The sequence below is a fragment of the Gopherus flavomarginatus genome, chromosome 4 (assembly GCF_025201925.1).
Source record: "Gopherus flavomarginatus isolate rGopFla2 chromosome 4, rGopFla2.mat.asm, whole genome shotgun sequence".
Lineage (NCBI taxonomy): Eukaryota > Metazoa > Chordata > Testudines > Testudinidae > Gopherus > Gopherus flavomarginatus.
The window spans coordinates 196,401,621-196,545,799 of record NC_066620.1 but is presented as its reverse complement, the minus strand read 5'-3'; the positions used below and the strand labels follow the sequence as shown (position 1 = coordinate 196,545,799).

The 144,179-nt window shown below is 45.0% G+C and overlaps 3 protein-coding genes across 3 annotated transcripts; 1 reads left to right on the top strand and 2 right to left on the bottom strand.

Annotated features, from left to right (window-relative positions):
- Positions 1-72,767: 72,767 nt before the first annotated feature.
- On the bottom strand, positions 72,768-75,357 carry RHOB (ras homolog family member B). The gene has a single exon (XM_050951033.1). It carries the CDS (start codon positions 74,864-74,866, stop codon positions 74,276-74,278), a length of 591 nt encoding a protein of 196 aa, XP_050806990.1. The 5' UTR covers positions 74,867-75,357; the 3' UTR covers positions 72,768-74,275.
- A 10,829-nt stretch (positions 75,358-86,186) lies between these two features.
- LOC127049762 (ras-like GTP-binding protein rhoA) lies at positions 86,187-86,798 on the top strand. The gene has a single exon (XM_050951032.1). It carries the CDS (start codon positions 86,202-86,204, stop codon positions 86,796-86,798), a length of 597 nt encoding a protein of 198 aa, XP_050806989.1. The 5' UTR covers positions 86,187-86,201.
- Positions 86,799-103,064: 16,266 nt separating this feature from the next.
- On the bottom strand, positions 103,065-126,711 carry LOC127050121 (b(0,+)-type amino acid transporter 1-like). Its single transcript, XM_050951649.1, has 6 exons — positions 125,968-126,711; positions 113,928-114,061; positions 108,064-108,193; positions 106,317-106,441; positions 105,578-105,665; positions 103,065-103,298 (listed from the first exon to the last, which is right to left on the bottom strand). The coding sequence occupies exons 1-6, from the start codon at positions 126,709-126,711 to the stop codon at positions 103,065-103,067; spliced, it is 1,455 nt and encodes a 484-aa protein (XP_050807606.1).
- Positions 126,712-144,179: the final 17,468 nt, after the last annotated feature.

Genomic DNA, 144,179 nt, shown 5'->3' with positions numbered 1-144,179 from the left:
CCGAGCAGTTTGCAGAGCAGCTCATGGAGCAGAGCAGCTGCTGGAGCGGAGCAGTTTCTGAGGACGGCTGGAGGAGCAGAGTGGAGCAGCTGGTAAAGCGGAGCAGTTCGTGGAGAAGGCAGAAGCAGAACCCACGGAGAGGCAGGGCAGTTGGCCCCGGACCACGTAAGGTGCCCCTTTCTACCCCAGCTGGGGGGAGGGACCTCTACAGATAAACTCTCGAACTCTGGGGTGGCATTGACCAGAGACTTTTGGGTTGTTGGACTTTGGGGTGATTGGACTTAAAACCCTAAGGGGAAAAAGGACAGTGCCAAACGTACTTGGAGGTGGGTTTTTGTTTATGGTTTGTGTTATAACCCTGTTTGTGGTGTTTCTCCAATGGGATGCCGCATTGATTCCTTCCTTTATTAAAAAGATTTTGCTACACTCAGACTCCGTGCTTGCGAGAGGGGAAGTATTGCCTCCTAGAGGCGCCCAGGGGGGTGTGGTATGTGAGTGTCCCAGGTCACTGGGTGGGGGCTCGAGCCAGTTATGCATTGTGTTACTGAAACGGACCCCCTGGATACTGAACCCGGCCCTTGTTGCTGCCAACTCAGAGGGGCAGAAGGGTTACATTTTTGGGGGCTCGTCCGGGATACCTGGGTCAGTACCCCTCGCAAGCACCTGTTGAGTGTTCCACTGTATTGGGAAATAATTGTGTTTATATTTTGAGGAAACTACTGTTTGTATAATGGCTAATATGTCGGGTTTGTTGGGCCACAGTCCTGCAGCCTCTAGCTCAGGGGCGGCAGACTCAGCCTATGAGTGGGCAAAAGCACTGGAGCATATATTGGAAAAGATTGTGTTGGCCTATGCTACGTCGAACTCTTGTCGTAAGTTAAGGTTATTTGATGGGGAAGAGAAGTTTGAACTCTGGTCGGAGCATACTACTGAAATGCTGCGGGAGTGGGCCGTACCCGATGTAGAAAAGCGACGATGTCTAATAGAGAGCCTTAGTGGCCCAGCATTAGATGTAATTCGCACCCTGAAGCTCACTGACCCTGAGGTCAGTGTGAAGGACTGCCTAGAGGCCCTTGATAATACCTTTGGGAGCGTAGAGGGCCCTGAAGACAGTTACTGTAAATTCATTAATTCCCGACAGCAAAGGGGTGAGAAAATTTCAGCCTATATACAGAGGCTGGAAAGACTACTTCAGAGAGCTGTTATGAGGGGAGCAGTGACTGCTGAGCAGATGGATCAGACCAGACTGGCTTAAGTTGTAAGAGGGACTCAGTATCGGAACCCAATCCTACTTCATCTCCGACTAAGAGGACGGCAGGAACATCCCCCAAGTTACTCCCAGCTGATAACGGAGGTCAAGGAAGAAGAAGAAAAGCAGGCAGCCAGCGAGTGTTGGGAAGCCCAAACATTGGAACCAGCCAGCACGACGCCACCGCCAATGGCCAGTGTACTGATGGTGAGCACCACAGAGGAACTTGCCCAACAAATGCAGGTCCTGACAGAACGGATAGCTGAGCTGCAAAGCATCATTGACTGAGCTAAGATTTCCAGGAATCAGGAGCCTCAGACTGTGATGATAGAGAAGTCAGTATCTAGAGTCACCATCCCATCTCACCGAATGGGGAAAGGACAATTCTTTTGCTACCGGTGTGGTCAGGATGGGCACAGTGCTGCTAACTGCCATAAGGAAGAGAACCCCTCCTTAGTGTATGAAAAGCTGAGGATTAGTTGGAAGAGATCCAGTAGCTGCCAGAAGGTCCGGGGACAGAGAACACCTAGGCCTAGAGGATTTGAAGATTCCCCCAGAAGAGACCATCCAGCTGGGATCCCTGCAGGACTGATAGGGCCTCGAGCAGAGGACATGGTGAGGATTGAAGGGGCGGAGTGTAAAGCCGTGCTTGACACTGGATCTCAAGTGACTATTATATTTCAGTCATTCTACCAACAGATGCTTAGGCACCTGCCCATACAGCCACTGACTGGCATTGGTCTGTGTGGCCTCAGCATGGATGAATACCCCTATCAAGGGTATGTCATAGTGAACCTGGAATTCCCAGAGGAGGTTGCTGGGGCAAAGCAAGAGGTGGACACCGCTGCCTTAATATGCCCTGACCCGAAAGGGACCTCTGATGTGTCTGTGCTGATAGGGACCAACTCCAGCCTCTTCAAGGTGCTCGCGGATTACTGCAGACAACAGGCTGGGGACCAGTACCTGAGTACCCTGATGATCCATACGCTTTGTGCTGAAGCCTGTAGGAAGATTGAGAGCACCAAGAAGGAGACATCTGAGCTACCGATTGGGGCACTGAAGTACATGGGTACAACCCCCTTAGTAGTGCCTGCAAGGACGGAGCAAGAAGTACTTGTCATGAGTACCAGGCTGAAAGGCAGTAAAGGGGCATTAGCAATGATAGAGCAGCCGGCTGAAGGAGAGCTCCCAGAAGGAGTGCTGGTCCCCAGTGGAGTCATAACCCTACCTGCTGAAGCCCAGGAAAAGGTGACTATACTGATTGCTAATGAAACAAGTAGAGATGTTGTTGTGAGGCAAGGACAAAAGATAGCAGACCTCTTTGAGCCTGAATCAATTGTAAAACCCCAGTGTGAGACTCAAGTGCCAACAATAGACCCAGCAAAGTTTGACTTTGGAGATTCACCATTGTCCGAGGAGTGGAAAGATCGCCTAAGAAGGAAACTTTGTGAAAGATCCAAGGTGTTCTCATTGCATGAGTGGGATGTGGGATGTGCAAAAGGAGTAGAGCACAACATCAGACTACATGACTCTCGACCTTTCAGAGAGAGATCTAGGAGGCTTGCTCTCTCCAAGATGGAAGATGTGCGACAACATCTTCAAGAGCTGGCTGCAAATGGCATCATTACAGAGTCCCGCAGCTCATACGCCTCGTCCATTGTGGTGGTCCATAAAAAGAATGGGAAAATCCGGATGTGTATTGACTACCGCACCCTAAACCGCCGTACTGTGGTTGACCAGTACACAATGCCTCGAGTTCAAGATGCCTTAGACTGTTTGCTGGGAAGCCAGTGGTTCTCTGTGTTGGATCTTCGAAGTGGATACTACCAGATCCCTCTGGGTGAAGAAGATAAGGAGAAGACAGCCTTCATCTGCCCATTAGGGTTTTATCAGTTCGAACGCATGCCCTAAGGGATTTCTGGAGCACCTGCCACATTTCAACGTCTTATGGAGAAAGTTGTGGGAGACATGAATTTACTGCAAGTGTTAGTTTATTTGGATGACCTGATTGTGTTTGGAAGAACTTTGGAGGAGCATGAAGAAAGACTTCTTAAAGTGCTTGATAGGCTGGAGGATTATGGTTTGAAGCTTTCAATTGACAAATGCCAGTTCTGCAGGACCTCGGTGAAGTATGTGGGGCACACCGTGTCCCAAGAGGGTGTGAGTACTGATCCTGATAAAATAGAAGCACTCACTACATGGCCACGTCCAAGCAACTACAGAGAACTCAAGATCTTCCTTGGGTTTAGTGGTTATTACCGCAGTTTTGTGAAAAACTATGCTACAATTGTAAAACCGCTCAATGATCTTACCAGGGGATATCAGTCCAGCAAGGACAAATCTAAGACCAAGAATAAAAGGCCTTCCGTGCAGAGACACTCTGGCCCCTTCGAACCCTTTGGGCCACGGTGGGATGAGAAATGTGAAAGGGCTTTTAGAGCAATCATTACTTGCCTAACTCATGCCCCAGTCCTAGTATTTGCTGACCCAAGCAAGCCATTTATCCTGCATACTGATGCCAGTTTGGAGGGTCTGGGGGCAGTACTGTACCAGGAGGTGGAAGGCAAGCGTAAACCTGTAGCCTTTGCCAGCCGAGGACTGTCTGATAGTGAAACCCGCTATCCCACCCACAAGCTGGAGTTCTTGGCCTTGAAATGGGCCATCATTGAGAAATTTCGAGACTACTTGTATGGGGCTCAGTTCCAGGTGTGGACAGACAACAACCCACTGACTTATGTGTTAACAAGTGCTAAACTGGATGCTACAGGGCAAAGATGGGTGGCTGCTTTGGCTAGCTATGACTTCAGCATTCAATACCGATCAGGGAGAAGCAATGTAGATGCAGATGCATTGTCCTGGCGTCCACAGGCACCACGACTTGCTGTGATACCCACGGATGGAGTGAGAGCTATTTGCAGTGTAAGTCGCCGAGAGCCGGAGGCCCATGAGAGCCTTCATGGATGTGTTGCTGAAACTTTGGGCCTACCCCCTGAATGCGTGCCTTCTGCTTCAGTAAACTTTATTGCTTTGGACCAATCTCCCTTGCCCATGCTCAATACGGCTGACTGGCAAGAGGCCCAGCTGCAAGATATTGACATTCGTGATACACTACTTGCCAAAAGAGAGGGGCGAGGCCCAGCTGAGGTTGTCCCACCTACCCCAGAGGGCAAACTACTATTGAGAGAATGGACCAAACTAAAACTGATTCAGGGAGTGCTACACCGCATGACCACAGACCTTTACAAAAGCAACGGAATCAACTAGTGCTGCCAAAAGATTACAGAACCCTGGCCATGAGGGCCCTGCATGATGACTTTGGACATTTAGGGATGGAGAGGACCCTGGAACTTATCCGCAGTAGATTCTATTGGCCACGGATGGCTGAAGATGTTCGCAGGAAATGTGAGACCTGCGCGCGATGTGTTCAAAGGAAAACTCTGCCCACGAGGGCTGCATATCTGAAGAACATCACCAGCAACAAACCTCTGGAGCTGGTTTGCATTGATTTCTTGTCTTTAGAAGTGGACAAGAGGAATACTGGGAACATCCTAGTAGTGACCGACCATTACACGTGATATGCGCAGGCATATCCCACACGTGATCAGAGGGCCACCACTGTCACTCGAGTACTGTGGGAAAAATATTTCTCAGTCTATGGATTCCCAGCCAGGATACACTCGGATCAGGGACGAGATTTTGAGAGTCACCTTCTGAAGGAGGTGCTGAGGATAGCAGGTATTAAAAAGTCGAGGACAACGCCTTACCACCCACAAGGTGACCCTCAGCCAGAGAGGTTCAACCGAACCCTATTGGATATGTTAGGGACTTTGCGGCCAGAGCAGAAGGCAACCTGGAGCCAACATGTTGCATTTCTGGTGCACGCCTACAATGCCACAAAGAACGATGCTACGGGGGTCACCCCATATCTCTTGATGTTTGGGCGAGAACCAAGACTACCCATAGATTTGTGCTTTGGTGTATCAGAGGATGGCGATAGCTATGAAACCCATCAGCAATATGTATCCCGACTACGAGAAAAGCTATGGGATGCTTATCATTTAGCTACGTCTGCAGCTCGGAAGAACGCAGACCACAACAAACAGCGATATGATGCTAGGGTGCGTCTGCAAGAGCTCCAGCCAGGGGACAGAGTCCTGCTGCGAAATTTGGGTATTGCTGGCAAACACAAGATAGCTGACAGATGGAAGGCAATACCTTACTTAGTGATGGAAAAGCTAGGAGACCTGCCGGTCTACAAGATCAAACCTGAAGAGGGTCCAGGGCAGACCAAAACCCGTGCATAGAAACCTTTTGCTCCCTGTGGGAGAATTGGTAGGCAGCCCTTATGAGATGGGCCACAACAGGGCAACTGGGCAGAACGAAGGTGCTGTATCAAAGCCGCCTTTCAACGTGGACAGCCGGCCTCCTGCAGCTAACCTACCCCTACTCAGCACATCTGACAGTGAGTCTGAGGAGGAAGACACAACCATGGTGTATCCTGGGATGAAGACAAGATTTCAGTCTCGATCCGCTGAATCAGAAGAGAGCACATCCTCTTCCGCCCTAAACCCTATGGCAGAAGTATTTAGGCCCATTCCTGATATCCCTGAGCCACTGGTGGGACCCCCGTGTAATGACTTACACAGGCTATTGGACAGTGGTGACATACAGATGGAGGATGTCCAGAGCACCTGCGATCCTCCACTGTTAGAACTAGAAATGCAGGAGCCTATGCCAGTATCTGAGGGGAACTCACAGGAAACCTCCCCATCCGGCACTCAAGAGGATGTCCCCCCTACCATAGCAACAGAGATTCTCAATAGGCGAGACAGGGTAATAAGACCAGTGAAACGGTTAGCTTACGATGCACCTGGGGTGATTAGTGAGGAGCCTATACATTTAGCACACAGGTTTGTGAAAGCTAAAGTGAGCTATCTAATGCCTTTTGGAGGGGACCAATAAGTTGGTATAGTAGGGAATGTGATTTGTCAGGACGACAAATTCTTGGCTGGGGGGAGGATGTAAGCAGAGTCAGGATAAGCTCTACCCTGACATCTGGTGGAAAGAATTTCAGAGAGTGTATTTGCATAGGCACGCCTACCCTATCCCAGACTGCCGAGCTGTGGGACTGCTTGGTGACAAATGATTCACCCTCAGTTGGGTGGTACTTGCTAGACAAGGGACATGGGTTCCAAAACCCAGTGAATTGAGAGAGGCTGGGGACAGGTATCTGTGCCTGGTGGTGCAGTCTCCTTGTGGAGCCAGAAGCACCAGTTCCACCCCCTCCTTTCTCCACTGTGGAATGTCAGAGTTGATTTTTTTTATTCCCTCAAGAATCTAAATACAGGTTACTGAGCTGAAATCACTTTGGGCTAATGGTGCACTAGCACTGGGGCTCCCCCACTAAGAGCTGAGATCACTAAGAGTTGAAATCACTAAAGAGCTGAAATAACTGAGCTGAGAGCACTGAGTACTGTGCTAACTAGTGGGGGAGCCTGAAGTTATACTGTGGAACAGAGCAGCTGGTGGAGTGGAGCAGTTGCGGGGACGGCTGGAGCAGACCACGGGACAGATGGTGGCAGCAGAGCGGCTGGCAGAGCGGAGTAGCTGTGGGACGGGTGGAGCGGCTCACAGAGCGAGTGGAGCCGAGCAGTTTGCAGAGCAGCTCATGGAGCAGAGCAGCTGCTGGAGCGGAGCAGTTTCTGAGGACGGCTGGAGGAGCAGAGTGGAGCAGCTGGTAAAGCGGAGCAGTTCGTGGAGAAGGCAGAAGCAGAACCCACGGAGAGGCAGGGCAGTTGGCCCCGGACCACGTAAGGTGCCCCTTTCTACCCAGGCTGGGGGGAGGGACCTCTACAGATAAACTCTCGAACTCTGGGGTGGCATTGACCAGAGACTTTTGGGTTGTTGGACTTTGGGGTGATTGGACTTAAAACCCTAAGGGGAAAAAGGACAGTGCCAAACGTACTTGGAGGTGGGTTTTTGTTTATGGTTTGTGTTATAACCCTGTTTGTGGTGTTTCTCCAATGGGATGCCGCATTGATTCCTTCCTTTATTAAAAAGATTTTGCTACACTCAGACTCCGTGCTTGCGAGAGGGGAAGTATTGCCTCCTAGAGGCGCCCAGGGGGGTGTGGTATGTGAGTGTCCCAGGTCACTGGGTGGGGGCTCAAGCTGGTTATGCATTTTGTTACTGAAACAGAACCCCTGGATACTGAACCCGGCCCTTGTTGCTGCCAACTCAGAGGGGCAGAAGGGTTACATTAGTAATTTCCAAGTGCAAACAAGCCCTGAATTTCCCACTCCCTCCCTGCCTCCCATAACGTGAAGTGGCCTCAAAGTGGTTGTAAATATTACTACACCCTCTTGAGATCACTAAAGGCCCCTTCACAGCACTCTAGCAAAGAATACGAGAGGGTCCAATTCTCAGAAACAGACAAATGTTTAAAGAGGTTATGAATGGAGATTAGCCCGAGCATCAAAGCTCTATTGTGAATCCAAACTTTCCCAGAGTTTAAAAGTGGCCACTCTTGGATTTGGATTAGGGCCCACAATGTTTAAGATTCATAGGGCTTAAGCCAGAAAGGACCTGTAGCAGTGTTACCATATACTGAGCAGCCCCTTGTGGCCAGGGGTTGTTTTGCAGGCAGCTGCCTCAGTTTCCCCTCTTGGATTGTTCAGTGAACTCAAAACTCACTTTTCTCCATTTCCATCCTTTCTCGAGTTCTGCTTTGTTAAATTAACAAACAAATTCAAGACAAATTGTTCAAGTCCATCCAAAAGCAGACAAAACAAAGATTTCTCTTCCTCCCCTCAGGCCTTCCTGCCTAGGACCTTTCCTGCTTTGACAGGCCACTCTCAGACCCTACCTAGCTGGAGTTTCAGCCCTAATTCCCAGGACTCTCTGTTAGAGCCCACGTTCTCCTAGTGGTCTCTAATCCCTCAACATTCCCCTGCTGTTCTTTATAAGACAATCGCCCTGATCTCTTCCAAGTGTGGCTCATTCTGTAATTAGGACTGGCTAGTCCCAGCCCTCGAGTGGTGAACCACTCCATTGCAGGACCACTAGCTCTCCTGTATATCAGAAGCCATTCTTCAACCGGTGACCCCTGTATTGAGCCCAGTAAATTGGGTTACACTAAACTAAAACATAAAATTGAGACTGGATGCCTCTCTAGAAGTTATTGCCCCTTCTTGAACTGAGTGGCTAGTCAAAGTTTGGGGCTTTGTAGGTTCTTCCAGTTGGGAGTAGAAATTGATGATGGAGTTTGGTATTTTTTATTAATTATTAATTATTATTATTATTAAATCTTGTCTATTTACAAGAAATGTACAAAGTCCTGTTTCTGCAAATGCAGGAGGAGCTAAAAATAAAAGGAGTTGTTTCTTAGCTTACAGGCCCAAGCTTCTCTCAGCCAGCACCAGGCCCCAAAGAAACTCTAGCCCATCCATGTTTATAGGCTGCTGCTTGGACTTCTTCCTCGGCTGTCTTCAGTCTCTCAGCTGCGTCCTGTTGTGTCCCCGCCACCCCCCAGTTTCTCTTTGTCAGACACACCCACCCACTTGGTCAGAACAATTCCCCGTGGAATTCTCCATCCACATGGTGCTAGTTTCTGGGCAGACTCTTTTAGGTGGGGCCCCTTAAATGTCTCTGACAGCTATTTTAAATGAAGGGCGTGGGTGTTCACACATCACTTTCAATGGGGTTTTAATTTAACCTGTAGCACACTCTAAGCCACTTCATAACAACTTGAAGACATGAAGAAATGGCGAATCTACCACTTCTCTTGATAGACTGAAAATCTTCATTATCACAGGAGGCATGAAGACGAGATAAAAAACAGAGAGGCAAATAAAACTGTATAAAAAGAGGCAGCAATTATTTGCATTCTTGGGGAGGGGTTAGCTCTTCTGCTGCTCTCTGTCCACCTTCAGCTGTGTACATCATGAGTACAAGTAAACTCTTAACAAGAGCATTTAGTCATCAGTAAAGAAACTCAAAAGACAGCTAAATCTTGTTAGTTATTTCAAAGAATTTCTGTAGCTGCTGTGTTTGAATTTCTTTTCCCAACCACCAGAATAGCGTACACATTTTATTGCCATCCTGGAGGCCATCACAGGGACATAAAGTTAATAAATCTGCCTTATTTTGTTTAAATATATTCTGTGTAAATCTTACATTATTTGTGAAGAAAGGATATATCCAATACAAACAACAGTCCCTATTAGCTGAACGAGAGTGAAAGGGGATGTCTACACTGCTATTAAACACCTGTGGCTGGCCCGTGTGAGTTGACTCGGGCTCAGGCTGTGGGGCTATAAAATTGCAGGGTAGATGTTCAGGCTTGGGCTGGAGCCTGGGCTCTGGGACCCCCACTTAGCTGAGATGGGCCAGCTACAGGTGTTTTGTTGCAGTATAGACATACCCAGAGTTTCCAAAATGATGACTTGCACTTTTCTCTGCTTTACAACTGTCCTGTCTTTTTCAAGTCAGACTACTTCCATAGCATTTCGGTTTGTCTTCTTATTTCATCTTTTTGTCAACCACACCACATTCTATTCATTTGCCCTTCATCTTAAAAACTCCTGTTCCCAGCAGGCTTCAAACTCCTGGGAGTGGAGTGTATGTTCAGAATGATAGCTTTTATCCAAAGGCTCTGTTCTTAAGGGATTTTTGCCTGCATAAGATCAAGAGCCCTGGGATCTGAAGAAAAATTGCAGATTGTGTCTCTCTTTTTTGGGGGACACACTAAAGAAACTTAGAAAAACTGAAACTTAGAAAGCACACAATCAGATATACATGCAGCATGACCAGGGAAGAGCAAATGAGGGAATACAGAGAGCTGGGTAAGTGAGAGATAATTGGTTCTTTAGTAAATTCAGAAAATGCATTTAAGGAGATGGCTGGCCTGTTCAAAGGCTGTAACAACGGTCTTAATTGCCCTGCGAGGAAACCAGGCTCATCACTATGGCCATGGCTACACTAGAGAGTTGCAGCACTGGTGAGGGGGTTACAGCGCTGCAACTTAGGATGTGGCCACACTTGCAAAGCACGGCCAGCGCTGCAACTCCCTGGTTGCAGCACTGGCTGTACACCCGGTCGAGCCTCGGGTGTAGCGATTCCAGCGCTGGTGATCCAGCGCTGGTCAGCAAGTGTGGACCCCACCAGCGCTTTTATTGACCTCTGGGGTATAAGGAGGTATCCCAGAATTCCTGTCCACAACAAACCGGAAGAAAGGGAGAGCTCGGAGTTCAGCCAAACTGCTTATTTAAAAAACAAACACAGCTCCTGTTTGCTGAGCGAGCGGAGGCAGGCAGGGGAATTACTTTGGAATGTTCACAGCTGTTTGCTTGAAGAGAGAAACAGCACGCTCACACGGCAGAGGAGGAGGGAGAAGTCTGTGTTGAGCAGATGCTTATCTGGTCTGACGGCTATTTAGGAGTACATAATTTGCATTTAGTGAATGAGAAAGGGGTGGGGAAAGGGGGTCAGACCTTTTAAAATGATTGAAGGTAGGCACTGTGTGTCTTCCAGTCCTTAGAACTTGCAAGGCAGGGAGCTGAGAACAGTGTCAACTCCAAAAATCCATTCTGTCTGTCTCCTCCACGCTCCCTGTCACATTCCACCTCACCTCCCTCTTTTGAAAAGCACGTTGCAGCCACTTGAATGCTGGGATAGCTGCCCACAATGCACCACTCCCAACAGCGCTGCAAATGCTGCAAATGTGGCCACACTGCAGGGCTGGTAGCTGTCAGTGTGGCCACACTGCAGCGCGGGCCCTACACAGCTGTACGAACACAGCTGTAACTACCAGCACTGCAGAACTGTAAGTGTAGCCATGGCCTATGTTTGGGGAGGGGCATGTAAGAGGCAATAGGACTAGCCCTTGTGGTAAAAAAAGGGCTTTCCATCAGTCCACAGCAACTTCTCTGTCACATTAAATAGTAACACATGCTTTGAATGGAGTCTCATCCAAAGCCATGTTACTATATAGAAGACTGATGAATCTGACATGATAGCGGCTAATGATACCAGTGATTTGTCCTAGGGAAGTATTTTATTTCATCAGAAAATAAAGGGCAGGAATGGTGTTAAGCAAATGGTATCACACATCATACACTGTCACACTGCAATGGCCAAAGGTTACCTTTTCACAAAGCCAAAACATAAGTTGCAGTACATTGCCACTGAAGAATTCACATTAGAACCTTAAACCTCCATCACAATGCCCCTGTGAGATGGGATTATACCTATTCTACAAGTGGGTAAACAGATGCACTAAGTGATTCATCCAAGTTACACAAGTCCCTAGTAGACTCATGATTAGAACCCTTGCGCCTCTATTCCCAGTTCCTTGGACCAGCCTCTAGATGTTCTTACCTCTCCTTATGAAGTGCTTTGAGATACTTTGTATGAACACTATTTTGTGCCAAGTGGGTGCAAAATGCTGCCATTCTGAAAAGTTCCTACAAGGTGCAGGGCAATAAAATGAATCCAACATCTATTACTCACTTCGAACTGGGGGCATGATTGCCAACCTGAGCAGACATACTCATCGTCGCTCTCATTGAGCTAGCATGTGAAAATAGAACATAGCCACAGCAATGCAAGCAGACGGAGGAGCTACCCACCCTGAGAATGCACTTATCAGAGATGCTAGATGTGTATTCAGGATAGCTAGCCCCTTATTCTTCTTGCAACACCCTTGCTACAGCCATGTCTGCACTACAAAATTAAATCAACCTAACTTAGAATCATACCGTTAGATGGGGTCACATCTGTTCTATACTAATACTATGTGTACCTTAGGGTATGTTTTCACTACCAGCCAGATCGTTGGGCAGCGATCGATCCAGTGGGGATGGATTTATCACATCTAGTCTAGATGCAATAAATCGATTCTCGGGTGCTCTCCCGTCGACTCCAAGACTTCAGTTCGGTGAGAGGTGCAGGCAGAGTTGACGGGGGAGTGGCAGCAGTCGACTCACTGTACTGAAGACACTGTGGTAAGTAGATCTAAGTATGTTGACTTCAGCTACATTATTTACATAGCTGAAGTTGCGTAACTTCGATCAATTTCCCCCCCCCGCCCCCCCGGGGGTAGACCAGGGCTTAGTTTCTCTGTGTACTGCACCAGTACTTAGGTGGTGGGAAAAGGGTGAGAGATTTTTCTGAGGCCCTCTGGGCGGGTGAGACTGCTCAGCTATTTGCAGCTATGTAATCTAAGACCCAGGAGGGGGGTGCAACCAGGTGATACCTTTGGCCCAGGAAGCAAGACAAAGAGAAGGAGGAGAGGTATGAGGGGGGTGTCAGAGATCGGGAGGCTGGCAGGCTGCTTGGGGGAACTGGAAAAGGGGAATCCAGGGCATCTGGCCCACGATTTCCAAGAAGGACTTGGCTGAAAGTCACTGATGTCTGTAATAGCAAGCTCTGTTCTACACTGTGGTCCTGTCTATGAATAAACCTTCTGTTTTATGCTGGCTGAGAGTCACGTCTGACTGCAGAGTTGGGGTGCAGGGCCCTCTGGCTTCCCCAGGAGCCCCGCTGCTGGTGTGAGAAGCGCACGGTGTGAAAAGGGCATGCTGAATGCTCCGACCCAGGAAGGTCGAAGCTGTGTAAGCTTCTTGCCCTGGAGACAGTATGCTCAGAGAGTGGAGGCATACCCTCCAAGACTTCTGACTAGCTTTGTATGGAGTAGTTCCAGAGAATTGCCCGGTGACTCCATGACACCATCCAAGATAGATGGCTATCCAGCCTCCATCTGAAAACCTCCAGTGAAGGAGCTTCCACAGCCTACATTGGTATATAGCTAACAGTACACCTCTACCCCGATATAACGCGGTCCTCGGGAGCCAAAAAATCCCTACCACATTATAGGTGAAACCCCGTTATATCGGGATAGTGGCAGGAGGGCTCCAGCAGTGATTTAAAGAGCCCTACGCTCTGGCGGCTGCGGGGAGCCTGGGCCCTTTAAATCACTGGCCGAGCCCCGCTGCCACAGCTCCGGGGTTACCGCGCTATATGCGAACCCATGTTATATCGGGTCACGTTATATCGGGGTAGAGGTGTACTTACATTGCTTGTGCATGTCTACGCTTTGCTTCTTGTATTGGCAGTGCACGTCCTCACCAGGAGCATTCCTACTGATTGTACTGTCAGCGTGGGGCATTGTGAGATGGCTCCTGAAAGCCAGTAACATTCAACATAAGCAACTCAATGTCTGCACTGACTCTGCGTCGACCTCAGAACATCTACCTTGACTCTAAGTTGCCTCTCGTGGAGGTGGAGTTATTAAGTTGGCATAGCAGGGCAACAAGTATCAGAGGGGTAGCCGTGTTAGTCTGGATCTGTAAAGGCAGCAACAGGACTCTTTGCTGCTATAGCAGGGCAGTTACTTCAGCGGGAATGAAATTTAAGTGTAGACAATTCCTTAGTTAGGTCCACATTAGTTGCCCTGTGTCAACCTAACACTGTCATGTAGACCAGACCTGCATTCTATTTTTAATGCACTAGCTATATGAGAGCTAGTGCAAGAATGTCTCCTTGAGCTGGGAACCTCATGCCCAGCTCCAAGTGCAGATATATGCTAAATTAAATCTCAAGACGCTTTATAAATGAGGGCAAGTATATTACCCCCACTGAGACTGAGGCACAGAGACTTTAATTCACTTGCCCTAGAGCAAAAAGAGTCAATGACGGAGCTGAGAGAATCCGTATCTCACAATGTCTGTAGGTGGTAACTACCTACCTAAGGCTCTGGGAGGGAGTTTGGGGTGGGGGAGAAGGTCTGGGTTGCAGACCTTGGGTTGGGGCAGGGGATTGGGGTGCAGGAAGGGTGCAGGCTCTTGAGGGGATTTCGGGTGCAGAAGAGGTGAGAGGTTGGGCTCTGGGAGGTAGTTTGGGTGGCGGAAGAAGTCTGGGATGGAAGCTCTGGGATGGAGTTTGAGAGTAGGCTCTGAGCTGGGTCAACAGGTGGGAGTGCAGGAGGGGATGAGGGTGTGGGCTCTGGGATGGAGTTTGGGTGCAGGAGAGAGCGTAGGCTTCAGACTGGAGCAGGAGAAGGAGTTGAAGGGTGTGTGGGTAAGGAGTAGGGGTACAGGCTCTGTGAGGGAGTTTGGGGATGGGAGTGGATGTGTGGGAAGGGGAGGGAATAGAGGCTCTGGGAGGGAGACTGGGCACATGAGGGAGTGTGTGGGAAGGGGTGCAGTCTCTGGGAGGGAGTTTGGGGCGGGAAAGGGTATGTGGGAAGGGGGAGGGGGTGCAGGCTCTGGGAGGAGGTCGGGGGGGTGCAGCACTTACCTGGAGCTCCTAGACAGGGAGGGCTGGGGAGCCTCCATGTACTGCTACCCCCAGGCACTGCCCCCGCAGCTTCCTATTGGCAGCAGGGGTGCTTGGGGCAGGACACAGACCCAACCCGCTCAGGGGCTGCAGGGAGGGGCTGGCAAGCATGTGCAGCAAGCAGTGAGGAAGCTGCTCAGCTCCACTGTGCTGCTAGTGGTGGCCCCTGGCCATTTTAAATTGTCTGGGGGGCATGTGTGAGGGGGCGCCTGGGGGCAGAAGTCAGAGCCGAGGGAGAGACCTGTCCTCAAATATTGCTGGGGCCAGGAATATTCCTGGTGCCCAGACATCATGGGCCCATATAACTCAACACTCATGGTGCCATACAAGAGTTACGGTAAATTGAATTGCACTAGGACATCTGACACGGTCATTTCAGTCAGACTGAGCCATCTCAAAGTTGCTAAGCAGAACCGTTACGGTTTCATCAGCCCAGTTTCCAACGTTCTTTGAGCTCTTGACTTGTATTCTTGTTCCAGACATTCCTGTCCCCAAACGAGCAGTTAAACCCAGTAACAAAGCCGAACACATGTGAGATCTCTCTGGGTCCCAGAGTTGCTAAATGACCTTGCTGTTCTGTTTAGCATTTGCTGTTACTGGCAGGCTGACAGAGCAGAATCCACTAACATTAATGTGACTGTACCACTCTGCAAGGAAAAGCTGTGAGGATTTCCCATGCAGAATGATCATATTGTTTAGAAGCTGCACTGTGGGTGCACTTTCCCCTCAGCCAGGCAAATCCCTCTGGGCCCTTGCCAAAAAGCCTTATGAAGACAATTGCTTGTTTATTCACATGGGTAGCAGCTTGCACAGAGGGGGCCCCAGCATATGCAATCTTCTTTGGCCAAGCTTCGATTAGATTGTTATGGGGAATCCCCTCCAGTAACACCTGAAAACAATGGGCAGGAAGTGTACTCCATTGCAAGGATGGGGGAAGGGGGCTGGGCATGACTTTACTTCTGGTAGCAGAGCACTTTTATGATGAGTACCCATCCAGTTGGCATATATGCTCCCAATACCTTATAGGGCTCAGTTTTAATAACTCAGTCTAACCATCTGAGCTTCACTGATCATGTCAGTCACTGATACTTGCGCAGACATATTTGTGGGAATGATCTAGTTCTCTCCCACCACTCAAGGTTCAGGCAAAACATTTACATCTGAGAGTGCTGATAAGCAGAAGATAATTTATTAATCAGCCCATGGTGATTTCTCTAGGTTAGATCTGTCTGTGGTGTCTATTATTCTACTGCACTAAACACACTGTTGGGATTTAACAAATAATCACGTATTTGATGGGACACAGCTATTTGTACCTTTTCTGGGCAACAAAATAACTATTTTACCTTAAATATTACAATAAAGCATCATTAAAGATCCAACAGCCCCTGCCGCTGCAAAAAACAAAAGACAACAGAGCTTTTGTGATTAAAGCAGTGGGCTGGGATTCAGGAGATATAGATTCAATGCCTGATTCTGCCACTGGCTTCCTATGTGACCCTAGGCAAATCACAATCTCTCTGGGCCTCAGATCCCCATCCTTAACATTTGGAAAATTACTCCCTTACCTTTTCTCCCCAACCCCTTCAGTTTCATCTACAGAAATTGTAAGAACTTCTCCATAACATACTCTCCATAGCATCTAGGGCTCAGGTCTTGGTTAGGACCTGTAGGTGCTACTCTAATACAGACAATTATGGTTTGCTGTTTCGCTTGTTACCTTGACTGTTTACATATATCCGTATATCCATTAGTTGTAAGATGCAGCAGCATATAGCTAAATGACTATGTTTATCAAGCCCATACCACCAGTACAGGAAACCAGCAGTACAATACCCTCTGGTGGCACCACTTGAAGGGAGAACAAAAAACTCTCTCCTGTCTGTCCAAAAGAAAGACCAGCCAAAAGCCCTGGAAGGAAGCCCTCCCCAGAACCTGGGCAAGAGAATTCTTAGCAGGGTGTATGTGCCATTAAAGAAGGGGAACGTGTTACTTTTTCTGTTTACTTGACCACTGATGCACAAGGATCCACTTATATCAAGTTTCCAGAGAAATACATGGTGCAGGGAATTTGTATTTGTAACAAGATCACCTTACCTCTCTTGGTACCTGGTGTCCCGTCCCTTTGCATCCCCTTCTTCTGGGTCCAGGCCCTTCAGTCTCTCTCTTCTGAAGAGACCAATTCCAGGGCTTCTTAGTGATTCAACCCTCCAGACAAATCATGAACTTCATCCCCCTTTCTGGGAATAAGCAGAAGAGCCAACAAAACAGTCAACACCAGAAACCTCATGTTTCCAATCACCTTCATTGGTGGGTCTGTAGGGGAACCCAGGCTCTCCCTCCACTCCAGGAACACTGTATCAAACTGCAAAGGGACATCTGCTCGGACCTCTTGCTTCACCTCCTCCCTGAACCAGTCCCTACCTTGCCTATCTCTAGGCCCTTCCCACAGCCTCTTTTTAGACTCTCTCTAGGACTCTTCTCTGGGCCCACTGCAGAGAGACTCCAAGCACTTCCTGCCATCCATCTGGCTCTACTATAGGAGACTAAATATCCTGCAGACAATTTCCAGCTCCCTATAGGTCACTCTTCCTATTGAGCTAAGCAGGCTCCTCCTTACAGGAGGCCTTAATATATCCATTACCTGAAGAGGCAGTTGACTAGACACAGGTGGGGCTGATCCCAACTCCCTTAAAGAGCTAGCCCACCCTGTGACGGTACCACACACTTCCTCATTAGAAAGAAGTGTAACAGATTGAAGGAGAGGGAAGGAAAAGTTCATAGGTCCACAGAGGAAGGAAGCAAAGGCAAAGTTCTCACAGAATTCTTAGAAACTTGACTATAGCTGCCTACTTAATCCCAGATGGATTGTCTGTGGTGGGATTGAACCTAGGACCTCTTGATCTTAAAGGATGAGCCTCTAATGCTTGAGCTAAAAGACTCTTTAGCCAATTGTTGTAAGAAGCATTGTTGTAGCTGTGTTGGTCCCAGGATATTGAGACAATGTGGGTGAGATAATATCTTTTACTGGACCAACTTCTGTTGGTGAGAGAGACACACTTGAGCTTCATAGCTCAAAAGTGTGTGTCTCTCTCACCAACAGAAATTGGTCCAACAAAACATATTACCTCACCCATCTTGTCTCTCTTAGCCAAGGCAGTAGCAGGCTCATCAGTAATGATCTTTTGTTGGGAAAGTCATTAAGGAGTAGAGGGTGGGGGAAAGTAACAATGTCAGTGCAACCAAAAAAGCACAGCTTACGGAGGAATAACATGCCTGGAAAACAAACAGTTCACACTAAGGTTGGCCAGAAATATATTTGAGCCTGCACACTAGGAACACGCTGCTGAATGGGGCCAGTAGGATTCTGGATGGGATGAGTGCGTCACTGTGATCTGGCACCGTTTTTGCACATCTGGTCCTGTGTAGCTAAAAGATCCTACAGAAGCAAGTAACATAAACAAAACACTTTGCTTGTGACCTAAACACATTGCTCAATGAACAACTATAGCCTTCAAATACTCCTTGAGCTACCAGCGAAAAGTATCAGAGGATCAGTTGTGACAGAAAGGATTAGCTTCAAAAGCTGCTCTGTCCAGATGTGGGTATTTATTGGAAGGCAGTTTTAAAACGTTTATTTTGCACACACAAATAGAAATAATACAGCAAAAAGCATAATTTGTGGACCTGATCCAAAACCCATTGACGTTAAGGAGAGTCTTTCCACCGACCTCAATGAGCTTTGGATCAAGCCTTATGTAAATATTCTATTTGCCCAGCATCATTCGAACTGAGTGTTCTGTTAGCATTAACAAATGAAGCCTAGAGAAGAACTCTGCTAAAGGTTCAACCCTAAAGAGACAAATCAAGGTTCAAAGTAGAAAATGAGGAACGTTTTCCCACAAGTGATATGAGACAAAATAGGAAAGGAATTCGGGCTTGTCTGCACCGGGAAATTCACAGGCACAGCTATTCTTCCATAGATATTCTAGAACCGGGGTAGGCAACTTATGGCACTCTGCCGAAGGCGGCACACGAGCTGATTTTCAGTGGCACTCACACTGCCCGGGTCCTGGCCACTGATCTGGGGGGCTCTGCATTTTAATTTAATTTTAAATGAAGCTTCTTAAACATTTTAAAAACCTTATTTACTTTACATACAACAATAGTTTAGTTATATATTATAGACTTATAGAAAGAGGCCTTCTAAAAACTTTAAAATGTATTACTGGCACGCGAAAGCTTAAATTAGAGTGAATAAATGAAGACCTGGCACACCACTTCTGAAAAGTTGCCGACCCCTGTTCTAGAATAACAGTGTATACATGGGGAGTCATTCCAGAAGAGCTATAAAGCTTTAAATTCTCACCCTGCCTTCTTCCAGAATAGCCTCCCCATTTAGACAAGGCCTTAGACTTGATCCGTGCTACCTGCCTCGGCGTATTTCCTGAACGTTGCCATTGGATCAGATGCCTAAAATAAAGCCAGGGAACCCCACTTAACATATCCAGATGGTGGATCAGTGAATGGCGCTATTGGCTCATGCTTTGTTCTACTTTAAATAACAATATTTCAGGGGCAAAGTGCCAAATTTTCCACATGTTTTTCATTAAATCTGCTCTCTGTTCCCTCTCAGATATTTTCATTGCTGGCTGTGTCATTTGCTGGGAAGTCTGCAATTCAGTGTTCCCAGTTCTCATGATTTTGTCAGTCTTATGATCATTACTGTTTTTCTTAAAGTCCCAGCTCCTGGAATCAAGTGAATATGTGATGATTTCAGCCTTCATTTGTAAAGAAAAAGTAAGTTTCTAGACCTCATGGCTGTGGAGAAAGCTTCCAAATGTGACCCAGTGCACCCTAAAGGTTCAAAAAGCAGAAGGCAATTAAAAATCTATTATTTTTACATAATCTCATGATTTTAAACCCAATCTCATGATTTTTGAACATTTGGGGTTGACAATATTGCTGCATTCTATTACAGCTCTGACATTCCTCTGTAACAGGTTACTCAAAGCCCTTATCTACATGGGGATTTCCCTTCATCTGAGGCTCCAATGTAGCTGCACCAGTGTTAACTCCTAATGTAGACAAAATAAGTGTTATTTTACTGAAGTCGTTTTCTCTTGCTTGAAACCAGGGAAAGTTGCAGTGGCATAAATTGCAGCTTGCCTCATCTGTGCTAGGGGTTTGCATGAGGGAGTTACACTTCTTGCTGGACACTGATGGCTGGAATCAAGACAAGTCCCCAGAGTGCAAATCTGCGACTCTGTAATAACAGAAAATTACAGCAACAAAAGCAACTGGAATACAGCTTCAGTGGGGAAACTGCTCAGACTTAGGCTTGTCTACACTGGGCGGTTGACCAGCATAGCGAATCAGGAATAGCTGTTCCACTACAGCTGTTCTTGAAAAGCTCCCCACATGGACCTTCTCATTCCAGAATAAGAGTGTCCAAACAAGAAGAGCTATTGCTCTTTAAATTCACACCCTACCTTATTGTGGAGTAACTTCCCTGTGTAGACAAGCCCGGAAAGCTGCAGGACTTGGCCCTTTGAACGTAAGCATCATTGATGTCAGATTAAGTAGTGTCCTGGGCTGTACATATTCTGTGAATTGTAGGCAATTCTTCCACCATTGGCCCCATGTCAGTGCAGCTTCATTGAAATGAACAGAGCAATACATATCTGCAACTGTAGCTTCAGTCCCTCAACAGACTTAAAAAGGTACCACTGTATCAATAACACTCAGTTCACCATTTCATGAAAACTGTGATTCCAAGCCATGCATTGCAAACATTTCCGAGGCCAAATAAATGATGAACATTGCAATGTAAACAGAAAGAGTTATAACTAATAGTGTTAATACATCAAATATTTTTGCATAAATAAACTTAGTCCGTGTGTTAGATTTTGAAATGTTCTTCAACCATGCCATCTTTCAAATCTCCAACCTCAGGAACTTAATGAAAGGATCTGAAAAAAGAAGAGACTTCCCAGATAAAACTATCAGAAGGGGTGATTTTAAAAATAAATATAACTTGCTAACTTGCAAGCAGGTGCTTTAGGGAAGATATTTATATATTATATATTTGGGGCAGGGACCATCTTTTATTCTGTGTTTGTGCAGCAGTTAACAAAACAGGGTCCGGACTGCTGTATTGTTGGGTTTCTTGTGTCTTCCGCTAAAACATTTGGTCCTGTCCACTGTTGGCCACAGTATACTGGACTAGATAACCACAGGTTAGAGCCAGTCTGGCAATGTCTGTGTCTCTATGTTCATCCACAAGATCTTTCTTCCTAAAGCTTCAACCCCATATCAATTAATTAAGGGGCTGAATTAAGGGGCTTATGCTATGCCCACTGAAATCAATAACAAAGCTTCCACTGACCAGGTCTTAAAAACATTAACAACCTGAACTCTCTTGTCCACATCCACATCCATAGCTTACACACACACACACACACACACACACACACACACACACACACACACACACACACACACACACACACACACACACACACACACACACACACACACATCAATAAGGAGCCCTCACTACTGGACAAGGTTACTTATCCCAGCAGAAGATTAAATCCCATTGCACAATTTGTGGCACGGACCATTTAGCATATTTACATTAAATGCTGTTCATTTAAAGAGTATTTTGTTTGCAGCGAGAACAGTTGCATCTCTATAATTAATGGTGATATCAACAGAGGTTGTTTTCACATTCCATGTTTTTTTTGTTACATCTTCATGTCATAGCATTCATAATGTTGCTGCTGTGACTGATTTAGATCATGACCTCTTTGGTGCAGGGATCATGACTTATTCCTTTATATTTGTAGCGAGTCAAATGTGCACTCAGTCACTAAGAATGATATGCAAAGGGTTATGCATGTTAATAGTTATTGGCCATGTCCAATAAGAACCAACAGCTAAATTCATGCAACGTGTAATATGGTATGTTTGCTAGCAGGCAAATAAGCCCAGTGGCGTTGCATTTTTGTAAAAGATTTTGTCCAATATTCTTAACCAGTAAAACAGGGCCTGATTCTGCTCCCCTTGAAAACAATGGGTGCCTTGCCACTGATTTCAATGGATGTAGAAATGGGCCCTTAGGACCTGAGCGAAAGCCCACTGAAGACAGTGGAAAAACTGCCATTAACTTCATGGGTCCATTGACACAGTGGCAGAGCTCTTCATTTGTATTTCCTAGCTGATTTAGGCCTTGTCCTCGTAGAATAGTTGCAGCCATTTCACGTAAATCGATTTTTTAACTGAGATAGTTAAACCAGTGCAAACTCCTAGGCTGACATTCTTGTTTTGGATTCAAATGGTTCATTTCGGTTTAACTTCAACCTGTTCCCAACTGACTTAAGCTAAAGTGAAAAATGCCTCTCTTATGCCAAAATGAGCATCAACACAGAGGGTTTGCAGCAGTTTAACTATATCTGTTTAAATTCACACATCTGGTTGTACCAATGTGCAACTTCCCCGTGTAGACAGGGCTCGGTCTGAATAAAATTAGGCTGGAAGCAAAAAGCTGCAGCGCTGAGTGGTGACATGCCACAGATAGATGCTCAAGGATGTGACATCTTGGACATGTCACTAGGAAATGTACTGTACTCGCTGTACAGGGAAGTGTACTACATGAAGCAGCCCATAGTGACTCACCCATGGAATGATAACATACAGTGTGTGCTAGAAGAGCTCTTTTCCTGCTGTCTGGCAGAAAGAGAAGTTTTCCAAGTGGTAAAGTGGAAGGAAAGAGACAAAGAAGTGGGAGTTCTTAACAAAAACAAAAAAAAAATGATGGTTGTACAAGTGAGTAAAGCATGGCTTTATACAGTGCATAATCTTTGGAAACAAGGCAATTGTTTTTTCTTCAGTAGCTTCTGTTTTTTTCTACAGTAGGTACTTCTATGGGCCTCATCAGGGTGGTTTCCTAGCCACTGCCTTTGTATAATGGTGAGTCAAATCACAATATGCAACTTTACAAACCAAATTGCCATTCTATTAACTCCTTGTGTGCTATGACTCTGCAAAGGCCCAGAGTCTATATCTCTAATATCTGCAAGATGATAATTTTGCTTAAAAATTAAGGTGCTACACACTGAGGGTCAAAGTGCTACATACCCGAGGGACAAATCCACTGTGGTGGAAGTGGGTGGCACCTCCATTATTTCATTGGAGTTACACTCAGTTATGCCAAGGGATTATGTCCTACAAACCCCTTACCCACATGAGTAGCCACAGCTTGTGAAAACAGCCTTGATGTCAGTGATGTATTTGTATGAGCTAGGACTATCTGTCTAGGAAGAGATAAAAGAACAGGCTCTTAAATGCTGGGGCTAAATTGACCAGAGAGTCCTTGTGTATGGTGTAACTAAGTCAGTACTTAATCATTTGTAGTTGCACTTACTGGCATGTTTAAGTTCTTACAATTTGACATAAACATCCAGGGCAGAGACTCTCTGCTTTAAATAGCTTTTGCCTCTGTTTTGCCCAGTTGCCTAGGTTTCTGCGCTGCTCTCCCCAGGCTCTGAGGAAGCTGTATCATCATCCACCTACAGCAGCAACTGAAAGATTTTCCAAAACCCCAGTAAAACTTTTGTTTTATTTCAAACTCCGACATCCTTCTCCCACACGTGCCCTCGGGTGATGTCCAGAGAGCTCAAGTTACTTCTGAGCGAATATGGGGACAAAAAATTTCAAGTCAAACCATTCTGGGTCAAGGCAGTTCAGAGAAGCTTCTCATAGTTTCAACTCCAGACCAGGTCTATACATACTTTCTGTAGCAATTTAACTATTTATGCTAGAGGTATGATTTTTTTTCTACCAAAATAGCTAAATGAATACAACCCTGGGTGTGGATGCAGTTACACCCATATAAAGATGCCTTATACCACTATAGTTTACTCCTTTACCATACAGGAATAAGCTATACCAGTATAAAAGCACCTTTATAGCAAAATAACAGCATCCGCTTTGGGGGACTGTACCATTTTATAGTACTATAGACTTTCCAAACAGGAGGTCTGTGCAGCACGGTTCTGGCTGGGTTCTCCTATCCTAGGTCTCAACAGGAATTGCTCCAAAGGCTTCAAACACTGGACTGTGGATACAGGGAGTGAACTTGGCCTGCACATCCTGCAGCTGCAGTGCTACTTCAGATTCCTCCTTTCCCCAAACTACCAATCCAAGCAGTGACAGATTAGCCACTGGGGCCCATGCCCCGGGGCCCCGGCCAATTGGGGGGCCCTGGAAAAATGGGCACCCCGTTGCCCTCACTTCGCTCCCCCCGACCGTCAGGCACTCCTGCCAGAGAACAGGGTCAGGCTGCGGGGGCTTGCCCCACTCTGCCCACCTGCCCAGCGCGTCTGCCGGGGAGCGGGGTCGGAGCATGGGGGCTTGCCCCACTCTACCCACTCGGTGGTCGTGCCGGGGAGCAGGGGAAGCCTTTGTGCCCCAACTCTGCTCCCCAGCAGTAGTGGGTCACTTCCCGACCCCACTGCAAGGATGGCTTGTCAGCAGGCCACCCACCTTTCCCCAACTCTAGCCTAATGGAACTTCTGCTTATGACTGTTTCGGAGGGTGACTTTGTGAGAGTGGATGGTTGTGTGTAGTGTGTGATTGTTGGGGTACCATTAAAAGCATGGCCCAAAAATTTAAACACCCCTCAAAATGCATTCACAGGAAAATGTCTAATGAGTCACAAACAAAACTAAACTTTAAATGAAAAAACAAACCCATTTTTAAAGAAGATAAGAAATGTGGACATTAAAGAATCAACAGTTTCCCCTTTCCTTTCTAATAGATTCTGGTAGCACAGAATAACATATACTGATATATAGAGATATATAACTGAAATATAAAATGAAGAATTGTTAATAGTAAAAATAAAAGCTTTGGTAGTTGGGTAATTGAAGTTTGTGCATGTATAAGGTATGGGTTATCTGAAATCCAAAGGGCCGATGTGCCAAAAGTCAATTGGACAAAGATTAAGGAATCTGTAATGTAGAAATGTTTAAAAAAAAACACCTAAAACTTAAATAAACTTGAAGGGCTGGACCAGAAACTAAAGAATGAGACTGAAGGATCAGGGAAGGCAATGACTGCCATAGAAGGTAAAAGAACTTCCTGGTGCCCCAGAATGTGGTAAATTGGGCCCATTTACCAATTCTGTCTTGTCTGTTATTATTTATCTGGCACAAATGTATGTCCAGACACTATAAGTGACAATAATTCTGTCTGAAATTGTATAAATAAAGGCAAAAATTGATAAAGACTAAATTAGGTAGACTTGTGACTCAGTTTTCCAACTTTTTACCCCCAATGGTGATGGAAAGAACAAGGGTAGGGGAGAAGGAAGAGAACAAACATGATTGAGAATGGATGAATGAGGGAGTGAGAGAGACAGGATGAGTGACCACTGGAAGGGAAAGGTTACGTGGAGGTAACAGAAAAGGCAAAAGAAAGTTGAGATGAAGATTGAGTAAAGCAGAAAGTTCAGGAAAAGCTGGACAGAGATCACATGAAAAGTAATGGTGCCAAGTAGGGCAAAGTAAACCATGGACCAAACTAAGGGTATGTCTATACTACCCGCTGGATCGGCGGGTAATATTTGATGTATCAGGAATCGATTTATCATGTCTCATCTGGATGTGATAAATTAATCCCTTAATCAACGCCTGTACTCCACCTCGGAAGGAGGAGTAAGTGGAGTCGACGGGGGAGCCGTGGCAGTCGACTCACTGCCGTGAGGATGGCCAGGTAAGTCGAACTAAGATACTTCGACTTCAGCTACGCGAATAGCATAATTGAAGTTGTGTATCTTAGTTTGAAACCCCCGCTAGTGTAGCCCAGGCCTTAAATAAACCAGGCAGGAAGAAACAGGATAGAAAGTATTGTAGAGGGTCTGGGAATATGAGCACAGCAAAAGGCATGCAGAGGAGCACTTTCCAGTAGAGCTGGTTGGGAATTAATGCTTTTTCCTATGGTAAATTTCAAGAAAAAATATTTTTTATTGACATTGTTCAGGTTTTCATCAAAAAAACTAAACCCCCCACATGATTAATGTTTCATTTTTCACCAACTGAAAACCAATATTTCTTAGCTTAAAGAGAAGAAATTTGGGTTTTTTTTTATAGAAACAGAAATGCCCAATTAAATTAAAAGCCATTTTAGGTCAATAAAATAAAAGGAGGGGGTCCAGTGGAAAATTTTCTATCAGCTCTAGTGTTTACTCCTCCCCTCCCCTTCACTGTAATGTCTCGCAGCATCCCACTGGAGGAGGTTCTGGTGCAGGAGAATAAAAGGGAGGGGCTTTTCCTTCTCCCCCATAAGGGGGCAACAGTCACAAAGGGGCTAATGGATAAAATGGTTATCTCTCCATCTGTAGGGTCACCATATGTCCCGTTTTGTCTGGGACAGTCCCTTTTTTAAGCCTTCCCAATTTTTTTGGCAAAAGTTTTGGTAAAACATTTCTACATTTTTTGAGTGATCAGTTGGCAAGAGCAAATGGAACAAATGCCCACGTTTATCAAAAAGTGTATGTGGAGGAACATGCAGGGGATGTGAAGGAGGGCAAGAGCTCAAGAAGGAGCCTTGCTGCAGCAAAGCCCTGAGCGTCTCTGAGGTTGCCCTAGCCCTGCACCCCTGTCCTGAGGGGCTGATGTCAGGGTCTCTCTGTGAGGTCACGGTCTTCACATCACCTTTGCCCAATCAGCTGAGGTCCTGCAAAAGGCCTTTGTGATGTCACTGCCACACCCACCACTCCTCTGCAAGGCTGATGGCCTGACCCTGGCCAGCCCCTTTGGATACATTGACTGATCAGAATAAAGTGCTCTTAAATGAACTACAGACCAACAGTTGTTCACAGTCACTATTCAGCGAGTATTTTAGAAAAACTAGAACATTAGAGAGAATCATGAACCGCTCAGATACAAGTATTGGAGAGAAGTAGCAAGATCAGTCAAATACATGATTCATTATGACTTAGATGTTATGTCTTCAAAGAGAACAAAAGGACCTGAGTATGCTCCCTGTCAATAGTTCTCTGCTAGGCCAATCAATATTGAGACTCTGAGAGCTGGGAGGTTGAGGGGGCTCACCAAACATCCCAAAGAATGGCCCAGGTCACCACCAGAGGGGATCATTCTCAGAGCTCTATTCCAGCCCCACCTCTTGGTGAGGGCCTCCCACAATGTGAGCAATCCCTCACCCCAAAACACAAACCTCCTTGATGCAGGGAGGGAAGCAGGTAAATAGAGGGAAAGCGAGAGAAGAAGAGAAAGGAAGGAGGAAAGATTAAAAGGGAAACCTAAAAGGTCAAACCCCGATATCCCCAGTGATTCTACCAGACAAAGTCCTAGGTAGGAAATCAAATCCTGCCACCTTAACCTAGTGTCTTCTGTGCCTAGAAATCAGCCAGTGCCAGGTGGATCAAACTGAGCAGGCTCCAAACCTCTCTGAGGCTCTTACCTTCTAAACAGGGACATTCATTTTCTAGAAAAATCAATAGTAGGAAAGGAGAAAGTTCCGAAGAGGTTCCTCCTCACATTCATGTATTTGACTCCTACTTCTCTCTCAGTCCTTGAGGAGAGAGCTCAAGAAGGAGCCTTGCTGCAGCAAAGCCCTGGGGTCTCTGAGGTTGCCCTAGCCCTGCACCCCTGTCCTGCAGGGCTGATGTCAGGGTCTCTCTGTGAGGTCGCCATCTCCACATCACCTTTGCCCAATAGGCTGAAGTCCTGCAAAAGGCCTTTGTGATGTCACTGCCACACCCACTACTCCTCTGCAAGGCTGATGTCCTGCCCCTGGCCAGCCCCTTTGGATACATTGACTGATCAGAATAAAGTTCTCTCAAATGAACTACAGACCAACAATTGTTCACAGTCACTATTCAGCAAGTATTTTAGAACTAGAACATTAGAGAGACTCATGAACAGCTTTGCCCAATAGGCTGAGGTCCTACAACAGATACAACTCAGATACAACTATTGGAGAGAAGTAGCAAGATCAGTCAAATACATGATTTGTTATGACTTAGATGTTAGCTCTTAAAAGAGAACAAAAGGACCTGTCTCTGCTCCCTGTCAATAGTCCTCTGCTAGGCCAATCAATATTGAGACTCTGAGAGCTGGGAGGTTGAGGGGTCTCACCAAATGTCTCAAACGATGGCCCAGGTCACCATCAGAGGGGATCATTCTCAGAGCTCTATTCCAGCCCCACTTCTTGGTGAGGGCCTCCCACTATGAAAGCAAATCCCCCTGACACACACACACCTTCTTGGTGGAGGGAGGGAAGCAGGGAAAAGGGAAAAAAAGAAGAGAAGAAAAGAAAGGAGAGAGGGAAAAAGGAAAAGGGAAACCTAAAAGGACAAACCCCGATATCCCCAGTGATTCTACCAGACAAAGTCCTAGGTAGAAAATCAAATCCTGCCACCTTAACCTAGTGTTTTCTGGCCTAGAAATCAGCCAGTGCCAGGTGGATCAGACTGAGCAGGTTCCAAACCTCTTTGAGGCTCTTACCTTCTAAACAGGGACATTCTAGAAAAATCAGTAGTAGGAAAGGAGAAAGTTCCGAAGAGGTTCCTCCTCTCATTCATGTATTTGACTCCTACTTCTCTCTCTTAGTCCTTGAGGAGAGATCTCAAGAAGGAGCCTTGCTGCAGCAAAGCCCTGGGGGGTCTCTGAGGTTGCCCTAGCCCTGCACCCCTGTCCTGACACACACACACCTTCTTGGTGGAGGGAGGGAAGCAGGGAAAAGGGAAAAAAGAAGAGAAGAAAAGAAAGGAGGGAGGGAAAGAGGAAAAGGGAAACCTAAAAGCACAAACTCCAATGTCCCAGTGATTCTAATCCACAGATAGGAAATCAAAGTCTGCTATTTTAACATAGTGTTTTTTGTGCCTAGAATTCAGCTGGTACCAGATGGGTCAGACTGAACAGATTCCAAACTTCTCTGAAGCTCTTACCTTCTAAACAGGGACTACAAGATCAGTAGTAGGAAAGGCGAAAGTTCCAAAGAGATTCCTCCCCACACTCATGTACATGAATCCTAATTCTCTCTCAGTCCTCAAAGAGAAGCCTCGAGGAGGAGACTTGCTGCAGCAACGCCCCAGGGGTCTCTGAAGTTCCCCCTGCCCTGCACCTCTGTCCTGCCTGGTTGTCAGGGTCTCTCTGTGAAGTCAGCACTGCCCCACCTCCTTTGCCCAATAGGCTGAGGTCCAACAACAGGCCTTTATGAGGTCAATGCCACACCCAACCCTCCCCTGTAAGGCTGATGTCCTGCCCCTGGCCAGCCTCTTTGGATGTCTGAGTTGCTTTCCTGGCTCACCCCACTTAATGACTTTTGAGTATGGGGATCAAGCCAGCTGCACAGTAAAACATCAGAAGTTGATCCCCATGCCACACTAAGTTTTTAATAAATTAGTAGTCTTTAAGGCCAGAAGGGACCATTAGAGCATGTAATCTGATCCCCTGCATATCACAAGCCTCCTGTATATCACAATAGCTAGGTTTTGATCAAAGCATGTACCAGAAAGGCAGATAGTCTTCATTAGAAGACCTCAAGAGATGGAGAATCCATCACTTCCTGTGGTAGTTTGTTCCAATAGTGAATCATCCTCACTGTTAAATATTTGTGCCTTGTTTCTAATATGAATTTGTCTGTTTTCATCTTCCAGACATGGGTCTTGTTATGCCTTTCTCTGCAAGATTAAAGAGCCCTTTAATACCCAACATTTTCTCTCCATGAAGGCACCTAAATACTTCAATGAAGTCATCTCTCAACCTTCTTTTTTGTAAGCTAAACAGATTGAGCTCTTTCAATATCTCACAAGAACGCGCTTTTCTCCAGCTCTCAAAATATTTTATGGCTCTTTGCTGCCCCACATCCAATTTTTCAACATCTTTTTAAAATATGGACATCAAAACTGGCTGCAGTATTCCCATCAGACTCACTGATGCTGTGTTACCTCCCTACCCTACTCACTACTCTACTCAAATGTCTAATGATGGCTTTAGCCCTGTTCATGACAGCATCACTCTGGGAGCTCATGTTGAGGGCTTGCCCAGTATGACCCCTACATCCTTCTCAGAGTCACTGCTTTCCTGGATAAAGCTCCCCATTCCGTAGATGTGGCCTGCATGCTTTGCTGCTAGGGATATGGCCTTGCATTTGGCTCTGTTAGAACTTATTTTGTTTGAATGAGTCCCGCTTCCCAAGTGCTCCAGATCGCTCTGTATGACTGCTTTGTCCTCATCATTATTTACCACTCTGCTATAATTTGGTCACCCACACATTTTATCAGCCGTGATTTTATATTTTCTTCCAATTCATTGATAAAAAAATATATTTTTTTAATTTGTTCTTGAGAGCCTCTTCAGACTCCTAGTACCAAGTACCTGCTTCTTACAGTACAGGGAGGAAAGTCATCCAGACCTGGTGCTACATAGGGGCCAATTACAGAACGAACACCTGCTTAGGAGCACATTTCATTAGCGTGTGCACCCAGGGAATTTTATTTATTTATTTTTTTAAAGGTGAACATCATAAAGGTTGGGGTGTGAGAGGGAGTGCAGGGTGTGGGAGGGGGTGTGGTGTGCAGCAGGGGGCTCAGGGCAAGGGATTGGGGCAGAGGAGGGGTGCAGGGTGCATGAGGGGGCTCAGGGCAGGGAGTTGGGGTGCAAGGTGTGGGCAGGGGGCTTAGGGAAGAGGATGGGGTACAGGAGGGGTGCTGGATGTGACAGGAGGCTCAGGGCAGGGAGTTGGAGTGCATGGGGATGTAGGGTGCAGCTGGGGGCTAAGGGCAGGGGGTTGGGGTGCAGGCAGAGGGCTTAGGCCAGAGAGTTGGGGTGCAGGGTGCAGCAGAGGGCTCAGGGCAGGGGGTTGGGGTATAACGTGCAGCCAGGAGCTTAGGAACAGTAGGGATGCAGTAGGGATGCAGCAGGGAGCTCAGGACAGGGAGTTGGGGTGCAGGAGGGGTGCAGCAGAGGGCTCAAGACAGGGAGTTGGGGTGCACAAGGGGCACAAGGTGCAGGCAGAGGGGTCAGGGCAGGGGGTTGGAGTGCAGGAAGGGTGCAGCAGGGGGCTCAGGACAGGGAGTTGGGGTGCACGAGGGGCACAAAGTGCAGGCAGAGGGCTCAGGGCAGGGGGTTGGAATGCAGGAGGGGTGCAGGGTCCAGGCAGGGGGCTTAGAGCAGGGAGCTGGGGTGCAGAACAGGTGCGGCAGGGGGCTCAGGACAGGGAGTTGGGGTGCGAGGTGCAGGCAGGGAGTTGGGGGGTGGGGTACAAGAGGGGGCTCAGGGCAGGGGGTTGGGGTGTGAGGTGCAGGCAGGAGGCTCAGGGCAGGGAGTTGGGGGGCGGTGTGCAGGAGGGGTTCGAGCTCCAGTCCACCACCACTTACCTGCAGTGGTACACTCCCTGCCTGCCTGCCCTGGCCACATGCCACACCGCTCACCACATCCCTGCGTGGCCCTCGGGGAGCAGGGCACAGGGCTCCGAGAGCTGCCCTTGCCATGCCTCCAGTACCTCCCCTGAAGCTCCCATTGACTGCGGTTCCCTGTTCTCGGCCAATGGGAGCTGTGTGGGGTAGTGCCTGGAGCAACACACGGAGCCATCTGTCGCTTCAGGCCCCAGGGACGTGGTGCCATGCTGGCCGCTTCTGAGAGCAGTGTGGGGCCTGCATGCCATGGGGGGCAAATCCCGCGGGCCAGATCCAAAGCCCTGAGAGGCTGAATCTGGCCCATGGGCATTAGGGTGTGCCTGGGCGCACCCCGGGTGCACGCCTATGCTTAGGAGCCGTGTTATTCATAGGTTCTGAACATGTGGGGGTCAGCAGCTTACAAATGCTCTACAGTCCCATAGTACAGACAGACCTCAACTCTGTGTCTTAGGTTGCCACCCTGTGAAAAGGGGATAATACATGAAACCTTAATTATCGCTATTTTATAGTTGGTGAAACAGAGGCACACAGAGGTTAAGAGACTTGCTCTTGGTCACAAAGCCAAGAATAGAAAATGGTAGATCTTTTGATTGCCAGTCTTGGGCCCTATCCCTGATTATCATAGAATATCAGGGTTGGAAGAGACCTCAGGAGGTCATCTAGTCCAACCCCCTGCTCAAAGCAGGACCAATTATCAAAGCTTCTCTGCTCTAACTTTAGTCTCAGCCCAATTAGAGTTTTTCTTCTCTGTGTCCCTTCATTTCACATCACTACAGAAAAAAGATTTTCTGTTATCCATCTAGCGCTAATATATGTGGATGCCTTTTCAAAAGACATGCTCTGGCTCAGTCACATGTTATGGATTTAATAGCGGAACCACTTAGTGACATTCTATGGGCTGTGTTATATAGGAGGTCAGTCACCAGATGGACATAATGGTCCTTTCTGACCTTAATATCTATGAATCTATTCAGTTTTCTGCTTCTAGTATGATAACTCTGGTCATATTTTCTATCATTCACTTTCAGTTGGAATAATAAAGCAATACCGACAAGCACACTCTAGTCAGGGAAGTTTATTTATCCATTATTGGCTCCTAATCCATAACACCAAATTAGCCTTCTTCCTTCTCTGAGCACGTGCTTTATCTTGCCTCCTTTCCCACCTCCTCCTGCACTCTCTCTTCTAACAATTTGCAATAAAACAGGATAGAAGCAGGCAGAGTTTTATAAAGAGAGCCTGGGAGAGACAGGGTGAGTTAAAAGCAGAGTCACACTGATTATAGCGTCATCTGTTTATTTTTATTAATGAACAACCTCAGAGGGGGTGTATATGTTTAGCACTGGAAAAGCAATTACATGTTGTCTGCATCCAGAGAGTAGTGTGCTGTTGTAATATTTCACCAGCTAAGCAGTGTCAGGGTTGGTTGGTGCTTACATAAGTGACCTCTGAAGAACACAATATGCTGTTGGGAGTAGTGTGGATGTTTTAGTAGGAAGCACTTCTGTTATGAGTCAGTTTGAAATCAAGTATCAGAGGGGTAGCCGTGTTAGTCTGAATCTGTAAAAGCAGCAAAGAGTCCTGTGGCACTTTATAGACTAACAGACGTTTTGGAGCATGAGCTTTCGTGGGTGAATACCCACTTTGTCAGATGCATGTAGTGGAAATTTCCAGGAGCAGATATATATATGCAAGCAAGAAGCGGGCTAGAGATAATGAGGTTAGTTCAATCAAGGAGGATGAGGCCCTTTTCTTGCAGCTGAGGTGTGAAAACCAAGGGAGGAGAAACTGGTTCTGTAGTTGGCAAGTCATTCACAGCCTTTGTTTAATCCTGAGCTGATGGTGTCATATTTGCAGATGAACTGATGCTCAGCAGTTTCTCTTTGAAGTCTGGTCCTGAAGTTTTTTTGCAGCAGGATGGCCACCTGAAGATCTGCTATTGTGTGTCCAAGGAGGTTGAAGTGTTCTCCTACAGGTTTTTGTATATTGCCATTCCTAATATCTGATTTGTGTCCATTTATCCTTTTCTGTAGAGACTGTCCAGGAATCAATGTTCCAGCAAGGTGCTGCTGGACATGCAGCTTTTTGGAAAGGATGGAAAATGATGCTACTGGCCACGCTGGTGCTCAAACATCCTAGTTCCAGTCTCCTGACCACATACCAATGTAAGATGCTACAATCTGCCTACCCGACCCCCCTTTGAATATAGTGTGTTTTTTTAAATATCTGTCCTCAACAGTTTTTTTAACAGTTCATGTTAATGCTGCATAGATATCACCTTCCACTGCAGAGGAAGATGCATTTTAATAGACAATAAAATAGCTCCTCTTTCATGAATCTGATTCAAATCCCAGTGAAGTCAATGAAGTTGACAGAAAGACTTCCAGTGAGCAGTGATGCAGGTCCTATAGGCATTAAGGATAGGCCTTATTTGATCGTAACCTGTTCAGACCTTTCCAAGAGTTATTTTGTATAGGAAGTGCCTACTATAAAGGTTAATCCTATGGTAAGGCATTTATTAGCCTTCTGAAGATCCCTTGATTATGTCTGGAATGGACTTCAGGCCAGCCAGAGAAGCGAATGATTCTAGAGTTTAAACACCTCTATGATGGGCTTCATTGTAAAACAGGAAAGTGAATATAGATAATGTTTTTATTTGTTTTTTTTACTATAAATTAACTTGCACTTCAAAATACAGTTGTATCAACTCCAAAAAACTAGACCTTCTTTGTTTAGAAAATGTTGAAAGCGAGGAGTCTTTTGATAATATTTTTTCAATTTTTTGTTTAAGCAGGAAATTTTCCCACTGTAACAGGGTGCTGGGTAGGAGAAACAAGCCAGGCCCCTGTTAGTCCTGTTCCAGAAGAAGAAGGGTCTCAGTTGGGCTGGCTGAGGAGCCATCTCCTAATTACCAGAGTGGATCCACCTGCAGGCCTGAGTAGCCAGCCTGCCCCATAAAGCTCGCTAAGAGACAGGAAGCAGGGGGGAGAGAGGAAAGGGAGGAGTGTGGGCTCTAGATCCCTGCTGGCTGGGAAGTTAGTAGTGTCCCAGAGTGTTAGTCTCTGTAAATAATACATGGTGGGAACGGACACAAACAATAAAAGGACACGGGTGCTGCACTTCAGCTGGTCTCTGACTGCGTGTATGGAGGGGCCAAGACAAGGCACCTCTACACCCACAAATAGTTTCAGCAACAAATCAGCATTTTCCAACAAAAAAGCCTTTCATCAAGAAATTCCCCCCATGCCCTAGATCCAAGGGTTAGCCCCACTGCTGCTGTGAAGCTCCAAGGGGCCAGAACACAAAAACTATGAGCTCATCTAGGAGGTCCAAGGTGACCTCTGGCTACTTGCATAATACAATCCAACTAAAAGGCTACAATGCTGGATTCAGACACTGCCAATCTCTCCTGTTGGAGCTGTTCCACTTTGTGTAAATATTCATTGAGCCAGAAACAAAGACTGAATCTATAACCTGGCGGGTAGGAGTCTGAGGGCCTAGTCCCTGCATTGGCTGATTCAGTTCAGGGATTTGAGCTGGGGTCTCCCACATCCGAGAACACTGCCCCAGCTACTGGTTATTCTGGGGTCTTTCTTGTGCTTTTTTCACAACAAATTGCAAAAGGTCTCATTTTCTTTCTGCATTGGAATGAAAACAAACTTCAAAACCTGGCAAATTTTTGCAAAACACAATTATTGTTTTTCAGTCAGCCCCAATTAACGCACTTTGTGAGTCACAGAAAAAAACAAATACATATTCTATGGCAGCCATATCTAATGCCTGATTGCTTCGTGGTGCATAGCTCATCATGACAAAATGGATAGAGGGTTACGCAGGGGCACCATGCAGCCTCACGGCTCAATTCTCTCTGAGTGAAATTATAAAATACATTTTTTTCTCCAACAGGAAGCGTAGGGTGACCATATGTTCCACTTTGGCCGGGACAGTCCCTTTTTTAAGCCCTGTCCTTGCTGTCTCAACCTTTTTGGCAAAAGTGGGCATTTCCAACTTAATCAGTTGGCAAGAGCAAAGGAGACAAATGATCACTTTTGTCAAAAAGTGAGGTATGGACGAATGTGCGGGGGAAGGCGAGGAGCAGCGATGCAAGGCCTGTGCAGGAAGGAAGGCAGGGCTTAGGCGAAGGGCAGGCAGCCTTCCAGTGAGCAGTGACAGCAGCCCCACTCTGAGTGGTGATGTTTGCATCAGCGTGTATTTGCAGGGCTGGCTGTAAGAAGAACCATCTTCTCCCTTACAAACTGAGCACATCTGTGGTGGACTCCTTTGGCCGCATTAACCATGGAACACGCTATTACCATTTTTTGGAGTCACTCTACAGCACAGAACTGCACCCTAAGCCATTTGTACCCATTCGCTTTGTTTAGGTCTCAAGTATTCCACCTCCAAGGCTAGTCAAGTCTCAGGGAAATATTAACGGTGGGACTTTGCCTGGATCTTCCCCAGTCCAGGCCAAGCACAACGGCATAGCTTGAAAATATAACAGTTATTCTGACTTCCATAAGAACTATAAAAAGAGAGTGCACAAAACATTATCCCATTGGACGTAAGCCCACTGAAGACAATGAGAAAGGAATATACACATTTTAACATTCCAGCAAAGAATGAAGACAGGAGATTTACATGCTAGGAAGGGTGGCCTTGTGTTTAAGGTATTAGCCTGGGAACCTGCAGTTTTGAGTGCAATTCCTACCTCTGCCATTAGCAGGCCTTCGGCAATGATACATGAGGGCATTTGGACATGCAGTAGGGAACACAAGCATTCGGTTATGAATGCTCTGCAATCCAGAGACATTCCCAAATCTGAGGACGGCCGCTGCAAGAGGTCTGAAAATTGGGTCCCTGAACTGGGTGCCCTGCCCCGTCTGAGTGCTCAGAGACTGAGCTATCCCAAAGGCAGCTGTCCCAGTACCAAATGTGACAGCTGTTGCTAAATGCAAAAGTGTTCCTCCACTGATGTTGGGCCCCCAAGCTCTGAGCAGGAAGCTGGCCATGCTCTTTCTGGAAACCCCATACATGACAAGAAGGGTCCACACAGACCACCCCCCATGGCAGAAGAGAACAGAAGATACAAAGGTATTCACTCCACTGGGTAGGCAGGACCATTTCAGAAGCATGAAAGTAAAGTATGTGCCTTTTCAAGGGTTAAAACAGATTAGGAATTGCATCCAGTTTGAAAAAGATCCAGGTCCATTTCCTCAGTTAAGAACCTGACCCACAGATTTTAATGTAAACAGCGAGTGAATAGTCACTATGAGAAAGTGACTCTGGGTGTATTTTCAAAGTGAGAACTTCTTAGTGTCCCGAAAGGAAGAGAAATAAATCACAATGAACAAACATTGCACCCATCAGATGGAAGATGCTTTAAGTGTAATGAACTGGGACATATCAAGACCAACTGTCCCAAGAACACCATGCGAGTGCAATTCATTACACCACCATCACACCAAAGATCCCCAGGCCCGGATGCCTCTCAAATACCCTTGGAGCGAAGGGAAAATTTGAGAGTGGGCGGAAAGAAGGTTACTGCGTGGAGAGACACGGGGGCACAAGTGTCAGCTATCCACCAATCCTTCGTTGACCCCAAATTCATCAACCCAAAGGCCAAAGTTACAATTTACCCCTTCATGTCACAAGCTGTAGACTTGCCTACAGCTCAACTGCCTGTCCAGTACAAAGGCTGGTCAGGAATGTGGACTTTTGCAGTCTATGACAATTATCCTATCCCCATGCTACTGGGGGAAGACTTGGCCAACCAGGTGAGGCGGGCCAAGAGAGTGGGAATGGTTACACGTAGCCAAACCAGGCAAGCTTCCAGACCCATTCCTGTTCCTGAACCGTCCACAGAGGCCCCGTCTGTGTTACCAGAGACCCAGACAGAGGTAGTGGACCCGGATTCCATGCCAACCACTGAAACAGCCACAGCACCTCCAGTCCCAGGCCCGGAACTGGAACAGCAACCAGCACCAGCAAGTGCAACCACATCTTCAAACTCAACGCCAGAGGGCGCCAGCGAGCCAGAACTGGCAGGAGCAAAAGACAGCCATACCCAAAAGGCTCAGCCAGAGCCTGAAATACCCTCAGGTGCACCAGCGGAGAGCGGTACACCAGCAACGGAAACAACCCCATCACCTACATCGCTTCCAGAGGGACCAAGGCCAAGTCCACAGTCTGAGGAAGAACTGGTGACCCCAGCCTCAAGGGAACAGTTCCAGACTGAGCAGGAAGCAGATGACAGCCTTCAGAAAGCTTGGGCGGCGGCACGGAGCACCCCACCGCCTCTCAGCTCTTCTAATCGATCCCGGTTTGTTATAGACCAAGGACTTTTATACAAGGAAATTCTTTCTGGTGGACACCGGGAAGAATGGCAGCCGCAAAAACAGTTGGTGGTTCCAACTAAGTACCGGGGGAAGCTCTTAAGCTTAGCCCATGATCATCCCAGTGGCCATGCTGGGGTGAACAGAACCAAAGACCGGTTGGGGAAGTCCTTCCACTGGGAGGGGATGGGCAAGGACGTTGCCAAGTATGTCCGGTCTTGTAAGGTATGCCAAAGAGTGGGAAAGCCTCAAGACCAGGTCAAGGCCCCTCTCCAGCCACTCCCCATAATTGAGGTCCCATTTCAGCGAGTAGCTGTGGATATTCTGGGTCCTTTCCCAAAAAAGACGCCCAGAGGAAAGCAGTACGTACTGACTTTAGTGGACTTTGCTACCCGATGGCCAGAAGCAGTCGATCTAGGCAACACCTGGGCTAACACTGTGTGCCTGGCCCTAACAGACATCTTTGCCAGGGTAGGTTGGCCCTCTGACATCCTTACAGATTCAGGGTCTAATTTCCTGGCAGGGACCATGGAAAAACTGTGGGAAACTCATGGGGTGAATCACTTGGTTGCCACCCCGTACCACCATCAAACCAATGGCCTGGTGGAAAGGTTCAATGGAACTTTGGGGGCCATGATACGTAAATTCATCAACGAATTCTCCAATAATTGGGACCTAGTGTTGCAGCAGTTGCTGTTTGCCTACAGGGCTGTACCACATCCCAGTTTAGGGTTTTCACCATTTGAACTTGTGTATGGTCACGAGGTTAAGGGGCCATTACAGTTGGTAAAGCAGCAATGGGAGGGGTTTACGCCTTCTCCAGGAACTAACATTCTGGACTTTGTAAGCAACCTACAAAGCACCCTCCGACACTCTTTAGCCCTTGCTAGAGAGAATCTAAAGGATGCTCAGGAAGAGCAAAAGGCCTGGTATGACAGACATGCCAGAGATCGGTCCTTCAAGGTAGGAGACCAGGTTATGGTCTTGAAGGCGCAACAGGCCCATAAGATGGAAGCATCATGGGAAGGGCCCTTCACGGTCCAAGAGCGCCTGGGAGCTGTAAACTACCTCATAGCATTTCCCAATTCCTCACTAAAGCCTAAAGTGTACCATGTTAATTCTCTCAAGCCTTTCTATTCCAGAGACTTACAGGTTTGTCAGTTTACAGTCCAGGGAGATGATGCTGAGTGGCCTGACGGTGTCTACTACGACGGGAAAAAAGACGGTGGCGTGGAAGAGGTGAACCTCTCAACCACCCTGGAACGTCTGCAGCGGCAACAAATCAAGGAGCTGTGCACTAGCTTCGCCCCATTGTTCTCAGCCACCCCAGGACGGACTGAACGGGCATACCACTCCATTGATACAGGTAATGCTCACCCAATCAGAACCCCACCCTACCGAGTGTCTCCTCATGCCCAAGCTGCTATAGAACGGGAGATCCAGAACATGCTACAGATGGGTATAATCCGCTCATCTACCAGTGCATGGGCATCTCCAGTGGTTCTGGTACCCAAACCAGATGGGGAAATACGCTTTTGCGTGGACTACCGTAAGCTAAATGCTGTAACTCGTCCGGACAACTATCCAATGCCACGCACCGATGAGCTATTGGAGAAGTTGGGACGGGCCCAGTTCATCTCTACAATAGACTTAACCAAGGGGTACTGGCAAGTACCGCTAGATGAACCTGCCAAGGAGAGGTCAGCATTCGTCACCCATGCGGGGGTGTATGAATTCAATGTCCTTCCTTTCGGCCTTCGAAATGCACCCGCCACCTTCCAGAGGCTGGTAGATGGTCTACTAGCTGGACTGGGAGAATTTGCAGTTGCCTACCTCGATGATGTGGCCATTTTTTCAGACTCCTGGCCCGAACACCTACTACACCTGGAAAAGGTCTTTGAGCGCATCAGGCAGGCAGGACTAACTGTTAAGGCCAAAAAGTGTCAAATAGGCCAAAACAGAGTAACTTACCTGGGGCACCAGGTGGGTCGAGGAACCATAAACCCCCTACAGGCCAAGGTAGATGCTATCCAAAAGTGGCCTGTCCCACGGTCCAAGAAGCAGGTCCAATCCTTCTTAGGCTTGGCCGGATACTACAGGCGATTTGTACCCCACTACAGCCAAATCGCTGCCCCACTGACCGACCTGACCAAAAAGACCCAGCCAAATGCAGTTAAGTGGACTGATGAGTGTCAAAAGGCCTTTACCCAACTTAAGGCAACGCTCATGTCTGACCCTGTGCTCAGGGCCCCGGACTTTGACAAGCCATTCCTAGTAACCACGGATGCATCTGAGCGTGGTATAGGAGCAGTGCTCATGCAGGAAGCAACAGATCACAACTTCCATCCTGTCGTGTTTCTCAGTAAGAAACTGTCTGAGAGGGAAAGTCACTGGTCAGTCAGTGAAAAGGAATGCTATGCCATTGTGTACGCCCTGGAAAAGCTACGCCCATATGTTTGGGGACGGCGGTTCCAACTACAAACTGACCATGCTGCACTAAAGTGGCTTCATACTGCCAAGGGGAACAACAAGAAACTTCTTCGTTGGAGTTTAGCTCTCCAAGATTTTGATTTTGAAATTCAACACATCACAGGAGCTTCTAATAAAGTTGCTGATGCACTCTCCCGTGAGAGTTTCCCAGAATTCAGTAGTTAAAAAGTGTTCTTAAAATGTAGAAGTCTGTTAGTTATATACTTAGGAGTATATGTAAAGGTGTATGTGTTGTATTAATCTGTTTATTTTCAAGTTCTAGAAGGAAATCGCCGCCAGTGAGCTTCCCCACTGTCTGCAATTTGGGGGGCGTGTCATAAACAGATAGCTAAGGGTTAATGTCTCTTTCACCTGAAGCACCTGACCAGAGGACCAATCAGGAAACCGGATTTTTTCAACTTTGGGTGGAGGGAATTGAGTGTCTTTGTCTTTGTTTTCTGGCTGCCTGCTTTCTCTGAGCTTTGGAGAAGTAGTTTCTATTTTCTAGTCTTCTGTTTCCAAGTGTAAAGACAAAGAGATCAGATAGTAAGTTATATGGTTTCTTTTCTTTGGTATTTGCATGAATATAAGTGCTGGAGTGCTTTGATTTGTATTCTTTTTGAATAAGGCTGTTTATTCAATATTCTTTTAAGCAATTGACCCTGTGTTGTATCATCTTAATACAGAGAGAACATTTGTACTTATTTTTCTTTCTTTTTATATAAAGCTTTCTTTTAAGACCTGTTGGAGTTTTTCTTTACTTCAGGGAAATTGAGTCTGTACTCACCAGGGAATTGGTGGGAGGAAGAAATCAAGGGGAGATTTGTGTGTTGGATCGCTAGCCTGATTTTGCATTCCCTCTGGGGGAATAGGAAAGTACTTTTTGTTTCCAGGATTGGGAACGGAGAGGGGGAGTCCCTCTGTGTAGTTTCACAGAGCTTGTGTCTGTGTATCTCTCCAGGAGCACCTGGAGGGGGGAAGGGAAAAAGGATTATTTCCCTTGGTTGTGAGACTCAAGGGATTTGGGTCTTGGGGTCCCCAGGGAAGGTTTTTCAGAGGGACCAGAGTGCCCCAAAACACTCTAATTTTTTGGGTGGTGGCAGCAGGTACCAGGTCCAAGCTGGTAACTAAGCTTGGAGGTTTTCATGCTAACCCCCATATTTTGGACGCTAAGGTCCAAATCTGGGACTAAGGTTATGACAACCTGACCCACAGATTTTAATGTAAACAGCGAGTGAATAGTCACTATGAGAAAGTGACTCTGGGTGTATTTTCAAAGTGAGAACTTCTTAGTGTCCCGAAAGGAAGAGAAATAAATCACAATGAACAAACATTGCCTGACTCAGGATCTGGAGATCACAAGCTGTCCTGGGCATTTTTAAATGCACACCCTTAAATGCCAGGGCAAAGTAAAGAACTTTTAACCCCCCAAATCCTTCAAATGAAGGGTTAAATTCTGCCACCGGCTGCATGCAGCTGCCGGTGAAGTCAATGACAGTTGTGCATGTGTTGTGTAACTGAAGGCAGAATGTACAGCTTTGTAAGTAAGAAACTTAAGTAATAGTACAGAAATCTGACTTCTGCTTGGGCCTGTGGGCATCCTCAAAATTTCTTGTGGTGGGGAGGGATTGTGGTTAGTTACTACAGTGTTGAACTAAGGAAAGGAGAACTGGATTCCATTCCCAGTTGTACTGCAGCCTGTGACACTGAGCAAATCCTTTTCTCTTCTCCAGAGCCATATGTAAAAAGGGATAATCCTTATTCACCTTTAAGCTGTTTTTAAATCCCCAATGAAAGGCACTGGTGCCAAATGTTTGTTATTAATTCTCTGGGGTGCTTGTTATAAGAACATAAGAATGGCCATTCTCAGTAAGACCAAAGGGTCATCTAGCCCAGTATCCCATTGTCCAACAGCGGCCAATGACAGATGCTTCAGAGGGAATGAACAGAACAAGTAATCATCAAGTGATCCATCCCCCTGTCATCCACTCCCAACTTCTGGCATTCAGAGCATGGCGTTGCATTCCTGCCCATCTTGGCTAATAGCCATTAATAGATCTATCCTCCATGAACTCTAGTTCTTTTTTGAACTACTTTTGGCCTTCACAACATCCCCTGGCAAGGAGTTCCACCAGTTGACTATTTGTTGTGTGAAGAAGTACTTCCTTTTGTTTTAAACCTGCTGTCTATTAATTTCATTGGGTGACCGCTGTTCATGTGTTACATGAAGGTGTAAATAACATTTCCTTATTCACTTTCTCCGCATCAGTCAAGATTTTATAGAAGTCTATCATGTTCCCCCTTAGTTGTCTCTTTCCCACTCTGAAAAATCCAAGTCTTTTTAATCTCTCCTCATACAGAAGCTGTTCCATACCCCTAATCATTTTTGTTGCCTTCCTCTGTACCTTTTCCAGTTCCAATATATCTTTTCTGAGATAGAGTGACCAAATCTGCAAGCAGTATTCAAGATGTGGGCGTACCATGGATTTATATAGAGGCATTATTATATTTTATGTTTTATTATCTATGCCCTTATTAAAGGTTCTTAACATTCTGTTAGCTTTTTTGACTGCCGCTGCACATTCAGTGGATGTTTCAGAGAACTATCTACAATGACTCCAAGATCTCTTTCCTGAGTGCTAACAGCTAATTTAGACCCCATCATTTTGTATGGTACAGTTGGGATTATGTTTTCCAATGTGCATTATCATTTATCAATATTGAATATATGTTATATTACTACTTTATTTATAAAGACGGATAGTGCAGAGTGCTTTATAGGTGCATAAAAATGCGGGGTTCATAATCTAAATTCAGGAAAGAACCCAAGCAAATTGCAAAGCAGGTTATTGTGCATGGAGAGTACTTTCCCACCTCAAGCAGTTATAACACGTCACAAGTAGCGTATGTATCTGCTTAGTGTTGTAACACAAATATGGTAACTCTGTGAATGCTATCACAGCAGCAACCCACCAGGACCTAATAAACAGAAGTCCAAGCAAAACAAGAGACTCTAGGATATGCCACGTTACTGCGAAGGTCTCTAGGTACCAGCTGATGATTGCTTGTGAGATGTGGACAGTGATCATTGGGAGAAGACAGAGAATAATTGCACAGAAGACCATCTGAAAGAGTTTACACAGATATGAAAATGTTAGAGATGAGGCCTAAACCAGATGTCCTGTTCAAAGCACTCCCAAACTTTAGACCAGTTCTGGACTGGATCACCACAACTATTTATCCATGACACACAAGGTCTTGAATGTTTGTATATATTTGAGTGCTCCAAACCCACAGCATCTTTCAAGGAAGGAGGTGCGGAGTCTGAGAAATATATGAAGATGTAGACTACCCACAGAAAACAGAGGTAAAGTTTAGATCTTCTGTTTTGACTAGTAACAGGTCAGCCTCAAGGATTCATCATCATGGACTGGATAAGCAACCAGACATTTGGCAATAGAGCTGAACTATCCAAGCCCTGACTTTGCAAAATAAGCCTGGCACTCTCACAAACAGACTTTCTTGTGAGACTTCTGGCACTGCTGCTTATGATCCTGGCTGGAAATGCTATATGTAAAACCTCTCTTGTATTAGTCTAGCAACTGTGTTGCAGTCCCAGCTAGCAGTACAGGCAGACAAAACTGAAATGCAAATCTTACCTATTTCAGAGCTTCAAAAGCATGTTGGAGTTAAGCTGTGAAGTCCAGATTCAGCTCTCTACTGAAGAATGGCTATGGTTCCAAAGACAGGGTGGAGAAGTTGGTTGTGTTCCTGTCCCTATTGCTGAACACGTAAAGAACAGGCAGCATTAAAGGAGAGGCACAATTGTGTAGGTTGCCAAGTGAGGACGGGAAAGATGATGGTCCCTAACAAGGACTGAACATCTGAAGTGCTTCAGCAACAATGGTCCCAGGAGACAGCAGACAGGTTTGACGTTTAGGATCACCTTAAATAACGCCTGATTTCTGACATCAAAACTGAAAGTGTTGCAAAGTACTGAGGCCCACGCTTTAAGGCAGTGTGTGGTCCATCAGATGTACTGTAGTAGAACAGAGTGACATATACGCATTCAGTTATAAGCAATTCCCTATGCATCTCATCATATGATGTTCATCTAACAATCTACCCATTTTACGTGACTATAAATTACTGAAGATGATATAATGAGAAGGGGCCTAGATTCAAAGATTCATATATGGAGGATGTGCATGCAAATGATAACATGGGGTTCCGAACTAAATTTAATTATGGGATCTTTTCATCCACCCACAGTGGCTTTCCCACAAACTGTCATTCTGAAATTCCCAGACTGGGAAACCTTAATTAACAAACCTTGCTAATTAAGCCAAGCCGAGACTTTTTAAAAAGTCATTGCTGCCTGGTAGGTGATATGATGGTACTATGCTGTGCTGTACTTCTAAAGACATGCAACTGGTTTTGGCAGCATAAGTAACAGACATTCTGAATTCCAGCAGCTAGGCTTTCTTTTGCAGCTTCCCATGGCAACAAAGGTTACTAATCGAATGTACCTACAGTTATTATACCTAGGAAAAGCAGCAAAGCTGATTTTATGTGTTCAGCGTTTTCCATGTGGATTTAGAGCTGCTGCAAGATGCCATTTGGACAGCCTCCATCCTTCATGAAGTCATTCTGCCCTGACTTTGAGGGTATCACTTCTAGGGATCAGATGCCTGTGTCTATTCAGTCCTTGATCTCTCTGCTGAGGCTGAAAACAAAGGGACCAGTTGGGCTGGTAGCACCTGTTCATTGGCAACTGGTCTGATCACCAAATATAGAGCCATGAACAATCCTCAGGTGGTTATGACTTTTGGAAATGAGTCTAGGTTCCATCACCACGCCCCTAAACCAACCAGTCCCCTTATTCAGGCCCAATAGTTTTAGTAATGATCATAGAGTACAGCTTCCTTGTTCCACAGAGAGTTGGTTCTGTAACAAGCAGGCCTTTGAAAGCTCCTTTGAGCCCACTTTATTTGGGAATTTGCTCAGTGAACTATTATGAAAAAGCTACTATCTAGGATGAGACTATTTCAGGCAGAGCAGGGCAGCACAGCTTCAGCAGGGTTGGGCAGTCAGAGCTCCTACAAAGCAAATTGTGACGTCTGTGGATATGTCTACACTGCATCTGGGACAAAGCCTTCTAGCCTGGGTCCACAGACTTGCAGGAGCAGGGCTTATGCTAGCACACTAAAAATGGCAGTGTAGATGATGCAGCTAGGCTTCAGAGCCCAAGCTCCAGCCGCAGTGTCTACACAGCTATTTCTAGTGTGTTGCCATAAGGCCTGTAGCACAAATCTGTGGACACAGGCTGGGAGGTTCACTCCCAGATATGGTATAGACATACTCTAAAGTCCCAAAAATTCTTTTTAAACAAGATCCATGCTACAGTAGTAGTTTTCACACAGGAAAGACTGAACCACGTGCTAGCTAAGCCCACTGCAATAGACAAAATTCTGCCCTCACATATACCCATGTTGCTACTATTTAATTTAATGAAAGTTTGTGTATCCAAGAGCAGAGATTTGCACAAACACTGATAAGCCTCTGAAAGAGAGGCTATATATCTTCTCCCCATTAAATATCTGGAACTTCATGGCTTTACCATGGATAATAATAGCATTTTTGTCATAGTGCTCTTTACTTTTTTATCACAATAGGTAAAATTAATGTAGTATGGGGAAGTGGGGGGTATTAATATTACTATGCTGATGATTGCTGTAAGGTAGAGATGTGTGAATCATGCATTTTTTAGTTCACAGACAATTCAAATAAAATTTAAAAAGTTATTTTGGGTTAAACAGAAAACATTTTCTGGTGAATCAAAAAGTCATGGAATCATGGATTTCAAAGCCAGAAGGGACCATTGTGATCATCTAGTTAGATCTCCTGTATCACAGGCCATAGAACTTCCCCAAAATAATTCCTAGAGCAGATTTTTTAGAAAAACAGTCCATCTTGATTTTAAAATTGTCAGTAATGAAGAATCCACCATGACCCTTGATGAATGCTCTAAAATGAAATATTTCTTTTCTATTTCAAGCCTTTTGTACCTTTTTAATTTTAAAAAAATAAAATTAAAGGAAATTTCAAAACAAAACTCCATCCTAACCAAAAAATCTAAACATTTTGTTTCAAAATGTCTAAACAAAACATTTTGATTTTTCTGGATTTTTTGGGAGGAGGAAGGTGTTCAGCTGAACCAATGCAGCAGAACCAATTCATGAAATGTTTCAGTGTTGCCAAATCTGCACTCTTCATCAAAAAAAATTTCAGCTGAAATATTCTGCCCACTTCTACTGGCCAGTCACATCATACAGGCTGTTCACGTTAAAGGGTATGTGTGTAGCGTTCCACCAGAACATTTTATGATGTCACACAGCAGTTTTTAAAAAGATAAGGCTGAAACAGTGGTGAGTCTTAACGTGGTAAAGAGATGCCAAGAGAAATGAAAACAAGATCTTTGGAGTTCTGTGAGGACATTTGAAGGAAAGGGCACATTTCATGGGGCCTGCCAGGAGAAAGTGCTTCTTTAGTTTCACCTAGATTCTGACTTAAAGGAAGATTCGCCATATGGAACTGAGAAGGCATGGCAGGGTCTCACCCTTGTCATTGACTTCGGTGTAAAGATTGCAGCCCTAGCTGTTCATTCACTAAACTTCAAAAACTGGATCAAGGTCACTCAGCAAGTCCTGGGAAGCACCTGAGCACACTCAAGTAAATCAGCAACCATGTTAAAGAGGCAAAACTGTTTTAAAAACACACACACCCCCTTCATGAATTCTTCTGAATATACTGAAATGACTCCGAAGGAAAAAGAAAACCCTTTGTGAAAGAAAGCAAACAGAACAATGACTGGCACAGGCAGCAGGCCAGCCCTTGGCTATCAGTACCAGCTATGGGCTCCTAGTTAACAATAGAACATGCTCCAGAGGTCTGGCTGCCAGAGTCAAATCACTCTGAGCAGGAACATTTGCTCCAAGGGGAGGAAAATACACCACAATTAAATGTTAGCCCTCTACTATTGACTCTGTTCATGCTTCTGAGGCAGAGCTGACATCCACAGACAGGCATCTACTTCCTGAGCAAATGCAAGAAACAAAACATCATCCCCAGAGGTCTCACTATCCATAACTCTCTGACCACTGCATACAACTCCAAATAGGCTGAACACCTCTGCAGACAGACGCAGAAAACCTGAGGAAACACTTTCTGCACCTCACATGCTCCAGAAGGGATTACCACAAACAAGAAATCATCACAGACTCCCACACAATGGAAGAAAAAAAAACAGGAAAGTTACTGGGAAATCACACAAGGAATCCAAAACAACTCTTAAAAAAGAAACAAAAAAAACCTGATGACAACCCTCAAACCCAAAAACAAAAAGTGGAACCAACTAGAACTACTCCACCTCAAGGAGAAACCATGGCATCAATACCCACCACACAGACACTATATGACACCTGAACATCAATTTATCAGGACTGCCCCTAACTGGAGCTGTATTATCTGTGTTCTCTAAGACAGGAGTGGCTAACCTGAGCCTGCCACCAGCAACCCCCCATCAGCTTTCCCCTCCCTCCCAGGCACCTCTCACTCGCTGGCGGGACCCAACAATCAGCACTTCCTCCTCCCTCCCCACGCCTCCTGCCTGCTGCAATCAGCTGTTTCATGGTGTGCATAAGGCTGGAAGGGAGGGGGAAGGAGGAAGGAAACACCACTCACGAGAGAGAGTGGAATGGGGTAGGAAGAGGTGAGGCAGGAGTGGGGCAGAAGCGTGGCCTTGAGGGAAGGGGTGGAGTGGGAGTGGGGCCTCGGGCAGAGCCAGGAGTCGAACACCCTGAGGCACAATGGAAAGTCAGCACTTGTGCTCACCACACAAAGGGCCAGCTTCCTCCAGGACACAACCGACTTCCTCCACAAACTCTGCAACATTAACAACCTCCCTCAGAACCCCAAACTTGCCACCATGGATGTCACCAACCTATAAACCAACATCCCTCACAAAGCAGGCATAGCTGCCTGCCTCAAATATTTACAGGACAATGGACAATTCTCAGGTATTCACCCCAAACACATTGCCAAACTCATCCATTTCATCCTCACACATAATGATTTTACATTTAACAACAAACACTTTGTCCAAACCATGGGAACAACTATGGGTACTAGGATGAATCCCCAATATGCCAACCTCTTCATGGGCCAACTTGAAGAAGTTCTGGACAAATGTACCACAAAACCAATGATATACACCTCTACCCCAATATAACGGAGTCCTCAGGAGCCAAAAAATCTCATCATGTTATAGGTGAAACCGTGTTATATCAGGGTAGGGAGAGGAACCACTCCCAGTCCCAGCTCACCTCTGCTCTGCCTTTGCCTCCTCCCTGAGCACGCCGCTGCCACTCCGCTTCTCCCTCTCTCCCAGGCTTGCTGCACCAATCAGCTGTTTGGCCTGGCAAGCCTGGAAGGGGAGAAAGGGTGAGAAGCGAAGCAGCGGCGGTAGCAAGCTCAGGGGAAGAGGTGGAGATGAGCTGGAGCAGGGAGTGGTTTCTCTGCACGCCCCCACTACTTGCTGCAGTCCTTCCTGGGGCTCCCCCACCCAGGGCCACCCAGAGTGGGGGCAAGTGGGGCAATTTGCCCCAGGCCCTGGGCCCCGCAGGGGCCTCCATGAGAGTTTTTTGGGGCCCCAGGAGCAGGGTCCTTCACTCGCTCCAGGGGCCCCGGAAAACTCTCACGGGGCCGGGGCCCCCCGGTGCTTCTTCTGCTCTGGGTCTTTGGTGGCAGGGGGTCCTTCCGCCCGGGCGCCGCCGAATTACCGCTGAAGCAGGACCTGCCCCTGAAGCTCCAGGTCCCGCTTCGGTGGTAATTCAGCGCCGGGGGATCCCCGCCGGGGGTCTTCGGGGCACTTCGGCGGCGTGTCCCGGAGCCGAAGGACCCCCCACCGCCGAATTACCGCCGAAGCAGGCCCCTCTCCCACTGCCGAAGACCCCAGGCCCTCTGAATCCTCTGGGCGGCCCTGTCCCCACCCCAGCTCACCTCCATTCTGCCTCCTCCAATGAGCACTCCGCAGCTCCACTTCTCCCCTCTCCCTCCCAGGCTTGCTGCCCCAAACAGCTGATTGGTGCAGCAAGCCTGGGAAAGAGAAGCGGAGCTGCGGTGCACTTGTGGGAAGAGGTGGAGCAGAGGTGAGCTGGGGCTGGGGGGCCCCGAGGAGAGCCGCAGCAAGTAACAGGCAGGCACAGAGGAACTGCTTGCAGTAACACAAATTCGGATGCAACGAGGTAAAGCAGCCCTGTCCCCCAGAGCGCTGCTCTACTGCGTTATATCCGAATTTGCGTTATATCAGACTGCATTCTATTGGGGTAGAGGTGTACCTGAGATGATATTTTCATCCTCTGGGCAGACAACTTAAACTCCCTTGTAGATTTCCACCACAACTTCAGCAACCACCACCCATCCATGAAACTCTCTCTGGAACACTCTCACACCAGCATCAACATCCTGGACACCAAGATCAGCTTCAACAATAGAACCCTACAGACAATTATGTACAAGAAACTTACAGATCACCAACCTTAACTTGTATGGGAGAGTTTCTTCTTTGTTCAATTTTTCCATTTTTTTTAAAGACCACTATTCCAAAATCTCAAGTTATTCATAGATCCAGTAACCACTCCAAACACACCGAGAAGTCGGTTATCTACTGCCAGGCACTCAGATACCACAGAATATGCTCTGAGGAAAAAGTCCGAGATATAGACCTTAACACATTCAAAACTATCTTCACCTAACAAGGACATTCCATCAGAGAAGTAGATCATATCATGGAATAGGCCATCCAAATACCCCGAGAGAACTTGCTTCCAGACAGATACTCTCTTGTGAAAAAGTGTGCATATCCCGCACTGGACAAGAGAGGATCAATCCCACATTATGGGTGGCGGAAGTCCCACTCCTCAGACCATGCTGGGCATGCTTCAGCTGCTGCCTCATTGTAAAAAAGGAGCAGCCCAGCTCATTCTAGGTTGACCACTGCAGGGAGAAGATGGAGGCTCCAGGCCAGGAGTTGCTACAGACAGGCCATCCTTACCCAAACGCAAAGTATGCAGCTGCCTAGGGCACCAGGAAATTTTGGGCACCAAATTCCTGATGCCCTGCACAGCTGCGTGCTGCTCCAGCCCCCACTCTGGCTCTTCCACAGGGCCCCCACCCCTGCTCTGCCCCATCTCTTCCCCACCCACCCCCAACCCCACCCCTACTCCCCTAAAGACTCCAGAAGCAGTCAGGCCTGCACCCACCAGTAAGCAGACTGACTCGGCCCCAACCTGCTCCACTCCCCTGGCTCCCAGCCACACCGCTGGCAAGTGCTGCGGGGAGGTCCTCTCCACTCCCCAAGCCTGGGAGCCAGGGGAGCAGAGCAGGCTGGGGCCAGGTCACTCCACTTCCTGCAGGAAGTGGCCAGCCCCTCTCCCCCCCTGCCCCGGGGAGGCCTGGGGCAAGCCGCCCCCATCTCCCCCACGGAGGTCTGGGGCCCCACACAGCCCCCCCATGGGGGGGTTGTAGGGCACCAAAATAGCTAGGGACAGCCCTGGCTACAGCCACAGACTGCAGACTCAGATCCTCTGTGGGTCAGCACAGAAAGGGATCTGTAACATACACTCACCAGAGGGTTACACTAGGAAGATGGTGAAGGTTGTGGTTCCCAAGGAAAGTTGGTGGAGCCTAGAGTATGACACACTGTTGCTGAACACAAACCATAAATATGAGATGGGCTTGGGGTTAGGCCAGGCTGAGATGGCAAGCTGGGGGAGAGATCAAAGAAAACAAGGACTGTGAAAAATATCTCTTTGGATATATAACCTGCCTTCAATTTCCTCTCCTCCCCAGTCCTCTCCATGATGCACAATCACAGCTAATAATGCTCCTGCATTTACGGTACAATACACCCGGCTGTATCACCAAGCACATAACAAACTGTACTAACTCGATACAGAGATGGCTTTGCCCACCTCCAGTGTGTGCTTAGCCCTTGTTTAACAGGGCATGGTGAGACTTCAGAACAATGTGAGGTGGGGAAAGGATAGCATAGATAGGCAAGAAATAAGATTCACTTACCTAGCCTGGAATTTGGCTACCACAATGGAGTTAACTTCTCTGCTCTTAGAAAATTAGGACAACTCTGTGCAGGCTTAGCTGTGTTGGTTATTCTCCATTGCTCCCTATGCATTCCCTGTCCACCTGCTGGAGGGAGGGGATTTAGCAAGCATGCTATAATTGCTTACTCTTATGTGCCTACACTTAATGTCCAGATACCACATGTTCAAGTTTAAGGTGAGATCTTACTGTTGTGCGCTGCCACAGAGTCCGAGTAACAATTTGGGGGGAGGGATAGCTCAGGGGTTTGAGCATTGGCCTACTAAACCCAGGGTTGTGAGTTCAATCCCTGAGGGGGCCATTAAGGGAACTGGGTTAAAAATCTGGGGATTGGTCCTGCTTGGAGCAGGGGGTTGGACTAGATGACCTCCTGAGGTCCCTTCCAACCCTAATATTCTATGATTTACCCTATAACAGTATGATCCAGACCCCATTTCAGCAAAGTACTCAAGCCTAAATTAAGCACTGAAATCACGGGACTATTCAAATGCTTCAAGTTAGGCGCATGCCTAAACACCTTCCTAATTCAGATCTTATGTACATTAACAAGAAAAGACCTAAATAGACCCTGCAGCTCTTCATTTTTCCCATTCCATGAGCATTTTTATCAATAAACTGAAATCCAACTTGAGTCACCAACACTGCAAATTGGAATGTCAAGTAAAATAAAGATGGATAGGGTTATAATTCCTCAGGAAGTAAAAGGGGTTCTTCCATAAAACACTTCTGTCAGCTCCTTGGATATATTTCCAGCAAACTCAGCTTCTGAAGGGGGAATTTACTGGTGATTATTAAAAAACAGACTGGGAACGGCCAACAGCCTTTTCTTGAAAGACCTCCTCTGTACAATGCAATACGAGAAGTGCTAATGGTATGCCAGCAAGCATGCAACACTTAACTACATCACCTGTCAAACAACATGAGGCAATAATAAAATACTGGCTAGTTTATTCTTATCATATGCTGCAACTTTGTGTCAAAACTTAAAATACAATGTGCTCTTCTAGAAACATTCTGGACCATCAGAAGTGTATTTAAATGTAAGAAATGGACCTAAATCTGCAATTAAGAGCAGGTTCTACCAACTGTATTCACGCTGAGTAATCCCATTGAAACCAATGAGCATGAGGTCGGGTGGCAAAATCTGTCTCTAACAAGCCTCCTGAAGGGGCAGGAAGGGGGCCAATTGCCCAGGGGCACGGGTGCTGTCAAAGGGTCCTGGGTCCCTTTTAAATTGCCCTGGGTGGACCGCAGGGCTCCCGGGCACTCGCAGAGTAGTACCGGCGGTGGTGAAAGCTGCCAGGTGGGCATGTGGAAGCCCTGGCCATGCCCATTGACTGTTCTGCCCCGGGGCCCAGAATTGCTGTCAGCAGGCCTGGTTTCTAATGTGCTAGAACCAGAGCCGTAACAAGGAATTTTTGCGTCCAAGGCAAGAGCCGGCTCCAGGCTCTTCCACTGCAATTTGGCAGTGGGTCCCTGAGTCCCTCTCAGAGAGAAGGACCCACCACCGAATTGCTGCCAAAGAATGAATGACGTGCTGGTGGCAATTCGGCAGCAGATCCTTCCCTCTGAGAGGGACTCAGGGACCAGCCTTCAAATTGCTGCCAAAGAAGCGGCAGTGGTAGAGCTGCCGCTGAAGCACCACTGATCGTGGTAGAGCTGCGCCCCTCAGCTTTGCACGCCTGAGGCAAATGCCTCGCTCGCCTCGCCTTTGCTAGAGGCGAGCGCTGGCTAGAACGGTACACCTGCAGGGCGGCAGCCAGTACAGCAGAGGCTGAACTACATGTGCCCACCTCTGGCTACTTTCTCAACCAGCCAGGCAGTGCTCCCCAATTGGCAAATTCATCCCTTTTCACCTTTGTAGTCACTCTGTTTCTGCTATCCAGTGTTCAAAAGTCACCTTCCCTCCCTCCGAGGAGGCAGCAGCCTTATAAATATACTTGAGCAAGGTGCCTAAGCCATAATGAAATTCCAGTGTCAAACAGTGACAAACCTGGCAGTTCTTTGAGACCCCTTTAAAATTTGCCTTTACGGCTCCACAGTGCTACACGTGTACAGAGAGTAGTGAGTTGTCACTTTTTAATCTTCAATAGATGTGCTGTTTCTAAACGTCTGTTTGAAAATCAAGGCTATATTAGCTCATCATTATTTTAATGAGACATATGCCAGTAGAGTCTAGAGCCATGATACTCAGACCTCAGTGGCTCAGGAGCCAAATTAGTGATCAGCATTACCCAGAAGAGCCACATTAGTGTAAATTCTTTGTTTCATTTACTATCGTACAATATATTCATATTTAAACAGTATGACAGGGGAAGTATTTAGTTTATAATCTCACAGTAAAATGACTGCCCAAGTATTATTATTTTATCAACTACAATTGGTTAATAACATAGTAAAACCCTCCTAATTGGTTAATAACTTTGATTGGTTAATAATTAAATCATACAGTGTTTTAATATCATGTGCTGCAAAGAGCCGCAGGAGACATTAAAGAGCCACTTGCCGTTCACGAGCCTCAGTCTGAGTATCACTGGTCTAGAGGCTGCAGATAAGACCTGGGACCCATTGTGCCATGCATTGTACAAATACATTGTAAGAGACATGAGATTGGAAACCAAGGCACAGAGAGGTTACTTGGGGAGCCAGGATTAAAACCCAGGTCTTCTTATGCTCGCCAACGCACTATCCACTTGACCACAGCTACCTTCCAACTTCTTTTTAAATTTAAGTAATATCAGATTACAAAGAATATACACATTTGCACAGATTTAGTTATTGCTTAAAGCAACACCCTCAGCCTTGCCTACAGTTGGCAAATATCAGCCCTGAGTGAAAGTGTTACTGCTGAGATGAACATTAATTGGGGCTGCTACTATTTAGCCTCTTGTAATGCAAGAACCAGGGACACACAATGAAATGAAAAGGTAACATTTTAAAGGAAATTCCTTTGCACTGTGCATAGCTAGCCTGTGGAATTTACTACTACAAGATCACTGATATTAAGAATGTAGGCCTTGTCTACACACAAGAGTTGTACTGCTTTAACTACTCTGGTATAGTTAAAGCAGTACAAACCCCCTTGCAGAGATGCAGTTATATTGGTATAAAGGTGCTTTATACTGGTATGACTATTCCTGTATGGGAAGGGGAATAAGCTAGAACAGTGTAAGGCACTTTTGTACTGGTACAATGGCATCCACACTGGGGTTGTACCAAACCACTTACCCAAAACCTGACCAAAAAGAGTATGTAGACCAGGTCTCAGTAGAATTCTAAAAAGGGTTAGATATTCATGACTAATAAGGATATGAACCACATTTACACTTGTAATAATAAACAGTCACGAGGGATATTATCAACCTTCCTGCTTCAGGATAAAGAAACCACTGAGGAGAGGAACAAGCTTCCCTTGTGGAAAGGTTTTTGCAGAAATGTCCAAGCTCCATCACCTTTCTCAAATGCATCTGGCACTGGCCTCTCTCAGAGGGCCTGCTCCAATGCCCATTGGATGGGAAAGTTTTCCACAGGCCCCAACACATTACACTGTACTAGATGGACTGTCGGTCTGATCTAGCATGACAATTCCTATGTTTCTATAAGGCTAAGGGGGGGAAAAGGTGTTACGGCAAAAAATGCTGACAGACAGCAAACTATGGAACTGCTAACTGGGGTCATTCTAGAAGGAGTTTGCTCTGCATTTATTGTACGTGTTGGTGAATCCTGGGCATGCACCTTACAGAAAAAGTAAAGACATAGAAGGAAACAAGAAATGCTATAAAGAGGGTGGGACACAATCAAATGTAAGACAGGGAGTTGAGAGTCCAACAATCAGCTTGATCATCTAACAGCTTCCAGGCTGGTCATTTGATGCCATAAGGGCATCTGCTTTTGCAGCCTGTATGCTAGACCTTTCCATAAACAGCAGGCTCTTTGTTATCATCACAGTTGCAGGTGGAAAAGAAATGTCTGGAGGGAAAAAGGCCTTTAAGAAGACAGATATGAATGCATATGAGCGAAGGAAAGGAGAAGCAGGTGTGACAACTGGGACCCTCTTCTCATCATTGGTTTCTTCTTATTTCTGTAGTAGTAATTGCATAAATAAGAAAAACCAAGAGTTTCCTCAGCTAAACAGAAACACAAGTTGAGGACAAACATGGCAAAACCAACATCTGTAGCTAGATAAGAGCTGTACAATGATGCAGATAAAGATGCTCTTTCTTATCCAGTTATCAGGACTGGGAGTTTGGCAAAGGAGACATGTACTTAACGTGAAAGGAAAAGAATCCCCCACTCCTCCCCATATTCACTGTTCCGCTGGACAGCACAGCAGCGGCTGAGTGGAATTTCCCCATTCACTAAGGAATATTGCCATTTTGGAAAAAGGGTATGTGGAGAGAAGGCATAAATAAGCTGCAGATTGCAGCAGCCAGATTCATTGGACTCCATTCTTTCCCCTGAGGTAATGAACGAAGAGAGGGAGGGTTAGTCAAATATTTTGCCTCTGTAGTTCAGACATTCCAGTAAAACAGGATAACTAAGCCACATGGAGGCATTCAGCAGGCAGAGGAACCTAGACCCTCATGGGTATTTAGGCTCCAACTGCCCAAGGATTTCAATAGGAGTTAGGCACCTATATACATTGAGCACCTGGGCCCCAAGGCTGCAGCATTTTGCATTCCATTCCTTTATTTCTAACAGCCCAGTCCTAGCAATCTGCTTCACAGCCTGAAGCACATAAACTTCTAGGCAGTTACCGGAGCTACTAATCCTGGAACAGGCTCAAGCAAAAGGACAAGAAGTGCACGCGTTGCCTCAGCTGCGGAACAGAGCACTTACTTGACTCAGCAATGAAAAATCTTTGTCTCTCACTCCAGATTAAAAAATAATCCCCAAAACACAATGTTCTGGAACAGATCTAGAAGTGTACAGAGTAAAAAGGAACATACCTAACCTGCCCCTATTTTGGGATAGTTATAGGGTGACCAGATGTCCTGATTTTATAGGGACAGTCCTGATATTTGAGGCTTTGTCTTATACATGCACTTATTACTTCCCACCTTCTGTCCTGATTTTTCACACTTGCGATCTGGTCACCCTAGATAGTTAAGAGATTCCATGAATTTAAAATGATGTATGGAATGACAAACACCCGGAAGAACATCCTGTCCATTGAGTCCATCAGTTCTCAGTATATACACGCATCTGGTTTAGCCTTCTTGTGTAGCTGGCCAAGTGACTGAAAGTGGGAGAATTCAAATACTTCACTGCTAATTCTCTGAGGAGAAGGCTGTGGAAAGAGAGAGTTTGCAGCAGGGAGAAAAGAGATGAAGGAAGCAGGGAGTAATTTACATTGCCCTGTGCCAAAAACACTTAAGGTGAAAGGCTTGGGAAAGGAGTGGGGATAATCCAAACAAAAAGAGAACATTTGAATGCTGTTTTTAAAATAAAATAAAATAAATTGCTTTTATAAAAGACTTTCAGAGTTAATTGACTTTTGGAGTGAACTTGAAAAACAAGCCATCCCCTGCATATACACAATTTATTAAATCACCTAGGAAGAACCTTTTCATTATGCTCCCCAGTAAGACCCGAGTTCAATGAGGAAGCACACCTCAGACTTGACAGCAGAGTCTCAGAAAAGTAATGTGTTGATCCTACATGAAGCTGAGTTATTGCAGGGGTAGGAGGAATTACACTCCATAAGTGCAGTCTGGCTCCATCAGTCATAATCACTGACAGAAGTTTGCAGGCTTTCAATGCCATTATTCCTTCCTTGTTTAAAAAAAGAAAAAGAAAAGAAAAGAAAAAACCCCATTGCTCAGACAGCCCCCTAGTGCAATGGTTCTCAACCAGAGGCCCATAGGGAACTGAAAACAGGTTTCAGGGGGGCCACCAAGCAGGGCCAGCATTAGACTAATTGGGGCCCTGACCTGCCACCTGGGGTTGAAGCCAAAGCCTGAGCAATGTAGCTTCAAGCAGCCCCCTGTGGCATGAGGCTTCAAGCAACTGACCTGCTTGCTACCCCCTAATACTGGCCCTGGCTTTTGTATGCAGAAAACCAGTTATTGTGGCACAGGTGGGCCATGGAGTTTTTATAGCACGTTGTGGGGGCCTCAGAAAGAAAATGATTGAGAACTCCTGATCTAGTGATTTAGTGTACATTCTCACTGCAAAGCTGTTGGGTGACCAGCCTGAGTGAAAGCCTCACTCAGGATTTAGCCTGTAGCCCTGAATGGGCTGACTAGCTTTTATTAAAAGTACCATTAAACTTCAGTCAGAGAGTTTTGTGAGTGGACTAGAGAGGAGTTAGGTAAATACCTGAGTAAGGGTATGTCTCTACTACCCACCGGATCAGCAGTTAGTGTTCGATGTATCGGGAATCTATTTATCGCGTCTCGTCTGCACACGATAAATAGATCCCCGACTTGATGCCTGTACTCCACCTCGGCAGGAGGAGTAAGCGGAGTCGACGGGGGAGCCACGGCGGTCGACTCACCGCTGTGAGGACAGCCAGGTAAGTCAAACTAAGATACTTCGACTTCAGCTACGTGACTAGCGTAGCTGAAGTTGTGTATCTTAGTTTGACTTCCCCCTCCCTCAGTGTAGCCCAGGCCTAAGAGACCAAGATAACTCTGCAGTAAAGACATGCTCTAATGTGTCTGCCTCTTAGGTAGAGCTGGGCGGGAAATGGTTTTCCCATCCTTTGAAACTTTTTGAAGTTTCAGAAATGTTCCCATTCCACATCAGGGTGAACTTGAGACCTTTCAGTTTATTTGCAAAAAAAATGAGCACCCTAGAATAATCAATAGCATAGTGGTTAGGGCACTTACCTGGGATATGGGAGACCACAGTTCAAGACTCTAGCTCTGAATCAGATGGAGAAAAGATTTGAGCCTGCATCTCATGTCCCAAGTGAGTACCCTAACCACCAGATGACTGGCTACTCTGAAGTGAGACTCTCACCAGAAATTCCATGCTGAACCTAAGCCTTTCCCAATAAAAGTTCCATCAAAACTGGTACATTCCTGAAAAAAGTTTCAATGAATCAACATTTTCCAGTGAAAAACTGTTTTGCTGAAAAATATCCAGCCCACTTCTCTAATTTTAAGTGTTGCCTACACAGATGCTTATTGCGAAATGTGCCACTGTTAGTCTACCAATGGTGAAGCTCCACCAAGAACAGCAACAGTGGGAGACTGATGTCTCAGAAGTCTGTGGCTCGGGTGGTTTTACTAGTGTCTCATCTAGACTTGTTCTGGGCAGGGTTAGATGACATGGGTTAGATGACATCACAACCTGTTGTAGCATTAGCACTACCATTGGTGGAGCTGCACTATGAGGTGGCTTCCCAAAAAAGGCTGGTATACATACATCCTTAGTGCTAACCATGAGGTGGCTCTCTGTGCCCTCGGAACTAGATTAGGTTTGTTCCAGGTTCTGATAACCTGGTTCTACAGGGGCTATGAGGCAAGCTTGATTCATATACTGTGTATGAAATTGCTTTTAATAATTATAAGTAATGCCAATATAGCTGAAATGGAAGTAGGGAAACCTAAAACAACATGTAATATAAGTATTAATATTAATGTAGGCTTGACAATACCTTAGAATAACTAAGTACAAACAAGTTATCAATTGCCCACTTCTGGTAATATTGACTTTAGGAACCCTGTGTTAAACCCTCAGACAATTACACTGTGCAGAGAGGGACTGCATTTTGTGGAAAGGAGGCAAAACCTTAAGGCAGAGGCGCTGACTTTCTAATGTGCTGGAGGGGGGAGGTGCTTGACCCCCGCTGCACCCCAGGCTCTGCCCCCACTCTACCCCTTCCCCCAAGGCCCCACCCCTGCCTTTCCACTGAGCTCTGCCCCTGCACCACCTCTTCCCACCACTGCTCTGCCCCATCCTGCCTCTTCCTGCAGTACCTCCTGCACACTGCTGAACAGCTGATCCATGGCCTTCAGGAGCCGCTGTGGGGAAGGGAGGCACTGATCACTGGGGTCGCCGGCAGGCGATGATCATGGGGGAAGGGCTGCTATTGGATGCTGAGCAGCCACCATTTTTTTTCCTGGGTGCTCCAGCCCCGGAGCATCTATGGAGGTGCACCTCCTATGCACCTCCTATGCACTAAGGTCTTGTCTACACAGGAGATTTACCAGCATTACTATACCAATATAATTATAGCAGTATAGCTAAACTGAGAAAAGGCTACTGTCATTCACAGTAAGAATATCCACACAGGGAGTTACACTTCTGTGGCTATTGCGGTATAATTAGTATGGTGTACTAATGCTGGTAAATTTGACAAAACTAATTGTTGAAATGGAGATTGAGCTCATACTGTGGTGGCTGAGGTTGCATTGTAACGCTTCTCAGTTTCAGCTTTGCTGAGAATGCCAACAATTAAGATTTAGACAGACACAAAGTAGGACAGCACCCTCAGGGGTGAAATTACCCCTCTCCAAAAGGCCATCATGAGGCAAGTTGAATTTCATTTACATTCCTTATTCAGGGGAAGGTGCAGTCCAGGACTGAGTAAGGATCCAAGTATCTGATCTTTAATTATCTAGATTTTTAAAGATCTGAAGTATTCAGATTTACTGGGCATTTCTTGATGCCCAGTTCCTAAAACATTCCCTGTTTTGAACAGCTGAACTACAGCTTTGATGTTGCTTAAAGGGATGCTGTCAAACTGGCCCAGGTTTAATTCTGTAAAAAAGCTGTTGAAAAACATCAAAGAAAAATAGATGCATGTCTATGTTTAATTTGCTGGGGAATTAGTGGGTTTACTTTAAAAAGCTGACCATAAAAAAAATATGCAGTGTTTGCAAACCATAAATTGCAGCATTGTGCTATTGCAGGGGTGTTTAAAGGTTAATTGGACCAGACACTGAAGCCCACTAAATTTAAGGTTGTAACTGGATTGCCACACAATTTTCACATGTGTAGATTTCTGTTAGCCCTAACTTAAATCGCTCTGTGCATGATCTTAACTTGTTGTCATGCCTACAAGTTTTGAACTGAAAATTTCATGGTGGCTTTGTAGTCTGTTTGCTATGCACAAAGCAACTGTAAGCCCAGTCCTCTGTCCTCAGCTCATTTAAAATATGCTGTTTTCTTCCTGTGTAGATAGGATCTAGACCAGTGGTTCTCAAACTTTTGCTCTGGTGACCCTTTTCACGTAGCAAGCCTCTGAGTGCGACCCCCCCCCCGTCTTATAAATTAAAACCGCTTTTTTTGTATATTTAACACCATTATAAATGCTGTCGGCAAAACAGGCTTTAGGGTGGAGGCTGACAGCTCACGACCCCCATGTAATAACCTCATGACCCCCTGAGGGGTCCCGCAGTTTGAGAATCCCTGATCTAGCCATATTTAAACTGTGTCTCCAAGTCACGATAAAGTCCTGGTACAGATCTGAGACACACCAGAACCTACGTATTCTGGACAAATAAAGCCCTGTCCATATTGTTTTTGGAGGCATGCTAGTAATTACTGTGGACAGCACAGTTAGACTATCACTGTTCTAGAGAAAAGCTAGGAGTTGGCTTTAAGGCACCTTTGTGACCTCCCTCTTCTGAGCTTCTCCAGGGCTCGGTGAGAAAATTAGAGCAACCTATTTACATCGAAGCATAGTGGCTGGAGTCCGCCAAAGCAACAAAAGGCCTGTCCCACAGATAGAGGTGCCCCAGAATCCAGAACTTAACTGAATATGGGGGACAAAAAATGAACAAACAGAGACAAGGCTGCAGGCTGACAAACCTCCTCTCAACCCAGCATGTCCCATATGACAGAGCTAGCTACAGGCTCTGAGCATGGTGGCTTATGGCTGTCCTGTACAGTGCCTAAATTGGGGAAACTCTTTCCCCAACCAGGTAAGGGGATTTAAGGGACCATACCAAGCGAGAGAAACCATTGCAGAATGTTTATTGCTGATTCCAGATTAACTCAAACTCAGAAAAAAGTGCCCTGCTACAACAGCAAAAGTACAGTCTCTCGACTGTTATAACATGGTTTGATGTTGTCTGCAGAGTCCAGCATATAGTGCATTACTGGAGATGTCTCATAATCTAGATTATTGTTAGGTACCATGGTTACAGCAGTATCACGCAGTCACAGGGCCAGTGCTCTGGAACTACTCCATATTAAGCCAGTCAGGACTCTGGGGTAACATGCCTCCTCTCTCTGAGCATACTGTCACCAGGCCAAGAAGCTTACACAGCTTCGACTTTCCTTGGTCTGACCTCGGATCATCCCCTTCCTCACCATGCACTTCCCGCAGTGAGTTTGCCCATGAAGGGTGTTCTGAGGGAAGCCAGAGGGCCCTGCACCCCAACTCTGTAGTCAACAGTCACTCTCTGCCAGAGTGAAACAGAAGCTTTATTAGTCGACAGGAACACAGTATAGAAGAGAACTTGTTAGCACAGAAATCAGTGACTTTCGGCCAAGTCCATCTTGGGGGAATCCCGGGCCAGATGCCCTACTTCTCCCAAGCAGACTGTTCAGCTACCAGCAACCCGACCTCAAACCCCACCACCACCCCATTGCACCTCCTTCTGGCCTTTGTCTTGCTTCCCAGGCAAAGTGTCACCTTGTCATCACCTGGTCATATCCCCCTCCTGGGTCTCAGGTTATGAAGGGCACTGGCCATAGCCTACATGCAGGCACCTGGAGCAACCTCACCTGTCCCCAAGGGTCTCAGCCAAAATTACACACTCTTATTCCCACTTCTCTTTCTGAATGAGACACCATTGACAATATCCTGATTGCCACAAACATTTGAGCAGGAAAACCACTCACCATAACTACTAAAGGGGTCCATATTCATACATTATGCACTCGCAATTTCAAAATGTGGTTATGCCTTATAACACACAACCTGTCACACTACAGTTAAGGTATCACTATCTGTGGGGGCATTCTAGATTTTTTTTATTGTTGTGGGCCACATCACCCCTTCTGCAGTAAAGCTCATGAGATGGGCTAAGGCTGAGGAACTTCCACAGGTTCTCCTCATGGAATTTCCCTTACATTGTTCTGTGTGGGTGTGTGTGGTTTACCCGACATTTTTCCCATATAGAACAGACCACAGGGCTGGTCCCTAAACAGGGATCCCCTGGGATACACAGCGTATGTCTACACTGCAGCTGGGATCCAGGTTGGCTTGAGCTAGTATGCTAAATATATCAGTGAGGATGTTGCAGCACCGGTCAAGGCTCAGACGAGTCACTCAAATTTGGAGCCACTTGACCCCCTGCGTCTGAGCTCAGATGACTAGCCCAAGCCTCCACTGGGGCTGCTATCTTGAGCTAGCACAAGTCTGTCTACCTAGGGTGGGAGGCGTGCTCCCATAGGGGATAAGGAGACTCCGTGCTTCTGTACTGGCACTAGGGGAAGCACACCCATCATCTGCTCCCTAGCCACTGAGGTCCCCCCGTCTTGCTGTTCCATCCATCCCTGGCATGTCCCCAATGCACTGCAATCCTCACCCACATGGATCCCAGCAGAACAGTCCTTTTGGGGGTTCCAGGAACAGGGGCAAGTGCCACAGAAGTAGCTGACCCCACCACACTCCTTCCAAGTGGGAGACTTGAGATCCATATATAGATCCATGCATGGATCACAGGAGTATAAGCAGGCCCTTTATCATTTTTCATTCATTATTTATAGGATGTTGTATATATGTGTGGCGCTTTACAAATAAAACACGGTTTAGGAACAGGAATTTTCCAGGAAAACAAACAAAAAAAGGAATATATAAAGTTATTTTTGTTGGCACCCCCTCACCTTGAAATCCAGTTAGTTTCAAAAGATTAGTTAAAAGTCTACATCTATCCCTAGGGTCCCCTGACAATGTTTGTGGCTTTACAAGCATATTTTCCTATTGACTTCAATGGTACATCCATCTTTGTGGATCTGATTGCAGGATCACGGCCAATGGTGCCAGCTCTCATGATTTTATCAGAGACTCACACTACGGTGTTTTTCTGAAAGTGCCAGCTCCTGGAGTTGTTTTTTCTGTGTTTGTGCAAGAATCTCGGCTCTCATTTAAAAAAAAAAAAGTCGGTTTCAAGCCCTGATAATTGTGAAGAAAAGCTTGAAAATGTAAAACCTAAAGGCTCAAAAACCAACAGGCAAATAAAAAGCCTAAAGTTTGTTTGGTTTAAAAATCATGAGTTAAAAACCATCTCCTGAATTTTTAGGGAGCCTGGCTCATATATTTTGAATGACTGAAGTCTGGGACAGGTTTCCACTCTCATAATGATTTAAATTACATTTTTCATGGGTTATTCCATAATTTCACTAATAATTATAGCTCTCGGGGAAAGAAACAACACAGAGGAATGTAAAAATGGACGTGTTTATTTACAAAAGTAGCCACTGTGCCAGGATAGAAAATACACTTCATGAAACATTTCAAAGGAGCTTGTCAATACACAGAGTTACTGGACATACATCTCAGCTACACAGATATGAGACATTGCAGTAGTTCCAAACAAAACATTACTGTCTGCTATTTCAATCACGTTCTAATTAAAGAATCCTTAACTTTACTTTAAAGGTGACCTGCAAAGGAAAAATATGGATTTATGCCATTTTTTTTCCCTTTTCTCATGCTGTATAAGAAGACTTAGACACGTTCTTTTAGGCTTTGTCTACACTAGCCCTTTTGTCAGCAAAACTTTTGTCGGTCAGGGGTGTGTTTTTTGACATAAGTTTCACCAACAAAAGCACCAGGGTGAACAGCGCTATGTCGGCAGGAGACGCTCTCCTGTTGACACAGCTACCATCACTTGTTGGGGGTGGTTTAATTATTCTGGCAGGAGAGCTCTCTCCTGCCAGCATAGAGTGGCTACACAGGAAACCTTACAGAGGCGCAGCTGCAGCAGTACAGCTGTGCCACTGTACGGTCTGTAGTGCAGATATAGCCTTAACGTGGTGGGGGGGATTTCATTAGTTGGTTCATGAAAAAATTTTGAGATGTTGCCTTCTTGTCCCAATTTGGAATTGGAACATTTTTCAAAATCTTGAAAATTTTCCTGGGGTAGGAAAAGTGTTCCCTACCCAGCTCTAATGACAATTTCTTTAGGAGTCCACTATATACAGCCCAAGAGCAGGGGAAATCTCTGAAGAAGAAATCCCAACCCACCCCACTCCCTCCTAAGACCATGGAATGGCCATAAAGAGTCCCTGGGGACACCACAGGGATTTCATTTGTTGTTATCTCTAAATAGTTAAACTACTGAATTAACGTATTTCCTGCCTACCCTTAGTTAAATGAGCTATCCGATTAAACCAATCTGAACATCCCGAATTACCACCAAAGCTCCAGTTCCACTTTAGGGGAGGGGATGGAATCTTCCAGTGGCTTTTATCTTCCCTCTGCCTAGGTTAGACTGAATAGCATCTAGCTGTGCTGGTGACACTGAGCATTTCAGATTAATCCTATGTTTACAGATAAATGAATTATCTACAACTGTAGGATATCTGCATTGATCTCAGTGGGACAACCTTGTGCCCGAGGACACAATTTGACCTTTAAACTGCTGTATACACCAAGCTATAGCTAGCTATTGCCTTGAAGAAATCTCTGCAGAATTCTCCCTTTGGCTGGCATTGTGATGTGGTTAAGCTCAGCAGTTCATGTTTTAAACACTTATATTAAATACTTCAAGAAAAAAATATGCACTGAGCCTCAGTATCTCAGTGCTTCAAGTACTACATACACCTTTGATAAAGTTCAAATTGCAAGCTAATGATCATATATGGCATGTTTTGTTTTTATCGCTTCTTGGGTTTTGGCAGGGTCTCTTCATGGCTTATTATCATGTGTGTTTTGTCCAAGATCCTGGAATCATCACCAGTAAAATGTGTAGCCATGGATCTCTCCTTTAGGAGGAATTCAGATACCTAAATCTTTTCCACATCTTCCTGGTTGATGGGAAAAGCAAAACATGCATGGTGCTGACAAGTCTCTTAACTATCAGCTTTGAAGAAAGCTGAGAGGCACAGCACTGAGATCGTGAGCTTGTCTACGCTTGAAATGCTACACTGGCAAAGCTGCAGCTGCATTGCTGTAGGTGTAGGTAGTGGGCTCCTCAGTGACAAAGACTGTGGTGATTTTAGCAGCAATCTATGCCAATACCCGCTCCAGTGTCAGGGAGAGTCCTAGGGTAAGAAAACCCATCCTGAACAATTATGAAGTGACCTGGACCTAGGGGAAGTTTCTTCCTAACCTCAATCAGTTAGTGGTTTGCTTAAGACCTGAAGAATGAAAATTATTCCCAGCTGATGGTAAGAAAAACCAAGTATGTTTCCAAGGCAGCAGCATGATTCTCATTACTGCTAATGCAAATTACATATGCAGAAAGAGCACGTGTATGGTAAGGTTGTGGAGGTAGGTGTATTATGCATATATAATACAGAAGGATCTGTATAGTACTACAGATATTTGCTATAATCTTCTCTAGAGGAAAAAGTAAGAGATGTTCAGGGCTGGCGCTCCCATTTAGGCAGCCTAGGCAATTGCCTAGGGCGCCAGAATAATTGGTGGGCGCCGTTTTGTCGGAGGGGGCGGCAGGCGGCTCTGGTGGAGCTGCCGCAGTGGTGCCTGCCGAGGGTCTGCTGGTCCACGGCTCCGGTGGAGCTGCCGCAGTGGTGCCTGCGGCGGTCACCTGCTCACGCAGCTCCAGTGGACCACCCGCAGGCATGACTGCGGCAGCTCCACCAGAGCCGCGGAGCACCAGACCCTCCGCAGGCACCACTGCGGCAGCTCCACCGGAGCCGGGGGACCAGCGCGCGGGGCAGCAAAATTGCCATCCGCCTAGGGCGCTCAAACCCCTAGCGCCGGTCCTGGAGATGTTTGGATTGAATGCTATTGGACCAGTGCTGAGACCCTCCGGTAAGGTGCTGAGTGCCCTCATCTCCCATGAAAGTCCATGAAACATAAGGCCAGATTCTGCATTCCTGGAACTATAGCAAAGAAAAAAGTGCAGGTCTGGATCCCAGTATGTATTAAAGAAAAAATAACTGTATGAAAGCTTAAAATGAGGAGACAAGCTTCTTCTGCAATTCTGGCTTGTAAACACAGGGTTTGGCTACACTTGCAGGTGTGCAGCGCTGGGAGTTACAGCTGTCTTCGTACAGCTGTGTAGGGAAAGCGCTGCAGTGTGGCCACACTGACAGCTACCAGCGCTGCAGTGTGGCCACATTTGCAGCATTTGCAGCGGTGTTGGGAGTGGTGCATTATGGGCAGCTATCCAACAGAGCACCTCTTCCCATTCTGGCGCCATGGGTTGTGGGAAGGGGGCGGAGGGGGCGGGTCATTCCGCTTCCTGTCCCAACGCCCCGTGGTGCATCGCTTCAGATCCCAGCAGTCACTGTTTTTCCGTCTACGTTTGGTGCCATCTTGACTCTCTCAACGGTTTCTGTGTAGCGCGATTTCTGTGGGAAATGGAGCCTGAACTGCTGAGGAGTATGCTGGCGAGTCTCGCCAGCACATCATGTTTGGCAGTTGAGCTATTCCATAAGACCCAAAGTGATGAGGAGTCTGACGATGATAGTGAGTCGCGTGACACATACGACACAAAATTGCTTGTGGCATTCACGGAAATGCTCAGTACCGTGGAACGACGCTTTTGGGCTCGGGAAACAAACACTGAGTGGTGGGATCACATCGTCATAGAAGTCTGGGATGACGAGCAGTGGCTGCAGAATTTTCGGATGAGAAAAGCCATTTTCATGGGATTGCATGAGGAGTTCGCCCCAACCCTGCGGCGCAAGGACACGAGATTGAGAGCTGCCCTGCCAGTGGAGAAGCGGGTGGCTATTGCAATCTGGAAGCTGGCAACTCCAGACAGCTACCGATCGGTCGGGAATCAGTTTGGAGTGGAAAGTCAACTGTTGGAATAGTGTTGATGCAAGTTTGCAGGGCCATTAATCGCATCCTGCTAAGAAGAACCGTGACTCTGGGGAATGTGCAGGACATTGTGGATGGCTTTGCACAAATAGGTTTCCCTAATTGTGGAGGGGCGATAGATGGGACGCATATTCCTATTCTGGCACCACCCCACCTAGCATCTGAGTACTTTAATTGGAAGAGGTATTTCTCCATGGTTCTTCAGGTGCTTGTGGATCACCGTGGGCGTTTCATTGACATTAACACAGGCTGGCCCGGAAAGGTGCATGATGCACGTATCTTTCGGAACAGTGGCCTGTTCAGAAAGCTGCAGGCCGGGACTTTTTTCCCAGACCGGAAGATCACAGTAGGGGACGTCAAAATGCTCATTGTGATACTTGGAGACCCCGCTTACCCATTAATGCCATGGCTCATGAAACCGTATACAGGGAAGCTTGACAGAAGCAAGGACCGTTTCAACTACAGGCTGAGCCGGTGCCGAATGCCTGTGGAGTGTGCTTTTGGCCATTTAAAGGGGTGCTGGAGATCTCTGTATGGGAAGCTAGACTTGGGGGAAAGCAGCATCCCCGCGGTTATATCCACGTGCTGTACCCTCCATAATATTTGTGAAGGGAAGGGTGAAAGATTCAGTCAGGAATGGACCTCCAAGGTTCAATGCCTGGAGGCTGAATTTGCACAGCCAGAGAGCAGGGCTACTAGAGAGGCCCAGCATAGGGCTGCAAGGATTAGGGATGCCTTGAGGGAGGAATTTGAGGCTGAAAACCAACAGTAATGTTTGGTGCCTTGCACGGGAGTGAAGTGCAGTGGTTACAATGTTAGTAGGGATCTGTGTTTTCTAAGCTGATTTGCAGTGCCTGTTTCTTTCCTGGGCTAAGGTATCTTTCTTTCCTGGAACTCTGGGGTGTCTCCCCCCACCCCAGTACCCTCACTCTCGCTTTCCTCCTCCTCCTCACCCTACTCTGAAGTGTCCATCGTGGTCCTCGGAGTGGTGGTGGGGTCACCCCCAAGTATCGCGTCCAGCTCTTTGTAAAAACAGCAGGTCGTGAGGGCAGCACCGGAGCGGCGGTTTCCCTCATGGGCTTTGCAGTAGGCACTCTGCAGCTCCTTCACTTTAACCCTGCACTGCAGCGTGTCCCAGTCATGGCCCCTTCCCAGCATGGCCCTTGACACCTGCCCATAGGTATCGGAATTCCTACGGCTGGAGCGCAGCTGGGACTGCACAGCTTCCTCCCCCCAAACACTGATGAGGTCCAGCAACTCACCAGTGCTCCATGCTGGGGCTCATTTGCCATGGTCGTGGAGCCATGGTCACCTGCTCTCCACACCTGGCTGAGCAAACAGGAAGGGGATTTTTAAAATTCCCGGGGCATTTAAAGGGCAGGTCACCTGAGGCCAGGGCAGTAGAGTTCAAACTGATGAACAGAGTGGCTGAACAGGCATTCTGGGATACCTCCGAATACCTCTAGAGGCCAATAACAGCGCTTTTGGTGGCCACACTGGCGGAGCAGCGCTGCATCAGCAGCGCTACAGTCGTTATTCCCCAGGCCGAGGTGGAGTACAGCCAGCGCTGTAGCCAGGGAGATACAGCGCTGTATGTGCCTTGCAAGTGTGGATGGTGAGTGAGTTGCAGCACTGTAAAGCCACCATCAGCACTGCAACTCTCCAGTGTAGCCAAGCCCACACACATCCCCCTGCATTGCCGCCACATGCATCTGCAGCAGCGCTTTCAGTTGGTTCCCAGAGCAGGGGCACCAGCATTGTTAGGAAAGGGCTGTGAACTGGAAGAGACTTGTGGCTATTATCATGCAAATGAGCCCACCAAGCAACCCACTTTGTTTTCAAATTCTGAATCCCCCCCAACACACACCCACATCAAGTTTTGAATGAGTGAGTAAATGAATAGTGTCAAACCATGTAATAAACATTTAGTACTAAATCCAATCCATCAAAGGTACTTCACATGGAACCAGGATTTAGCTCAAAAAATAGACAGTCAAGCTTAAAATGTATAAAAATACTGTTAGTTAAACATGTGCTGTAAGCTCCCAGCTAATATCCAAACCATACTGTGTACTGTCAGCATTAGACCCCTGACAATCCATCAGTCCCTCTAGTTCTAAAATTTCTTACTATTTACACACTCTTTTTAGCACTAGTTTGATATGCCACTCATGTAAGTGAAGCAGATTTGTCAGTGCTTATTATAGCAAATGGTTACTTGCTTTTGAATTATGTATCAGAGGGGTAGCCGGGTTAGTCTGGATCTGTAAAAGCAGCAAAGAATCCTGTGGCACCTTATAGACTAACAGACGTTTTGGAGCATGAGCTTTCATGGGTGAATACCCACTTCGTCAGACATGCATCTGAGGAAGTGGGTATTCACCCACGAAAGCTCATGCTCCAAAACATCTGTTAGTCTATAAGGTGCCACAGGATTCTTTGCTGAATTATGTATGAACAATAAACTGTACACACTTATGCACCCCATGAAGTGAACCGCAAAGAGAGAAAGGACCTGACAAAAGAAGGGATGAGGTCTCCTTTTCTGAACAGTCTGCAATCATCTGGCTGTCACCAGAAAAGGCATTAGATCTGTCTGCCGCTTTTCACAGGCTGTGGCTTCCCACTATAGCATTAGATGTTAATGTGAAAGAAAATTCCTCCTTCTCAACATGAGCTATGATAAACTTGAAAAAAAATCTTATTCCCTTCCTCTTGTGTGTTCTCTACAAGTGTACGTACAGTATTGCTTAAAGTTATGCTTTAGGGGGTTGACCCAGGCCCCACTGAAGTCTATGGAAAAACATCCGCTAATTACACTGAACTTTGAATCAAGCTCTTATGGACATATAGATGGTGAGAAAGATACATACACACTGCAGACCAAATCCTGGTCCTGGTAACGTCTGTCCATACTCACCCACTGTAGATGTATAGATTCTAACATTCACATGGTTTAACTTCCTTGAGTGGTGGTCGACCCATGGTAGTAAAGCGAAGGATTACAGAAGTGAGACCTCTTCTGGCTCCTGAAGGAGAAGCATCGCCTCTTTCAGGTAGCCATGTAACCTGCGTCTCTACCTAGTAGTCTCTTATGTCTGTGTAAACTTTTTATCTCCCTGCAAAAATTGTATAAGAATCTTTTCAATGCACAGAAAAGCAAAACAAACTAAATTAAACTCTTCTTGAGGGAAAAAGCCAATAAAGACATTGGGCCAAATTCCGTTCCCAGTTACACTCAGGCAATCCCAGTGCAGTAAATGGGGTTATACCAGGGTAAGAAGTGAAAAAAGAATTTGGGCAAAATACATAGTTTAATTTCAATGAATAATAATGAACAAATTATTTAAAATACATGTTTTTACCCAAACTTATTAGTGATTCACCAAATTCTATCTCCCCAAAAGGTCATCTCTATCTTTTGCTTGTGTTGGTGAAAACACATTCTAATAATGGAATATCAAAATTAATACTTTTAAAAATCCTTATTCTTTTAGTGCTGTATCTACTACCAGGTTTTGGGTGGGGGAGGAGGGAAGGAAAGGGGAGGTTTTGTTACTTTCCTTAGGCTACTTCAGGTTCAGTATACCCAAATCATAGACATTTTTGGATTCAAGAGACTTCTAGCTGGAGTCTCGGGCCTGAAACTGCACCGGTTACTCAAGCAAACTTCCCACTGACATCTCAAGGTGAAATCAACAGGACTTCTTGCTATGTAAAGGAAGATATGATTAGCTTTATACTCTGTTCTGCTTAAATCAAGAGTATTAACGTTAATGAATATATGCAGTGTACAGCACAAGACAAAGCAAACTAAGGCTCTGATCCTGATCTGATCCACACAGCTCTCTTAATATGATCTCACTATAGTCTTATTCATAAGTTAACAGATGGTATAAGAAGGTGATGCTCAGTTAAAACATTCTCTCTTACAGGATTTATTTTTCCCCTTGAGCCAGATACTACAGCCCTTACTCAGGCAAAACACAATTGATGTCCAGCATGAATGTTCTTGCTTCTAAGCACCTCAGGAGTAAATACTGAGACTGTATAAGGATACAGTAGTAAATTCCCCTGCCTCAGTTTCCCAATGCATAAGCTGAAAACATTCTTACCTCACTGGGACACTGGAGATTATAGCTTTTTTGTACAGCTTGATAAAACTGTAAAGTGCTACCGTAAGTACAAAGTATCAATATTATTATAATCAGATTAAAAGAAAAAGGTCACATGTTGGGTTTAGCAACTTTGACTCAAAACTATACAGAGGACCTCTAGGCTAGAGAAAGGGTTTGAGTTTGTAGTTCCTTTTGCAGAAATAGTGTCTCTGACAATAACCCCTTAAGCACAATGCAGGAAATTTTCAAAAGGGACTAGTGATTTTTTGGGTACCTCAGGTTTTGGGTGCTCAAATTAACATTCTTTAAAAGGGCCTGATTTTCAGAAAGTAGCGATCATTCTCCCATAAAAGTGACCCCTCCCTCCTTAGTGTCTAAAGTTTGAACCCCAAAAAATGAAGCATCTAAAATTTGTTATTTCTGAAAAATCCTGGCCAATTATTGCCTGAATTAAAAATGCCAGTATTTTCCACTGAAAATCATTAGAAGCAATTACATTCACTAAGGACATTTATTGATTTTTTTTTAAACTAGTTTAAATATAGTATGAGGTATTTTTCCTGTCTACTGATTGAATTCCCAATCTGCAGAACAAAGAGCCCAACCCTACTCCTATTTAAATCAATGGGAAAACTCCCATTGAGTTCCATGGGATGCGGCCTTCTCTGCTGAAACAAAGCAAGTGCTACAAAAAGGTGTTTTGACAATTGTCATTTACTTTGTTTATAATCCAGAAGGTACTAGCAAATGTTCAGATTCTGTATAAGTGAAGGGCTTGATTCTCCAGTCACTTATGTTACTCGTGATTTACACTAACTCTGCAGAAGTCAATGGGGTTACACTGGTATAAAACTGGTTTAAGAAGAAAATGAGATCAATATAGTGAGACATCTTCAGGACTCAAAGTTTTTGCTAAAATGAGAAGAGGGATCATAATTTTGTGCATGAATCAGCAAGGCATGTACTGCATTGCATTACGATGAATAGACATTTTGTACCTACCGAATTATCACTCAGAAAGGATTCCCCTAAAATAAATGACATTTGAATATGTTCTATAATTGCAGGTGTTGTCACCCCACCTAGTGACATTTTTATTTGAACATCCAACAGTAGAACATGGTACCTGTCAAAGAAAAATACCAGGTGAACCAAGCCAAGAGGGGAAGAAAAGAAAGATGGGCATTTATTAGCAGAAAGTTAATTAGGTCCACCCCCTCAACCGTAAGTGAGGATCAGTGACTAAACTTGATGCTTTGGGGGAAAAAAATAAATAGGGCAACCTATGGGAAACATTAGGAGGTAAGTGGGGAGTGTCACTGACCCCACCCTGCTGCAGGACAAAGGAGTTTTGTGCTTCTGAACTGGTTACTTACTGAGGAAATGAAGATGACATCATGTCAGACAAAACAAAAACAAACACTCCATATAGGAACACCACTTCCCTCCCCCAGCCCGACCTCTGAGAATTTGCAATTGTCTCCTTGCTGCAGAAGCTGATTTCTCCAGAAAGCTCCCCTGAAAAGGACACCTAATGTTGCAGAAAATACACTTGTTACAGAACTCTTCTTCAAAAGATGTGCAATCCAGAGAACACACATATCAAACCCCACCCATCCTAAATTTTATCTGTGAAGTCAATCACTGCATGCAGATAGTAGCTTCAGTGTTGTTCAGGCAACTCATTATTGAACCACAAGAAACTTCTCATGAATGTCATCACAGAGTCTTTTAATACTTTACATAAAAAACTGCATACACAGCTTATATAACTTTATGTAAACATCATATAAGTCTCATTGCTTTTGCCATGTCAGTTCATTAAAAAACAAAAACCCTAAACAAACTGTCAGTACCACTGTCAAAAAAGGGAAACCAAAATACCTCATAAAGAACCAAAAAAAAAAAAAAAAATAGATGGATAAGTTTGTTCTCTGAACTAGAGAAGCACAGGTGTAAATGGCTGCCCTGTAAAAATAAATTTTAAATAAACCCAAATACTTTAAACTGTTCTGGGAAGGGACAGGAAGGAGCCAGTGTTTCCACTCACTTTTCAAAGAAATACAGTGGTTTTATTTCTTTTGACATTTTTAAAAGAAATCCAAAAACAGATGAGGTTACTATGTCAAAAGTGTTCATAATGCTACAGTGTTATATGCATTTGACAAGTGTTAAAATTAAGGAGTTAACACCTAGCTGTGCAAAGTAAGTTCTCACTGGAAAATAATATTTTTTAAATTAACCAACGCAACAATTGCAGAAGACAACTGTAACTGAAGGAGCAGGCACCGAGATAATACATGGCAACATTGGGCTTCCCCCCACCCTTTCCCATCCTGCTGTGACTGCCATCAGGAGATTGATGTCTAGGGAAGAAAGACAGTAGATCAATCTTTTCCAATTCAGCTGGGTGACAACTGGAGTCAGTTCAGCTCTTTAAACAGCAGGGTGTGGGGAAGGGTGTCTGTTCCTTTCAATGTCTGAAATTAAACCTGGGCTGAGTAGTGTGGCACCCACTCCCCAGTTTACTTTAAATAATAAACACACTTTTCAGTATCCCAGATCAAACAAAAATAATATTTAGGTAAATACACACTGGATAACCCATCCCTCCCTGATGCCCCTTTTGATCCAAAGAACTATGTTACACAGCAGGTACATCAGAGGTCAGCTCAGTCCAGGAAATCTGCCCAATGGGAGGTGTTTGCTGCTGGTAGTCTGCAGGAAGTCAGAGAAATGCAGTCCCCACCCCAAAGCGCTCAGGGCCTGGGGTAGGAAGAGCACACACACAGGAAGGAGAAAGTCTTTTCCAAGTGTCTCATGTGCATTGATCCCCTCTCACAAAGGAGACTTTCTTGGTGCAGTAGATGCTGGGTTAATAACCCCAGCTGGAGAGAAGAGAGGAGCTGGATCCATTTCTTTCCCCCCTCAAGTCTCAGCAGCCGCTTGTTGGCTGCGTTTCACAGTCCACGAGCGATTGGTTTGCAGGGGATGGGAGCAGCCTTGGTCTCTGGACGAGGGGCGCCTCCCCCAAGGCTCAGGGCATGCAGGCGCCCTCCAGCTCCGCAGCTGCTTCTCCCCCGCCCGCTCCCCGGGCTAAGCGCGTGGGTCTCCCCGCTTCACCTCCAGTGCGCGGCTCCTAGCCGGGGCAACCCCCCCCCCGTGCAGCGTCCCCCCCGGTCCCGGCGGGCGAGTGACCCCAAGGCAGCCCCACGGCGCGCCCTATAGCACCTTGCAGCAGTTGAGGCAGCCGCTCGGGGCGCCGTAGCGCTTCTGCAGGGCGGCGCGGGTGGCCGTCTCGAAGACCTCGCGGACCCCCTCCTTGGTCTTGGCCGAGCACTCCAGGTAGTCGTAGGCCTGGATGCGGACGGCCATGGCCCGGCCGTCCTCGGTGCGCACGGGCTCCTGCTTCATGCGGGCCAGCTCGTTGCGGACGTGCTCGTCGTTGCGCAGGTCCTTCTTGTTGGCCACCAGGATGATGGGCACGTTGGGGCAGAAGTGCTTGACCTCGGGCACCCACTTCTCCGGGATGTTCTCCAGCGAGTCCGGGCTGTCCACCGAGAAGCACATGAGGATCACGTCGGTGTCCGGGTAGGAGAGGGGCCGCAGGCGGTCGTAGTCCTCCTGGCCGGCCGTGTCCCACAGGGCCAGCTCCACCTGCTTGCTGTCCACCTCGATGTCCGCCACGTAGTTCTCGAAGACGGTGGGCACGTAGACCTCGGGGAACTCGTCCTTGCTGAAGACGATCAGCAGGCAGGTCTTGCCGCACGCCCCGTCCCCCACCACCACCAGCTTCTTGCGGATCGCGGCCATGGCCAGGCTCGCCAAGCTCGCCTTGTGGTGCAGCAGGATGCTGGAGGGGCCTTCTTCGCCGCCGCCCGCCCCGCTTCCTCCGCCTCCCTCTCGCTGTCTACAGGGCACCGTGGCGAGCTGGGATGGACGGGGCGAGGCGAGCCGGGGGGTTCTCTCTCGCACCACGCGAGCTGGGGGTGACGCGGGATCGCTGCACACCCGCGGTCTCCGCCCCGGGGCTTTGTTACTGCGGCGCTCTCCCGTGCCGGGCTGCGATGAAGGAGGGAGATTGCTGCACCGCCCCGCTCTGCAGGCTGCCGGGCTCGCCCTCCTCCCGCAGCCTGGGCTCTCCGCACGGCTTGCTCCTCTCGCCTGCCCCCGCTGCTGCGGATCCGCCGCGCGCCTGAAGCAGCCCGGGGTATATTTTGTGGGGGTAGGGGCTTGAGCAACGCGCACAGCGAGCACCCAACGCTTCTGCCGCTTTCAGTCCGGCTCCACCAGTGCTGTAGGCTGCTGCTGGGCGCTGCTATTTAAAGGGGCCGGCTACTTTCTTAATATAGCCGACCAATAGCAAGGCAAAGAGTGAGGTCATCTTTTTGAAGGCGCTCAGTCATTGGTGGGGAGCTGCAGGCACTGCAGGCGGGGCCGGGTCGGAGTGACTGGCAGGCTGCAATGAGGGAGGCGGCTGGCTTGCTGCAAGCTGCTGTTTGGAGCTGAGCGTTAAAGGGGTCGTCTCTGCTTTTCTCCCCAGGGCCAAGTGCGGCCAGTGGTCTTCCCAGGAGGCGTCCAGCTTCGTGGGTGCTGGAGGATTGATTCCCCTTAAACTTCCCTGAATGGCACAGATATTTCCCTGCCTCCCTCTCTTCACTGCAGTGTCTCCACATCAGTGTTTCTCAGAGCTTCACAAGCAGCTGTGTGCAGTAGATCGCTCGGATAGCTCCTTCCCAGCCCCATCTCCCCTCACTCAGGGGCCACAGTTAGTTATTGATACCAAACGTCACATTTTCCACATGCTAAACACTTACTTACCAGGCTGCAAGTGATGTGGAAGCAGATAAAGATACTTAGAGGGATTATTGCCCTTCCATCATGCCCCACAACCTGCCTAGGAATAAGTAACGAACTTCATATGCCCAGTTTTGCCGCCTTAACCTGTGCAAACATTGACCTGCAATGAAATGCTCCATCTGTGACAGAATTGCACATGGTTAATTGATGTGCAGTGCACACAGCTTCCATCATTTAGAGCCCTGACTAGTTAAAATATTTTTCATTCTTCTCTGTGTGTGAACAGTGAAACCTGTCTTAAAAGGCCACTGCAGGGACCAGCAAATAATAATAATAATACTTAGCAATCACACTGCCTAGCAAAGAAAGTCTTTAAAGGCAGGACAAAATGGAACTGGAGTCCTCAGGGATTATTTAGAGTGGTTAGTTTAAAAAGTTACATTTAGATCACTGACTAATAAAAACAGGACCCATCCACTTCCCCCCTTCAAATACAGTGATACATTTTTTCTTTAGTCTAAAATCCTCATCTGCCAAGTTTCAATCCGAAAGGAATATTTGTATGTAGGGATTATAAAACCCTAGAACTAGTAGACTTTAATTGAACTGCCCTCTGAATCTTAATTTATAGTAATATTAGTAAGTCTACAAAATGACGTGGCTTATGAGTGGTAAACAGCAGACACCAACAAACACTCTCAGCAGGGATAAACACCTATTAACAACCGAAAAAGAACAAGATGTACAGTGGACAGAACATTTCAAAGAATTGCTGAACAGTGAGCCACCTAAAGAGGAAATAAACATCTAGAAAGCAGAAGAAGATCTTGATGTCAACACAGACACTGCAACTAAGGAAGAGATCATTCGAGCCATCAAATCCTTAAAAAATAACTTAGCAGCATCTATCCTGGCCACTCTATTTACATCAATCTGGGAAGGGAAAAAAGTGCCAGATGAGTGGACCTATGGAGTTGTAGTGAAGATACCAAAGAAAGGAACTCTCAGTGATTGTAATAACTGGTGTGGTGTCACACTTTTATCTGTGCCAAGTAAAGTATTGTGAAAGATCATAGTCCAGCATATATCAGAGGCAGTTGATAGCATTCCCAGAAAAGAGCAAGCCATTTTTCGGAAAGGCCGTGGATACACAGACCAGATCTTCATTCTATGAAACATAATAGAACAGTGCTTAGAATGGCAATGACAACTCAACATAAATTTCATAGACTTTGAGAAGGCTTTTGATAGCATTCACAGGACCAGCTTATGGAGCATACTGCAGGCATATGGAATTCCTTTCCATATAATCAACATAATCAAAAGCTTCTATTTCAGCTTTACATGCAGTGTTAATCACAGTGAGCTCAGTTTTGAAGTCAAAAACAGGAGTATGTCGGGGTGCGTCATGTCTGCAATCCTCTTCAGCATTGCCATCCACTAGGTAATGTGGTGTACAATGGAAGACATGCCAAGAGGCATTGAATGGACACTTTTCTCATCCCTTGAAGACCTGGACTTTGCAGATGATGTTGCTCTCCTATCATGTATCCAGCATCACATACTAGAAAAAACAACTCAACTCAATGCATTCAGCCAGCAAATTGGACTGAAAATCAACCGCAATAAGACGGATATCATGACCTTTAATATTGCCTCACTATCACCAATATGGATAGAGGGTTATGTTCTCATCAATGTAGAAACATTTACATACTTGGGCACCACCATCAGCCAGAACAAGTCAGGATATCTGGAACAAAATCAATAAAGCCAAGAACACCTTCAGGAGCTTAAATACTGTCTGGAAATCAAAATGCAACACCAAAACCAAACTCAATATTTATCGGACCTGCATATTTTCAATGCTACTTTATAGTGGGGAATGAAAGTATGATATGTCCAAACTATCTTTATTCCATACAACCTGCCTCAGAAAAATCCTCCATATCTTTTGGCCCAGAACACTCTCATACCAAGATCTATTGACACAGTACAGCGAAGAAGATCTGAACATCATTGCCAGGAGGTGTTGGAGCGGGATCGGTCATGTGGTTCGGATGGAAACTGATTCCATCACCAGAGTAGCAATAAGATGGACACCTGAAGGCAAGTGAAAATGAGGCCGCCCGAAAACAACTTGGCAAAGAGCTGTGCTGAGCTGAAAAACCTGGGGCACAGCTGGGAAACTATTGAAAGACTTACCAGAAACAGACAGGGGTGGAGGAGCTTCATCACTGCCCTAAATGCCAGAGGTGTAATAGGAACATGATGATGATGATGATTAGTAAAGCACGTTAATCAATAAATTAATATGGAAGTTAAACAAAAGGAAGGAACGAGTGATTCGGTTCATCAATATTTTGATGATGGGAGCTATTGAAAACCCTAAAATAGATAGCTACGCTGGGCGCATTGAAACAATGCATTTTAAAATCTTACAACATGATGGGTATCCTGCTGCCATCTACTGTGCTGTACCTCTGCTGCTATTATTGCTGCTCATTGAGTATCTCCATAAGGTCTTGTTCCTGCAAACACTGGCACACGTGCTTAACTTATTCTATGGACTAATGACTGGAATTGGGCTACTCATGAGCACTGCCACTGCAGGACTGGGTCCAAAGTATACCCTTTTGCTAGCCTGTACAGACCTTAGTAAGTAGAACATAACTCCTAAGCCATAATTCCATATACACTGACCTCACATCACACTTTAAAAAAATATGTAGCCACTTGCATATATAGGGTGGTTTGACAGGGTACTTCCCTTAGACTATTACAGCAGTGTATTGCCAGTAGGCCAAAGATGTGGTTATGGTTCACTTAATCTTATAGATTTGAATAAAAGTAATCTTCTATAAGGATCTTTCTCTTTCCCATTTCTCCCCGCTGTCAGAGGACAATGTTTTGCCTTTGCAAGGTGATGGATTTGATGACTTAGTAGATCATTTCCACCTCTGATTTATGCAATCCTATTTTGTAACTGGCTGTAAATCCTCTTGTGGTGATTGGTGCAGTATCTTTCACGTTAAAGCTATTAAAACTATACAGAGCACAATCATGTACTCACTTAGACTGATGTTGGGGTCATGCTGGTATTAAACGGACATCACCACTTCAAAATCCCATTTCTATTTGAAAGTGCCCCCCCCCCCAATATGATTGTAAAGCTCAAAAACTTGACAGGGGGATACAATAGCTGATACACTTTTAATTTTTAATTGGTTAGATTTCAAGGTGTTGGTGTCCCTGTGAATCCACTCACTGCTAACTCTTTCTCCATCATGAGCCCATAACAAGAGGTAAGCCATCTCCGTAGAAAGAAGATCTCATTTCCCATGAGGACAGATCCTTCTAACAGTTGAGCATTTGTATCTTGTACTGTAAGGAGATAGTTGTTTTTGTTGTTGTTGTAACAAGTACTTTATGTATCATTTTAAAAGCTAATCTGAGTTCATTTGCTGTATAATTTAAACCATATTATCTACCTTTACTGTTTTCAAGTTATTTGAACCTCTTTGAACATGTGAAAAAAAACTGTGTTTGTTTTTTTCATTGGAGGTTAGTGCCACCATGTGGCAAGCCTAACGGTCTGTTCTGGTAAGTCAGAACTTTTGCATCTGGGGAGGCAGAAAGAAATAAACTTACAAGATAGTCACAAATTCTATGTATTCAGTTTAAGTTTTATTGTTGTTGATGATGATTTTGAACTCACTTTTGGACTCCATGAAGAAACATAGCTCAAATTAGATTTTATCATTTTGTAAAAAAAAAAAAGAAAGAAAGAAAGAAAAAGAAAAAATAAAAGAAATGAATTAACTAGGGTGAAGGAAGCAGCTGACTGGTTAGTTATATTTAACATAACAACTTTGCTCTGAAATGAGGAATATGAACACTGGTCCGTTCTTCTCCCAAAATGCCAGTGAGAGTTATCTGTGTTCATCTGAGTCCAGTTCCTGCTCTCCTAACTCACATGAGTAGTCCCGTTGAAGTCAGTGAGCCTGATTCTGATTTCATTTGCTTTTCAAGAGAAAGTCTATAGAAGTCAACAGAGTTACTCACCAGTAACCAATGATTCAAGTGAATAGGATCTACTCGGGTAAAATTCTCACTGAGCACTGAGACTTTTGCCCAAGAATTTTGTCCAAGAATTGGAGCTTCCTTCTCCAATTAAAACGTCAGTATCAGTGCAATTTCTATCAAGGTACTGTACCTTTAAAAATGCAAATTTAACATAAGGCCAGTGGGCCACATTCAATGAAATGTGCTCACTTACACCAGCAGTGACAACCTTAAAGTAGGGTGACCAGATTTTATAGGGACAGTCCTGATTTTGGGGTCTTTTTCTTATATAGGCTTCTATTACCTCCCCCCCTCCCGATTTTTCACACTTGCTGTCTGGTCACCCTACCTTAAAGTCAAGACATAGACTCAGAAAAGCAATTAGATTCTGAGCTGAGGCTGCTGGAACAGCTATGTGGTACCTGCAATGAATTGTCTCCCTTGGTGCTTAATATATTCAGCTGATCCAGGAAAATGTGAGGTGGACCTGTTTCAGGAAGGCAGTGATTGGGAGTGGAAATCTATGTATGTCCTTTTGATTTCCTGTTTGAGCAACACATCAGGGTGAGTGATAGAGAAGGGGTGGTCAGCCCCAGATTTCTGTGTGTGTCGGAGTTGGATGACTGCAGTGGTGTCTGTAAATTGAGCTAAATGGATAATAACATATATTAGTGCCTGGGCTTCCTTCTCAAGAAGGTGAGTGAGGGCAATGGTGGAAAAGCAGGGAAGTAAAATTAAAATAGGCATCTGGGACCAGATGGCTTTTTCTCCTTCCCAAGGTATTTTATGCTATTAAAGGGCCAGTTCTGCCTTTAGGTGTGTACTAATGGGTCCCACTGAGGTCCATACACATTTTTCAGGGCTGAGTTTGGCCAGGAGTATCTAGTTCTTATGTTCTTTGCATTTCAGATATTGATGCTTTGGAAGACAACCTAATTGTTTAAAAATTAAGCAAGTGAAAAATAAAGGTGAGGTGGGAAAATCCCAGTGGATAATGGTGTTTGTTTCATTTCACTCCCTTCTACCCTTGATGAAATTGGTAGTATTTATTTAACCCAGACAATTTATGTTCAAGTACAAACATACACTAAAAATGCAAAAACCTAGCCAGGAAGCAATCACTTCTCACTTTGTAAATGATTAGGCAAGTAAGCTTATTTCCTGCTGTGGAGTAACACTTATTGAGGAACTCCTACCTGCTAATAACATTATCTGTTCACTTGGATATTGAGTACTCCATGCTTTCTCTTCCCATGATGCTAAGACCCCTACCCTACAGTCCTGATGCAGGCAAAAATCCCAGTGAAGTAAGAAAAGCAGGATTTGGCCTAATATGGTTATTTTGCAATCTTATGCTAAGAAGCCTCTGAGTAGATGTGTGAAGAAAGGCTCAAATAATTAGTATGGGGCTATTTGATGGAAGAGGAGAGCCTATGGCATTTAGAACAATTGGGATATTAATTTCATGATGTGGCAGGCTTATTACTGTCACAGGTCCATGAGAAACGCTGAATTTAACACTCAAATACTGAAAATGGAGGAATAAAGGAGATACATTCCTGGAATGCAAATGCACAAAACAGGAATTGAACAAGAATAGTGTATTTTTGTATAAAAAGCACACAAACAGTAGGTGCGGTACATGTAAGATTATATCCTGAACTAAGAGGAATTAGCCCAATAATATGTTAACTAAGTGTGTAAACAATCAAAGTGCGATCCTACAAAGCACTTAGCACCATGCAGAATCGAACCCCAATGGGTTCACAGTCTAAATACTTTTACTTTGGGAAGTTACCTTACACTGTGAACTAGAATATCCTGCCAGAAATATCCTTGAATGACACCCATAAGGACTTGTACAATCAACCATAAACATATTTAATCATAGTAAAGTAAATGGCCTCAGAACATCCTCCGGCCTCCAACTTTAAAAAAAAAAAGTAAGTCATGAATTCCATGTTCCTATGCTAAAACTATTTTAAACGTAAAACCTTGTTACAAAGATAGCTATGATTAAGTATGTTTATGGTTGATTGTACAAGTCCTCATGGGTGTCATTCAAGGATATTTCTGGTAGCTTCTCTTCTATCCAGGCATTAGCAGATAAGGCCTGCATGCACAAAAGGAGTTAGGCCAGAAGTCCCCAAACTGTGGGGTGTGCCCTCCTGGGGGCACAGACGAACATTTGGGGGGTCATGATGGGGGCCTGGGTCAGCCCCCTTGCAGAATGGGGAGGGAGAGAGGTCACCCAGTTCTGCTTCTGGCCCCAGTCTGTGTCCCACCCGCCCAGAGCTGTGGGCCTGACCCCATCTCTTGAGGGGGAGGGCATGGGTAGAGGTAAGGGGGGGAGGGAGGTAAAAAGTTTGGGGACCACTGAGTTAGGCAGTCTGTGACACTGAGCGCCACAGTGCCTCACTTTTAGGCACCCAGAATATCACTGCAGTTCACAAAGTGTGAGTTCGACACCTAAGTTCCTATACAATGAATGGGGGAGATAGGCACCTTAGACTGTAAAAGCAGCAAAGAATCCTGTGGCACCTTATAGACTAACAGACGTTTTGGAGCATGAGCTTTCGTGGGTGAATACCCACTTCCTCAGATGACATGCTCCAAAACGTCTGTTAGTCTATAAGGTGCCACAGGATTCTTTGCTGCTTTTACAGATCCAGACTAACACGGCTACCCTCTGATACTTGGCACCTTAGACTGCGGTTCACAAGAGCCAGTGTGCTAGGTAGGAAGCCACCTAAGCTAGCCAGCTGGGGATGCTGACCACTGGGGTGCATGCTAAGCACCACTCCTCTCATGGAGTAAGGAGGCTAAGTCCAGGCTGCAGGGACGGTGCCTATCTCTGCTTGCAGTTCTCAGCTGGGAACCCTCGTTGGAGTCAGGCACCTATGCTATTTTTTGCAAGAAGCCAGGGAGGGTATTTGGGCCAGAGAGACAGAGAAAAGTAAGTGTATGTGTGTGTGTGTGTGAGTGTGTGTGAGAGAGAGAGAGAAAGCACAAGCATGAGAATGACTCGATAGCCTGAGACCTCTCACCCAGAATGTGCGAGACTCAGAATGCAGTTTCCCAACTCCAGTTACTCTTTGATTATTTATTCACAGAGCAACAACTTCAACAGGAGAGAGCGAGGGAGGCCTGCGTTAGAGTATCCCATAGCCCACTAGTTAGGGCATTCCCCTGAGAGGTGGCAGATCCCTGTTCAAGTCCCTTCTCCCCCTCAAGCAGAGCAAGTACTTGAACTGGAAATCTCCCACACATCCCAGGTTGAGTTCCCTAACCACTGGGCAAAAAGTTATGAGGGAGTTCTGTCACGCACCTTCGCTGCCCTCAGCTGGCATGCTCAGAGGGTGCCAACTGGATTGGGCCTCACAGGCAACATAAGTCTCAAAATGCCTGTCTTTCCAGGTGCATGAATTGCTCTGAGGCTTTGGTGGGAGACAGCTGGATGCCTAGCGTAAGGTAACAGTGCGCATGCTTGGAGGCACCAACTTGGGTGCCTAGGGAGCTTTTACTGCAAAAACTTAGGTGCAGAGTGAGGTGCCTAAAAGGTTCAGCAGCAGTTTTATGCATCACAGTAATGCCAAAACTGGGACTTAGGCACCTAATTCCTTTTGTGTATCCAGGCTTAAGTGTCTGCATTACAAATAACCCCTACAACTGATACTCTCAGTAGATGCCAAATCTACCTACCGTAGCTGTTAATGTAACCCACACACCACCTGGGTGTGGTGTTCTGTCCCATCTAGTGGCACTGACACCACTTAGAGAGAGAGTAATAAATCTGCTTTACAGCCTTAGCTAAGGGCCATATAGCTTTTAGCTCATGCAGTAAAGGCTCATGCATTTAGCTCCAGAAGTCCCATGGTTCGATCCCACCTGCTGACAACCGGGACCTGTCGGTGTTACACTTATATAACCCTCGTTACCACAGTATCTGAGTGCCTCACAATCTCTAGCATATTTATCCTCCAAACACCCCTGTGAGGTAGGGAAGTGCTGTTTTACAGATGAGGAGTTGAAGCACAGACAGGCTAAATAACTTGCTCAAGGCCATACAGGAAGTCTGTGGCAGAGTAGGGCATTGACGCCAAGTCTCTGAAGTCTCAGGTTAGCACCCAAACCATTGAACCATCCTTCCTCTCTAGATTGACTGGGTCGTGGAGACGGGACTAACCTCACTTCTCTGAGTTGTCTCCCCAGATCAGAAAAAAGGTATATTGGTGTGATGGCATGAGGAAGTTTCATCTGCTACTGTCCCCCATGCTCTGCTGGCTACATAGCTTACTAAAGAGCTTCAGTCTCCTGGACTGACAGTTCCACAGCACTACATTAGTTGGAACTCTTAGTAATACAAACATAATTTACTCTGGGAGGCAATTTTGAGCAGCAGTCTTGTACTTCCTCATTTCTATTGTACAGGAAGCAACCAGTATATGCATTGCGTAATTGATGTTGTAATCCTCTCCAGGATTGTGGAATTGATATTTTCACCCTCTTTACATTATTACAAGTAAAGTAGATTGCTTTTAAAAGCAATGATCTCATTCATTGCTCTTTGCTGATTGGCTGGCTAAATTAAGAAACACAAACATTTATTTAAAAAGAGCGGTTGTCATGAGTGTCCTACAAGAATGGTGGAGAACTGTCTTCATAGGTGAATTAGTGTTCCAAAGAAAACTGGAGAGATAAAATTAGAGAAAAGCAAATGTCCTGCTGATCTTCAAGAAAGGGAAGAAAAATGATCCTGGAAGTTACTACCTGTAAGTCTAACTCCTATTCCTAGTAATAAAATAATTGTACATGTATGAAATTGGAGGGAGGGTCGACTCTCTTAACTCCTACATGATAACAGACCCCTGAGCAATAAGTAACATGGGTTTATAAAGGATAGATGGTGCCAGCTAAGCTTGGGGTTTTTTGGTGATAAAAATTATACTGTTGGTGGATGATGGGAAAGCAGGAGATGTAATCTGTTTGGCTATTAGTAAAACATTGACTGCAGTGTCTCACACACAATCACACTTTGAAAATGAAATCAAATTGCCTTGAAAATGACCACTGTCCTGGGAGTGAGAATCAGCTGAATGCAAACGAAATATAAAATGAGAAACACCAATAGTCTGAACTAGGAGAGCTATCTAATGGGGCACTGCAGGGATCTATCTTAGGTCCATCTTCTTTCTGTGATCTAGAAGAGAGAGTAAATAGCATGTCAGTGAAAACTGTGGACGATGCTAATCATGAAAGACTTGAGAGGACATATAAAATGACAGAGTATAAATTAGCTATTACCACTCAAGAAAGAGCTCTTGGAGTCATTGTAGATAGTGCTCTGAAATCATTAAAAAACTGAACAGAATGTTGGGAATCATTAAGAAAGGGATAGATAATAAGACACAAAGTATTATGTTGCCTCTATATAAATCCATGGTACACCCACATCTTGAATGCTGCATGCAGATATGGTCGCCCCATCTCAAAAAAATATATTGGAATTGGAAAAGGTTCAGAAAAAAGCAACAAAAATTATAAGGGGTATGGAACGGCTGCCATACGAGGAGAGATTAATAAGACTGGGACTTTTCAGCTTGGAAAAGAGATGACTAAAGGGAGATATGATTGAGGTCTATAAAATCATGACTGATGTGGAGAAAGTAAATAAGGAAGTGTTATTTACTGCTTCTCATAACACAAGAACTAGGGGTCACCAAATGAAATTAATAGGCAGCAAGTTTAAAACAAACAAAAGGAAATATTTTTTCACACAACACACTGTCACTCTCTGGAACTCTTTGCCAGAGGATGTTGTGAAGGACAAGACTATAACAGGGTTCAAAAAAGAACTAGATAAGTTCAGGGAGGATAGGTCCATCAATGGCTATTAGCCAGGATGGGCAGGGATGGTGTCCCTAGAGTATGTTTGCCAGAAGCTGGGAATGGGTGACAGAGGATGGATCACTTGATGATTACCTGTTCTGTTCATTCCCTCTGAGGCACCTGGCATTGGCCAGTGTCAGAAGACAGGATACTGGGCTAGATGGACATTTGGTCTGACCCAATATGACCGTTTTTATGTTCTTATCACAGATAAACAATACAAAGATCAAGAAATCATAAATATGGGCAGAAAGGAATAATACAAAGGGACAGATTCTAATCTAGTGTGATTTGCCACCTCCTCCTCTCCCTCTCTCCTCAAAGAGCATTTACAAAGCATTGGAAGCTTGAAGCTGGAGAGGTTCATTCTGCATCACATCCTATTTTTCAGAAGATGGCTGCTGTTTGGAAAAAGGTAACTGTCGTGGGAGATGTTGCCTGTGGCAAAACATGCCTCTTGCTTGCCTTCTGCAAGGAACAGTTTCCCAAATGCTATGAGCCAACAGTGTTTGAAACCTACATCAAAGACTCTGAGGTTGATGGGAAGTCAATGAAGCTGATGCCCTTCGATGTAGCAGGGCAGCGCCAAGGTAATTATCAGCACTTCCATTCGTTGTTCTATCAAGGCACAAGTGTCATCTTAATGTGCTTCTCAGTGGACAGGACAAATGCCCTGCAGAACATCCTTGACATTTGGATTCCGGAGGTCAAACAGTTCTGCCCTACAGCTCCCATTGTTCTGGTGGCTACCAAGAAAGAACTGAGGAATGATGAGGGTGTGCTGGAAAGACTTGCTACACTGGAACAAGAGCCAATAAAGATGGAAGAAGGAAAAGCCTGGGCTGCTAGTATTGGGGCATATGCCTACCTGGAGTGCTCTGCGAAGACGAAAGATGGCATTGAGAGAGCCTTGCAGATTATTGGTCAAGCTGCAATAAGAGATGGAACAAAGAAGAAAAGAAAGCATCATGTGTTCTTCAGATTGTTGTAAGAAAAGCAAAAAGTTTTTTTTAAATGTATAAGTACATATATAATTTATTGAGAAGTTAGATGATATGAGGGAGTTTTATGAGTATTGCATGAATACTTTCATGGGGCCAGATTGTCCTCCTCTGTGGAAAAAACTGGGTAGAGGAGAGGAACATGCAACATTTCTCTTGAAGAATTTCTACTAGGTCATTCTGCTGGGGTTGGGTGGGGTTTGCCTCCTCCCACCCCCTCAGAAATGGGGCATGGGTACAAACTCCAGAACTGTAGCAGACCCAGCACTCACTGGCACAGCACCTCCTGCTGATTGTCCAGGAACTGGCTCTTTTCCAGCCCCAGAGCACCCCCTGCTGGCCAGTGTCTCTTCTGCCTCAGGCCCCCATGTCCCTCACAGACCCCGGTGCTGCTTTTCCTTGGGTCTCCTCTCTCAGGGGAATTCCCAACCCTCTAAGCCCACCTTGCCTCAGTGGCTGCTAGCAGTCGTCATCTAGCCTCCGTTCTCTGGGGCAAATTGCAGTCTGTAATGGCCACTCATCACTGGCAAGCGGGGTTGGACCAGCTGCTTCTGCCTATCCTCGGGCTGCACCTCTGCAGCCCCAGGACCTGCCTTGGGCCTTTAACAAGGCCTCAGCCTGGGAGTTGCCAGGTTGGAGCTCCCCAGCGCCTCTTGCCCTTCCCCAGCACTGCTCTGCTCCCAGTACCCTGTGCTCCCAGGCAGTTAGGTCCTTCCTACTCCAAGGCTGGAGTGAGACTGACCCAGTTCCTCCCTTAGCCCTTCTTATACTGGCCCAGCTGGGCCCTGATTGGCTACCTCAAGCCTGCTCATGGTTCGCTCCCCAGGGCAGCCCTTTCCCAAGGCTGTTTTTGACCCCTTCCAACTCAGAGTGGGGTGATCACCCTGCTACAAGAACCCATAGATGAACTGAGATTTGCACAGATCTTGAGAGATGAAAGTGAGGCCAAAGCCATAATTCTCCACAGAAGTATCGTGATTCTGCATTACCTCCTAGATCTCAAGGCTCTCATTGCAGCTCCCTGTTAGCACAGCTTTAGTGGCAAGGCACTGTGCTGGCTAGGCTTCCCCCTGTTCCCCTCCAGCTTCCTTACACATACTGACATGGAGCTTATCTTTAGGGCAAAGAGGCTCCATGCACAAGTACATACAATCACGGGCTATATTAACTTGATTGTTGATTACCCACTGCTTTCCTGCGAGGACAATTCTTGTAGCACACCAAAGCCCAGCCTTCTCCATGTTTAGATTCCCCATGCCACAGGTCTGGAGATGGAGGGTAGGCTGCTGTGAAGGCAACCCCCCACCCTTTCCACATACACGGATGGACAATCTGGTCTTTAACAGGATTCTTACCTTTAGCATGTATTCAAACAGAATCTGATAGATACATGATAAGAGAGGTCTGAGAGCTTTACTGAAATAGAGCTTTCGTGACATCTAATCCTCACCCTCTTTACTTTTTTGGAGACCTCTTACATATTTTTCTCCTTCTCTAGCACTTGTGAACAGAAGCAATGAAGTAAAAAAGAATGCCAGAGATGCGGCCAACAGTTGAGAGAGATTTTCAACCTAGGGTGAGATGGGGACATCCCATCAGCAGCAGTTGTGAGTCTCCAGAAGCCGTATGAGATGTAGTTGAACTTGGATGCATATATGTACACCTCCTTTCTTTCAAGCACCGATATTAAGAGCGTTGTTGGCAGTCCTGGAAAAGAGATTTGAATTCTGGCTATAGGTGCAAAGATGGCTGGTAAATAACATGACTGGCATTTATTAAAGACATACTCTACAGATCAGAAGGTGGATAAAAAAAACAATCCTGTAGTGAATAATCTTAGGATCCTGGTATGAAGGGACAAAGAGATAATTTATTGAGCCTAGCTCATTGTACAGAAGGACAACATCCTTTGGTATCTTTCTCAATGGCAGTTCCATCATTGAAGCATCTTGGTTATTGTCCCTCTAGAGGAAACAAAATCAGAGTAACCAAAATCTTCATCTTGATATTTTAACAGAATAACAAATCCAAAAGAAGGATAAATAAGTTCCAACTGCATTAAAAAAATTTCTTACCCATTCTTCCCAACTGATAAGAGTTCCACTGGCTGTAGCACTAGTAGAAGTCCGAGTGTAGGCATTGGTTGTTGTACCACCATGGCTATGAGTAGAGTCCCCTTCTTCCCTGTAGTTGCTGCTAGTGGTCCTTCTTGAAGTGTTTGGTGCTAATAATTTGACTTCCATTCTGTTCTTCCAATACATGCACCAACTGATCTTCAGCAGGAGCCAGCTATTCATCCCCTGACTTTTTCTTCAGTCTATCTCTGGATGGATGTAGTCTCCAGCAGGTTTGTCGGTGGAAGCAGTTTGTCTGCCCCGGATCCTGCTTTTAATTATTATTTAGGTCTCTCAAAGTTCTTGGTGCCACACCTTATCCTGTGATTGGTCTTCCCTTTGTTACATTCTTATTGCTGCTTCGAACACTGAGGGTTAAACTTAAGTAATTAAACAAATTAGTAATTTATAGCACCCTGTAGACTCACATGCAAAAATATTCAAATGACAAGTGGGCTGATTTACTTGAAAGACCAAGGCATGGAATTTATAACAAAAAAAAAAGTTCAGCCCTATTAATGAGAAAATTAACTGAGGTGCTTGGAAAAGATCTTACAGTGTAAAGCGAGATACAAAATATTTGGGGGATGACACCCTTTTCTGGGTAGCATGGGACATGCTACATCGCTTTCTACTAGCAGCGGTAAAATCCCCTCTACTTCAACGTGCAATTACGTCAAAATGTTTTAAGGATAACACTTCACGTTTCTAAAGCACTTTTCTTCCAAGGATCTCAAAGCCATTTTAAACATGATTTACTAAGCCACATTCCAGATCTCTGTGATAGGCAGGTAATATCTCCATTTTGCAGATGGGGATACTGAGCAACACCAAGAGTAAATGAGTTGCCCAAGGTCATCCACATCCATAGACCTTTCCTCTGCTTTGACTCTTCTTTCTGTACTTATCTTGTCCCTGCTCTTTTCTCTTCTAGTCTGTTCAGTTCCTCATCTACTTCGCTTGCTACTCCCCTGCCTTTCAAATAATATTTACTTGATATAGGTCCCAAGAAGGAAAGGATTCTCTGGAGGGCTCTTCAGCTTAAGTGCCTACTGGATTGAAATCACATGCTTATGCGCTTTCCTGAATCAGGGCCTTAATCCTTTTTTTTTTTTTACATCGTAAAGATCTTTATTTATTTGGGTGGGTAAGCATTGTTATTCCCATTTTACAGCTTGACGTGAGGGGAACAGGGGAGCAGAGAGGCTAAGGAACACATTTTCCAAAGTGATCTCTACTTTTTGGCTCTTCGGTCTTTGGATGTCCAATGTGAGACACTTGGGGCCTCATTTTCAAAGGTGCTGAGTGCCCACCACCCCATAACATTCAAAACACAAGGGCACCCAAATTTGGAGGCCACTTTTGAAAATGTGGACCCAAGTGACTTGTCCAAAGTCATGCATTGTCAATTGGTTTCTCACTTGAATATATTTAACAACCCACAGACAGGCATTTGTTTTCAGTGCGAATCTTTAGGTATTTTGCCTTAAAGTAACAGTGAATTCACTTTTGTATCTGTCAATATTTGCCTCTGTATTAATCAGTCCTTGCCTTGACCTCTGTGTTGGCATCTTGCTGGTCAGTTATTGATTAACACCAGGCCTTCAGCCTGCTAGCATTTTACGCACACAGCCTCTTCTTACTGAACACACTTACAGAACTGAACAAGGGAAACAATGCGTTTTTTGCTAAAAAAACACAGGCTATTGTCACATTTCACAGCAGAAATCTAATCCTCCCCTTTTTAGCCACAAGCTGTTCACTAGGCTCTTAAAGATGGTCAGAGTATTGATGCTGAGCAAATATTTTTTCCCCAAAACCGTGCAAAACTTTACTATAAAGTTGAGGTCAGCAAAGCTTAATTTGAATGCTGTGTCAAAACTCGAAACAATTTTTTCCTAAGGCTGTGTCTACACTACAGGGACTGTGCTGGTATAAGTTTGCAGTGTAGACACAGCCTACCCTGGCAGAGGGAGTTTTTCCATTGGTGTAGGAACACCACCTCCAGGAGCGAAGTTAACTATGTCGACATAGCTGCATCTGCACTGAGGGTTAGGTTGCTCTAGCTATGTCGGTCAGGCATGTGGTTTTTCACATCCCTGATCAACGTAGCTATGTGCATCTAACTTTCAAGGGTAGAGCAAACCTAAATCTCTGGCTCAGCACACTTTTTCAAGAGTAGGTTTCAGCCTGGCTATACAACAAAACTTGTGTAACAGTTGCCCACACATCGGACCTCTGGACCCCATAAGCAATGCACGGATTAAAACAAAATTAACCTGTCTTGTTTTGAGATTTAGCTTTGACCTATGAGCTAAACAAGAGGAAGGATCATCCAGTGAATAGGATGCTGGTGTGAGATTTGGGAGGCCCAGGTTCAATTCCTTGTTCTACTACAGGCTTCCTATATGCCTTGGGAAAAGTTTCCTTGTCTTTCTGTATGGAGGCTCATAATACTTTCCTCTCTCACAGAGTGTTGTGATGCTAAATGCATTAAGGATTGTGCGATGCTCAGATATGGGGGCCATAGAAGTATATATAAGATAAATAGACAATAGTGAAATCTGAAATAAAAATCAAGAGTTATTGTGAATTCAAACTACCAAAGTTCAGAATCTGTGTTGCCAAACCAACAACGGAGCCCAGCTCTGCAATCCATAAATCCAGGGTAGCTGGTTATCAAATAGTCTTTTTGTTTTGTCTTTTTTAAAATGTGTTTTGTCCCAGTGGCACTCTAATTCTGTGTTTACATAAATACAAGATACAGCACTTTTCGTTTGACAGAATTGCCTCCCAGTGAAGGAGAGAACAAGAGAAACGAATGGAGCACTTTACTTACCACTGAAATAGAGCAACTTTTGGGATAAATGTAATGTGCTTTTTTTTTTACCAGCTCCTACAACACCTTAGAACAGATGTCCAATTGAAATAGCAAAGGAAATTTATAGTACTGAATGTCAGATGAATGTGACTGAGTTGCAACTAGGCCAGGATTTCTTCGCAATTTCAATAATGCAATTATGTAATTAAATGATGTTGATGTTTTTAACACTTAACACTTACATGACAGAGAAAAAACAACATAGTACATAGCAATAATGAGATACTGTGCCGGAGCAGATTTTCAATTTCAGACCAAGGTCTCTATATATTTCATGGGGAACCTAGGGTAAAATAACACACATTTTGTTTAGAGATTTTGGAAGACATGGTACTTTTTATATCAGCTACAAAAAGCGCATTTTAGTAAACGTTCAAGTTATGGAGAAAAGTTCCTGAATAGCGCCCAACTCAGAGCTTGAGAAGAGGGGAAAGTATTTCTTTCAGTGTGAAATAAAAAGACCCCCATAAATTATTTCACATTTTCAGGATGCTCTGCATGTACACTGAGCTTTATGTGAACTCTGGATTATGTGTGGGGAGAGAGACATGTTTTGTGCTTTTCAACATTGACCTGTAATGTTGAATCCATTTTCTCTATGTAACTCGTTTCCGTTGCATTCTTGGAACAATATTGGCTCCCTCTTGTGGCCAATTTATCACCTGCTAATTCTCATACAGAAGATTAGCACTGTCAATAATGTGTCGTGTTGAAAATACATTTTCTTATGTTTTTGTAGCTTTATTTTTTTCATAATGTCTTGCTGCTTCATTATCCAAACTACTGCAGCTGATGAAAGCATTTTACAGTGTATAGAAACAAACACTCGTGCAGTATCAGACTAGGGTAAGAGCACAGGACTTGCCATTATAGTTTGAAGGAAATGAAGGGCCCAATCAAAGCACTCCACACTTGGGATGACCATAGTAGCCTTCTGTGCATAGAAGGATGGAAGGATTGGGCTTAAAGTTTGCAATGAACAAAGCCCAGACAAGCCCAGAATGGGTAGCAAATAACTCTGTGCTCCACTCACTCAACACATGTAGGGAAACTAATTATCATTTTTAAAATCATGTCTGATAATTTATTCTAAAGTTGTTATGGGCCTAAGTGGCTAGTTCAGGAGACTAGTAGAAATCAGAGTCTGTTGCTTCTCGGGAACAGATTGCCCCCTCCTGGAGTGTCCTCTGAATTCTTTACTTGTGGAATTTGGGTTTCTCTAATACATAGGAGAAAAAGCCTGAGGTTTGGCTCCCAAGCCCTAGGGAGTCTCCTGAGATTGGTGCAGCTCTTGGTGAGGAGACACAAGACCATATGTGCAGAGATCTGCACCACCTCCAGGGCACTCTGCACGTCCTCCTGTACCTTGCCTGGGTCCCCCTGGAGGACCTTGCCCCTCTAGAGTATTTCTGGAATTCCCCTTTTCAGTGAGGATTCACATCATGGATCTGTGGAAAAGCAAATACAGCTCCAAGTTGTACAGTGTGTACCCCCACAACCAACAGGGGCCAGAATAATCACTTGGGGTGAAATTCACCCTGGATAGAGGTCAGCTTAAGTTCTATGCATTACTTTAGTTCCATTTAAGCCCTAAGTGGTGCATAAATTTTGTGTTGCCCTCTCCAGAGTATATTGGGCCCTTAGTTTAACTGCTATTGTGGACATGAATCACAACTGCTATTGTGGACATGAATTTTTTATTTGGGTGTGTTAGAAAGCTGTTTCAGCTGTGGTTCCAAGCACAAGCATGAGTTACACGTTCCCAGATGCAGAGAGAAGGCAGATACTTTCAGTCTCAATTATCTTTATGTTAGACTCAGATAGGGTGAGCAGATAGAAAGTGTGAAAAATCTGGACAGGAGGTGGGGGGTAATAGGCACTATATAAGAAAAAGCCCCAAATATTGGGACTGTCCCTATAAAATCAGGACATCTGGTCACCCTAGACTCAGAACAATAGAGAAAGAAAGAACAACAGTGAAATGTGCAGACAAGAGCACAGTGTGTGTCTCCTCTCTAGCAGTCTGCACTGAACGCACAATACTTTCCTATTCCGACCTCAGAGTCTTTTCAGGTGACAAATACAAATGCAGAAACAGAGTCAAAGCAGTTGGCTAGCTACATGTACCACATGCAGTCACCACATTCAATTAACAACAGCATGATCCCAGTCAATTTGTATTTGAAGAACAGTCACACCAGATACACGCTTCCTCATTCCCAACTTATGTACACTAATGCAGCATGCGTTTTTGCCCCTCGCTAGTGGCTAGTCTATATAAGAGGTTAAGGACTCTGCTTCATCTAACTACTAGTGGCCATAGTGCTCTAGTTCAGACAGTGGTTAATGCTTTTAGTGCTGACCATCATTGCTTCAAACCCCAGTGTTGTCCCAAATGGACTTGGATACACTAACTTGCCATAAAAAGCTCTCTTTAATGTTTACTTCTGAATAGTCTCCCCAAATTGCGAAGTATCAGAGGGGTAGCCGTATTAGTCTGTATCTATAAAAGCAGCAAAGAGTCCTGTGGCACCTTATAGACTAACAGACATATTGGAGCATGAGCTTTCGTGGGTGAATACTCACTTCATTGGATAGATTGCTAGCCATCATTGACCCACAATCACCAGTACCTAAACCTGAAGAGAATGAATGATGTGTCTGTTCTCTAGATCTTTTCAATGGAAAATCTAAATAAATTATTTATCACTAACCATATGTAGGAAAAGACAGATACTAAAAAATTAATGTTCTTGGAAGGGTCTCTCACCACTGGTAAATAGTTTAATCAGCTTATCTGGTGGAGGCTAACTTTAAATTAATGTTCCATTTAAAGCACTTTTTTTTTATTCTTTAAAAACGATTCAGGGATCCAGCTACATTTTAATAGCCTACTGTAAACATCTTACATGGCGCATTAGTAATAAATTGTTAACAGATGGCAATGTTCTAAAGCACACTGCAGGCAGCACAGCCTGGTGCTTTTCATTCACTCTGACTTCACGATGAGGGGTAGATGGGCACTTTTTTGAGCTACTGGGGGCTCAATGCTGTTAAGCCATGGTGTCAAGGTTCCTTCCCCACTCTGAACTTTAGGGCACAAATGTGGGGACCTGCATGGACACTTCTAAGCTTAATTACTAGCTTAGATCTGGTAACTTTGCCACCATCCAGAAATTTCAGTGTCTGGAGCACTTTCTGTCCCCCAAAAACTTTCCCCTCCCTGGGTTGCCTTGAGGGACTTTATCAATTCCCTGGTGAACACAGCTCCAAACCCCTTGGATCTTAAAACAAGGAAAAATCAATCAGGTTCTTAAAAGAAAATTTTTAATGAAAGAAGAAAGGTAAAAATTTTCTCTGTAAAATCAGGATGGAAAATACTTTACAGGGTAATTAAATTTATATAGCCCAGGGGAACCCCCTCTAGACTTAGGTTCAAAGTTACAGCAAGCAGAGGTAAAATCCTCTCAGCAAAAAAGGGACATTTACAAGTTGAGAAAACAAAAATAAGACTAATCCGCCTTGCCTGGCTATTACTTACAATTTTGAAACTTGAGAGACTGATTTAGAAAGATTAGGAGATCCTGGATTGACGTCTGGTCCCTCTTAGTCCCAAGAGCGAACAACCCCCAAAACAAAGAGCACCAACAAAGATTTCCCTCCACCAAGATTTGAAAGTATCTTGTCCCCTTATTGGACCTCTGGTCAGGTGTCAGCCGTCAGCCAGGTTTAATGAGCTTCTTAACCCTTTATAGGTAAAAGAGGCATTAACCCTTAACTATCTGTTTATAACACATGGCCAACTTCCACCTGGGATTATTAGATCCACTCTACCCTGCTTTGCGTTGACCCAGTGCTTCAGACAGCATGGCTGAGAGTGCTGGGCGAGGAGATGGCTCGTGAGGAAGTGGTGTCCAATGTTTGTAAAATGCATTTGTTATTATTTCCTTCTCCTAAGATTCAGGTGCTTGGTCTCATGGTAAGAAGACGCCCTGGCTTTACAACTGAAAGGATATGAAAAATAGTATGATGGTAACAATTTTCAGAATTTACTGTGATGGTTCTAAAATGGTTTTACTGTATAATGTGGGACAAGTGGATTTTAACTCTTCAGTGCGGGGGCCATCTTTTTGTCATGTGTTTGTACATCATCCAGCATCATGGGGCCCTTTAGGCCTGTGGGTAGCAGCACCATGAGAGGAAGATGAGTAGCTCTCACCAGTGGCAGCCTTTCACTCCCTTCCCTCTGGGCTTTCTCTGACTGATTTATAAACAAATGATTCCAGACAAAAACACTAAGTCCCAATTACCTTTCCAACTTCTTAGTTTTCTGGGAGGATGTGACATACCTGGGTACAATCCAGACTAATGAGCAGCTGTGCCACCCTTGCCCTGCAACCTTGGGTGCCTTATGATGCTTTGCTGAAGGACTTGCTACCTGGGCCACTCACAAATAGCCTTCCAGCATGCAAGCCACACCCTGAGTGTTTGTGTATAACTGCAGCCTGCCAGCCACTTGGGTTCTTACCAGCCTGGATTATGCTGCATGATGACTCCAATGCACTCCCAGTCTTAGATTTCGCCCCAGGAAATGTATGTCCTGTACTATCCACCCATTCCTGGACAACACAATTTTATATAAAGTCTGTTATTTCTTTAACAGAAATAATATACGTACAACTTGCCACTCAAAATGGAGTTTCCCAAACACTCCAGTTTAAACAGATTGTATTAGATCAAACAATAAAACAAGTTTATTATCTACATAGAGATAGATTTTAAGTCAGTATAAGTAATAAGGCATAAAAGTCTGAAATGGTTAAAAGACAAATAAAGATAAAAAGCAACTGGTGCCTAAAGTTAACAAACCATGTTAAATTCAAAGCAAAGTTTTCTCACTACGTGCTTTCAGCAGTCTTACTGACCAAACTTCTTAGGTCAGGTTCCCCTCCTCCCAGAAACCAGTGAATGCTTCTTTTTTTGCTTTGGGAGCTGTGAATGCGATCAGCAGGGAGAGAAAGAGGGGTGCCTTCAGGGGAAGGTGTCCATCCTTTTTATAATTTCAGTCCCTCTCTTGAAAAACATTTGGGTACCAGGATACAAAAAGTCCTTGGGGAAGGATGGACCCGTCTGCTTTTTCCTCATCTATTTGAGCTTCATTTGTTTCCTTTCCTACTTGATGACTCTGTTTAGTGCTTAAGCACAAATTAAAGAGAACACGCATTCCTTTGTCTGAGACAGACCTGTTTGCCCATCTCAGTTTGGAACATGTGTTAATAACACCATATAGGGGAATCTTATAACTGCACAAACTATGTTGCCACACACACTTTAACAAGATGATACTCACTAGCAAATTATGAGTTTTCGGATGATGACTTACAAGGCATATCTTGTACAAAGATTATTACAATAGTGTGTAGGGTGTGAATACAGGGGAACATTCTGCCACAGAGGAAAAAGGGCACACTCTTCCCCCCGATAGCTGGCACCACTGCCACTTCCCCTCTATCTTTATATCCCCACCTACCATCTCTTTTGCAATAGGCAGGTCTCTATGTTAACTTGGATTTATGGAGCACCTTTTTATTTGTCACAGGGTCTGATTCCTGTCTGGGCCCCTCGGTGCTACTGGAAAACAAACTATCATTAATGTTATTATTTATTAATAATAATTTACCGAACACAATACATGATGCTGAGATATACAGATTTTATCGGTACTTGTTTGGGTTTATAAGACATGCAGCCCTCCTAAAAAAATCATATCATTAGCTGATTTCTCTCATGCTGTATGGAATATTACTCCAGAGTCTCAGATGCTTCTACTGTTTTCAGATTAAATATGTCAGCCTTCCTGAAAATAATGTGGCTTCCTGGCAAATCAAGCTCATTATCGTTATTTGTTTCTATAGTATCATCTGTTTGCATCTGTGTATACAACACTGCATAATAGGAGAACTGTCCTGTAATCAGTAACAGGTCCCGGCCACAAAGAACTTGCAGTCTAAAGGCCCAGGAGTTACAGTGTACAACAGCACAGCACAAAACACAGGCTAGCTCACACTATTGAAACATCGTTGGAGCTGAAACGCTTCATGGACTAGGGGTAGTTCCAGGATTTTTGTCATATATTTAAGTGGTGCAAGACAAAATTTCCATTGAAATCCTCCAGGCGCTGACTGAAACCTCCCACTGAAATCTTCCTTGAGTTGCACTGTTAACTCTGAAAATGTATCTACAGCCCACTTCAAAAAGATGCTCACACTGAAATACCTGCAGTAGCAACAGGGGAAGCCCAAAGATGCTGAAAGAAAATAATCAGCCAGCCATCTGGTCTTTCCTCCCCAGTGATCACTATGGTTGTGGGTTCACTATGTTAACATGGGATTCTGCCTCTCGCTTCTGTGTGCCACTCCAGCAGTGTGCAGAGGCATACAGCCCAGAAGCCAGCCAAGGCAGAATTACCCTGGTGTAGGCAATGCACATGGTTCCCATAAGAGGCAGTACACAGGTCCCCTTCTAAGCCCCAGCAAGGGGGGGGCTGTTAGTGGGAAGGGAGTTCCTGCAGCATGTGCCACTATAACGCCAACAGACCCCGTCAGCAGCTTGCTACAGGAAACATTGAGCTGGCTTCATCCCAGGTTTGTGTATGCTAAATCCAGGCACCCATTGCCAAAAGTCCCTCAAGGGAGGAGGTTGCAGTGAGACCAGCACATCCACAGAAGTGTGCTGCCCTGGCTGGGAAGGGGATGGAGCCAGGCTGATTAGGAAGACTTAGGCCTGGGCTAAAAGCAGAAGTTGCCCTGGTTTAACTGGCGGTGTTATTTTTAAATTGATTTAGTTAAACTGGTGTATCTTTGTGTGTGACTTCTTTCTGTTGGGTTAGACTTGGTTTATATGGGTCAAGCAAGCTTGCCCCTTTGCTTTACAAACCAGTGCAAGCCAGGTCTAAACCCAGAGGGGGTGTTCACACCAGGGTTTGCACTGGTTGAAGTTAAGCAGGTGCAACTTCTGTGGGTAGACAAGCCCTTAGATTCAGCACCTGCTCTCAGTAGTCTCCACTATCAGCCTGTTGGGCCCAGACACAAGCAAGGCACATGAGGCCAGCAGAACAAAGTGAAGGGGACAGGTATGAAGCCACCTGTTTCTCTTAAGATGAATCTCTCTAGGTCTGTTGCTGGGACAAAGAAATATAATTTACTTCTCTTGACCCAGAATGACTGAGTCTAGCCCAGGGATTTGAGAGAAGCACATTGAATCCTGCACAGCGATAATCACCTTTCTTCCTCTGTTAATCCTTTCCATTTAGCTTAGCTCATCTAGTCAGATTGCACACTCTTCCCATCCTCTCAGGATCTTAGGAAGATACTGGGTGGCCATTTCCTCGATCATCCCTCTTTCCAAGAAGTCACCTTGTCAACTCATGGACTCCTAAACCCAGAAAAAGTCCTCTGAAGAGTGAGAGAGTCTCATAAGTCCACCCTCTCCTGCAGGAGGAAACAGCCCCACCCCTGGTTCTGTAGGGTCTGAGGAAACTCCAGAGCCCTAACTATATCAGTTCTGACTTATAGCTCATTGTACTGCACAGACCTCCAGATACCACCACCCACCAAAGGAAGGTTGGTCTTGTGATTAAGAGACTCAGGCACACTTGATTAAATTAATGGCTCTGCCGCAGATTCTCCTGTGTGACTTTTCCCATGGCATTTAATCCCATTGCGCCTCAGTTCCCCATCAGTGAAACTGATATAATAATACTTCCTTTGTCTGTCTTGTCTCTTATGAAACTATAAGATCTTCAGGGAAGGAACTCTCTCTCACTATGTGTTTGTACAGCACCTTACACATTGGGGCCCGAATCTCGGTTGAGGCCTCAACACACTACTGTAATACAGACAACAAACAATGAAAAACAGAGTGGTGTTGAATGGAAAGACTATGAATAATTTTCAGGGGAAGCCATTTAAAAATCTTCCAAACATTTGTACATTGCTTTTAACTTCCTCCTTTCCTAATCTCTCCACAGCCAGGCCCCCCACCAAATTCTGCCACTTCTTTCTCTACAGTAGCTCCAAAATCCATCCTTTTCTCTCTTCTCCTGCTGCTGAGATACTAGCTCGTGCTGGGACCCCTGCCTCAACTCCATTCTATCCTTCTCTGGCCTCTTGCCTCTTTCCCTCCTCCAGTGCATCCAAAATGCTGTGCTATGTTCATTTGCTGCTCTGGTTTTGTTTCTCTCCTCTGTGGATCTCTACAAAGGCTTCTCCTCTTCTCCTTAGTGAAACTCAAGCTGTTCCTGCACTTCCAAAGGTCTCAATTATGCTGCCCTTGTCTTCTCCTACACATCTGCCTGCTTTCTGTGCTCCACCCTCGCTTTCCTTCTGACTAGTCTCTTTGAGCCATATGCTTCTGTGGCTTGTATACTGAAAAGCCTAGCAACTGTACAACAAAACCCAATGGCAGACTTAAGCATAAGCCAAAGCCACCCACATGGTGTGATGCCATACCAGCCTTCCCGATAAGAACTCTGCCACAGAGAGGATCCTCAGACACACGGATGGTGGGGTGTGTGCTGTGGCAGGAGATAGGGAAAAGCCAAATGGAGCATCATATTCTGGAGAGCCACCAAGGCTTATCCCAGAGTGGGCAGTGTCAGTTACTTGGCAGCAGTAACTTGCTAATGTCAGAAAAGCTTTAGCTAATGTTTCTCATGGCTGGCTGTGTGAACCTGCTTTGCACATTTTCAGAGGAGACTGTTTGATGAAGACTTTGCCCTGTCTGCACCATTTATTTTAACTGCAAAGGGTAAAAGACAGATGGCTCTTTGTCTCCGCTTACTCCTGACTTTGTGGTCTTTGTGACACCATACCTGCAGACTCCCTGGATTTCCATGCAGAAATCCAGACAAGTGCTAATACCACTTTGGGCTGTGTTAACTCCTTCTGGGACACCTCTGTAGCTGCTATTGTGCAGTGCCCCAAACATTTGTACATTGCTTTCAGCTCCCTCCGCGTCTCTCCACAGCCAGGCTGTGACGTTATTGACATGAACTGTGATCATATAGATCATTGTTGCAACCAAGGTCCCATAGTGGCACCAAATCTTGTACAAAGGAGGTCAAATGAGATGTTTGTGACAAGGTTATGATTTGCCGGTCATGATTATGCAATTTGAATGTATGTATCATTTTTCTATTTAAAGTTATAAGTATTGGCTCTATACCGTCTGTATATTAAATTTGTGCTATGCTTCTGGGTGACGCCCCAGATAATTTGGCATCAGCACTGCCTAGCCTTCTTGATGGCCCATTAAGGACCATCAACTATATAATTGACCCAGTGAGAGAAGGCAGATACACCTAGTGACTCAGCAAGGCCTGCAGGGACATGCCTATGGATAGAATTCTAAGGTTTTTCCATGCCATGTGCTGGGTGGCTTGTGTTTGGAACAAAGGAAGCACAAGCCACATGACAAAAGGACTATAAAAGGCAGCTGAATCTTCTCCATCTTGGTCTTCAATCCTGCTTCTTACCTCTGGAGGAACTTTACTACAGACTGAAGCTCTGAACAAAGGATTGAATGACCCATTCAAGCTGTGGATATACTCCTGAGACTTGATTTGAACCTGCAGTTTATTCCATCACTGCTTTTTCTTTCACTGAGGTATTGGTTTTCATAACCAGTCATCCCCATAAGGAGTGGCGCTGGTCGTGATACTGGGAAACTGAAGTATCTGAGGAAATTGCTTGTATGACTTCTGGTTAGCCAGTGGGGCAAAATCGAAGTCCTCTCTGTTTGGCTAGTTTGGTGTGCCTTAGTAATAAAGGACACCCAGCCTTGGGCTATGAGTGCCCTGCTCTAAGCAATTTGTCCTGAATTGATACTGTCAGTTTTGTCCCACCAGATGCTGCATCGTTACACTGGCTGCCACCAAATTCTGCCTCTTCTTTCTCTACAGTCTGTACAGCACTTAGCACAATGGGGTCTCAATCCACGAGGACTCTTTGGCACTATGGGAACAACAACAATAATGTTATTGACTAATTTGTTGAACTTCATAAAAACTCCCCGTGGGTTCGGGTTTATAAATCTTGTTTGTTTTGTTTTAGTTGTAAGCAAAACACAGATTTGGGGCTAAATTACCTGGTGGTGTCCACTAATTAGAACCCTTTTTATTGGTATGGATAGGTCGGGGATACTTTCGGGTATGGGGTAGAAGACTGTTGTTACAAAATATTTCTTTGGAGTATGGGGCGAGGAGACTATTTTTTCACTTTAAAAGACTCAACTCAACAGTCTGTTAAAAATGAAGTAAAACAAAAATCAGTGAAAAGCTGAGAACAAGGGAACCTGAGGAAGGATGCAGGAGAAAGGTCTGCTGAGTGTGGGCTACAGATGGACGCCACTGCCCATTATTGGACTATGTTTCCTCATAGTTGTTGAGCTAGCTAAGATGCTTCTTTCATCTCTGTGGTTTTAGGGCAGTTCTTAGTTCAAATTGCTGTGCATTCTCTTGCACTGCTATACCTACAGAGGCAGGGGTCATTACAGAATGGCACTTGGCTTTTGGCTTAAAATAGGGTGATGTACATGGTTGTGTATGTGTGCATTGGTCCCCTTCGAGAGTACCCTAGCCCATTTTGTGTGGTGAGCAGAGTCTTTTACACACTGAGCTAGTGAAGCTGCAATTTTAGCACACTGGTCTTTTTGGAACTGAAGGTCAGACATTGAATCCCTCCCTCCCCCCATGTCACATGTATGGAAATAAGACCTCATAACGGACAAGAAGGGATATTTCTGCATGTCTGCAACTGCAATGACCCTACATACAATCCCCCAAATTGCACCCTCACTCATATTTCCTATTCTGATGAACAATTTTCTAAATTTGACAAATGTAATGACAAAACAATTTCCTTGATTGAATAAAAGTATGAATCCTTCATGAGAATTCCTCTCCCTCTTTGCCAGGATAGAAATATACATCATGCACTGTGGAATCTTCAGCAATGGTAGGGGGTCCAGAATGTGTGTGTGGAAGGGAGAATGTATCCCCAGAAAATACACAAGGAATCTTCCATTGGCTCATGTCTATCTACCAGATGTTTTTGTTCCATTTTCTTCCAATCTACTTAATGTAGTTATTCTGCTTCCCCTATGAACAAGCTATTTTGCACATATATCTCAAACAAATATGGTCTTCAGTATTGGAATAAATAAGTAGGAGCAGCCAACAGTGTAGTACAGTGAATGTTAAATCAGTTCGTGTTCTTATCAGTCGGGGCAACTTCCAGGAGCAGCTGGAGATGCAAAGTGACTCTCTGTAAAAACTGGGGATGGCGTTTGTAATGAACTAATGGGAAGTAAACAATGATACCACTAAGGATGAATAGGATGACATAGAGGAACTTCATCTGCGGTTGGTCGATGACTGGAGCCAGCACCAGGTACACAGATGCAATCAGCACAATTATTGGTATAATAATTGGAACCTGTGAAAGCAAAACATCTCTGTAAAGGACCATATATATCCTGGGCCTGACCCTGTGAAGTTCTGAATGCCCTCCCCCTTCCTGGAATAGCACTTTCCAGGAGGCACTCAGCACCGTGCAAAACTGGGCCTTTGGGCCCAAACTCTTCAGCCAGCCATTAAACCTGTGTGCGCATGTTCTAGGTACACTGAGGATTATGAACACAGAACCACAAATCCTCTAATGGTGTCTGACTGATCACTTGTACTTGTGTAATGCCGACAGACCTGGTCATCGGCAGGCAGGATTGAACCTGGGACAGCTGAAGCTTGGTGTACAGCCTAAGGCTGTAGCAGACTCATTAATCTCTAGATCAAGGGTAGGCAACCTACGGCACACATTCCAAAGGCACACTCAAGCTGATTTTCAGTGGCACTCACATTGCCTGGATCTTGGTCTGGGAGACTCTGCATTTTAATTTAATTTTAAATGAAGGTTCTTAAACATTTTAAAAACCTTATTTACTTTACATACAACAATAGTTTAGTTATATATTATAGACTTATAGAAAGAGACCTTCTAAAAATGTTAAAATGTATTACTGACACGCGAAACCTTAAATTACAGTGAATAAATGAAGACTTGGCACACCACTTCTGAGAGGTTGCCAACCCCTGCTCTAGATGGTCTAGATGCCAGTAGAGGGGGACTGAGTGCCACACCAAGCAGATATGGGTTACACATGCACCGATGGGTGGGTGCCCAAGTAGCCTATTTCTGTAAGTTTGGCCTTAAAAATATTTAATCCAAAATTTAACTTTAAATTAAGTTTAAATTAAGTTTAAATTTAATTTAATTTAATTTAAAATTTCATCAAAGACCTGTAAATAAACAAGAGGGAATAATCCTGCACTGACAGAGAGATAGGTTAGATGCCCCAATTGTTCTTTTCCATCTCTAACTGCGTGATTCCTTCCTGAAAGTAGGGTATCGAACTGCCGAGGGCAATGGTGTTGTTCTTGTTTAATAGGGAAAGCATGGATGGGATCCTCCACAGATCTCCCTAGCCTTACTGCTCAGCAGCACAGCTCTGCCTGCCTCAGCCCCTGCTCACTCCCAACTGGGCCCCAACCCTTCTGGCAAAATTCTAATAAAAACTCTAGTTTTACTTGGGGTATGAAAATGTTTCTCTTGCAGACAATGGTGTGTCACAAGGACAGATCCTTCTATGGCCACTGCCATGTTAGCCAAGGTCAGGGGACCTCAGGAATTAGTGACATGAGTTGCTACAGATTGAGCTAAAGAGACAAAACTATCAAGCTAAAAATTGTAACAGGCCCATTACCTGTGTGAACTGAGAACCGGGAGGCACATAAAACACACTGAACAGGGGGTTGCACTTCCACTGTTTCATTCTTTAGCCAACAACATGGAGTTCGCTGTCTTAGTTTCAGGACAGAATCACAGGTAATAGGTGCCTTACTGGGACTTTTCCATCACCCTGCCAGTGCAGGGCCATGCTCTACTGTACCGTCACTAGTGCTTTGTCAAGTCTAGCTTTAAATATTAAACCTGCTCGATGCCTCACGGAGAACCCCAAAAATCTACACATTGCCCCTATCCCAAAGAAAAGCCAATGGATTGTGAATGGAGCCTGCTCTGTGCTCTCTTTTTCAGTTAACTCCTCTATGCCTAGGAACTCTCCTTTCTAATGAGTTCCTCACCTAACAGGAGAAGCCCTGAAGCACATCTTCTCTGGAGCTGTGCAGTCCATCGGGGCACTGGTGAGAGGAACAAGTGACTCCAGAATAGGACCTCATATGGATCCAATGAGCTAAGCTGTATTTGGGAACCAGTACCCTAGGAAGCAAACATGTGCCCCAGCCATGGCAAAATGACTCAGGAGCTCCTTTTTAGAGCACTCCTTTTCCTAGATCCTCTTCTCACATGTTTACCTGCAGAAGGAGGTGACCCATCCCAGGAGTAGCCAGAAGTAGCTTTTGAGATCAGAATCTGATTTTATTTTCCTCTCTCATCCTTAAGAAGAAGCAAGGTCTGAGATCCAGGCCCAAAGATAAACCTTCCCTGGTGTGAAGGGCAGTGTTTTTTTTTTATTTTTTTACATACAATACATGTTTAATGAGCTTTAGAGCAGTTTCCTCGCAGGTAGCTATCTGTCTCCATAGTATACTAATGTTCAGTCCTTCCAGACGAGATTAAAGAGAATATTTGGTAAAGTCTATCAAGCATGCAACATCATTCTCACTTCCATGGGCAACAATTTTTTTTTTAAATTTTACCTTATATGATCTTGGCAGTTCCGGTTTCTTAATCTTTAAGTACAGGAGACCAGCAATAGTTGTGCCATAGAAAAGCCAAGCTGTAAAACTGCAACAAAAAAAAAAAAGTTACTACCATTGAGTTCAGGAATTAGATCAGCTGACTATAAAAGCATTGTTTTTCAGATAGCAACTGTATGTATCTTTAAGAAAGTGCACTGCTTAAAAAGGAAAGGAATAATTAACTTTAGTACACAAGAACCCCTTTTAATTGTCCTAAATCCAACACTTATCAACAAACACTCCATTTTTCTCACCTACAGTGATCAAAACTTTAAAATGGAGAAAATATCATTAGCTATTGGAATAATTTACAAAGTTTGTGGTAGATTCTCCATCACTAGCAATTTTTAAATAAAAGATTAGATGCTTTTCTATATATGCTCTAGTTCAAACAGGAATTGATTCTGAAAAATCCTATGCTTGTATTATATAGTGTCAGACGAGAGGATCAAAGTGGCTTCTTCTTATAATCTATGAAAACAACAGATATGGATCTGTTTGTAAATTACTATGAATCACAGCAGCATTCACATGTTACAAATTTGTTAGTCACACACTTACCCTTCTTCTCTCCCCCGGCAATTGTTAGCTAGAAAATGATAACCCGAGCTAACGAAGGCAGCAGGTAGAGAGATTGTATTAAAAATGTAAAAACAGATTCTGGGAAAGGGAGGGGAAATGGAAATATTAACCATACCTGAAGAAGTTTACTATGCTGCTGAAGTTTCCTGGTATTATCATTATCAAAGCAATGGCTGATGTAAATATCAGAGCAGGGGAAGGCGTGAGGCATCTCACATGAGCCATGGACAGAATATCTGGCTGAAAGTCAAAGCAAAGGGTAACAGACAGACAATTCTGAAACGCATACTCATGTTCCCATAGGCTGCAATGGGAGTTTTGTCTGAAGCAAGCGTTCAGGATTGGGACCTTAACCAGCAGCTAAGCACTGTAATTAAAAAGCAGTTCTACTCTGAAGAGTGTAAGCATGGAAGCCTCAAGGTTATTTTTATCATGGCTCAATGATTTCCTATCAGATTTGCTCAGGCTGCAAATAAAAGAGGGGATTCTGTCAGTCTTTAGCCTCTAGCTGGTACCTGAAAGCCAAGTTAGATTCTTTCTGGATCATTATCATCATTAATAATTAAGATTCTGAAAGCAAATTCTGCCTTGTTCCATCTGGGCAGCCTCATTGTTCTCCAGCTCTGCTACTTTCAGTTACTTTCCAATGGGACTTGACATCAGTGGGACCATTTGGGGAATTAAGCATCTAGAAACGAAAGACTGTTGCAACCAGCCCCCAAACAAACTCTGATTTGTTACAGAATGTGGGGTAACTTGCTAGCCTTTCCCTTGCTTGGTTCTGAATGGGAGGGTTTAAAGAGAGCACTTTGTCTAATTTCTGAAATGAGTATAGGTGCTCAGTTATAATACTACTCTACTGCCTGAAAAGCGGGGTAATGGCATACATTCTGAACTACCTGTTAATGCACATGCTCAGAACTTTCAGATCCCAAACTGCCCAGAGCATCATATGCAGTCCAGAACTTTCTATGTATGGATGACACCATCTTTCATTTCTAAAAGGAGCCATGCGACACATAACCCCCTGAGTTGTTTGCATGGGCCCAGGCATTTATACACACTGAAGAGTCCATGAGCTGAGGCCGTAGGGGACACAGAGTCTTACACTTATGCAGGTGGGAGGAGAAATGAGGGAGAGCAAGAACTATAATAGAGGGGTGCTAGAAGAAACACAGCTTCCCTGCTAAGTGCAGAGAAAGAGCTCCCCTTCTTCTCCTTGGCATAGGCATCAGCACGCCCTCACAGCTCCCCTCCCCTCCACCCCACCCTGTTTCAATTTACTTTAACCATTGAGAGAGACCCTTAAGCGTGAAAGACTTTGAGACTATGTCTACACTCAACGTTTTTGATAGTTCCCCTCGACCCCACCCCACCATTGATCTAATACATGTGCAGCTTCAGCTCCAGCAATGGTGTGAGCACAAATGTAGCCAATGTGCAGGCATTTCCACTACAGTAGATGACCTGAGGGTAAAAAAAAGCCCACATCTCGTCTGCACGCTCTGTTGCTGGTGCTCAGAGCCGCACCTTTCCACATGCAGACAAGCCCGAATGGGTAGAGTTTATGAACAATGTCTGATTCCGCATCACCTCCCACTTCAGCTGTGGCTGGGCCAGCAGCAACTGAAGAGTCAATCCACAGAGTTTTCTAAAATCCTGCAGCAAAAAGGGAGCTAGGAGCTAATATTTCTAATGTGTGTGTTTTTAAAAATACAAAACAGACTGGGGGGGTCAAACAATGAGGATGTCTTTATATATCAGTAAATGGCTCAAAGCAGCTTTTTCCCCTTTTTGCTTCATGTGCCACCATTAAGGGGGAAATAGCACGAACCTTAAATAGACATTTTCCACTCCCTTACCATATGGCCTTCCCTTGAAGCAATATAGCACACACGGCCTCCACTGAAAAACGTTCCGTTTGCTGACCCAAATGAAGACAGTGCAACTGACAATGAAATCACCCAGACCCAGCTGCCCAGGACTTTATTCCTAAGTGACAGGGAAATAAAACAGCAAAGCCATAGATCATGCAAAAGCAAATGGTTTTAAACATGACAGAGGAAGACCATCAGTCTCTCTTCCTTAATTCATCTTTAACTAGTTGCGCAATGCTGTGGCCAGCAGAGGTGGTCATCCTGACCAACTAGAAAAATGCCCTTAAGGAATGGTAGTTCATGTTTTTTTATGCCAAGGATTGAACTCTGGATTGCATTCATTCAAAGAATGCAGTATGACTGTCACACCATGGGCTGTGTTCGTTGTCACTGAAGTTAATAGCAAAAGTCCTATTGATTTTAATAGGAGTAAAGGATTGGGGCCTCTTGTTTAATTATCTAAAGAGGCAGGAGAGAAATCCTGGGAAGAATGCTAAAGTGAAACCGAAGGGTTGTCAGAGGTTTTTTTAAATTATTACTATGACCAAAAAATGAACAAAGAAACAATGAAACAACAACTCCCTCAAACATGCATTAAAAGCATAGTTCTTTAAATCCACGTGTACATTTCTCAACACCTCAGCATTAGTTACTGCCCTGTTGCTTTATGATTCCAGAGTACATTCTCAGAGACATGCTAGAATTGCATTTCTTTGAGTCCAAAAAACAGTTTATGGATTGTCCAATGAAGGTTGCTAAACACAGGGGATCTGATTCTCCTCTCTCACTGGAGTAAATCAGGCATGACACCGTATCAGTCAATAGAGTTACACTGGTTTAAAATCAGTAAAAGGATAATCAGAACCATAAAAACTTGAGAGGCAGGCTCCATCCAGCTTGGTGTTCCCCTAACAAACCAAACATAAGATTGCAGAGGTCTCTGGAGGCAGATGCTGAGATGATAGCCTCTTGTTCCTGCGTATAAACTGGTACTTAAAACAAAACTAAATTCTACCTTTGGGGATGATGGAGGGTGAAATTAACAATAGTAAATGTATTACAACAGCATTGGCCTGTCAAAGAAATCACCATTTGTGTGCATTTAATGGACCAAAATCCCAGATCCAAACATCTTTAGGGGGTTAAACGAGATGACCCTTGTGATCCTTTCTAACCCAATCATTTTATGCTTGAAATCTCAATCTGAATTTTGTGGCTTGAACTCATCTGTACCACTGTAAAGAAAAAGGAAGAGAGAAAACAATGTGTGTGAGGGGGTGCGGGGGGTGGGAGACGGGGACATGGCAGCACTTGCGGCAGATTGTATTGGAAGCCACCAGATTTGGATTATACTTTCAGCCTGGCTAAGGCTCGGCCACCCTGTTTCAGTCTTGTCAATCTCAGGAGTTCAAAAATCATGAGTTAGGTCCCTTCCAAAATACAAGATGAGCTTACAAATCATGATATAAAAAATATTAAAAGGGAGAAGGGTGTTTGCCTTCTGTGTTTTGAGCTTTTATTGTTCATGATTTCAAGCTTGTCTCTGAATCTAGGAGGGCTCCACCTTTAAAAAAAATGAAGGTGAGGACCTCACATAATCACATGACTCCAGAAGGTGGGGCTTTCAGAAAAAACTCCAAATATCACCAGGCATGCAATAAAGTCACAAGAGTTGGCAACCCTGCTGTTTTGCACCTACAAAATTGGCAGCTGCACTTTTGGGGCCCTGAAAATGAACTTCAGGTGCAAATCTGAGACGCTTTCTCAAGGTGCAACCATTTAGATTTGCATTTGCTACCCAATTGCTGACTCAAAAGAAATGCTGAGGCAGTTTTGTGGATGCAAATTATGCCCAAAGGGAGACCATGCTTCTGAAATTTCAGCCATAATTATCTGAGCGAGGACAAGAGTTCAGGAACTCCTAGCTCCCTGTCCTGTGCTCTAGCCACTAGATAATGCATTTCTCTAGCAGCTTTTTTTACTTTAACCAGCAGTTAACACGTGACTTTCAGAGTTCTTGCACTGCTGCTGGAACCTTCACTCATGCTCCATAAGCATCTTGCCCTACCCACTTCCTGGTCACCATGGGCCTCCCTCTTCTCCCTCAGACATGCACTGCACTGCACACTGGCCCACCTCCTGGTTTCTGGGGCCATGTTTCTTCCAAAGCTGTGCTCTCAGAGTGAAAAGGTTAGTCAAGTAGGAGAAGGAGGCAGGTTATAAAACAGAGAACTCACAAATAACACGCTAATCAGGAATGACAGGAAAGGAAGTGCAGAGAAAGTTCATGCCCCCAGAACTTAATGGGGTTTTGTAACTGGTTAGAGCAGAACACTGGTCCTTTGACCTCCTGTTTTCAATTATATTAAGGGTTATTAACAATGCAGTAAGAGCATAAATGAGTTCTTAAAACCTGAGATGTTGTCTCATACCCCTAGAAACAAAGGTCCTGTTGAATTTTAATAAGAATAGAGATTGCCTCAGTGTTTGTGGCCAAAATTTGTCCTCCCATCCCATAAACAACTTATTTAGAAGTGTGGTGGATTCTCTGTCATTTGAAGTCTTAAAATCTGAGTTGTATGGCTTTCTAAAATATATGCTATATCTCACCCAGAAGCCAGGAGCTTGATGCAGGAATCACTTGATGAAATTCTATGGTCTGTGTATGCAGGGTGTGGAGAATGAGGGAGTGATGTGTTGGCTTTTTATAAATATCTTTTGTACCTCAGATTATCTGTTTAATATTATCCTTCCTAACAGCAAGGAGTTCAATTTAAGGAAGCTGTTAGAGTGGTGACAAACAGGAAATGAAACAGTGGCACTATCATGGAGAATGCTAGGGGTCCTTGAGGAAACAATGGGGAAATGTTAATGGAGGGATACCCCCTGGTTGGCTCCAGCCAAGCTAGAATGGTTTACTTTTCCCAAGGCAAAGCCTAGGATCAAAGAAGAATACTAAATCATCGCAGGACACGGGCCTTGAAAAGAGGCACGGAGTGATCAAGTTGGAGAGGCTGCCCAGGGAATGTCAGTGAGCAGCAATAAAAGGAGACACATAGAAAAAGACACACAAGTTGCGCAAACAGGCCATCTGCTTCTCCTGTCCTAGAGGTGGATGTAACTGAGAGCTTGCAATGTACAGGTAAAGGTGTTACGGAGTGTGGGGGAGACAAGGCCCTGCTTTGAACAGGGGGTTGGACTAGATGATCTCCTGAGGTCCCTTCCAACCCTGATATTCTGTGATTCTATGATTCACCTCTGGCTTCCTGCGATCCACCGTGACTTTCAGCCGGCCAGTAACACAGAAGGTTTATTTAGACGACAGGAACACAGTCCAGGACAGGTCTTGCAGACAACAGGACCTCCACAGTTAGGTCAATCTGCGGGGGGGCAGGGAGGCCAGAGCCCCATCTGGACTCCCCTCCATTTTCCCAGCCAGCTCCAAACTGAAACTCCCTCCAGCCATCTCACTTAGCCTCCCCCTGGCTCCTCCCCGCAGCCTTTGTCCAGTTTCCCAGACAGAGGTGTCATCTGGCCTCCAACCCCCTTCCTGGGTTCTCATGTTACGTGCTCAGGTATCCTCCCTCAAGGAAAGTCTCCCAGCCTCAATGCAGCCAGTCCCAGCAAAACTCCCCTGCAACCTTCCCAGGTCAATACTCCCCACTTACTATTCAAAGAACACATTAAGAACATTCCCCCTTCATCACAAAAGGTAAGGGGATTTATTATTTTTATGAATATTGTGCATACTCTGTGTGTTTATTTATATGGAGTTAGATCCGAAAGGGGGATGATAGGGGAATCTAGCTGGAAAGGTAACACAATGGCCTGGACAGCGCACATCCCAACAAACACTCAAACACAGTGGCCAAGTTAACAGCTGTGGCGAGGCAATTCTTGTACCCGACCCTGGTGACATAGCCATGTCTACACTACAGGGACTATAGTGGCATACCTACAGCATAGAAGCTATGCCAGTGTAACCCTATAATGTAGACACAGACAGAAGGGGGTTTTCTGTCGCTGGAGGAACACCACCTCCCTAAGTGATGGCAAATGGGTCGATGGAAGCATTCTTCCATCAGCTTAGCTGCATCTACACCAAGGATTAGGTTGGCGTAACTACAGTGCTGATTGGGATGGATTTTTCACATCCCTGAGCGCCAAGGTTTGTCGAGCTAGACCACCCTTATGCAGTTTTGTCAAGGTTGGGAACCTGGAGATCAAAAGATGCTGATCAGTTACAAGATCCGCCCTCCAGGGAGTTGTCAGCTGGCGCAGGCTGACACAGACTGACTGAAAGTCAGGGTCTGCAGCAAGCAGGCTGTCGCTTGGTCCCCAAGTGAATGGGGGACAGCAAGGCTAAGTCATGGCTATCTGGGGGCTTGAGAGAATGCCAAGAGTAGGTAAGACAGTACGAGGATAGTTGTATTTGTTGTCCGAAATCCATTTCTCTGCATGCTGAGAGCCTGTTGGCAAATGAATCACACTTTGTTCTCCAGAAGCTGCTTCTATGTTACTGCACACTGTTAATCTCCACAGGCTTCCAAAGGGAAACTCTTGAAGGTGCCCAGCCCTTTGGGCCTACTTGGTAACACAGCTGATGACAACCAGGGTTTGTAATCCAGAGATCCAGTTGGAAAGTGTTTGAATTGTGGGTCTGTAGCAGGGCGACAACGCACCCCTGCGGCACCTCCGGATGATCGTCCAGGGAATTAGCTCACCGGCCTCCAGAGCACCCTCTGCAGGCCAGCGTCTTGCCTTGCCGCTGGCCCCGTGTCCCTCCCGGACCCCGGTGTCCCTTCACTCAGGGTTCTGCCCCCTGCAGTACCCCACAGTGTCACTAGGTCTCCCCTCCCCGGGGAACCCCCAACCCCTATCCCCATCTCACCTCAGTCTTTGGCTACTGCCAGTCACCGTTTAGCCCCCACTCACTGGGGCAGACTGCAGTGTAAAAGCCACTCATCACTGGCAAGGGGGGTTTGGACCTGCTGCCTCTGCCTACCCTTGGGCTGCCCCTCTGCAACCCCAGTACTCCTTCCGGCCTTTGTCAAGGCCTGCAGCCTGGGGCTTTCCAGGCCAGAGCTCCTCAGCTCCTCTGCCAGCCCTGCTCCAGTCTAGGTACCCTGCTCAGCTCCCAGCAGCCAGGCCCATCCCTCTCAACTCAAGAGAGAGACTGTGCCTGAGTGCCAGCCTAGCAGCCCCTTTATAGGGCCAGCTGCAGCCTGATTGGGGTGTGGCCCCAGCCGTGGCTACTTCCTCAATCAGTCCAGGCTTTGCTTAGCAGCCTGAGCCCTATCCCAGGGCTGGCTTTGACCCTTCCAGGGCCGGAGCAGGCTACCACCCCGCTACAGGGTCCCATTCCCAAGAGAAGTGGAGGCACAGACCTGTTACTTGAAAGGGGTGCACTAAGGGGGTTGAAAAAGGGTCTAAGAAGACACAGTTTACCCAAGGTCTGAGCCAGAGTCCAGAATAGATCAGACTAGCCCTTTCTGGCCTGTGAGCCTTTGTGTGGCACTATCCCATTCTATGGGTCCATCTCGGTGGTACTGTGTTTATATGGCTTGGGAGGTGCTCTGGAAATCTTTGGGCTGACAAAAATATAAAAAATAATCCAGTTCTCTAATAATAATATAGCACTTTTCCATCCGTGGAACTCAAAGCCTCTTACAAAAGAAGTTAGTGTCATTATCCCTATCTTACAGGTGGGGAAACAGGTGAAGTGACCTACCCGAGGTCACTCAGCAGGCCAGTGGCAGGGCTGCAAGTAGCACTTAGTTCTCCTGAATGCCAGTCTGGTGCCCTAGCCACTGGGCCGCAGTGACACTGTTAGTACACACATAACTCACCCCCAGCTGATAGCCACAGCGCCCGAAGACAGAAGTTCGGCTGGAGTCAGGGCTGCGAAGTAGCTCACGTTTACCAGCAAATATAGGCATGTCACCAAAGGAATGGCAATCATCATCGCTTTTGGAAGGTTCACCTAGGGAAGAGATAAAGAAGGATGAGCTAAGGGCTCCAACACAGCGATGGATATTTACAGCGGCTTCTTGCTGATGGCCAGCTCACTCTGGAATTGAAATCTTCATTGACAATTAATGCACAGTGAAACCTTTGATAGGGTGAGTGTGGACATGGTCACATGTACATTCTTGTGCCATAACCTATTTTATTGAATTCCCATGAACCACTGTAAAGCATTTAGCAGCGGCTATAACAGAGTTCCTGTGTCTCTGTGTGCCTGAGCCTTTGTTGTCCAGCACGCTGAACAGAGATAGAGACCGGAGGGACAGGGATGCAGGTTCTGATAGGGCCCGGCTGGGAAAAGAACAATTTTATGATACTTATGGTTACGGTTACTTAAAGACTGAAATTCGCCCCACTTCCCTCTCTTCCACTTCCTGCCCTTTGCAAATGGGAGTTGCATGGAGGGGGAGGAGAGGTGGTGGCTTAGATGTGGGTCCGGGAAGGGAATCATTTGTTGGTCCAAGGAAAGGCAGAGCACTCTATTCTCCCTGTGACCATTGCAAATGTTTATTACCATTCCCAGTCCATGTGGCCTCTCTCTACACTGAGTCACTTTGCAGAAGCGGGGAGAAGTGGGGTGAGTGAGGCATCCTCTCTGGCAGTTCCGACACAATGCTGTGTCCCTTAGCAGTGGAGAGGTGTTAATCCAAAGGTGCAGTGAAGAAAAGGCACTTCTGTGGTTTCCCTGTCCCTTTCAGTGCTGCTCACTGAACACAGGGGTTGGACTTTCTGGTGATGCAGGGGGCGGGGGGATGAGTTCAGGGGCGAGTGGATGTTTTCTGTTGTTCTTTGTTCCTTTACCATGGGAAGGAAACTCTGTCTGCTAGCTGGTCAATTTCCTCTCAAATTTCCACCCAGCCCTGAGGGCATAATTCAGCAAATATTTGGTGCAGCAGAAATTCAAGCTGGTTCCCCAGGTTTAACAGCAGAGCAAATGGGTGTGGTCCAGCTCCCTAGTTCACCAAACTCCTCCACTCAGCAATAGAGGGGTCACCCTTATTAGAAACATCTCTCTAGCATAGGTGACCGGGTGCCCTCCACAGTCTTTTCCATTCTGGTATATTCAGAACTGCTATGTTCTCCAAGCAATGGGCAGCCTTTAAAGAACAGAACGGTGACTTGTACCATGACCCCTGAAAGAACCGAACCCACCCCACACACTGTAAACATTGCGTTTTAATAAAAGTAAGGCAGGTATCTTACCATTTTAAATCTCGGCTGCTTCCTTATGGGCTGCCAAAGCAGTGTGAAAGAAGGGGGCTGTAACAGCTGCATTGCCTGGATTCTAAAAAGTAGCAATACTGTGGCCTTCAGCAGTACAGTTGTGTTATGTGAGGGGATTTAGGTTCCTTCCAAGATAAAAATGAAATATAATTCTACCTGAGTCTTTGTCATGGCAAGACATTCTGCTGAGAGGGAACCCATCCTGGTGGTAGGGCAGAGGGACACCCCAGCCATGTCAAGGACTCTGGAGGACCTGCCTGTTGGTGCAGACAGGAGTCAGGGGCAGTTGGACTTTCCTAGGATAAGAGAGGATCAGGCTCTTAGGCAGGATGAGGCATTCCTGAAAATGGAGAGACAGCACGGGCAATGGGATGTGCACAGAGGGAATAGACTCACGCACTCATACAGCCCCTAGTTCAACTGGTAATGTAATGTTTTCAGGGCCTGCCCACTGCTGGGGACACTGATCCTTTACGGGAACAGGCAACACCACCTCTTCCTTCTCCAGCAGCAGTGAATCCCAACTCCCTCCCTGCTGGGGAGGGGCATGCTGGATGCCCAGCACTATGTCCTCCTCAGTCGCCAAAATCCCCTCTCGAGGGAGCCTGGTCCAGTCCTAGTACAGCCTGTGTTCGGCCTCCAGATGCCACACAGGAGATGTCTCCATTTGTCACAACACACAATAGTCCACAGGCATTCTCCCTCTTCTCAAGGAGAAGAGAAGGTTGTGGAGATGTCTTTGCATAAAGTAATTTTTTCCCACTTGTAAAAGAATTTGGCTGTGGGGGGAGGGTCATTTGTTCCTGTTACAAACCGTTCTTGTTCCACGTATATATGTTAATACAGGGGTCTCAAAGTCCCGGCCCATGGCCATCTGCGGCCCAAGAACCTCCCCACTGCGGCCCGTGGAAACTTTTAAAAAAGTTCTTTCATCTGGCCTTTGTAGCTGCCGGCTGGGAGGAGGGAGGGTGGCAAGGGAGCGGGCAGGAGAGATTCACATGCCTCTCCCCCCAACATTGCTCCATCCTGCTCCATCCGACCGCTCTCAGGGGTTGCACTAGGCAATATGTCATTCATAAAACTTTTGAGGTCTGTTGCCTGGGGGACATTCACCGCGGGCAGCTTGGCTACCTGCAAGCAGTTCCCTATCCCTGCTGTTGCTAGTGGAGCCGTGACCCATGCAGCCACGCTGCCAGCTCAGTCTGTTGCAGGCACTGCCCCCAGCAGCTCCCATTGGCTGGGGGAGAGTGACAGAGATACCATTACTAGTCGCCAGGCACAGTCAGCTAGGGCGGCATGAGGCCAAGGGAGCAAGAGAAAAGAGTGGGAAATGGGCTAGGAGATGGCGTGACTCATGAGGCTCCAATAACAGCTTGAGGGGGCATGTTGCCTCCGTCCCCCCTCCCTGAGCGCCACGGAAGCTTCAGAAGCGGTGCCTGCATGGAGGCAATGTGCCTGGTGCTGACAGATAAGATAAGGTGAAGATAAGAAGAAAAGAAAGGTTCTTTCTAGCTGTCGGCACTGCAGGTCTGTGTAATGAAATGGGGCCTTTTATTTACTTTTTTACTCATTGTCCCATGTCATGTTGGTAGGTTGTGTAGGAGGAGGCCATCTCAGCAGGAGCATCAGGAGGCACTGAACCTGATGGGAGCATAATCCCAGACACACAACACAGGGAGGGTTAAAATCACCCACCGCCCCATCTCTTTAGGGTAGTAGCCATGCTCCTCACCACCTGCATCTGACCAGTGGGCAGACCATGACTGTGTCTCCTCAGCCGCTTTTGTGCCCAGCAAGGTCCTGCTGTCAGCAGAGCATGGAGTGTGGGAAAGTGGAGCAGGAACTGCCTCATGGTAGGATGGTCTTGGTGAAGGTGCTTGGTGGTCCCAGAGACTTTATCACTGAGTACAAACAGACTAACTCATGCGTGAACTGCAAAGATAAAGTTGCTGTTTTAAAAGACTACAATATCAAACACCATTACACAATGAAACATGTGCAGCAATATGATAAATGTCAGGGAGAACACAGAGAGAAGATGGTTTTACTATTGAAAAAAGAATTAGAGAAGCAGCAGCAGCTTTTTCAGACAGCGAGAAAAAGGTCAGAGTCAGCAGTTTTGGCAAGTTATGTCATGAGTGAAACGATTGCTAAGTGTGGGAAGCCATTTACTGATGGTGAATTTATTAAACAATGCTTTATTAAAGTCAGTGAGGTCATATGTTCTGATAGGAGAGAGGTTTTCAGCAATATCAGCCTAGCAGAGCATATTCTTGAGCTCTCTAAAGATATCGATGGGCAGCTCATTGAGAAAAGCACAACTTTCCACGCATATTCAATCACAATTGATGAGTACCGATTTGGTTGACAGTATGCAGCTTGCCATATTTGGGAGAGGCGTTGATGAAAACTTGGCAGTAACTGAAGAATTGCTCAGCTTTTCCACAATGCATGGTAGAACAATGGCCAGTGAAATTTTTCACTGCCTCACAGAAGCACTGGAACAATACAGTCTGCCATAGCACTTGTTAGCAAGCTTAACCACTGATGGGGCCTCAGAAATAATTGATCAAAAACATGGCCACCCAGAGGATTCCAGGGGGCCTGGGGTCTTCGGCAGCAGGTCCCGCTTCGGTGGTAATTCGGCGGCGGGGGGTCCTTCCATCCTGGAGCTGAAGAACCTTCCCACCAGTGAAGATCGGGAGCAGAAGAAGCTCCGGGGGCCCGAGCCCATCGAGAGTTTTCCGGGGCCCCCAGAGCGAGTGAAGGATCCCATTCCAGGGGCCCCAAAAAACTCTCGTGGGGGCCCCAGAGGGGCCCAGGGCCTGGGGCAAATTGCCCCTCTTGCCCCCCCACTCTGGGCAGCCCTGGTCAAAAAAAATGTATTGGTAACACTAGTACAAAGAAAACTGGCTGAGCAAAACGCTGAGCAACCAATAGCATTACACTGCATCATTCACCAACAAGCACTGTGTGGTCAATCTTTGAAATCTAACAATGTCATGTCAGTTGTTGTCAAATATATGAATTACGTTTGCTCCAGGGGCTTGCAACACAGACAGTTTCATGCTTTCTTGGAGGAAATTGAATCTAAATACGGTGATTTGCTCTACTTCACTGAGTTGCGCTGGCTAAGCAGGAGTTCTACTTTAAAGAGATTCTTTGAATTGAAAACAGAGGTGAAAAGATTCATGGAAGAAATTAAAATGCCTGTATCAGAATTTGAAGATCACAAATGGATGACAGATCTTGCTTTCCTTGGTGACGTAACACAAGAGCTGAATATCCTAAACCTGAAGCTGCAAGGTCCAGGTCAGCTGGTTACAGCAGTGTCTGATAATATGAGAGCATTCACAACTAAACTAAAATTGTGGGAAAATCAGATTTCTCAGGGGAATCTCACTCATTTCCCAGCATGCAAGTCACTTGTGGAAGAGCTCGGCTCTGAAATACAGTTCAGTGGTTCTGAATACACTACTAAACTCGACTTGATTTTGTAAAAATTTGATCAGCCATTTTCAGATTTCAGAAAGCACAAAGAAAGCTTCAATATGTTTGCTAATCCGTTTTCTGTTGATGTGGAAACAGAACCATATGATTTACAAATTGAACTCATTGATATACAGTGCAACACATCTTTAAAGACTAAATTCAGAGAAACCAAGGATGTCACAGAGTTCTTCAGACAGCCACCACCATCTTTCCCAAAGCTTTGCAAAACCATCAAAAAAATCATGTCCTTGTTTGGTAGTATTTACATTTGTGAGAAAAAATTTTCCACAATGAATATAAACAAGTCAAAATACCAAACACAACCTTCTGATGCACACCTTGCTGCAATCCTGAAGGTTTCAACTGCTCAGTCACCAAGGCCAAACATCAACAAACTGACAGAACTGAAGCATTGTCAGGTGTTTGGCAAACACTAAAAACTCTGTGGCAGGTGAAGAATTGTATAAAGTCACATGACAGTTTTATTATTTCTAAAAAATTCAAAATAAAAAATACAATAAACGTTTTCTTTTCTGAACACCATCTTCAGTGACATTATTGGCCCACTGGGAGGATTTGAGGACTGGTACTGGCCCTAAGGTAAATTGAGTTTGAGACCCCTGCACTGCTTCCCCAGTGAGTGGTAAGGGAACCTGGGCCCATCCATGCTCCGGGTACCAGTCCAGGCACTCTCAAATCAGCAGCCAAGGTCTGCACCATCCTAAACCTTGCTGCCATTTTCCTGAGCCTTTTCCTACTCCACCCCATCAGGCTTCTGCTCCACCACCCTTGTGGTTAAACCTTTCTTTCAGGGCCAGGATCCTAAGGCTTCTACTCTTCCCCTGGGTCTCCTCCTTTCCCTCTCTAAGCCCAGAGTGTAACCACAGACTTCCACAGCACTGCCTCCTTCTGCCCTCTCTTCCTGCCCTTATACCAGCCCTGCCTGCTCCTGCCCAACTGGGCTTCTTCCTCAATCAGTGCTTGCTCATCAAGCCTAACTCTCCCTCAGGTGCGGCCTACCAGGTTACTTAACCCTTCTTGGGCCACATTAATCATTTCCAGGCTTGTGTGGGATGAATCACACTCCCCATAAACCAACCCCAAACAGAGCAGTTAACATGAAACAAAAACATTGCTCCATTAAAACTCTCCACAATGCAAAACCATGACCAGAGGTGTTAACCCTGAGGGTCCTCCCCCAATTGTCTGCTTTCAGTTAGAACATTCACTGCAGGGGATCAAAACCTATCAAGGTATCCCTTGAAGTGTGTGGCAAAGCTCTGCTGCGCTCGTCAAACAGTGTTAAGTTGTCATAATAGTGTACCCCGACACAGTCCCAATTCACCGTCTGGCTCCTCATTTTGCCATTATGTGTCAGCTCACAGCATCATGAATTTTGCTGGCCCTCCAGGACCGAGGACCAGTGTGCACATGGGTGGGGGTTGCCTGCATAAGCTTGGGAAAGCAGTTCTGTCTTGTGCCCACTGGCTGTGGCAGTATTCCCATTGAGCCCCACATAGTTTATACAAAGCAAGCTCACCATGATAATCCAAACCCCATGGGCCATGCTGGCATCCAGATGGGTCCAGAGGTACTGCCCAAAGGCGCACTTCACTACCGTTCTGTAGCTACTCGGTCTGTAGTTTAATTCCCTTTTTCTTGGGTCAGAGATGTCGGGGTGAGGCTTCATGAGCCGTGGTAGGAGTGGGTACGCAGAGTCCCCAGAATAAATGTCTGCACAGAAGCACCATACGTAGTTACATTGTTTTGGAAGAATAAATTCCCGTTTTTCCCTTGAAGTACAACCCCAATCTCCGGAGCACCCTGGCATCATGGACCTTCCCTGTGTGTCCAGAGTTTAAATTCATGAACTAACCCCTGCAGTTCACCAAGCCTTGAAGAACTAGTGAATAGTAACCTTTGCAGTTCACATACTTACTGGCCCCTTTTAGTGGGAAAAGTGTAGGGATGTGTGTTCTGTCCATGGCCCCGCACAATTAGGAAAAATCATCCTCTGAAATGCTACTATAATTTCAGAGACTTGCATTATGCCAGTCACGCATCGGTAGATTACAGCATTGACAGCATGGCATATCTGTACAACCACCGTCTCAACAGTTGACTTCCCAACCCTGAACTGGTTGGCAACTGACTGATGCTGTCCAGGTGTTGCCTGATTTCCCTGAAAGGGAAATAGCCATCCGCTTCTGCACTGGTATGGGTTTCTGAGATCGAGTGGTCTAGCCGTGGGGGCTTGGTGCAAGCTCCTGGCACAACTGAATGGAGGTCTGCTTCCTCATTCTGAAGTTCTGAGGCACTGGTCATCATCCCAAGATTCCAGCATGATGTCATCCCACCACACTGTGCCACTTCTCTGGGACCAGAAGTGGTGGTCCACTCATGGCATACCATCATGATCCCAGCATTCAAACCATCCATTCTAGGGCACCTGAGTGGATTTTCATTCCCCCTCTGGGTCAGCCATCTTCATCACCTGACAACTCTCTGGACTAACCATCCACTGTCCAGTACTGCACCCCATGAACATTTGTCCTGCGAGCAGTAGCAGAAGCAGAACCACATCTTCCTGGACCTGTTCCATACCCCCAACAGAGTTTGGCAGAAGGGAAAGACGAGTGGGAGCTAACGTTGTCAAGTGCATGGAGGCAGGGTACAGTACCAGCAACATGCAGCAAGGTGGTTCTCAGAGTGTGTCCAGCTCTGGGATACCACTAATGTCACATACCAAAAAGGGGCAGTGCAGACGCAGATATATGCCTTTGCACAGCATATACCAGTGCCCAGCATGGCATATGTAGACACATGTCATGGATACGGAATACACAGTATATGCACATGTAACCCTGTACACTCTTAAGAGCAGATGTAGCCAAAGTGAAATCATGTTTTTCACACAATACCTTCACAATGGACTCAGTCCCAAGGTCGTCACTCAGGCAACAATTCTATTGACTTGAGTGAGTTTTGCCTGAATAAGGACTGAAAGACCAGGCCTTGAATGCAGAAGTTCACTATAACTGTCCATAGCCAAGGTCCTTCACTGGGACATTCATGTATAATTGTTTGCTTCCTCAACCATGTGCTTACAAACTCTCTTTACAATTGTGACTGCCAGGGGTGGAGAGGAAGGGATCAGGAGTAGAAGTGAGCGGAGCAGAGGAAGACCATGGTCAGAAGCAGCCTTGTGTGTACCATCAGTGCCCTCACACTCACTCTTATCTATCTAGGTATTTAGACAAATCCAGCGGTGAAAGGAAGCCTGTCTGGTCTGGTCCAAGGTGCCAGCAAAAGCCAGTACACTGCCAACCGTACCAGCTTCCCCAGGCCAGCAATTTAAAGGGTCTGGGGCTTCCGGCAGCAGCCGGAGCCCATGGCCCTTTAAATCTCCACCCAAGCCCCAGACCACTGCCGCTGCTGCTACCCCAAGGCTCCGGCAGCGGGGCTAGGGTGGCGATTTAAAGGGCCCGGGGCTTCGCTGTGGTAGCAGAGGCTGGAGCCCCGGGCCCTTTAAATAGCCACCCGAGCCCCAGGGCTCCCGAATGCCTCTGGAGCTGGTAGCTCCGGCAGTAATTTAAAGGGCTCGGGGCTCCCAGCCACCACTACTGCAGCTGGAGCCCCAGGCCCTTTAAATCTGGATTTCAAGGGCCTGGGGGATTTAAAGGCCCAGCCTCTTCCAGTTGAGGCCCCAACCACCCCCACTCAGGACTCCGGCGTACCAGTAAGTCCTTTAAGACAAGTTACTTTCACCCCTGGATAGATCTATAATCAGAGTAGCTGGCACCACTAAGTGTTTAAAGTACAAATAACAATATCAGTCTCGCCCTTCCTTCCCATCCTGGAGAATTAGCTTAATTTGTTTAGAATTGTTTCATTTTGTGTGTGTGTGAGAGAGAGAGAGAGAGAGACTGTGTGTGTGTAAGAGACAGAGAGACCAGGGGGTGCAGCAGGTGCTGGTACAGAATTAAAGTCTGCAGGAGCAGGGCTGTATCATGGGGAGACTCCTGCTAGAGAGACTGCATGCTGAGGAACAAAAGGGAAAGACATCTGCACCACAGATAGTCCCAGTTTTGGAAATGCCTCTGTGATTCCTCCAAAGGACCACACAGATGCATGCCATTTTGTCCTGGTCTGAACCAAAGAGTTGGTGTGACCAGTAGCTAGTTCAGGATTTGCTAGCTGTGTTATACCCTAATGACATGTATTGTTTAGTGTAACATTCTCACTAATTTATGACTTTCATTCTATCCCTGCCCTGGGAATAAAGATCTCTTTTGTTTCCAGAGCGCCTGTCATTCTTGGAATGACATCAAATGTTAAATGCCTATATGGCTCTTATAGCTGCACAGACAACACTTGCTTCAAAGCTTGTGTTTGTATGTGCCGACACCTTTGCCATTGCACAGGCCTATCTGAGACAAGATGGGGGGTCAGTTACACTTATAATTATTACATGTATGGCAATAGTGCCTAAAAACACCAGCTGAGATCAGGGTCCCTTTTGGCTAGACATCGTACAAACCCATAGACAGCTCCTGCCTTGATTGATTTACAATCTAAATAGACAAGACCGACAAAGGGTGGGCGGGAAACAGAGACATAGGGAGGTGGAATTACTTGCCCACGGTTATACAGTAAGTCAGTAGCAGAGCCAGGAATAGAATCCAGAATCTTTGAGCTCCAGGCCAATGCCCTACCCACTAGACATACTATCGCCCAACATGTTCTCATAAAATGTCCCTTATTTATTGATTAGTTTCTGAGGGTCCAATTATGACTGAATAAAGATTTTCCAAGGGTGCCATCTGTTTAGCCACAACTCTTTAAGATTACAAGCTATCATTTCCCACCAGAAAGTACTCCTTTCCTAACGGAGAAAAAATATATAATTATGTTGTCAAGTGAATAATTAAACCAGGCATTTACAAAGATGTATTGTACTTCAATCTGCTGCATGACTCTTGATCATTTTAACGTTAGCTTATTTGCTGCCAATCCTGAAGACCACCTGTTTTGTTGCATCATCCAATGAATGTTTCCCTGAAATTGATGAAATATCAGTGTGTATTGCTGAACATTCAACACGTCAAAGGGTTAGATCAGATTTAGATCACAGCTCATAGGTGACAATTAGCCCTAACTGTCCTATGGAGTTTTGTGATATGAATACTTGTCCATTGAGAACTGGACTGAGAGCACAGTGAGGATTTTTGGCCTGTGTTATGCAGCAAATCAGATTAGGTGATTGCAATGGTTCCTACTGGCCTTAACATCTGTGAACTGTCAAATACTAAACACAGGGGTTTTTACTGAAGATATCAGAAGTGGAGAGTACCTGACCAAAATTCTTCCTGTTCCCACCTGTGCTGTGGAACAGTGTGCTGTATTTCCATAGATTGTCTTCCTCCACCCTAAAGGTGTCTGCCTTTCAGTGTTTAAAATTCTTTGGGTAGAAGTGCTGTGTAATGAAAGATATTCATTGTAATTTAAATTACTATTGAATTGTGCACCTTCTATTAGATCTGTACATTTGTTTGGTGCTGCACTGGTATGAAATATGTTCTGTATAGTTTTGCACTCACATGGCTCCATTCAACCAAAGATTGGTGACTATTTTAATCCCCAATTTATGGAGAGAGAAAATAAGAACATAAGAATGGCCATACTGGGTCAGACCAAAGGCCCATTGAGCCTAGTATCCTGTCCTCTGACAGTGGCCAATGGCAGGTGCCCCAAAGGGAATGAACAGACAGGTTATCATCATGCCTTGTCACCCAATCCCAGCTTCTGGCAAACAGAGGCTAGGGACACCATCCCTGCCCATCCTAGCTAATAGCCATTGATGGACCTATCTTCCATGAATCTGTCTAGCTCCGTTTTGAACCCAGTTATAATATTGGGCTTCACAACATCCTCTGGCAAGGAGTTCCAGAGGTTGCCAGTGCGTTGTGTGAAAAAATACTTTCTTGTGTTTGTTTTAAACCTGCTACGTATTAATTTAATTTGGTGGCCCCTTATTCTTGTTTTATGAGAAGGAATAAATAACAATTCCATATTTACTTTCTCTATACCACTCATGATTTTATAGGCCTCCGTCATATCCCCCCTTCGTTGCCTCTTTTCCAGGCTGAAAAGTCCCAGTTTTATTAATCTCTCCTCATATGGAAGCCGTTCTATACCCCTAATCATCTTTGTTGCCCTTTTCTGAACCTTTTCCAATTCAAATATATCTTTTTTGAGATGGGGCGACCACATCTGCACGCAGCATTCAAGATGTGGGCATACCATGAATTTATATAGAGGCAACATGATCCTTTCTGTCTTATTATCTATCGCTTTCTTGATTATTCCCAACTTTCTGTTTGCTTTTTTGACTGCCGCTGCACATTGAGTGGATGATTTCAGAGAACTATCTACAATGACTCCAAGATCTCTTTCTTGAGTGATAACAGCTAATTTAAACCCCATCATTGTTTGTGTACAGTTAGGATTATGTTTTCAAATGGGCATTACTTTGAATTTATCAACATTAAATTTCATCTGCCATTTTGTTGCCCAGTCACCCAGTTTTGAGAGATCCTTTTGTTGCTCTTCACAGTCTGCCTGGGACTTAACTATCCTGAGCAGTTTTGTATCATCTGCAAATTTTGCCACCTCCCTGTTTACCCCTTTTTCCAGATAGTTTATGAATATTGTAAATAGGACTGTTCCTGGTACAGACCCCTCGGGGATGCCAGTATTTACCTCTCTCTGTTCTGAAAACTGACCATTTATTCCTGCCCTTTGTTTCCTGTCTTTTAACCAGTTACCGATCCATGAGAGGACCTTCCCTCTTATCCCATGACTGCTTATTTTGTTCAAGAGCCTTTGGTGAGGGACCTTGTCAAAGGCTTTCTGAAAATCTAAATGCACAAAATCCACTGGATCTCCTTTGCCCACATGTTGTTAAATAAAGCATAGAGAAGTTAAATGGTTTGCTCAAAATCACCAACAAGTCAAGGACAGAGCCCAGCTTGCGTGGCTCTGTGCTTTAACCACTAGACAGTATTGCCCCTCTCATTAGCTTAAAAAAATCAATGATATTTGCAAAATTAAACAAATAAAGTAAAATCAATATAATTCACTCACTTCAGGCTTCCTAAGTTCCTCGGTCACAAAATTCAGGTTGTTCCATCCATCATAGGACCACAGTCCCTGATAAAATGCCGCTCCAACTGGCCCAATACCTGCAGTTGTGTTTTGAAAGGCATCCTGGAAACTCTGCGTGTGTCCATTGATGAGCAACACCACTCCGCCTATCACAATGACCAGCAAAACTAACAGTTTGGCCACTGTAAATATGTTCATAATGGCTGTGGCCAGCCTCACATTGAGACAATTAATGATGGTTAAAAGCAGGATACAGCTAGCGGCTGTACACTTGACCACTACCTGAGGGGTTGAGCATCCTTGGTAAAATGGAGCAACAGCATATTCAGCAAAGCTTAAAGAGACACCTGCCATGCTGGCAGGCCTTACCACGATGATGGAAGTGTATGCGAAAAGAAAAGCAGGAAGAGAGCCAAAATTCCTTAAGATATAAATATAGTCCCCCCCTGACTCTTTAATTATAGTCCCAAGTTCAGCATATGACAGGGCTCCAAACATGACCAGCAGACCACAAGCAGCCCAGATGATGAGAGCACCTGCAGGGCTACCCATATGGTACAGCACCCACTCTGGAGACATAAAGATCCCAGATCCTATCATGGTTCCAGCAATTAACGACACAGCGCTAATCAGTCCAACCTCTCGCTTCAGCCTTAAAGTCCCCATCCCTTCACTCGGATCTGCAGCCGAACTAGAAGAGTCTACTGTCCTCCTTTCCCTCATAATGGAGCTGTTAGTATATGCTGCTTCAGAGAAGATGTAAAATAGCAGGACTCAGTGTTTCAGGTAAGGACTGTCTCAATCCTTAAAGTCACAGTTAATAATTACAGCAGTTAAGTTACTTCAGATGTTACTGTTCAGTGATTTATAGACTGTCATGAGATATATTAACTTTTTGTTGCCTTCCTTTCTTTTTATTACCATCTTATGATGTGTTATAACACAGTGCCTTGTTACCCTGTTTCACCCTGGCTCAGGTGCTGAACCTCTTTTACTCCCATTGCAAGCTATGGGAATGGTCTGCCCTCAACACACCAGAGGAGGTGCTCAGCACCTTGCAGGATTGTGTAATCCTGATTATCTTGCAGTTTTGCATGTTATATGTCTGTGTAAATCCAAAGAGAAGCTGCAGACAAGCTTAATTCCCATACAAATATGCACTTTATTTTCTGAGGCTGATTAAAAGTCGCTATTCAAGCAATTTTCAGAACTGGTACTGTAGACCCATGATGCTGGAGCTTCGAACTTGGTTTTTCATTCCATATCAAGGAGCTGTTTAACAGGTTCTTCCCCAAAAGGCTGGTTATTGCGTCTCATTTGGACAAGCACTGAGTTCAGTTTCGAAATCAAGGACCGAGCAAGTGAGGTGAATGTTCTGTCAAACGCGGTCCATAGACACAATGCCCACAGTTAAGGGCAGATTCATGCTCTGTTTCAATGGTTGAAGGGAGTTAAGTTACTTCAGATGTTACTGTTCAGTGATTTATAGACTGTCATGAGATATATTAACTTTTTTGTTGCCTTCCTTTCTTTTTATTACCATCTTATGATGTGTTATAACACAGTGCCTTGTTACCCTGTTTCACCCTGGCTCAGGTGCTGAGCCTCTTTTACTCCCATTGCAAGCTATGGGAATGGTCTGCCCTCAACACACCAGAGGAGGTGCTCAGCACCTTGCAGGATTGTGTAATCCTGATTAGCTTGCAATTTTGCATGTTATATGTCTGTGTAAATCCAAAGAGAAGCTGCAGACAAGCTTAATTCCCATACAAATATGCACTTTATTCTCTGAGGCTGATTAAAAGTCGCTATTCAAGCAATTTTCAGAACTGGTACTGTAGACCCATGATGCTGGAGCTTCGAACTTGGTTTTTCATTCCATATCAAGGAGCTGTTTAACAGGTTCTTCCCCAAAAGGCTGGTTATTGCTTCTCATTTGGACAAGCACTGAGTTCAGTTTCGAAATCAAGGACCGAGCAAGTGAGGTGAATGTTCTGTCAAACGCGGTCCATAGACACAATGCCCACAGTTAAGGGCAGATTCATGCTCTGTTTCAATGGTTGAAGGGAGAAAGTGTGTGCAAGCAGCTGTCTTTTCCCTACACCCTCTGATGGGGGCAGCTAGTGTCCATTCCCATTCTGCATGAGCTGGTAATCTTATATATGTGGTATAGCAGCTGCTGCTCCTGCCTGTGTTCATCTTGCATTCTGGGGCCATTCTGCTTGCATCCACTAATTTCCACTGGTGCTTTGTTCCCAGAAGAGGCAAACTGTGCAGCTTCAATTTCTTGGCTTCAATAGAAATTATACCTGACTAAAGACTAGTTTCACATATAAATTATTCGTTTTTAAATCCTATTCATTTAAATTATCAGAGGGGTAGCCGTGTTAGTCTGGATCTGTAAAAGCAGCAAAGAGTCCTGTGGCACCTTATAGACTAACAGACATATTGGAGCATGAGCTTTCATGGGTGAATATCCACTTCGTCGGATGCGGGTATTCACCCACGAAAGCTCATGCTCCAATACGTCTGTGAGTCTATAAGGTGCCACAGGACTCTTTCCTGCATTCATTTCAATGTCTATGATATTGAAAAAGGCATCGATCCAGAACTCTAGACACTTTTAACATATGGTACAAACAGGAATAAATCCAGCAAGCTCCCCAAACCAGAGAATAACCAAAAAAATCAACCTCCTGAGCACATCACCCAGTCATACACACAAAGAAAACCAAACTCCACCCACTCACAGGTATCACAACATTGGTTGAAATTTTTCCACCAGGTTCTTCCTTCAGAAAATGCCTTTTCAGGCAAAGCAGAAATATTTGTGAAAAATTTCCAAATAAATTTGTTAGTCTCCAAGGTACCAAAAGCACTCCTCATTTTCATAAAAAAATTCATTTGATCAATTAAAAATTGTTTAATTTATGTGAGGAAACCCCCACTTTCACTCACACCTTAACTCCCTCCCAGAAGTAGCTGTTTCCACCCACCCATCCCCTTAAAAAAAATCTTTGGGAAAATTTCAAAACATTTTGTTTCAAAGTTTTTTGTTGATAACCAAATATATATATTGTGAAAAAGCTCTGTTCTTATCTCCATGGGTCCTGCGTTTCCTGGTGGATTTCACTGGCCTCAAAGGTTCACTATGACCCGCTACGTAGCCCTTCTCTTTCTAGAGGCAAGGGACACAGACTACTGAGCCATTTTCATCATAAGCCAGCAAGGGAGGTGAGGAGAAGCTACCTTCTCTTGCACAGTCTCTGTTGTCTCCCAGTCTCAGTGATTAATCAGGGGGCGAAAAGGGCCCGAGCCCACCCTCTACTCCATGCTCAGCCTAGGGACCCTAATAGTATCAGCTATGGTAGCTGACTTTTTAGAAACAGGATGTGTACCCTGGGCCACTTCCCCACAGAAGCCTGTATTTCCTCAATATCCATTTCACCCTTACCTCAGGGCCTCCTTCCTTGTGCCTGATATGGTTTGTACTGCTCAGTCTCTCCAACAGCGCGGCTTCCTCCTACAGCTCCTGACACCTGCCCCCACCTGACTAACTGGGAGCCAGCCCCTGACTGGCTTCAGGTGTCCTAATCAACCTAGCTGTCCTCACTGCCTTCTGGAAAGATCTTAATTGTCCCCAAGTGTCTTAATTGACCTGGAGTCGCTGCCATTTGTTTAGCCTGTGGATAATATATCTGTCTCCCACTACTTTACTATAGCCATCTGGCCTTGCCCCATCACTATATATATATATATAAATAGAAAATACTGAACAAAATGAAAAAGAGTCTTTTCTCAAAATACACTGACCTTTTCTGACCAACTTTAATCACAAACAAATAGCAGCCATCAATGTGCCACTCCATCCTCAAAATTATAATGAACTCTCAGCAGCCAGGAATATGCCTCTTTGTAAAAATGATTTTAATGGAGCATGGAGCCATACAGTATGCTGTACATCCAAACAGCTACTTTGTGGAACACACATTTTAGGTGAAAAGACTACAACAAAGTACACTCCATCTTTCAGCAGGTCCAACTTAAAGAGACAGGGAGTCCAGTGAAGGCTGGGGATATCTGAAAACACTAATTAATAACCTCATTAAGCAGCAATTCTACAGTGCCTTCCATTAGGGATCTCACAGTATTTAACTTTATGGTAGATGGAATAAGTCTCACAACGTCCCGGAGAAGTAGATGTGATATTATAATCCCTGTTATACAAATAGGGATAAGGAGCCACAGAGAACCAGACTTTTAAAAGTATTTAGGCCCCTAAAGATGCAGATGAGAGCCCAGCTCCCAATGAGAGTTAGGTGCTTAGGCACTTTTGAAAATCCAGCGAGATACCTATCTGCATCTTTAGCTTCCTAAATCCCTTTAAAAATCTGGTTTAGAGAAGTTAAGTGACTTGACCAAGATTCCTAAATTTGACTACTTTAGTTTGAGTCTCTCCCTGCCTTGCAAATGGACATATTACTGCTTCCTGACCTTGCAAGACTGCCAAGTCGGTTAATTATTAATATTTGTGAATGGCATTGCAATCCTTGAATGAATAGCCATTATATACATATAATAAGTATTTATTGCCCTACATTTGCATTATAGCACTAACTGAGATTGCATCTTAGATTATGTACAAAAAAAACCAGATTCTCATTTGTCAGCCTGTTGCACAAGTAGGGTCATTCTACATTTTACCAATGATTTCTTGCAGACATAAACGTTGGCCTACTTGCAATCTTTAGTGTTCAGTTTGCCTCCTATTGCCATTGTGCACCACGGATTTGTCTAGGTACCATGGATACAATCTTTTCTCAGCTGTATTTGTGCAAATCGGGAGTAACTCCACTGACTTCAATTAAAACAATAACGTTAGTCCTGTTTCACACCAGTATAAATGCAGCTTGTCACCCAAGCGCATATGAGCAATAACCCCAATAGAGAAAAAAAAGTATTTTCAAGATTTTTACATGATTGCAGTGATTAGTCTCTTGCGAGAATATGGTAAACTCTTGCAGGCCTATTTTATGTATTAATAATACATTTAACATGTATAGTGAGAATCCCTGATCACTTTGCAAACATTAATTAAGTCTCAAATCACCTCTATGAGTTATTTAAAATTCACTGCACAGGTGAATAAACAGAAGTAAAAATGTATTTGCCCAAGATCACACAACAAGTGAGCAGCAAAGTCAAGAATCAGATTAAAACAAAACAAAACAAAAAACAAAAGCACAGGAATTTTGACTCCCAGTTCCTTGCTCTAACCGATAGACCATAATTCCTGCATTTTATGTTTATTAACATTTTATTATAGTGTCTGTCACCAAATACCTGGCCCTGTGCTACATTTAAAACAATAGTTAAAACTATTATTTAAATTATATTTCATCTTCTAAATATTTAGCTATTATAGCCCCAAGGTTAAGGTAGAGATGTGTATGTGGTCATCAGCGGCGGCTCTAGACATTTCGCCGCCCCAAGCATGGTGGCATGCCGCGGGGGGCGCTTTGCCGGTCACCGGTCCACCGGAGCCGTGGGACCAGCCTGGAGCCGCCCCTGGTGGTCATGTATCTAAGGTTGCTGGGAGGAACGCAAGCATACTCACAGAGAAAGTATTTTTGTTCCTGTCTCTCAAACAATACTATAATCCACCAACTCTTTCTTGTAAACAATATAATGAAGAAAAATGGGGAGCTGCTAACCATACACATGGATTTGAATTCCATCCAAATAAATCATTCAAAATTCAGGAGAAAGGAGTTATTCACCCTCTTCACCTCCCCATTGTATTCCAGACTAGAGCTGAGCAATGTTTTTCAGGTGAATAATTTATTTGATGAAAAATGCAATTTCAATCATATCAAAACTATTCGGGAATTTGCCATGAATAATTTTAGCCAGACAAGGAGGTGGTGCTTTATCCTCCTCCCTAGCCCATTTGGATTAGAAAACCCAGGTTCCAATTCCCTGCTCAGAAACAGACAGCAAATGAACTTTCCTGGTTCATTGAAAGTTCTGAAAAATTTCAGATGCAGTTTGACCCCAACCAATTCCCCTTACCCTGATTTTTTGGAACTGCCACCAAACCGAAAAATCAGTTATTCCAGAACCAGTTCAGTTGTCAACCTGAGCTCCTGCCTTGACCATCAGAATTTGCTTCTGATAGCTAAGTGCATCTCTGTTGTTTGAAATGTGTTTATGAGGAATGTTTCACTGGTGATCTGTAAAGGAAAATACATTACAGTTGTCTCCTATTTTTGCTTTTAAGAAGTATAAAGAAGGTCTAAAAGCTTTTGGAAAAATATTGTGTTCTGCCTGTTTATTTACCATAGGAATATCATGAATTTCAGTCTTTCCTGTTTTTGCTGGAAGTCTACTTGGAGCACCAGGAAACAAGAGCAAGAGTTTTCTCAGCACTTAATATAAATAGAACAGAATTTTTTAACAAAGATCTTTCCTCCTCAAGCATTTGATTTAAATAAGTGTTAACAGCAATGAAAAGCAAAAAATCCCTTCCCTTCTCAATTACTCAGATTTCACTTTCTTTTAATTTGTGATAGCATCATCATGCTACTAGTTTAGCAGTTATCCACAGTCTTCCAAGTAATAGGTGGTATACAAAACCTGAATTTCAAGTTTAAAAAGCAAGCAGTACAAAATCTTTTGTGAAGGTGGGTTGGGAAACCTTTTTGGTCTTTTATTACCACAAAAAAGAGCACAAACTCGTTTATTTTCCTTTGTAGGTTATCTTTCAAGCAGAAAGGTAGATGACCACAAAGTTGTAAGGAAGTTTCTCAATTAAAAAAATGCAGTCAATGTTCCCTAATACCCAACTTGCTAGTATTTCCCAAGCAGGAAACTGATACATGCTGAGTGTTCTTTCTGCGATACTTAAGGCTGCCATAAAGCCTCACAGGTGAACGAACTGAAGTTCTAACAAGAACGAATGGCTACATGATCTGTAACAGGTAGTCTTTTGCTCTTCTTACTAAAGGTTTGTTTTCAGAGAATAAAACTGTAGACAAATCTTGTGGCACAAGGATGTGTTTTAAATGAATTTATGAATGTTTGTAAAGTGCTTGGAGAATCTTAGAAGAAAGGCAGTATAGTAGTGCTCATTATTATTTTCAGTGTCTATGTATAGTGATGATGCACTATAAATAATTAAGAAGTATTGATAGAAGTATATATATAAAACCTAGTTACTGAATGTGTGCAGTCACTATGTTTTTTTCAGGTATTGATTCAACATTTGACTGCACGCATTCAGTAACTCTCTTCTAAGGCTCAGTGATGCATTCAAATTATTCTCTCTGAAGTTTTAAGTGGAGAGACAGCCGTGTCACTTGTTTTAAAGCGCTAACTTCTCATCTCCTGATTTGCGTAGGAGACTTAAATGTGGTCAAATGAAAAACCTTTTTTCTTTTGAAATAACTTAGAAAAGGTTGAAAAAGATGTTATGTCTGTTTTTTAATTATTTTGGTACTCCCCATATGACAGATACTGAATTTAAAAAAATTTTTTTTTAAATAAGCCAGTCAATGAGGTTTCTGTCAGAGCTCTAAGGCTGGGATCCATAAAAGGAATATAGGTATTGCAATGCTGATCATTGCGACACCTAGAAAATCACAGGAACAGCTGTGATACACACATCTGAGTTATGTACCAAGACTCTCTATACAGTGAATGGGGGGCCTTAGAATGTAATTCACAAAAGTCAGCATGTTACTTGTGGAGCTGACTAAAATAGCCAATGGGAGATGCTGACAACAAGGGTGTGTCCTAAACCCCACCCCTTTCATGGAGATAGGCACCTATCTGCTTAGCAATCCATGAGCTGGAACCCCTCTCCTGGAGTCACACAGCTTAGGCACCTAAGTAGTTTCTTATAGAATGTGTTAGGCATCTGCCTTACTCCACAAATAAAGCTGGAGAAGGAAGTACTGGTGCCCTAACACCTTATAACTGCTAGTGAAGTAGTTAGAGCACTCAGCTGGGATGTGGAGGTTCAATCCCCCTTTTGCCTTAGGTGGGAGAGAGCATTTGAATCGAGGTCTCTCACCTCTCAGGTGAGTGCTGTGTGAAGCAAAGAGACTCTTTTCCCCAAGAATCAGGCAGGCACAGACAGTACTGAAGGGGAGTTATTTATGGTACCGGGAAGACTGACAAACAGCTTCAAAGGTGTGGGGTTGCAGTGACCAATTATGTACCTTTCTTTTATCACTTCATTTGCATTTATCTTGTTCTTACAGAGACAAACATTGTTTCAGAGACAGAGAACGCACTTAACATGACAGTTACAGGAACAGAAGATACGCAGCGAACTGTTTTGATTATATCAATTATTCATTACTACCTTAAGGCATAGGGATAGGGTGGGGGTGAGTGTTTATAGATATCCAGAGGGCTGTGAAGAGAAAGTTTGTTCTGTTCTAAGAGCCGAGTTACTGGGCGGACATTTGACCATATAAGTTTATCAAGTGTTTACAGTTGTCAGTGTCCTTGAGCTTCCAGTGCTCCTACTTGCTAGTTATGTGGGTTTTTGTTTCAGCTGCCAACCGAATTTTAACTCTGGTCTAACAGTTGTAACTACTGAGCTATGGGATAGTTTGATGTGGCCCCCTCCATCTCTCCTGCTGAAGCTGATCCACTGTGGATAAATAACGAACGAGTGACTGAAGCAGGGGGGCTGGACCCTGTCTCTCCCATTAGGGACAGAGAGAGTACTGCAGGGAAACTGTTCTGTATCCTCATGGTTAGGACATCCACCTAAGAGGTGGGACACCCAGAGTCCAGTCTCCCTCCTCCAGCTGCTCTTTATTTTTAAAAAGAGGAACAGCTTCAACAGGAGAGACTGAGAGAGCCCCACATCAGAATATCCTGTAGCTCAGTGATCAGCACACTAGTATAAGAATCTGTTCAAATCATTTCTCCCCCTCAGACATGGGGGGAATGGAACCTGGGTCTCCCTCCATCCCAAGTGAGTGCTCTAACCACTTGTCTAAAAGTTACATACTCGGTACTACCTGCTGCTGCAGCTGCAGGCACCCAACTACCTTGTGGCTCAGGGCATAAGACTCATTAGCTGGTATCTAAATAGTGCCTGGAGAAAGGTCTATTTCCATTCCCATGATAATTGATACCAACACTAGTTTCCACTATCCTAACTCATTGGGACATCTCGCAATGTCTAAGAATTTAGGGGCTGATTCTCTACTCTTTACACCTGGATGAGTCATTTACACCTTTCCTAAGTAGGTGTAAATGCAAACATTCTCATGCATTTCTACACCCACTGTTCCAGGTTTAAATGACTCCTTGCGGTATGAAGCAATGGAGAAACTGGCTCATAAAGTTTGTGGCTAACGTATTATCCAAAGCACTATTCACATACTTAGCCAAAAACTAACTTTTTTATGAGTTATATAAAGTGTGGTTTCATCACTGTTCTCCCTAAAAGGGTTTGTGAGCAGAAGAGGTCAGAGTACCCTTTTCCTCCTCTTCTGATTAGTAGGATCTTGTGAAACTCTTAGCAGAGCTGACATTTAATAAATTCAGTATTTTAACAACTCACTGGCAGAAGTGCTGGAACAATTTGTATAGTGGGGGTGCTGAAAGCCTTTGAACCAAACTGTAAACCCTGTATATAATGGAAACCACTTCAAAGCAAGGGGTGCGGCAGCACCCCTAGTTCAGCACCTATGCTCACTGATATTTATTTTTGTCTTTCACATTTCAAACCCTCTGAGATCCAACTTGCTGTTGCCATCTGCTGGCCTATAAATAGCAAAACAATTGTCCTGTAGCTCTTCAGTATTGTTCTAAACGTCCTTTTGCTGTTTTTGTGGGTTTGAAAACTGTTGAAAATTTAAATTTAATTTTAACATTTTTTAAAACGTTAAAACTTAAGGCAAAAACTAAGAAACATAAACCTGCAGGACACACTGAAAACACAAAAGAAAACAAAGCTAAATAGAAATAGTTCCACTGGAGGCAGGATATGCCCGTGTAATATGTATACTTTATTTACAATAACACCTCAGGGTATCAATCAAAAATTAGTGTCTTACCTGCTGGGCACGTATTAAAACAATAGCTTCCACCCCAAAGATCTGATATATTGATCTTTTGTTGGGGGTAGGGGAGGATTGTGCCCCTTTCTAAGAAATTTGAGCCAGTTTATGGGGTAGGGTGGAAACCCTGTGAAATCCATACAAATAAGCTGAGATGTTGAGATTTCAGAGGCATTTGGCATTGAGTTTTGGGTTCTAATCTCAAATGAAAACAGGTTATTTATGCTGAGTAGTGCTAGCAGGTGGATCTTAGCCTCATCCAGGATATAAGAAGAGATGTCTTTTTTTTCTAAGGCAAAAGGAAATAATGGATGGAGTAGATGAGGTTCTGGAGAGTAAAGCCAAGGAACAACCGAGTTGGTGAAGTAAATTTAGATTATTGTTAAACAAGAACAAAAACAGACAAAGGCAAACCCCAGAAAGCAGGATGTTCTAAGTTTGGACAACATCTGGTGTGTGTAAACTCTATTTAGACCAGGGTGAGAAATCCATCTACTTACACACTAGTAACAAGTGCTGAACTTTCTTCAATTTCTTTTCATGATGCAGCGTTTTCTGGTCTAGAGATTCTCAAACTGTCATGAACAAGTTTCAGCGAGGTTCTGACCACCCAACCTTTATTCCCCTTTTAAAATAATAGAGCAAAACACAAAATGTCCAATAAGTTTTTGGAATGTATTAGGCACCAATTTTTTATTCTAAAGGAGGAAGAAGTAACCAGAAGTCATTTTAGACTTGATTCTAACAGGGAGAAATTGGTTGCAAATCTGAAGGTTGAAAGCAATTTGGGTGAAAGGGATCATGAAACAATATATTTTGTGATTCAAAGGAAATGAAGGAGTGAGAGCAGCAGAATAAAGAAAATTGACGTCAAAGAAGCAAACTTTTACAAACTCTGAGAGCTGTTAGGTAAGGTCCCCTTGGAAGAAAATCTAAAGATAAATAGAGTTCAAGAGAGATGGTAGTTTTTCAGAGACAATGTTAAAGATGCAACACCACACTATCCTGATGCTAAAGAAAGATAGGAAGAATAATAAGAGGACTATTTGACTCTACAAGGAGCTCTTTAATGATCTGAAAATCAAAAAGAAATCCTGCAAAAAATGTAAAAATGAACAAATTTCTAAGGATGAATAACAAAAGAATAGCACAAGCATGTAGGTACAAAATCAGAAAGGCTACAGCTCAGAATGAGTTACTCCAAGCAAGGGTCATGAAAGGCAACAAGAGGTTCTATAAACACATGAAGAGCAAAAGACGGATGAGGGAAAGTATAAGTCTACTACTTAGAAGGGAAGAAGAGCTAATAATGGACAACATCAAGAAGGCTAAGGTGTTAATGCCTATTTTGTTCCAGTCTTTACTAAAAAGGTTAATTGTGACCAGATGCTTAACACAATGAATATTAACAATAAGGGGGAAGGAACATTAACTGGAACAAGAAAAGATTTGGTTAAAGAACATTTAGATAAATTAGATGTATTCAAGTCAGCAGGGCATAACAAAATTCATTCTAGGTTACTTAAGGAGCTAGCTGAGACAATCTTGAACCATTAGCAATTATCTTTGAGAAGTCATGGAGGAAAGGTGAAGTCTCACAGGACTGAAGAAGGGTATACATAGTACCTATCTTTAAAAAGAGGAACAAAGAGATCCCAAGAAAATATAGACCAGTCAGCCTAACTTTGATACCTGGAAAGATACTGGCACAAATTATTAAACAATCAGTTTTAATGCTCCTAGAGGATATTATGTTTATAATAGCCGGCATGGATTTGTCGAGAACAAACCATGCCAAACCAACCTAATTTCCTTCTTTGACAGGGTTACTGGATAGTGGATGGGGGAAGCAGTAGATGTGATGTATCTTGATTTTAGTAAGGCTTTTGATATAGTCCCATATGACATTCTCAGAAGCAAACTAGAGAAATGAGGTCTAGATAAAATTACTATAAGGTGGGAGCAAAACTTTTTGAAAAATTGTTACAGCAAACCATTAATAACTACTCTTTGATTAAACTGGGGGAATGTATCTGGTGGGGTCCTACAAGGGTCGGTCCTGGGTTTGATTCTAGTCAATATTTTTTACTTGGATATTAATAACTTGGGTAATAGAGTGGAGAATAAGTGTGGATAACACCAAGATGGGAGGAGATGCTACCACTCTGGAAGACAGGATTAGAATTCAAAATTACCCTGATAAATTGGCAAATTGGACTGAAATCAACAAAAGGAAATTTAAAAAAGACAAGTTATTAGGGGAAAAAATCAGTTGTGAAAGGGGTTAGTATCAATCTGGGGTGCATTAACAGGAGAATCACATGTAAATCATGGGAGGTAACTGTCTCCCTCTACTCAGCATAGTTGAGACCCCAGCTGCAGTACTGTGGTCAGGTCCGAGTGCCATGCTTTAAGAAAGATGTGGAAAAATTGGAGAAAGTCCAAAGGAGAGCAACAAAAATTATAAAAGCTTTAGAAAATATGACCTCTGAGGAAAGATTAAAAAAACACCTGGGTATGTTGTCTTGAGAAAAGAAAACTGATAACAGTCTTCAAATGTGTTAAAAGCTGTTATAAAGAGGACGATGATCAATTGTTCTCTATGTCCACTGAAGGTAAGCTAAGAAGTATGGGTTTAATAAGCAGCAAGAGAGATTTAGGTTAGATATTAGGAAAAACTGTCTAACTATATGAGTATCTAAATTTTGAAATAGGCTTCCAATGGAAGTTGTGGAATCCCCATCACTGGAGGCTTTTAAGAAAGGTTGGACAAACACCTGTCAGGGATGATCTAGGTTTACTTGATCCTGTCTCAGTGCAGCAGGGCTGGACTTGATGACTTCACAAGGTCCCTTCCAGCCATACATTTCTATGGTTCTATGAATGCTCTCTGAACTCCATATTAGGTGCCACTGCAAATAGCAAAAGTTTGCCAAGTCTCATAACTGGGGAAACATTGATTGTGCCCAGTACTTTGGATATCATAAATGGTATGTTGGGATCTGATCCTGCCAGTCACAATTGTCCTCATCAATAACACAGTCAAGTGATGGATTCATAATATAACTTCAGATGTTCAGGGATAGCTGTTGAGAGGTGTCATAACCTAGTCCCAGATTTGGACCTTAGCGTCCAAAATATGGGGGTTAGCATGAAAACCTCCAAGCTTAGTTACCAGCTTGGACCTGGTACGGCTGCCACCACCCAAAAAATTAGAGTGTTTTGGGGCACTCTGGTCCCCACAAAAACCTTCCCTGGGGACCCCAAGACCCAAATCCCTTAAGTCTCACAACAAAGGGAAATAATCCTTTTTCCCTTCCCCCCTCCAGGTGCTCCTGGAGAGATACACAGACACAAGCTCTGTGAATCTAAACAGAGGGACTCCCCCCTCCCCGTTCCCAGTCCTGGAGAACAGAATTACCGAGAGTTAATCTCTCTTTCCCCCCTCACCCAGAGGGTATGCAAAGTCAGGCGAATAAATCTAACACACACAGATCTCCCTCTGACTTCTTCCTCCCACCAATTCCCTGGTGAGTACAGACTCAATTTCCCTGAAGTTCCCCACTAAAGAAAACTCCAACAGGTCTTAAAAGAAAGCTTTATATAAAAAAGAAAGAAAAATACATACAAATGGTCTCTCTGTATTAAGGTGACAAATACAGGGTCAATTGCTTAAAAGAATATTGAATAAACAGCCTTATTCAAAAAGAATACAAATCAAAGCACTCCAGCCACTATAGACATGTAAATACCAAAGAAAAGAAACTATATAACTCACTATTTGATCTCTTTGTCCTTACAACTTGGAAACAGAAGATTAGAAAACAGGAAATAGAAATTCTTCTCATAGCTGAGAGAGAGGCAGAGAGACAGACAAAGACTTCACACACAACAAACCCTCCACCCCGATTTGAAAAAATCTTGTTTCCTGATTGGTCCTCTGGTCAGGTGGTTCAGATTACTTCTTTCCAGGTGAAAGAGACATTAACTCTTAGCTATCTGTTTATGACAAGAGGTATTGGCTCTTCTGTATTCTTCTAAATGCAACTGGATGAAACTTACAGGCAGGGGTGAAAGTAACTGAAAGGACTTACCAGTACGCTGGAGTCCTGCGTGGAGTGTGTCCTCAACTGGAAGAGGTGGGGCCTTTCAAGATTTAAAGGCTTTGGGGCTTCGGCTGTGGCTGGGAGTCCCAGGGCCTTTAAATCACCCCAGAGCTCCCAGCTGCAGAGGAGGCTGGGAGCCCCGGGGCTTGGGGCAAAATAAAGGGCCCCGGACTCCGGCCGCCTCAGATCTCCACCCGAGCCCCGCTGCTGGAGGTCCAGCAGTGATTTACAGGGCCCAGGGTTCCCCGCAGTGGCCAGAGCACTGGGCCCTTTACATTCCCGCCCTAGCCCGGCTGCTGGGCTCCAGTGGTGATTTAAAGGGCAGAGGCTCCAGCCGCTGTGGGGAGCCCCGAGCCCTTTGAAGCGCACCCAATCCCCACTGCCGGAGCTCCGGCGGCAGCACTTTAAAAGGCCTGGGGCTTCCCGCAGCAGCTGGAGCTCCAGGCCTTTTAAATCCCCGCCCGAGCCCGGCTGCTGGGCTCCTGTGGTGATTTAAAGGGCCCGAGGCTCCAGCCGCTGTGTGGAGCCCTGGGTCCTTTAAAGCGGCGCCTGAGCCCTGCTGCCGGAGCCCCGGTGGTGATTTAAAGGGCCCAAGGCTCCCCGCAGCGGCAGGAGCCCTGGGTCCTTTAAATCACCACAGGGGAAGTTGGTCCAGTCTGGCACGGCATACCAGCTCTTGCTGGTACCCCGTACCGGACAGGACCGGCTTATTTTCACCTCTGCTTCAGGTGTCTTTTTCTGCCAAACTTTTAGCATTTGTCCAATATGCATGGAAATTATATATATATATATATATATATACACACATGAGGAATTCCTGTGTTGCTGTCTGTTGACAGGATGTACTATGATGGGGAAAAAATTGATGCTTTCCAGATAAATTGGATTGGTGTCATTGTATTGGCATTTGCACTAATGGTGCCTCCACAATGACAGAAAAAACCTTTTGACAAGAATCCAGTCTATTTTAACCCAAGCCATTTGGACACACTGTTGAATTCACCAGGAAGTAGAGCTGGTCATTTTTTTAAAAATTTGCATTTTTTCTCAAAAAAAATTTTTTTTTAACAATCAAAATGTGAATTTTTTTCTCTATTTGACCAACTCTATTGGGAAGTTTTAGTGGGAAAGCAGTTGCCAGTAGAACTGAAAAAGGTACTTAATAAGGCTGTAAGACCTGTGGACTTTATTAAAGGTAAGCTCACCAATACATGCCACTTAACTATTTTATATGAAGAACCACCACCTAACATAGACAACTCCTCTTCCATGCTGATGTTTGTTGACTTTCACATGGCAAAGTTTAGAATCAAGTTGCTGAATGTGGCTCTGCCCTTGCTAAAAAGACATGGAATCAGCATTAGCTTGCTTTGAATGCATCTCTCAGGCACAGAATGTAATATGGATACTTAATCTGGGAGGTTGCCAACAGGAGCCACTAGGTTCTGAGCACCCTGTCTTTGCAACATTCTGTAGGTTGGCTGCAGGAGGGGAGGTTCCAGTATGGAAACGGTGGTCCTGATATGGAAAAGATTAAGAACCACTGATCTAGTGATTAGAGCATAAGACTGAGAAGCCGTGAGTTTTACAACAGGATTCCTATCTCACCTTAGGCAAGTTTCTTAACCTCTGTATGCCTGCATTTATCTTCCTGTAAAACAGTGACATTAATACCTACCGTATTTATTAGATGGATTACGAGGGTCAATCTGCTAATATTTCTACTTCTAAGATTCTAAAAAAAAGGGCATCATATAAGTATTGTTATAAATATTTTTATTCTAATTTAGGCACCAGTCTTAAGTCTCTGGTCCTGCAAAGACTCAGGCTATGTCTACACTGCCACAGTAAATCAACCTACGCTATGCAACTCCAGCGAGGTGAATAACATAGCTGGAGTCGACGTACCGTAGGTCGAGTTACCGCGGGGTCTGCACCATGGGTGGTCAATGGGAGAAACTCTCCCATCAATTTACCTTACTCTTCTCGTTGAGGGTAGAGTACAGGGGTCGAATGGAGTGCAATCTGCTGTCGATTTGACGGGTCTTCACTAGACCCACTAAATTGACCACTGGTGGATCAATCTCAGAGCATTGATCCCGGCTGTAGTGCAGCTGTGGCCTTAGGCACATGCTTTTTTTTATTTATGTGAATAGTCTAAGGGTAGGTATATACTATGAAATTAGGTTAAATTTATTTAAGTCGACGTTTAGCCTCCAATTTAACAAAGTCGATGCTGCATGTCCCCACTATGTACATTCCGCTGGCAGAGCGCATCCTCACTACCATGGCTAGCATCAACTCACGGAGTGATACACTGTGGGCAGCTACCCCACAGTTCCTGCTGCTGATTGGAATTCTGAGTTAGGCTCATAATGCCTGATGGGACAAAAACATTGTTGGGAGTTGTTTTGGGTACATGTTGTCAGCCTCCCATGATGCATTTGCCTCCTCTCTCCATCCATCCCTGAAAGCAATGGCAAAAAATCATTTTTGCGCCTAAGCCTGGGTTACCTGTGCAGATGCCATAGTATGGCAAGTATGGACCCCACTCAGCTGTACACTGTTGTTGTGAGCATCTGCAAACACCTCGTACATTGTTCTGTGGTATTTGCAGAGCCTAGCCAAGAGCCACTGCATGGAAGAATGTGATGCTACACAAATAATCATGCTGGAAGCCACGGAATGGAGTAATTTTCACATGCTGGTGGCAGCAGCTGGGCTTGTTGACATGGTGGAAAACCGCTCCTGGGCCCAGGAAACATGCACAGACTGCTGGGACTGTGTAGGTATGCAAGTATGGGATGAGAAGCAGTGGCTGCATAACTTTTGAATGCGTAAGGCCACTTTCATGGAACTTTGTGAATTGCTTTCCCCAGCCCTGAAGCACAGAAATACCAAAATGAGACCTGCTCTGACAGTTGAGAAGAAAGTGGCAATAGCCCTGTGGAAGCTTGCAGTTCCAGACAGCTACCGGTCAGTCGGGAATCATTTTGGAGTGGGTAAATCTACCGTGGGGGCTGCTGTGATCCAAGTAGCCAGGGCAATCAGTTCACTTCTGCTAAGTACGGTAGTGACTCTGGGAAATGTGCAGGACATAGTGGATGGCTTTGCCGCGATGGGGTTCCCTAATTGTGGTGGAGTGATAGACGGAACACACATCTCTATATTGGCACCAGACCACCTTGCCAAAGAGTACATAAACTGCAAGGGGTACTTCTCAACGGTGTTGCAAGAGTTAGTGGATCACAAGAGCCATTTCACTGACATCAACGTGGGACGGTCAGGAAAGGTACATGATGCGCGCATCTTTAGGAACTCCGGTCTCTTCAGAAAGCTGCAAGAAGGAACTTTCTTCCAAGACCGAAAAATTACCATTGGTGACGTTGAAATGCCAACAGTTATCCTTGGAGACCTATCCTACCCCTTGCTTCCATAGCTCATGAACTTGTACACAGGCAGCCTGGACAGCAGTAAGGAGCAGTTCAACCATAGGCTGAGCAAGTGCAGAATGGTGGTAGTATGTGCCTTTGGACGTTTAAAGGGGTGCTGGCACAGTTTACTCACTAGGTTAGACCTTAGCGAAAGCAATATTCCCATTGTTGTTGCTGCTTGCTGTGTGCTCCATAATATCTGTGAAAGTAAGGGGGAAAAGTTTCTGGCGGGGTGGGGGGTTGAGGTAGTTATGAGCAGCCAGACACCAGGGCAATAAGAAGAGCACATTGAGGTGCACTGCGTCTCTGAGAGGCTTTGAAAACCAGTTTCATGAATGACCCAACACTGATGTGAAAGTTCTGTGTGTTGTTCCTTATCAAGCTGCCCCCTTTTTTTGCATGTATTGCCCTGTAAACTAAACCCCGACCAGCCACAGTGTACACGGTGAATAAAGAGCCTCCTGTCCTCAATCCATGCATTTTTATTATGCTAACAAATGCTGAACAGAGACATCAATGAATAGCAAAGATAACCTGGGTCTAAGGACCTGATAACACAGGAGGGA

Excerpts from the sequence above, each read along its gene's own strand:
- RHOB (XM_050951033.1), bottom strand. The coding sequence starts at position 74,866 with ATGGCCGCGATCCGCAAGAAGCTGGTGGTGGTGGGGGACGGGGCGTGC.
- LOC127050121 (XM_050951649.1), bottom strand. The coding sequence starts at position 126,711 with ATGAGGGAAAGGAGGACAGTAGACTCTTCTAGTTCGGCTGCAGATCCG. Across the intron at positions 108,194-113,927 it reads GCTGTGGCTATCAGCTGGGG|GAATAAAGTCCTGGGCAGCT; the intron begins GTGAGTTATGTG and ends CCTGTCACTTAG. Across the intron at positions 103,299-105,577 it reads AACTGCCAAGATCATATAAG|GTTCCAATTATTATACCAAT; the intron begins GTAAAATTTAAA and ends TTGCTTTCACAG.
- LOC127049762 (XM_050951032.1), top strand. The coding sequence starts at position 86,202 with ATGGCTGCTGTTTGGAAAAAGGTAACTGTCGTGGGAGATGTTGCCTGT.